Below are 143781 nucleotides of genomic sequence, written 5' to 3' on the forward strand. Positions count from 1 at the left end.
ATAATATCCTTTTTGATGGTCTATCTCAGGAGTGGTCACTCCTGAGACAGAATGCTTAACATAAGAGCCACCCAGAACAAAGTCAGATGTTTGAGAGTCGCAAGACAGGAAGGAAGGAAGGAAGGAAGGAAGGAAGGAAGGAAGGAAGGAAGGAAGGAAGGAAGGAAGGAAGGAAGGAAGGAAGGAAGGAAGGAAGGAAGGAAGGAAAGCAAATAGATAGGGGAGGGAGGAAGAGGTGGAAAGAAACCAACTTTAACTTTAAAAGCATTCTCCAAGCCACTGGCTGGCTTGGAGAAGTGATTTAAAGAGACAAATACCTTCTCCCCGCCGGCGGATGGGGCAGTGGGGACTTTGAGAGCCACACAATAGGTGTGAAAGAGCCATGTGTGGCCCCCGAGCCGCAGTTTGGCTACTCCTGGTCTATCTGATGAGGTCAGAAAGGCTCCCACTCTCCTGGCTTTCCACAAACTATGAAAAACTGACTTATTCAAGAGGGTTTTTCTGCGTGGGCCATAGAGTTGCACTACTACTAAATGCTTCTCAAAGTTACTTGGATAAACTATTAGGGACTGCTGTCTATATTACTGTGTATAGTTTGCTAAAACTAGAATCTGTTTTTGGACTAGTTCTGTTTTTGGACTGCTGGTTGGTTCTACAACCCAAATCCTATCAGCTGCCTACAATATTTGTCTGTTGATTGATCTTTGGATGGGAGATTACTTATGGGACCATTTTTTCCTGTCTCTTCCTTTGTTGCAACAGTCTTTGTTGCAACTTGATATCTATTTTCCACCCAGCTCTACCTAATCCAATTTAGTCTGCAATGCATCCTGCCCTCCATATTAAAAGGACAGGCTCCAGACCGTGCATTTCCATCCTGCTCTGAAACAGCTTCTTTGTTCCCCATACTCCCCCTTTTTTGTTTTTGTGTTAAATACCTGGTCTCATGAAGAGTTCTGGAGAATTCAAACGCTTGCAAACCACTTTGTGATATTTTGACTAGTCCTACCAAAAGGTATTATGTGGCGTTTGGTTTTGATATTCTTACACGTTTTAATATTTGGTTTTGATATTCCTAGACCTGTCTGATCCTATAGGTGTTTCTTTAAAAGAAAATCTAACCTATAGGAATGGGTTCGGTTTTCGTAAAACAGTGTTGTTACATGCTGTGTTTAAAACTTGCCCATGTTGACTCAGGAAAGGGTTAACCGGGTAATCTGAGGTTCTGGGGCAGGAGTGCAAAGTAGAGTTCTTCTGAAGGGATATTTTAAAGATATCCCAATTTATATGATTTCTTTATCACCGCTTCAACAAACTTTCGCTCTAAGTATAGGGAAACTGCCTCCCTTCTGTATACGCTGCGAAGGGACTCTTAATTTGAAATATTTACATGAAATAGGGGGCGGAGAGTTTTATCTCTACGGCACAAACAATTTTAACTCTCAGTTACTCTGCTGTTTGGGTTTGGTCCCCTTCTTTTTAATGGCAGATCTCATTTCTACTGCAGATCAACGGGGACCAGTTATGTATTGAACACAGGAGGTAAGTGTAGTATATTTGATTTGATCTCCAAATGATTCTTTGTAGAACTTTGTTCCGAAAATAGAACTTGAAAACTATCGGAGCCGTGTTTCTGATGGTTCCAAGTTTTCCGGGCATATATTTGATGAAGGCCTAGAAAAGAAAGCAAGCTTTGCATAAACTCCGGTGGTTTCTGGCTTTTAAAATGCAGATTATATAACGAGGACGGGCGAGAGAGAGTATCAGTGGAAACTCACAAATATTAGAATGCTGCAGAACTGGGAAAGTTCATTGAGTACAGTTACAAAGGCAGGATGTTTGGAAGCGCAGTCCTTGCTTTGGTGGATAAACATCCTGCACGGTTTCGTGTTGGAAGTCTCTCATGCATGTTTACTGTAGGCCTCGGAATAGCTTTGCTCAGAGCAGCGCAGGGCGTCCAGGAAACAAGCGCTGGGATAGAAGCTGCTAAATCCTTTGTTAAGCGATTATGGGAAGCGAGTGTGGGTCTGGGTCTCTGGTGCAAACCATAAAATGGCTCACAGAATTCTTCCCAATATGAAGTGGTCATTCCAGTATTTTGTATCTCAGATCAAGGCTTTTCTGCGGTTGTTCGTTTGTTTTAAAAGAAAGGTTGTCAGCGATATCGTGATTGATTTGTGGACTGTGTCTGTAGAGCTCGGTCGCGGTGTGCCTAACAATAAGGACAAAATTTGGGTGCTAGCTGTGCTTCTCAAAGCCTGGTTTTAATTTTCCATAATTAATCTTACTTGCTGGACTTATTCTCTTTATTAGGCAAGACATGCTCATGAACTAATAAAAGTAATTTTGAGTCTGAAGCGCTGATTTGCTTCCACAGGGGGGTTTATGTAGCTGTGTTGAAAGGTAACATTATTGTAGCTGAAAGACCACTTGCGCTTGGCCAGATTAGCTTTCACGGGCAAGGAGAACAAACCTGTGGTTATTCATCAAGGTATTTGTAATCAAAATCTTGAAAGTTCCACTTTAAAGTAAATACAATGCCTTCATTAGCCATGGTGTTTGCCATGTTTTTCTAAATGATATTCAGGTCAATGTTAAATGTATAAAATTAAAACGTGTAAAGGTACAGATATAGTTGTTCACTTTTGCATTACCACACATTAATATTTTTTTAAAAAATGCTTTGCGTTATAGGATTGCCATCAGGCCTGGAGAAAAAATGTCCTGTTCCTTCACTAGAAGCTTAATGTGTAGAAATGGCAGTAGAAGCTTGTCATGGCATGGAGAGAAATAACATCATATTAAGCCTCTGTTAATGGGTCAGGGCATTTTTCTCCAGGTCTGTTGGCAACCTTGTTCAGTTAGCATGTCCATAATAGAGTTGTAACTCATATAATGTTGCATGCAGATTATTTCTGTAGTTGGGAATTTCATCTATTAACAGCATGATTCTAGATAGTGTCTTCTTAAGTTTAAGGTAGCTGCTACTGCATCAAGCCTTACTCATGCCAAGAATGTGCCTGTAGCTTGCAGGGTATGGATCCTGCGTAGTGTTTCTGCAAGTGCCAGGGCATCAATACTGGATTTCTAGGGGCATTTTAGACTGCCATGGGAAGGGGGAGGGGCTGAGAAAGTCATGCTCTGTGGGCAGAGTTCCTTCTGCCTGCAAAAATGCTTAGCTGGACCTAAACTCAAGTAGAGGCTGCTGATATGTTGGTAACTTGGGGATGGGAGCTTCCTATGTTAACATTTGACAGATGAGCACTTTTGCCAGATTTACTAAAATAAAAAAATACTAGAAGAGAACGTTGAATACAATTTAGAGAAAGACAGATGAGTAGCTTTGACGACATACAAGGCTAGTCTGTTGTAGCTAAATTTGTGCATTACTCATTCCTTCATGACCTTTCCTTCATGGCGATACTGATTACTTGTTTCTCAGACTGGTTTAGTCCTCTACAAAGGAGTGCACTTGAAAAAAAATCTGTATATCCACATATACAACTATTGTGTGAAGTCACTGGGTATAGATTCTTGAGGAACCCATTGCCAGTGACAGTTTCTCAGTGAGGATGTATTCAGCAGAATAGACACTTGGATAATCTGAACATATGAAAGTGTACACCGATGAACACAGATGCTCTTTCGACATGCATGAGTTCCGTGATTAATCTCTTCTGATAGAAAGGATTTCCACTAGCAGAACTCACTGCAGCCCAAAATGATCCCAGAAAAGCTGCTTCTGGCTACCTCCAGGAACATTTGGGGGGTGGGATCAGAATTCTGCAGTAGGTGAATGGAATTGGTAAAATTGCTCCTCCTTCCATTAACAGAAATTTCCCACAGACTTCAACCCCATAAAATATATCTTCATGATAACATATCATATGGGAGGCAACCATCAGTGTACCTTCCTTGACCCTTGATAGACAGAGTAGTCTTAAGTGTGAAATAAATGAGGAAACTTTTAGGTTTCTACCTGGAATGCAAGCCATGGCTGGGGTAGTGTTTTATTTTATTTTTAGGAATAATATTTAGTGCTTACACAGCACTTTGAGATCAGAGCAGTGCCTCGTAGTGTCATGGAAGCTGATCTTGGGCTGGTCACATTCTCTCAGCCTAACCTATCTCACAGTGTTGTTGTGAGGGTAAAATGAAGGAGAAGAGAGTGATATAAGCTGTTTCAAGTCCTCATTGGGGAGACACGTGGGATATAAATGAAGTATTAAAAAAGTAAAGCAATCCCCTGTGCAAGCACCAGTCGTTTCCGACTCTGGGGTGATGTCGCATCATGATGTTTTCATGGCAGACATTGGCAGTGAAGTATATAAATAATAAATAAATATACATAATTTCAGTCATCCTTACGACACTAATCCTGTAAAACAGGCCAGTATTGCCTCCATACTGCAAACAAAGATTAAAAGACTTGCTTGCATAAAGCTATGCTGCAATTCAGGGCAGAGTCAAGAACTGAACAAGGAACTTCTAAGCTCACAGCATAGCTATAAAGGTATACTAGCTTGCATTGTGTTTTGCTGAGCGAAAATAGGCAAAGAATAATTCTTGTTCAGTTCCATAATCCCAGCCAGTAAACTATTACATGGATCCAGGGGGGGCGGGGAAGGGAAATCAGTGAATCGCTAATACACAGTTGGCAGACACCATCAGACACTTAGGTGCCTAGCAGAGACATACCCCTTCTGCTCAAAGTTGACTCAGTACAATAAACACACATAAATTTCATTGACCTGTGATGTGGCCCATCCTTAGGTTTGACTGGACTGAGGGATTTCTTCCAAATATAAACCCTCCATTGGTCTCTTTTTATAGATTCTTTCTACAAATGGGCAGTCACAGAGCAGGGGTGTCAAACATGCAGTTTGGGGGCCAAATCAGGCCCCCGGAGGGCTCCTATCAGACCCCTGAGCAACTGGCTGTCATCTGCTTCCTTCTCCCTATATCTTGCTTCCTTCTGCATAACAACTTGCTTTGCAAGGCTTGCTCAATTGCACAAGAGCTACAGAGCAAAACCTCTTATTTTCTCCATTGGCTGAGACTCCTCCTTTGGGGAGGAAGCGGGGAGGAATAGCTTGTTTTGCCAGACTTTCTCAATTGCACAGCAGAGCTATTGAGCCAAGCCTTCTATTGGCTGAAGCTCCTCCCCCTCCTGGTCCCCTGGGAAAGGAAGGAAAGAGCCAGAGCTTCCTTGGCCCTGTTCTCTGGATCCCATGGTAGAAATACAAAGAAATTACCTTTAAGACCAGCTTGTGTCTTTATAAAATTTATATCTCTGTTACCTAATCTTAAATAGGTACACACGTGGCCCGGCCCAACATGGCTTGGCCCAACCCGACATGGCTTGGCCCAACAATATCTCATTTATGTCTGATCCGGCCCTCATAACAAATAAGTTCAACACCCCTGACTTAGAATTACAAACACCCATCTGATGAAGGGAACTTTAACTCTTGAAAGCTTATACCTTGGAAATGTTGTTGATCTTTAAGGTAATACTGGATTCTAATGTTACTCTTCTACTGCAGATCAACACGCTACCCTCCTGGAACAAACACTCCAAATGAGCACTAACTGTGCAATTGGAATGGAGAGCATGAACAATCAGGAATCATGTCAACTCACAGAAGACATAACTACTACTCCCCATGGTCCAGGAGAAAGTAACCTGAAACAGGGCAGTGACGCCGGTAACCTTTTCCCTCTTTGCAGAAATAATGGTAAGAACAAGCAAGGTACTGGCTTTATAAGTCATTATGATGCAGCCTGTGGTTATTCCTGCTGCCCTAGTACATAATGGTTTGGCTGTTACTTGCTTGTCTGGTGACCTGACATCCTGCAGGAAATGGCTGGTACCCATTTGCACTAGCCTTATAACTCATGAAGGGCTGGTGGCTCATGGGCTCCCTTAGATGCAGAGAGCATGAAGGGACTCAGTTTCCATCTCAGCTGCGAGACTGTCCTTGTGCAAATGTAATTCATGGCTGTAGAGTTCAAGTATCTAACAATGTGATTGTGGTTGAGTTTCCATCACATATCTAGGGAATTACAGAATAAGCAGTTTCCTTCCAAGTTATTATAAATTCTACGAAGTTTCCAAGGAGAAAGATGCTTTTGATGCATAATTGTTATTGTATTTTCCCATTGCGAAAGGCTGAAGCACATGTGCATTATCTGATTGCTTACACTGTAGTTAGCCTGGTATAAACCTAAGAGCAGAAGAAGAACCCTGCTGAATCAAACCAGTTGTCCATTTAGAGAGCAATCCTAAGTAGGTTCACTAAGAATCCTATGCAGGTCTGTTTAGTGGGGCTTGTCTTCAAGAACATGTTCTTAGAATTGCACTGCTAGGCCAACATTCTATTTCAGACAGTGGGCAGCCAGTTGTCCTGGACAGACAACAAAAAAGAGATGTTGCCTCTTAGCATTGATATTCTGGGGTTTACTGACTCTGGCTGTGAAAGTTCTCTTAGATTTATTGATGGCCATAATGACTAATCTTCCATGTATATAATAATAATAAAACTTTTATTTATATCCCGCCCTCCCTGCCTAGGCAGGCTCAGGGCGGCTAACAAGACATGGTAAAACCATGATACAATAAAACAGTATATAATATAATTAATAATTTAACAATAAAACCAATAAAACAGTATGACATTATAGTACAATCAAATTATGTATAAGATGGCTCGGTGTTATTGATATTATCAGGAGTTCCGTCTTAAAAAGCTAGCTGGAAGAGGGCAGTTTTGCAGGCCCTACGGAACTGGTTAAGATCCCGTAGGGCCCGCACCTCTTCCGGCAGTTGATTCCAACATTGGGGGGCCTTTGTAGAGAACGCCTGTTCTCTGGTAGTTTTTAATTTGGTTTCTTTTGGCCCAGGGATTTTGAGAAGATTTTTTTGAGCTTGATCGCAGTGCTCTCTGGGGAACATATGGAGAGAGGCAGTCCCTAAGGTAGGCAGGTCCTCGACCATATAGGGCTTTAAAGGTAATGACCAGCACCTTGTAATGAACCCGGTAAACAATTGGCAGCCAGTGCAACTCCCACAGCCCAGACTGCACATGTTCCCACTGAGGCAGTCCCAATAGCAGCCTGGCTGCTGCATTTTGCACTAGCTGCAGTTTCCGGGTTCGGTACAGGGGCAGCCCCATGTAGAGGGCATTACAGTAGTCTAACCTCGAGGTGACCATTGCGTGGATCACTGTTGCCAGGTCGCCGCGCTCCAGGAAGGGGGCCAACTGCCTCACCTGTCTAAGGTAAAAAGCGGACTTGGCAGTAGCTGCTATCTGGGCCTCCATTGTCAAGGAACGCTCCAGTAGAACTCCCAAGCTCTTAACTCTGCGCACTGCTACCAGTTGTGCCCCGTCAAAACTGGGAGAGAGACCCCATTCCCTAAACCACTATGACCCAGGCAAAGGACCTCTGTCTTCGCTGGATTCAGTTTCAACCCACTCAGCTTAATCCAGTCTGCCACGGCTTGCAACGCCCGGTTCAGATTTTCCGGGGCATTGTCAGTCCGGTCACCCATCAATAGATAGAACTGGGTGTCATCAGCGTACTGATGACAACCCAGCCCATATCTCCGGGCAATATGGGCAAGGGGGTGCATAAAGATGTTAAATAGCATTGGAGAGAGAACTGCTCCCTGTGGCACCCCACAATTAAGTGAGTGTCTCTGGGATAGCTCTCCCCCAATTGCCACCCTTTGTCCCCAACCCTCAAGGAAAGAGGAAAGCCACTGTAAAGCTGACCCCTGAATCCCTGCGTCGGATCTGTTAAATCCCATTTTTAAGCCAGCTGCAGTAATGGTCATCACCACTGCCATTCATCACTGTGTACAATGTAAACCAGCAGGATGTCACCTTTGCCTTGTACTGTTAGATATGTGATTATTCACTGTAACTAAGATTTATTTAATTAACCATGCCCAGGGTTTTTTTTGTAGGAGGAACCCTTTGCATATTACACCACATACCCCTGATGTAGCCAATCCTCCAAGAGCTTATAGGGCTCTTAGTACAGGGCCTACTGCAAGCTCCAGGAGGATTGGCTACATCAGTGGAGTGTGACCTAATACTCAAAGGAGTCCCTGCTACAAAAAAAAAAAAGCCCTGCCAGTCACTCAAGTGTTGCTTGGTCTGTTGTGTTTAGATGCAGCATTCAGAAATGCAATTAATCCAAAAAATCATCAGGATTCTAATGCCCTTGAGGATGCCAAAAGCATTTTCTTCCCAGCAGGAAGTAAAAGAAGTCTAGATTACCATTCCACACAAGAGCATGGAAACAACTGTTCCAGTTTGAACAACAGTGGACACGTCCAGGCACAAGAGAAAGTGACTCTGGTTGTAGATGGCACTAGATTTGTGGTAAATCCTCAGATATTTACAGCTCATCCTGATACTATGTTGGGAAGGTAAGCCGTTTAATTGCCTTTTAAAACTGACAGAATCCTTCTCAAAGAGAAATAGATTGCAGCTGTTGATACTAAGATCTTAGATATCACTAAAGAACATACATATGAGAACAGATTTCTAAATTGGGGTGATATTCATATATCATTGAGAGCTGCAATACTAAACTCTTTGGGCTGCTCAATGAAAGTTCAGCTTTTCTAAGTTCCACTGGAATTGGTTTTAACTTAAATTGTTTTTACTGATTCTAACTTACATATTGTTTTATATGACCTGATGTACATTGTCCAGAGCCTGGCACTAGCTGGGATAGGGCGATTAATTAAAGTGAATAAGTAATGATAATAATTTCAGAGTACTTAATTGTAGTTGGATTGTGTTACTTGGAAGTATATCTCATTGAAAGTAGGTCCAAGTAAATTTAGGATCAGCGTGAATTTTAGGTTGAAGATATTTGAAAGGGGCATTCTGTAGCTTCATGAGAACATCCCACAGACGAGAATGTAAACCACTTTAGAGAGTAATCTTTACATTTTGAAAAAAAAGTAACTTGGGGGCTTATTCACACATTATGTGGGCTTTTTCTTTGTTAAACCTATACTGCTCAGAATATTCAGTTTAATATCTCATCTTCACTTTCTGTTTTGCATTAATATTGTTTTCAATTTATTTTATGTGGTGTGTTAAAGTTCTTTTCTGTAAGTGAAGCAGAGAAATAACGAGGTCTGCACATTGCTGTGTTGAAACGAATTTTACTTTGATATCAAGGCAGAACTTAGCCAGCCATAGGCCCAATACGACTGTTACAATTATTTTCATTCAGACCGTTTTTGTTCGCACCCAAAACAAGCAGGCAGGCCGCCCAAGCTTATCTAACTCAACATTCTCCACCCTCCTTGCTCTCCTTCTACCTTCTGTCTCCATGCGTTATCAGCTCTTGCATGAAGCTTCTCTGAGGCCTCTTTGTTATCTACTTTACAACCTTGAATCCACACCCACTTGAGGCCATGTACTTCTAACATTGCATCAGACTTCTCTTTTTGAAGGCATAAGCATGCTTTTATTCATTATTATAGGGATATTCATTAATTATTCAGGGATCCCCCTTCATAAGCTGCTTTCAATATTTAATCTAAATAGAAAGTACAAATCTACATATATTCTAAATAAATGCATTAACCAGAGTCTGCATAAAGAGCAAGAGAGAGGTTCAACCTGAATGTTAAACTTCAAGTGTGAAAAGATCCTTCAGGCTGCACACTAGAGTAATTGTTCTTGGGAGTTCCTTTGAGTGATAGTGGTGGTGATGGGTTCTGTGCGTGGAAATTTAAAGAGGGTTTACTGAATCTCTACCTACCCAAGTTTCCCCTTACCTATAACTGTTTCTCCTCAGCTGTCTTTCTTCAGAACAGAGATAATGCTGGTCCTGGAGTCTTACTGAGACTCAGCTGCTCTTCTTTTTAATTCCCACTAGCCCTTAATATGTTTTTTAAGAATTTGATGGGACTATGATTGTAACATGCCAGCCGGCTGCCATCATATCTAGAGGAGTTATGCTGCATGTTCCTTCACAATCCATCTTGCCTAGGCCAAACCCTTAGCATTAGCTCCCTTGCCCTTTGCATTGAATGGCCCAGCAGAACACACATCCTCAGGCCCCTAAGTTCTGCAGAGCTGGACCGTGCTGGGCTATGTGAGGTATGACTCAGCAGACCCTGTGTTAATTAACTGACCGGCATGGGCATGGCTGATCAGGTACAGCAGCAGCAGGAAGGGCAAGGGGGAATTTTGCTAAACTGTTGAGATTGAACTATACTCCAATGTAGTTGCTGATGAAACAGGATTGCACTCATTATGGTTTACATTTTGTTCCTTGCCTCAGTAAACAATTGCAGTGTTAATGTAAAGAAAGGCTTATCGCCAAAGAGTGTCTAATGATAGCTAGCTGCAACCTACCTCTTTAGTAAGTTCATCAACAGTGGTAACTTATAAGAAGGAAAAGCAAGTGTGTGTGAAGAACATAACATAACAGATACCAGGCAGCTGGATTAAATAACAGATGTCCTGGTGTCATGGTCAGAGTTTGAAGAACTGCATAAAATGCTGTCTAAAGGGATCTGCAACTCCTGCAGTCTTAATTAATGAATTGTCTGCATTTGGTTTATTCTTTCAGTGCGCTCAGCATGATTTACTTACTTTAGTATACTGCCTGGTGAGCTACCATGGCAACAAGTTTACAGCTACCTTGCTACCTTTCAGAATGTTTGGTCCGGGACGAGAATATAACTTCACTCGGCCAAATGAGAAGGGTGAATATGAAATTGCAGAAGGAATCGGCTCCACTGTGTTCCGGACAGTGCTGGTGAGGAAATGCCTGAAATTGAGGAAGCAGAATTGTTCATCCTCTCTATTAAGTCCTTTTTTTTGCCTTCAACTTCAGAAAAGCTTTCCGTTTCTGTTGGGTGTTTTCTTATTTCCTTCCTATTTTCTAATTCTAAATTATGTTGGAGCATAATGTCAGTTTACTCTCAGTTTTCCTTTTTTAAAATAGTTTCCTTTCCTGGCTGCGGTAAAACGTTAAGCCACTGTGGTGTAGTAGTCAAGATCAGCAGACTCTTATCTGGAGAACCAGGTTTGATTCCCCACTCCTTCACATGTAGCCAGCTTGGTGACCTTGGGTCAGTCACAGTTATCTCAGAGCTTTTATCTCAAGAGCAATTCTCTGAGAGCTGTCTTAGCCCCACTTACCTCACAGGGGCTGTGATCACACACACTAAATAATGCACTTTCAATCCACTTTCAGTACACTTTTCAACTGAATTTTACTATGTGAACTAACAAAATCCGGTTGGAAAGTGCTTTGAAAGTGGGTTATTTAGTGTGTGTGATCACAGCCAGGGTGTCTGTTGTAGGGAGAGGAGGGGAAGGAAATTGTAATCTGCTTTGAGACACCGAGTGAAGGGTCTGATATAAATCCAACTCTTCTAAAAAAAAAGAAGCCAGGCTTTTAAAATAAAATACAGTGGTCTGAGGGCATATAAAAGTAGTGAACATTGTTAAAGCTAAAGCAGCTACCCAGTATGGATAGCAGACTTCTTGTATGCCACCCTGAACTTCTGGAAGGAAGAACAGGTACAAGCTAAAGACATTAAATAAGAATCCACCTACACCTGCTTTAACATTTTTGTCCTTTCAGGATTATTACAAAACTGGAGTAATTCACTGTCCTGATGGGATTTCTATTCCTGATCTCAGAGATACCTGTGATTATCTTTGCATCAGTTTTGACTTCAACACAATCAAGTGTCAAGATTTGAGTAAGTGTATTTTGTATTTCCTGTGTTAAAATTTGGCTGTCGGCTTTTTTTTTTAGAAAAAGCCCAACAGGAACTCATTTGCATATTATGCCACACACCCTGACCTCACCGGAAGTGATGTCACTCGTTCAGTAGGTTACTTCCTGCATATTGACACAGTACAGTGTCATCAGCTGCATCTCATGAATGCATGTTCTCACACAGCCCAATGAGAGACCTTGTCTCCCCCTCCCCCAAAAAAAACATGGCTGGAGAGAGAGAGCCACGTGCAGTGGAGCAGGCAGAGATAGGCCCAACTTTGCATTGGGACCATTCTATGTCAGGCCCTGCTCTAGTTGTTAAATTTTCATCTTCTGTGTGATTGCAAAATGAACACAGATTGGGTTGGATCCTAACCATGTGTTCTGCTGGTATTGTTGAGCTGGTCTCTGGAGTGGTGGCATAAAAAGGTAAATTACTTCCATCCCTGGCAAAAATAGATGATTTTCCCTGATACTCTCACCCACTGCAGACGTTTACTTAATTACTCACAGTGTTCTGAGGGTCCATGATTGGGAGGGGAGAGACGCTGCAAAATGCAGCAGTAAGAAGGACATAAGAAAAATCACTTCCAGTTGTGCCACTGCGTTCATTAAAACCCATCTTGTTATGTCATTGCTGAGGAAATAGACAATTTGCATACAGTGTATTCAGGGTAAAGATTTGCAATCATTGTCAGTCTTGATTTATTGTGGTTTTGGAATCCTAAAGAATGTTATTCCAAAAGACAAGCAACAAGGGGCTTGATAGCACACTGCAGGCCCTGAAATGTTGTTTATTTAGTTAATTATTAATTTGTATTTGTGTATCCAAAATAGATTCTTGGGGTTGTTTTCCTGCAAGAAAAAAATACATCTGAAAATGTTAAAATATATCAAATAAACAAATTATCAAACTAAACCAGAGAGCTGCAATATAATAAAGGTAAAAAAAAACCCAGCAAAGGACAATTCTAAAAGCACCAAAAATTCAATCTAATATAATAGCAGATGATGATGATTTCTGTAGGTTAACAACACAAATTAAAGAGTGCCAAAAGAGCAGAATGTTTCAGTTAACATAGTAAAAACCTTCATAAGTTAAAATTATGTCTCAGAAAGTGGTCTCAACTTGGTATGCAGCAGATGTTAAGATATAAACACATGAGACTGCATTATACTGAGTCAGATCTTTCCTGTAGTGTTGGCCTACTCTGGCTGGAAGCAGATTTCCGGGGTCCCAGTGAGGTCTGTCAAACAGCATGCTACCTGATTGTTTTAACTGGTGATGTTAGGAATTGAATCTGGAACCCTCTGCATGCAAAGCAAATTGTCTACTGATGAGCAACATCCTATATACTCTAAGGGAGCTTTAAACTTGATATAGACAGAATGGACAGGAAGTTTATTTCCTTCTGTGATAAGAACATAAGAGAAGCCATATTGGATCAGGCCAATGGCCCATCATATCCAACACTGTGCGGCACACAGTGGCCAAAACTCAGGTGGCATCAGGCAGTCCACCAGTGAGGCCAAAGCTTCAGAAGCCCCTCCTGATGTCCCCCAAGCACCAAGAATACAGAGCATTACTGCCCCAGAAAGAGTGTTCCATCTGTACCTTGTGGCTAATAGCCTCTGATGGAACTCTGCTCATTATGTTTATCCAGTCCCCTCTTGAAGTTGTCTATGCTTGTAGCCACGGCTATTTCCTGCAGCAGTAAATACCACATATTAATTACTCTGAGTGAAGAAGTACTTCCTTTTATCTGTTCTAAACCTACTGCTCATTAATTTCATTGAGTGCCCTCAAGTTCTTCTTTTGTGAGAAAGCAAGAAAAGTATTCCTTTCTCTGCCTTCTCTATCCCGTAATTTTGCTAACCTCTATCATGTCACCCTTTAATTGTTGTTTCTTCAAGCTAAAGAACCCTAACTTCTTTAAGCTTTCTCCATAGGGAAGGTTTTCCATTCCCTTAATCATTTTAGTTGCCCTTTTCTGCACCTTTTCTAATGCTATAATATCTTTTTTGAGGTGTGGTGACCAGAACTGTACACAGTATTCCAAGTGAGGCTGCACCATAGATTTATATAGGGGGATTATGATACAGGCTGATTTGTTTTCAGTCCCCTTACAAATCATCCCCATCATAGCATTTGCCTTTTTTATTGCAATCCCACTGATTATTCTCATCCCACCAACTTTCAGAAATGGCCATAATGTCCATAATACTAAGCATTCCAGCTTGCCCATTTTACCTCGGATGTTTCTAGCATTTGCATATAAGCATTTATATTCCCCAGATATATTAGGCCTGCAATTTGCCTCCTGTGGACTGACATTGTCAGGAAGTTAGTATTGTTTGTCACTCTCTCAGTGGGCAGTCCAAATCCATTTTCCTCTAGAACTGTAACAGCTACCCCCCCCCCCCCTTCTTTCATCACATAGAGATGAGCCATCCTGAACCAGAGACATTTCATCTCCTGTCAGCTTCCCCCCAAAATTTAGTTTTAAAACTTCTGTGCCACCTTTTTGATTTTAAGTGCCAGACCCCTGATTCCTTCCTGGAACTAGTGGAGGCTGTGCTTTTTGTACAGTTCTTGCTTATTCCAAAAAGTATGCCAGTGCCTAACAAACTTAAACCCTTCCTCCCTACACTATCATCTCATCCATGCATTGAAACTCCTAATTTGTATCCACGTATCAGGCCCTGCATGTAGAACAAGTAGCACCTGGCCTTGAGTCTCCTGCCTAGCAGCCTGAATTTTTCCTCCAGGACCACACAACATTTTCCCACATTGTTGGTGCCAACATGTACCATGACATCTGGCTCCTCCCCAGCACTGTCTACCAGCCTATCTAGAGCACATGTAACGTCTGCAACCTTTACACCAGACAGACAAGTCACCATGCAGTTAGTGCATGGGTTGGCAACCCATCTGTCTACATTCCTAAAGATTAAATCACCAACTATCAAGAGCCTCCCTCCCTTGGGATGTTTCCTTGGTGCTAAAGGATACCTGTGCCCCAACTGTAGAGAAGTGGTCCCTTCTGAGGGAACATTCCACTTTACATCAGCACAGTGCCCTGTTTCCCCTTGACCTGTTTCATGCTTCCTAATGGTGGCAGGTTGGAAATTCTCAGAGTGGGACACAAGTCCCCAAGAGTCTTATCTGTGTGCCTGATTGCCTCGGCTTCTCCAGGTCAGCCACCTTGGTTTCCTGAGAACTAGGAGCTCCTTGCATTGAGCCCACACCCATTACTTGTGTCCAGCTGGCAGATAGTCATACATGTTGCTCTCAGTGCAGTACACTGGATAGCCCCCAAACCCCAGCAGGCATTCTACCTTCATAACTGATTTTTTAAATCCCCCCTTTTAAATATAAATTTCCTTTTTCATGTAAATCTGTTTGTGGAAAGTGTCATAATATTGGAACGCAGAATATGGTGATAGCTACCAGTTTAAAAAGTGGACAAATTCATGAAGGTCAGGGCTATCATTGGCTACTAGTCATGGTGGATATCATCTCCCTCCAGTACCAGAGGCAGTATTGCTCTGTATGTCAGTTGCTGGGGAGAACGAACAGGAGGATGCTGTTGCAGTCATCCATCCTGCTTCCTAGAGGCAGGTGGTTGGCCATTGTCTGAACAGAATGCTGGGCTAGCTTATGTTCTCCTTCCTACTTTGTACCTACCGTCTCTGGATGCTAGGGTTGTCTCTCTCTTGCTGGCCAACACATGGTCTGAATCCGTTTAAAGAAAAAATACAGGTTTGCAATGACAAAATACAGGAAATGAATCAACAAAAACAGAAAGAAGAATGAGAAGCCTGACCCTGTTCAAAAATTTGCATCACTAGTCACTATAAAAAAAAATACAACAGTACATCAAGTTTAAGAAAATACAGAAAAGAATTTCATATGATAAGCCGGTCTAACCTAAAAGGCTAGAAATCTGGCAGATGGTCTTGGGGTTCCAGAGCTCTCTTTGTGAATGTTTGGCAAGTGATCCATTTAAGAAGAAAGCATTTTTGCTTTAAAGGCCCTCAATCAAATGTAGATGATGTGTCAACTCCTCCCTAAGAACTAACATCCATGTCTGAACATACCATAAACTGAATGATAAGGAATCCCGGGAGCTCCATTTATGTACTATCTCTACCGCTACCACAAGAATAAGAGTTTTTTAAATGCCACAACCACCACATGGAGTGCTGATATGTGCAGCAAGTGCTTTTTGGCAGTCTCTGCAATGGTGCCATAATACACTGACATTGCTTCTTAGTGTCAATTGAAATTCAATTTGGTATTCAATTTTTTTTCTGTTCTTTCAGAAATTTGAGAATTTTTCTAAGAGTATAAAATGGTTAAATAGCTTTTAACAAGGGTATGAAAGAACACATGGGGCTTTTGGAAAAGTTTATAATATTGGAGTGGATGTTCTAAAGGCATCTGATGTAGCAACTTGCTTAATTTGGACAAGCCTGCATGTAGATGGAAAGACCCTCTGAACACTGGGTTTATTTCACCTTGAGTTCCATTCTAGAAGGCAGGTGAGAGATAAATAGAATGGATAAAATACAGTAAGGGAAACAGCAGCTGCCTTGACTCTTGGGCTCTGTAACGCACATGGAGTAATAAAAATAAAACAGTGGAGAGAGAGATTACGGGATTTTACCTGACATCCTGACAGAGCATTTTGGGGCTGAGCTCTCCAAACATTAGAGCCAGTTTGTTGTAGTGGTTATGTGTGTAGACTCATATCTGGGAGAATTGGGTTTGATTCCCCTCTCCTCCATGTGACCTTGAGTCAATCACAAGTCCTTGCATGGCTGTCCCTCTCAAGAGCAGTTTTCTCAGCTGCACCTACCTCACAGGGTGTCTGTTGTGGGATGAGGAAGGGAAAGAAGATTGTAAGCCGCTCTCCTTTGGGTAGTGAAGAGGGGTATATATATCCAAGCCCTTCCCTTCTTTCCTTCTAATGTAAGAGCGTGTCTGTGTTTTTGTTTTGGATGGACCAAATTTATTTATTTACTTCATTTATACCCTGCCTTTCTTTGCAATGGGGACCCTGAGTGGCTTACATCATTCTTCTCAACAATCCTGTGAGGAAGGTTAGGCTGAAAATGTGTGGCCCAAGCAAGTTTATCCTGCTTGTCTCCCAGTCAGCGGAACTCACTAACTGCTCTAGACTTGGCAAAAACTCTAGAGAAGGATGGTATCCGAGAATGTTAGAGTTAGCTCTGTCCCTTTCTCTTCTAAACCATTTATGTAGGTGCTTTATTGCATGAGCTGTCTAATGACGGTGCTCACAAGCAGTTTGATAGTTACCTGGAAGAGCTGATTTTGCCTATAATGGTGGGCAGTGCCAAGAAAGGAGAGCGCGAGTGTCACATTGTGGTTTTAACTGATGACGACATAGTGGACTGGGATGAAGACTATCCGCCTCCCATGGGAGAAGAATACTCACAAAGTAAGTTGGTACTCTGCAGCTTTGTAAATAATCCTTTTTTTAAAAGTACATAGTCCAAAAATAGAGCCAGTTTGGTGTAGTGGTTAAGTGTGCGGACTCTTATCTGGGAGAGCCTGGGTTTGATTCCCCACTCCTCCACTTGCACATGCTGGAATGGCCTTGGGTCAGCCATAGCTCTGGCAGAGGTTGTCCTTGAAAGGGCAGCTGCTGTGAGAGCCCTCTCCAGCCCCACCCACCTCACAGGGTGTCTGTTGTGGGGAAGGAAGGTAAAGGAGATTGTGAGCCGCTCTGAGACTCTTCGGAATGGAGGGTGGGATATAAATCCAATATCATCATCTTCTTCAAAAATTGGTTCCAAAGAAACCTGATATTCATGTGTCGTGTTCATAAAAGTCCTGTTGATTACTGTGCTTGTATTGGGATGCACCCATCTGCGCCTGAGCCCAGTTCAAGGTGTTGGTTTTGTCCTTTAAAGCATGCAGGGGTGTCAGACTCATTTGTTGTGAGGGCTGGATCTGACATAAATGAGACCTTGTCGGGCTGGGCCATTGTGTCATAAAATGTAATGCCAAGTAGCAGAGATATAATTTATAAAGGAAACAGACAAACACAATTAAAGATTTTTTTAAACTTTTTAAAATGCTTAAAACATTAACACTTGTTGGTATTAAAGGTGCTTCCTTTGTATCTCTCCCATGTAATCCAGGGAACGGAAGATTTGTATCACTTATTGTGAAGCTTCCTTCTCGGTGGACTGGCAGTGGGTCGGTCCAACTACTGGGTATAGGCTCCTCCTCCTCATCACAGGGTCGGGTCTTCCAATTGATCCGGAGGGGAGAGTGGCCTATACCTCCCAGAACTCTCCAGTTGTATCCAAGCCGCATCCCCCTAAGAAAAATAACTTCCAAAACCTCCCCATTAAACATACTCTAATGAGTAAACGAGGAGAACAATTTTATTATGCTTCAATGCACCATACAGAATGGATGATTGAACCAGAGTATTGCAAACCACAGTACCGTAACTTTTTCCAAGAGAAGGAACCAGCTCCAGAATCCATCTCCAAAACCCAGGAAGCTGTTCAACCTCCAAAGGGCGGGCTGGACCGACCCACTGCCAGTCCACCGAGAAGGAAGCTTCACGGTAAGTGATACAAATCTTCCGTTCTCCGGTGGTCTGGTCAGTGGGTCGGTCCGACTACTGGGATGTAACAAAGCTGTACATCCCTGGGCGGGACCGGCTTCCCTGTTTAGAGTGCATGCTGCAGCACACGCCTCCCAAAGGCCGCCTCCGACGAAGCCCACTTATCTACCCTATAGTGCTTGGTAAAGGTATGCACCGACCTCCAAGTTGCTGCCTTACACACAGCTTCCAAGGACGGAAATGACCTATACACAGCTGAGGTTGCAGCACCCCTCAAAGAGTGAGCCGTGATCCCATCCGGAGGGGTTTGACCTTGGGCCTTGTAAGCTAGAACAATACATTCCCGCAACCATCTGCTAAGAGAGGAAGTGGAAACCTGACGTCCCTGTGACCTTTTACTAAAAGAAACAAACAAGGAGTCAGACTTTCTCCAGTCTTTTGTGTGCTCAATATAAAAACTAAGCGCCCTCTTAATATCTAGACAGTGCAACTCCTTTTCCTTGGGAGACTTAGGATTGGGACAAAAAGTACCAACTCCTGAGACCTATGAAAAACAGAATTAACTTTAGGGATGAAAGATGGGTCTGGTCTCAGCACAACCTTATCATTATGAAAGACACAGAGTTCCTTGTCAACCAAAAGGGCCCGCAACTCGGACACCCTACGTGCCGTGGTGATACCCACTAGAAAGAGCGCTTTTAAAGTCAGCTCTTTAATCCCACATGATGCCATAGGCTCGAAGGGACGCCTACACAAGACATTCAGCACTACATTCAGCTTCCACAAAGGGAACCTGTGCACCTGTGGTGGTTTGAGAAGTGCAGTACCCCTCAGAAAGCGTCTAATATGCGGATGCATTGACAAAGCCTTACGGCCCCGCACCCCTTGGATAGCAGAGATGGCAGCCACCTGACACGGTAGTGTGCTAGTGGAAAGCCCTTTGTCCGCCCCCTCCTGTAGGAAACCAAGAACACCTTGAACGTTCACCTTCAGCGGGTCCCACCCCTGTTGGGCCGCCCACGAAGAGAAAACCTTCCAAGTGGTGTTATACACTCTGTTAGTGGAGAATTTACGTGACGCCAACATAGTGTCCACCACCCTCTTGGCATAACCTAGCCCTTCGAGCTGCAACCGCTCAACCTCCAAACTGTCAACTGTAACAGGTCCGGCTGAGGATGTGACATGTTGCCCTGAATCAAAAGGTCGTCTCTCCTCGGTAGCGGCCAAGGGGCCTGAACCAACAACCTCAGAAGTTCCTGGAACCACGCCCGTCTTGGCCAGAAAGGAGCCACCAGCACCATCTCTGCCCTTAGCTCCACCACCCTCTGAATCACCCTGGGCAATAGAGGAATGGGCGGGAAAGCATACAGTAGCCCCGTCGGCCACTCGCCACTGAGCGCATCGGTCCCTTCTGCTTTTGCATCTGTTTTGGGCGAAGAACCTGTCCACCTGACGATTCTCTGCTGTGGCAAATAAGTCCACCGACACTGGACCGTATCTGTCCACTATCAGACTGAAGGTATCTCTGTGCAACATCCACTCTGTCTGGTCCAGAAAACGTCTGCTGAGCCAATCCGCCAACAGGTTGTCCTTTCCCGGAACATGAACCGCCTTGATCGACAGGAGATTGGTTTCCGCCCACTCGAAAAGAACCTTCGCCTCGGCATGAAGAGATTTCACCAGGGTTCCTCCCTGTCGATTCACGTACGCTTTGGCTGTTGAGTTGTCCGTTTTTACTAGGACATGGCAACCTATCAGGACTGCCTGCAACCCTAGCAACCCTAGCCGAATCGCTCTGAGCTCCAAGAAGTTGATACTGCGCTTCATCTCGTGGGGCTCCCATTGTCCCTGAATCATTTGATCCTGCGAGTGAGCCCCCCAGCCCCATAGACTGGCATCTGTGGTCATACATACTCTCTGGGGTTCGCGGAGTGGATGACCTGGAAGAAAGCGAACCGGATCCAGCCACCACTGTAACTGGGTTGTCACCTCTGGCGGCAATGTCACCAGCTTGGGAATTTTGTTCCCTATAATGTCTTGGAAAGGACGAAGGAACAACTGCAGGGGTCGAGTGTGGAACCTGGCCCAAAACAGCAGGTCCTGACAAGAGACCATCATTCCTAACAACTGCGCTAGAGTCATAACCGACACCCTGCATTGTTGCAGAACCCCTTGTAACAGAAAACAGAACTTCTCCCATCTCTCTATAGTCAAGAAAACTCTGTCCATGGTCGTATCTATCTCCACCCCCAAGTGCACTAGCCTCTGTGAGGGAAGAAGATTGCTCTTTTCCAAGTTCACTACAAAGCCGTGACAACGTAACATGGTCACTGTCTGTTGAATGCCCTCCAGGCATTGTTGGTATGACCCCGCCTTCACCAGAATGTCGTCCAGGTAGGGGAACAGGGCCACGCCCTGCAGTCTCAGCTCCGCCACTAGTGTCACCAAAATCTTTGTAAACACCCGGGGCGAGGATTTCAGACCGAATGGTAGGGCCCGATACTGAAAATGTTTCCCCCCGTAGGAGAAACGCAGAAATTTTCTGTGTGATTCCCGAATGGGAACATGTAAATAAGCCTCAGATAGATCCAAGGAAGCCAAGAAATCCTGTGGCTGAATGGCTAGCAATACCAACCGTAAGGTTTCCATCTTGAAATGCTTCGTTTGAACGAACTTGTTGAGCCATTTCAGATCCAGGATGGTTCTGAACTCCCCGTTCTTCTTTGGCACTAAAAAAATTACTGAATAAACTCCCAACCCCTGTTGGGGTATTGAGACCAGCTCCACCGCCCCTATATCCACCAAATGCTGAATGGCTGGCAACATTGCTCTGTGAGCGGCCAAATCCTGCTTCTGCGGGACCCAACGAAAGCGGTTGGGAGGGAGGGAGTGAAACTCTATGGCGTAGCCCCGTGCCACCACCTCCAGTACCCACCTGTCTTGAATAGAATGATTCCAGGTGTCTGCGAACAGAGAGAGACGACCACCTATTTTCCCTGTCGCCTGGTGGGAGGCATAGTCATTGGGATCCCCCTTTTTTTGAAAGGGGTTTAGAATTCTGGTCTGACTTTCCAGAATAGTAGGGTTTGGAATCACGCCCCTTCTGTTGCCACTTTCCTCTAAAGGAACGAAGGGAACTGGTCTAGAAGGCTTTTTGGGGTCTTGAAAGGAAGGAAAGGATTTCCTCTGTTTTGCCTCTTTACCGTTAGAGGGTAGGACCTTCTTTTTATCCCTGTTCTCAATGAGATACCTATCTAGGCCCTCTCCGAACAATAAGGCTCCTTTAAAAGGTACTGCTGCCACCCTGGCCTGGGCTGCAGTATCTACCTCCCAATTTCGAAGCCAAATGTTGCGTCTAGCCGCCACGCCACATGCCATGGCTCTAGCCGCTAGCTGCATGGTATCCAATGAACCATCTGCCACGAAGGCAGCAGATAAGGCAATCTTTTTTTAGCTCGTCCTTGAACTCCTTAGGAGCTCCACTATCCGCTGCTGCTAAATTATTAGCCCACGTACACATTGCTCTGGCAAACAATGAGGATGTTGTGGCTGCTTTAATGGCCCAGGCTGTCGCCTCAAATTCCTTGCGCAAAGCCTGCTCTATTCTCCTATCACATGGGTCCTTGGGCATACCATCTGCATCCATGGGCAGGACCGAATTAGAGATCAGACTAGTTACAGGGTCATCTACCGTTGGTAACTTTAGCCTCTTAGTGGCCTGCGGAATTAGGGAATAGAGTTTAGAAAGAACTTCCTGGGTGGCCTTGGGTTTAGCCGGCCGTTCCCACTCTGCCTTAACCATAGCAAAAAAGGCAGCTGGCAAGGGAACCCCTGTTTGAGCGCTACTCAGTTTTGGCATCATTTCCCCTGAGCCTGTGGGAAGGTCAGGATCCAGTTCCTCCTTTTCTTTAGGAGTTGCCACAAAATTAAGGGTCCTTAAAACCTTAGGGAGCAACTTTGAGTAATATTCGAGGGGGAAAAGCCTAGATTGCACTGTAGCAGGCTGTTCCTCCTCTTCTGAAAGTTCACCTTCCTCCCTGTCTGACTGTTGATCAGAGCACTCCGACTCCTCAGCCGAACTTAGGAGAAGCGAATCTAGGCCTAAATGAGACCTGCCCTTAGGTCGCCCTTCCAGAGAGTCACTAGGGCTGGAATCTCTGCCTCTTTTCCTTCCCTCTTGTTTCTTTTGCTTCATCGAGGAAGCAGGTGAGTCCAGGTGTTGACGGAGATCCTGCACCAGCTCTTTTAACATTTCTTGTTTAAGCCATTGCAGCAAATTTGCCTTGGCATCCTCCCCTGAAAGATCGGGGTTCTGAGCCTCTTGCTGAGGGGTCAGTGTTCCTGACAGAAGAGGCAGGTCGAACTCACTGGGGGAATTGCTCTTTGAGCTAGCCGCCATTTCGTGCTTTCCCACGTCACTGGAAACAAAAGTGAAAGTAGAGGCAATAAGAAAAATAAAAAGGGTGCGAAGAGCCTAAAATGGAAGGCAGCATGCCTTCACTGCGCCCCCTGTCGGGTCTTAAGGCGTCTTCCACTCTTCCCTCAGACCCTTAAACTGCCCCCGTGAAGGGTTTCTCCCCGCTGCCATGCGTTTCACTGCAACGCAGTTTGGGCTCCAGGCAGTTCTGTCTGCACCATGCCTCTTCCCGGGGGTTTAGTCGGTCTTCCCGACCACGCCAGGCCCTTTCCCACTGCGGGGCGACTTACCGCGCTGCAGCTTTTGGGCTCACGCGGCTTTGTGCCGCTTTCCTCCTGCTGTTTCTGTCGCGTCAGCGAGGAAACGGAGCTCTAGAGGGCTCTGCCGTCTCTGACGATCGGGCCTACTCGCGAGTAGCCCTCCGGCAGCTTGCCCCTCTGCCGGTTTTGTTGGGGACCAACCCCTACGTTCCCAGCCTTCGTTCTTCCTGCTCGTCCGGATCTTCTGCGCTTTTCCCAAAGGTGCTCAGAAGAAACCGTCCTGCTTCATGCAGGGCCGGGAAAAAACTGGAGAGTTCTGGGAGGTATAGGCCGCTCCCCCCTCCGGATCAATTGGAAGACCCGACCCTGTGATAAGGAGGAGGAGCCTATACCCAGTAGTCGGACCGACCCACTGACCAGACCACCGGAGAATGGGCAAAGAAAGCTCTGACTCTTTCCTTCCTTCCCCAAGGGACCAGGAGGGGGAAGAGCCTTAGCCAGTAGAAGGAAGAGAGGCTTGTCTCAGTAGCTCTGCTGGTCAATTGAGAGACCCTGACAAAGCAAGCTGTCCCTCCCCCCCTTCCTCCCCAAGGGAGGAGCCTCGGTCAATAGAGAAAATAGAGGCTTTGTTCTGTATCTTATGTGTGATTGAGCAAGCCTGACAAAGCAGGCTGTGATACAGAAGGAAGCAAGAGAAAGGAAGAAGGAAGCAGATGACAGCCTGTTGCTTGGAGGCCTGATAGGAGCCTTCTGGGGGCCCGATTCAGCCCCTGGGCCTCATGTTTGACACCCCTGCTCTACATGGCTTGGGACCAGAGTATCTAAAAAACTGTTTTCACCCAGGAATTAACATAGAGAGGCCCTCCTGACTGTCCCACCAATCAAAGCAGCTCAGGGAGGGCTTTTTTGGTGGCAGCCCCATGATTATGGAACAATCTCCCCAAAGAAGTATATTTGGCTCCCTAACATTCAGTCTTCACAAGATAGTTGAAGACAGTTTTTATTTAGGATTGCATTTGACTGTTTTTTATTTATTGGCAGCCAGAATTGGAGATTTTAAATTGTGGTCTTTTACGTATTTTTTATAATTGTTCTTTTATTTATATTTTAACCTGTCCTAAGAACCACGAGGCAGAAAGGCAGCTAATAAAATGTTTAAATAAATAATTGGTTACAAGGTAGATATACTAACTGCTCCTGTATTATTAATATTAACAGCAAATGTATTTTATGACAATGCTAATCATTGCTTCCTTCCTTCCCTAGTCCTATATAGTGCTAAGCTCTACCGATTCTTCAAGTACATAGAAAATCGGGATGTTGCAAAAACAGTCTTGAAAGAACGAGGCCTAAAAAATATTCGAATTGGCATTGAAGGTAAATATAGTACCTTTTTTTTTTAAAGGAACCAGGCACAAGTTTTTTAGAAGCTGACATTTACTTGTTCTTCTTTGTTCTAGTTTTGTTACTGTATTACATGATAGACTTTAAGCCAGACGTCAATTTTATTTATTTATTCTTTCTGTTTGCTAGGCCACCCTTGAGCTTACATCTAAATCAAATAACAATCAGATGAAATAAATATCATATTAAAATATGTTTAAAAGATTTCTCCAAACAGACACAATTACAGCCTATATCCAAGGTGACAATTAATTCAATATCTGTGAATCCCTTGATTGAGAGCATATGGAGAGGGAAAAAAGGTGGGGAGGTGGAAGTGTGAGAGGGCTAGTCCATTGCTGTCAGCCAAATAAACAATACCGTGATTAAACAGAAATGCCACCCATTCACAAATATATGATGAATATTTGTATACTATTTTTAAAGTTTGCACCAAATCCCATTCAACAATTCACACAGCAATTCATAAATACAACATAAAGGTGCCACAATTTCCAGTGTCCATGAAATTTCCTTACAGTCCAGACTCCACACTTGAAAGGCAGAAAGTTCTTGTAAAAAAGTGCTTGTAACACGTGTTGGCGTATTCGCTGGTATGCTCTGGAATTGTGAGGCTTAATGATAGACAGCACACTGACTTGTGCTAACTATTTACATTTATTTACAAATATACAAGTTTATAGTTGTTCTGGTAAACACTTGCCAAAGTGCTTCGCCAGACATCACGTTTGAGACTAGAGAATACACTGTACAGACTCTTCCCAGTTATATACATATAGCTATATACAAGCACCAATCAGCACACAGTGCTGAGTCATTCTGCATAGGCACAAGTACTCTGGACAGAACAGGTATGCACCTATTAAGGGAAGCTGTCAGGAACTGTAACAGATCATGAACTGTCATTTGCATTAGACTCCAGCCTGAAGTCTTGCTAGCAAGCATATGCTGACAAAATGTCCATTCTTTCACTGGGTAAAGAAATTTCTTATGCCTCCTCCAGCAGAGATGCCAGCCTCAGTGATTCTTCATTTCCAAGATTATCTTTTATCAAGGAGGGGTCAAGAAGAAACGTTTCTTTACCCAGTGGAAGAATGGACATTTGATGCTGGAAATTTCAGAGCCTGGCTGGCTGGCAGGGATCGCAGGGCTTAGCCATGCTGTGGCCTCATTGGGGCCTGGCTGGCCGGCCAGGATCACTGCAGGGCCTGGAAAAGTCACTGTCACAGTTCAGGTAAGTTTCCCCCTCATTTCTTTATTTCCCTTTCTATTTCTTCCCCCCATGTCTTTGTTTGCTTTAATTCCCCTTCTCCACTTTATTTCCCTTTCTTCCCCCTTTCTTTATTTTCCTTTATTATCCTTTCTTCCCATGTCTTTATTTCCCTTTCTTCCCATTTATTTCCCCTTTATTACTCTTTCTTCCCTCCATTTCATTTTCCTTTCTTCCCCCCATTTCTTTTCCTTCCTTCCTTCTCCCTTCCTCCCCCTCAGGGGTGGGAACCAGCTACACCAGTTCAATTTGCACGTGATTATTTCAGATGGTGTGGCCTAATATGCTCATGAGTGTGTGACCTAATATGCAAATATTGGGGGATATAGTCCAATATGCCTAGACCTAGGCATTTGCCTAGGTAAGCGGGCCAGGGTGTGTGTGTGGGTGTGCTGAATTAGGCTCTCCCCACATGAATTCAAATAGAAAAATAATTATTTGCATTAATTTTGCTGGCCTGAATTGTTCTCCCTTGGCGGAGCATGTTTTTCTAAGTTGATAATTTTGTATGGCCCATGAATGATGTTATAAATATCCAAATGGCCCTTGGCAGAAAAAAGAGCTACCTACTTGAGCCAATGTAGGCCTGGAAGGATAATCTTGCCCATTATTGTTTCAGGTTACCCAACATGCAAAGAGAAGGTGAAGAGGAGGCCTGGAGGACGCTCAGAAGTGATATATAATTATGTGCAACGTCCATTCATTCAGATGTCTTGGGAAAAGGAAGAAGGAAAGAGTCGCCATGTTGACTTCCAGTGTGTGCGAAGCAAATCTCTAACAAACCTTATGGTGGATGATGATATAGCAGAAGACCAGCAGGTTATGCCTTACCCTCCCCAGGTGGATGAACTTGACAGATTAAAGGCACCACTTTCTCAAATAAATCCTAGTGATCTACCAGATTAAAATGGAAGAACAGTACAGAGTTTTCATAAATGGATTTAGTGATCTGCCCAATTTGAGCTATACTGTTGAGTGGAGCCTGCCATCAGGCTTCCTACAAATGGATCTCTTACATGCTGTTATTTTTTCAGTTGCTGTGCTTGTTAAATGTAGCCTTTCTTCAAACTGAAGGCGCTGGCGTTCTTAAATCCAAAGCTGAAGGTTCCCAAGTTTGCATTTAACTTTGTCAAGGAATGGAAGTAAATATTGTGATTCATTACACTGGAAGACATAAAATGTATATGAATATGCAGTTCTGTTAATACTCAGTGTATGGTGGTTACTTCAAGGACATAATTCATTTGCAAGATCAAGCACTGTAACAAAAGGGACTCTTAACAGTACAATTTTAAATTGTTTATAGAAAAACAACTATGGCACACAAACCATAGCATGAGCACTGCAGTATGTTTTTTAATTTCCTTTTTCCATGGCTCTTGTGCCAACTCCAAGCTGCTTTTTAATCTCAGAGAAAAATTAAACAAGGTGAACTCTGGTACATGAACAGACCTAATGTACACCCACCACTTCTGAGACACAGCCTATGCAGAAGAGGATTTGAATAACAGGCTGTGGTGGGAATTTCTTCTACACAAGATTCATGTTAACTCTACTGTGCTGTATCCTAAAGAGGTGGTACGTTTCAAGAAGCCAAATGCTCCATGTCTGTGTCTTTAACTCAGGGTAAAATTAAGCTTGTTACCCATTACTTGAAATAACTTAAAATCTGGGTATATAAGTTAAACATGAATTTCAAGAAGTGGGAAGTTCTTAATGAGTCATTATGCAAATTCTGAAGTGTTAGTTTGTTCTTTGCATAGTGAACCAGTAATTTTCCCTCTCTTATGAAGGCTATAGACATTTCTGGATTCTGCTGGCTTTGGGGTAACCTAATTTGGTGGTTTTAAGTCAAGAATTGACCACTTAATTCTAGGGATAAAATGTAGAGGTCTTTGCAGTTATTAGCATTCAGATATACAGGGAGATTTCTTACACAGTCCCCCCATAAGTAACCCAAAAATATCAGTGTAGCAAATGAGTTACATGATTTCCCCAAACATTGGAGATACTGTCTCAAGGTAAACAGCTGTGTTCAAGGTCTCATAGCTCATGTTGGCTTTACTGTTAAAATAGATTGCTGATTGCTAATGCATTCCATTCTGCTGTAAACAAACACTGGCCTCCTGTTTCATAAAGCATTCGATAAATGAGGAAGAAGGGCAAAGTATGATGATGCTCAGATCAATTTAACAGTGAAACATCTGCCAGTTTCACATTTCCAGTAATCCTTTCAGGAAGTGTCTACAGGAAGTTTTCAGAAGCATGTGAAAGGAATGAGCAAGGTGATATGGTACAGACTTCTTTTTGAAAAAAAATCCTGTTGAACATGTCACAGATTAAGGCAACATATTGAAAGCAGCATATATGAAAAATGATTGCATGTGGATTCTCCCATCCCCATAATCAGTGATGAAAATTGATCAGATTAACTAGAAGCATTTGTGTGTTGGTTGAATGGATTCACAGAATTCAACTGTATATAATTAAGAATGGATTCCTCCTTGTGCTGATGGAGGGCTGCAGTATTAGGGAAACGGATTCATGGGATTCAGGATATTGCACCTGTCCTCAAATCCTGACCCAGAAAAGTATGCAGGTCTTTGAGGGTGTCAAGGATTTGACAAGTCTTCAACTGATCACAGAACTACCATTTCAGAGTATGCCACGGAAATTACCAGTATTGCTTAAGGGCATATGTTTCACAAGGCTGTTATGTAAGCCAGAGTTACTCTGATGTTTCCAACGGTAACCAGGTAATGCACAGAAGGGCAGACCAGCATTCCCAGGGTATATGACAGCCAGTTGGTGGTAGCTCCTTCAAACATGCTCACTGGATTTTCAGGAGCACGCACCTGCCTTTAATGCTTTACATTTGCCAATGGTGAACACTAGCATAGGCCCAACTGCCAGTGTGAAAAAAGCTCTAATAGAGGACTCCAAGAACAAAGATTTATCTTCAGCAGCTTGACCTTTAACCATATGGCAACCCAATAATTTAGCAAGTATCCATTTTGAATAGAGCCATGCAGTTAGTCTTTGTAGACAACCAAATGGGAGATTAAGGGCAGTTTTGCAGAATTATCCCTTTTTCTATATGGGTGCCTGTCTTTGTCTGTAGCAGTAGAAGAGTCCTTAGTGCTTGGTTTTAGTCAAGAGGTGGAGGTCTTTGCAGTCATTAGCATTCAGATATTCAGGGAGATTTCTTATATAGCACCCCCCCCCCCAATAAAGATCAGTGTAGCAAATGAGTTCATGATTTCCCCCAAACACTGTACATCTTAAAGTGCTACTGGACTCTTATTCTCTTCTATCCCTTTTCTGTTTTTGTTAATAGCTGACCATTCAGATCAAGAGGCGATACCTGCAGTTAGGAAGCTGTTCATATATAATACGTTAAAAACAAGAGAGCCATGCTAGGTCAGGACCCGTTTCCTTCAGTGCCCTACCCACCAGATGTCACAAGGATGGCAAGCAGCCATAATCCTTCCCTATAGAGCCTCACAGCCATAGCTACTGAACAGGCATAGTGCCTGCGAACATGAATTCTCCTGTTAGCTATCATGACTAATGGTAGCTGATTACACAAATTCATGAAAGAAAGATCATGCGGCTTTCTTGAAACAGTAAGATTTAGTTAACCAAAATTACTTGCTGGTGAATTGCACTAGAGAGTTCCGTATAAACTGAACAGGTATGACAGCACTATAGCTTTGTTTCTTCTTCCAAAACGTTTGTTTTATAGTTAGTTCAATATTTAGTGTTTACAAGATCATACCTTATAGTTTCTGCATTGAGTTATTTATGTGCTGCTGCACACTCTATTAAAATAGTATTTGTTCAGTTAAGAAACTGCACTTTTGATTCAGTGTTTTTATGCTTCCTATTTATTTCCAGTACCTTTCCTTTTGGTAGCCTCATGTTTGAGAAAATTATCGGAGAGCTGCACTAGTTTCATATTTCTTTGAATTGTGAAGCAGAAGTATGCCTTCCTTGTATACACTGCTGGGAGCAACTGTCACCAGCATCCTGCTGCTTTGTACACTAATTCTATAATATGTAGTCTTGGGATATTTTATATTTCTGAGTAAAACATGTTTACAAATGGCATGCCTATAGAGAGAAACAAAATATTGTTTCCTTATTCTCATGCTTAATAAAGAGGGTTTCTATTGCCCTTTTAACAGAGGAACAGCGCACGCAACTATGCTCAGTCTCTTTCAGTTATCGCCTACTGTATTCCTTTCCCTACATTGCCTGTTAAGCAAGGAAGAGTCTGTGTATAAAACCCTGAATTCCACAACTGGAATAGGTAAACTTGTGCATTATTTATTCTTCCACCTAAGTTAGCACATTGATTTTGACACACTGTTAAAACTATGCAGTTGTTTTTCTGTTAACAAAAATAATCTTCAAACATTAGCAAAACTATGTTTATTGAAAAGGATTTTTAAAAAAGCTCAGAATGCAAAGATAGTTCAATAAAAAGTTGGCCTTCACACAAAACCCCAGAACCACATAAAATCATACCAATTTTCTATTGTAATTAGTAACAGCTGTCTGTAGATACAAAACCAATTTTAATCTGCAAAAATACAGCATAACCCAGGCACATTGGTTATATAGTACCTAAGTGCAACACTGTGCTAGGAACTACACAAAGCTTGCAGCACTGCTTTAATTTCACCTCACCCAAGAAGTTGGATTTTCTTCTGTACCCACACATGCCAATGTGTAATTTTACAGCTTTCTGGGTATAAGAGACCTCAGCATTACCAAATACCTCAGTACAGCATAAAACAGGAAAATGTGCAAGGTGGTACAACTAGAAGAATGTCTAAAATCAGTTTTCCAAAAATTAAATGTGCTACACTATAAAGACTGATTTTTAAGAATGCATTATTGTTGGTACAAACATAACCTGTGATAGGGCCAACAGTACAAGACTGGGAGCCAACCCTGGGACTAAACCAGTACTCCCATTACATGAGCTTGAGATCTGGTGAGTGTCCCATTCTCAAAAACTACCATTTTAGAAGGCTACAAGACAATGAGATTTGCCCTCCTTTTATCTCTAAGGAACTAGGTTTCGTGAATTTCACATTAGTGCTGCCATAATACTTAACTGTGTTTAAGGCAAGAAAAGGGATGGGATGGGATACTGAGAGGAAGTTCATGATGCTATGTCCTGCTCTTTTACTTGCAGGCAAGACATCTGCACTGGGATGGTCTGCTCAGTGAATACCCCAGGTTTTAGTGTTGGTTCTGATTACATATAGGAATCCAGAATATAATGCTTTTATGTGAGCAAAATGGCTATTTTTTCTCCCCTCCAATGTGCAAGTCTCAATTCCATAAGCCCTTGTGGATGCATCCTGTCATCTTTTGTGGGTAGCCTCCACTGGTATCAGTGAAAAGTACAAGAGGTAACCAACTCTGATCTTGGCAACTACTGAGTCTGGAAGACTCAGGATTATGTCCTGCTTGCAAGAAAAAACACTCATTCTCACAAAGTAAACCTTCCAGGAAAAAATGGTGAAAGACCAAGAAAAATTATAGCTAGTACAGCAATTTGCTAATGTACATACAATCTCACACTCAACTATCACACTGTGGCACAGAAATGCTTCACTAAATGTCCATAACATAAACAGATAGCACACAATAATCTTGTTTTCTTCCCTTTTGTGTCATTGGTTGGATAGGTCTCTAGGCAATCTGGTTACCCTGAGGCTTTTACAGGTTTTAAAGAAAATGCTTTATAAGCACCTGTTACGTATGCTACATATTTTCAATATTCAGCAAGGACCAGAAATGCAGTTTTAAACCACCTTTATATAGCAAGCAAGCAAAATTCTAGCCTCACCTGTGGGGCACGTCACTGGAACACACTAATTACAAACTAGGGACAGGGAAAAAATAGTTACTCAGCTGCACCCTCTCTGCTACTTAAAATGAAAAATATTTCATTAGCATCCCCTCTCTTAAGGTAGAACATTTTTCATTAATATTTCAAATATTTCATTAGCATCCCCTCTCTTAAGGTAGAACATTTTTCATTAATATTTCAAATATTTCATTAGCATCCCCTCTCTTAAGGTAGAACATTTTTCATTGGAGCTGTGTAGTTCCACATCTGCCACATCAGAACTGAAACTGCCCTATAGGGGTGTTATTCCCAGTCCCAACATCCAGAACCCTCAACAACCTCCCAAACCCTTGTAAAGCCACCAAACCACTTTACCATGAGTTCCAAGGTGATTTCTGCACACGGAGTAACCAAGCCAGATACAAAGCTATTTTATTTATTTGGCTTGGAGTGTTTTTAATCAGCTTCAGCTGGTGGGCCAGTTGCACCCCTATCTGAACACGGATAGCCTGGTTTCCATAATCTGTTCTGGCAATCTTCAGATTTGATTACTACAATGCATTCTATGCAGGACTGCCCTTGAAGATGGTTCAGAAGCTGCAGCTGATGCAGAATGCTGCAGCCAGATTAGTAAATGGGACCTGGAGATCCAAACTCATAAAACCAATTCTGGCCTGCCTGAATTGGCTGCCTGTATGTTTCTGGTTCCAGTTCAATGTGCTGGTTTTAACCTACGAAGCCTTATAAGGCTTGGGATCACAATACCTGTCGGAACGCCTTTCCTGGCTCCAATCTGAACGCTGTGCCCAACTTCTGGGTGGCAACTAAGGGGAAGGTCTTCTCAGTGGTGGCCCCTGTCTCTGGAACAACCTCCACTGCAGCCCACCCGGTGCCTAATCTGCCATCTTTTCAGCACCAAGTTAAGATAGCCCTTTTTAACAGAGGCCTTTAAACATTTCCTTGGCCATTCAGGGGCCTATTATGATTAGCTTAGTGCCTCTGTCAACTGCTCTTTACTGTTCTGATACACTTATATTAACTGTTAATATCTATTTATTGAATTTTTACTGTTTTATACTTGTTGAAAACCACCCAGAGAGCTTTAACTATGGGTGGTATAGAAACAAAATAAAGCTCCTTTATTTCTAAAAAATTATTAAAATTCTACTGCATTCTTATTACATTCAAGAGTGTCAAAAATAACAAAACTCACTTAACACATAGGATACCTATTTTGTAGATTTTCAATCTGAAATCACCCACAAGTAGCAGCCAAAATATTGTGGCTGACAGCCTGTCATGGATTCAAGACGAAAAGGAGACTGACTTATGTTAATACATCTCTAGCTGTTGAAGTTTCTATGCTTCATTTATTATGCTATTACTGCCATGCTTAATTATTTATCTTGGTTATATAGCTAAATGCCTTGCTGCTTATTACTGGAGATCACATGTAGATTTCTGCAGAACTTCCACCATGGAATAGTCTTGGACTTCAGCTTCCAGGAAGGAGGGGCACGTGATGCATTCTACCTAGGAGTTAGCTTGAGTATTAGAAGGCCTAGTCAAGCTAAGCAGATGTACCAGGCTTGGGAATAATATGTCCTTATCTCTCTGCCAAGGTCTAGCAGAGGAACATGTTAATTAGGCATCATTTTTGAGAACCAGGCCAACTTTGGTAAAAGGATAAGAGGGGGAAAGAGACAGGTGTTTTCAGGAAAATTCCTAATAGGAAGGATTTCACTGGTTGAAGTGTGTCATCTCATTCTATATGCCAAAACCTAAAATTGTGTATAGGGGTTTAGGGTAATCTTTCCCTTATTTTCCCTTTGCCTATCTACCAGACACCTGTACCTGATGTTTAAGCTAGTACTGTATGGTGCCATGGCTTGAATTATTATTTTGCTCCCTAATATCAAACTGCTCACAGAAGATTGATCATCTTTACTGCATATATTATGTAGTGAGTACTGTTATTTTTGTCGCTCTTGGACCCAATAGAGAATGTACTAGAACTATTTCACTCTCTAACTTTTGGAAATAAAACAGCTTTATATTATATCTCATTTGGTTATTGTGCCAGGTCTTGGGGAGGCTGCTTGGAGTTCCAGGTGCTGGGACCAAGAACATCCCTGTAGGGCAGTTTCAGTCCTGGCGTGGTAGAACCACTCAGGGTCCGGGGAGAGTACCAAAAAAGATCTTGCAAACTTCTACATAGAGATAAGGGACACATTCTGGAAAAGTACATGGAATTGCTTTATTGTGGAAAAACAATGGGATATTTCATTTCCCTGTCCCATCTGATGATACAGCATACCAGAACAGCCTTCTTATATTTAAGGAGAATAGATTCAGCTGTTATTGTAACACTATGGAAGGATCCATCAACTCTTCTAAAACACCAAGTATTTGGCAAGCAACACTTCAGTTGTTTTTAACCTATTTGCACATCAACTGATGAAACTGCAGGAGATAACAAAAAGTTCTAAATTAACATCATTCAATCTTCATTCCATATTTTTCTGCCTTCATTTTTGGGTCCCCAGTGTAACAAGTCTCCTTCTGCACAACCACTCCCTCTAAGGAGCATGCCACTAATAACTACTGAATTTCTGTGAATCTCCTATGAATTTCCAAGAGCTACAGGGCAGCAGATGGCAATGGTGACCAGAGACACATCTAGTACATTATGTAGACATGAGAGAAGAGTTCAGCTGGATAACCTGAACATTTTAAAGAGTGTTAATGCCACCCAATAGCACAAGCAGAGTTCATGGTATGGAACTACACAGAAACCTTGAGCAATCAAGTCAGATTACTAAAATTCCATGAGCCTAAGTATTTTAAATAGTTGTGCACAGGAAGCATCCTGAAGGCACTGTAGGGCTCTTGGTTTCCAAGCTGCAGAGGATTAAGTTCTCCAGAAAAAATGCAATGCTGAAATGTTACACATTAATATTTTCCTCTGGCAATAACTGACATGGGGAAAGGAATCTTTACACACACTCTGCAGATGTATAGGGACAGGGCTTCTTGCCATATTAGCTATCGTGTGTTATTATTTACATTGATTTGCTTTTTACTAAGTTAGTTACATAGAATAAATCTGATCAGTAATCGTGCTCTCTTTCTTGTACTGCTCACAAAAAGCAACATGATCTGCTAGATGGAAGTTTAGAAAGAATTTAACACTGGAGGATCACTAATTCAGTACCAAGAGTAAAGTGCAGCAGGTTTGAGGCTATTGTTGAGTTGGAATAAAATTTGCTATCCAGAAAGCTTTTGACCAAGTATACAATACTCTAGTGACCTTTAAGGCAATACTGGTTTTGCCCTCCTATAGGATAACTTACCAAGAATTTTCTCTCTCAATACTAGTTATTGCTCTGTTTCTTTAAATTACTTTAGCCCTTAGAACAGTGCTTAGTGCAGCACTTGTAAAAACAGAACACACAGAAATAACTCAAATTATGCTATGCTTTGTAATGCGCTTTTCCTCCTTGTTGACAAAGAAGTCTGCAGAATTTTAACTAAAGTCAAAAGAACCTACATCCACAATAAATCTTGCAAAGGCAGGCCACAAGTGCCATTTGTGGAAATATTCCCATGATAAATCCATTTTTATGTAAACGGTGCATAAAGATGTTATCTTGCACTCTTTTGAGTTCACAGTTCGTGGGTAAAGCTCAGAAGGGTAGATAAAGAATTTGTGCTGACGAGCAAGAACCAAGGCTCAGAAATAGTTTTGTTACGAGTCACTACTTTCCTGCTTTCATGTAGGATGGTATTGCCCCTCGAGCTGTCAAGCCCTCAAAACGCTTGTATGTGTAATTGATGAAGACCCAGTCTTTATTCTTGTAGTCTGTCTCTGGATGGTTACTTGTGGTCACTAAAGAAAGCAAACATACAGAAGTTATTTTAGTATGAAGCTGTACAGTAGAACACAAGTGTTTCCTTGGGAATATTCTACAACAAACTAATGATTGGTTAAGTAATGCAAAAGGGAGAGAGAAAAAAACCACCAGGAAATCTCCCTTCTCCCTACAGGATAAGATATTAAGAGTTTGAGCAATCAAAATTCTTCTCCCTTTGTTATTTTTCTATAAACTGCTTTCAACATTTTGAGACAGACACACCCACATATTTACAAAGCCATTTTTCTGCATTGGAAGAGAACATCCAATAACAATGCAGAAACCCCTAGTTTCAGTGGGAGCCTACTGATGAGGACCTGACTATGAATTCTGATATTAGACGGAACAAGAAGAAGAAGAAGAAGTCTCAGAGCGGCTCACAATCTCCTTTACCTTCCTCCCCCACAACAAACACCCTGTGAGGTGGGTGGGGCTGGAGAGGGCTCTCACAGCAGCTGCCCTTTCAAGGACAACCTCTGCCAGAGCAATGGCTGACCCAAGGCCATTCCAGCAGGTGCAAGTGGAGGAGTGGGGAATCAAACCCGGTTCTCCCAGATAAGAGTCTGCCCACTTAACCACTACACCAAACTGGCTCTTCCAAGATGGAAACCTGTGAGGGATCATGGAAGGGGAGGGGTAAATTGTTGGGCAAATTCCTCCTCCAGTTTTCTTGAGTTTTCAGATGTTTGTGCAGAGCAGTCAGCTCCTTCCTCCAAAGAAGAGTAGGCTTTTATACCTCACTTTTCTCTTACCTTAAGGAGTCTCAAAGCAGCTTACAATCACATATCCTTCCTCTTCCCACAACAAGCACCTTATGAAGCAGATGAAGTTGAGAGTGATCTGAGATAACTGTGGACGACCCAAGGTCACCCAGCAGGCTTCACATGAAGGAGTGGGGAATCAAATCCAGTTCTTCATATTAGTGTCTGCCACTCTTAACCATTACACCACACTCACTCTCAGGGTGCCATACATTACTCCTTCATCCATTTTATCTCACAACTAGGGATGGACATGAACTGAACCACAAAGCAAACTTTGCAACAAATTTTGCCCTGCTCATGGTTCACAAACCAATGTATGTGACGCATCTACCATCATATGCTTGCACAAACTTTTGAAAAAATTTGTGGCAGTTCGTGGATAGAGCAGAAAAACAAGGGTTTTAAGGGACTCTAAGTCTTTAACACCCTTTTTCTTTACTGGGAAAGCCACAAAAACAGCTGAGTGATGAGAGGATGCTCCCTGCTGCTTAGCTGCCTTTCAGGGTTTACAGTTTGCAAACAAACCTCCCAGTTCAGTCTGTGGTTTGACCACAAATCACAAGCCAATACAAACCACATTTCTCCTGTTTGTGCCCATCCCTAATCACAACCATCCTCTAAGATAGGTTAGGCTGAGAGAGTGACTAGCTCAAGGACATCCATGAAGTTGCACAGGAGAGTGGGATTCCCTAACTGCATCACTGCAATCTAGTCTAATCACCAGGCCTCGGGTTCAGTGGGAGCTCACAGGAGCACAGCTCCTGAACCTTCTGAGAGTTCCACCTCCTTGTCCACTGAATATGTGCAGCTGCATAACAATCCCTGGATGAGCTCCACAACCTATTTTTCTACCCCTGCTAATGACTATAGCATACTGGCTGGTTTAAGTGTGTATGTGGTTTTTTCCCCCCTTTTGCTTACCCTACAGAATCATTTTTCTGCATCCATGAGAACTCTCAAAATATGCAAATAGTCCTCTTTATCTGTAGGTTTTACTGCTCTTGTAAGTGGAGTGAGTCACCTACTGTAGGAATAGTAATGTTTGCTACATAGGAAAATGCTATATTCCGACTAAATCTACCAAGTAAATTTAGACTTAGATACACATCAAAAACAGAAAGAGGTATTTGATAAAGGCTAATACAAAGCCATTCTGCAGCTTGTTGTCAGTTATGCAATCAAGCCCACACCACTAAAGGCCATGAAATTAACTCTACCAGTTCTCACATTTTCCCCATTGCAGTTAACCAAATTATTTTCAAATGAAAATTGTTGGAGGAATGATGTCAAATTGGAGAGCCAGTTTGGTGTAGTGGCTACGTGCGTGAACACTTATCTGGGAGAACAGGGTTTGATTCCCCACTCCTCCACTTGCACCTGCTGGAATGGCCTTGGGTCAGCCATAGCTCTGGCAGAGGTTGTCCTTGAAAGGGCAGCTGCTGTGAGAGCCCTCTCCAGCCCCACCCACCTCGCTCTGAGTCTCTGATTCAGAGAGAAGGGCGGGGTATAAATCTGCAATTCTTCTTTATTACCTTTAATTTTATAGACACTCCTTGAGGTTTACCCAATCACAAGACTTACCAATTCTCACAACAAGTTTTTGTTCCCAGCGGCTAAATTCATGAGACTCAGACCCAGCTCACAGTGTTCCTTAAACATACGATAGCTTTTATTCAGTTGGCTGTTATTCAGCTGGCTATACCTTTAATAGTACCACAGGTTGTTTCACAGTCAGCACAGCAGGCTGTTATGCAACCCTCTCCAGTCGCACTTGCAGTCCCACAGCCTTTGGTGATTGTTACAGGCTCTCAGCAGGCTGTGCCTTTGGTATCTACTCAGACACCTTTGAGAATGCAAGCTCAGCCAGTTAGAGCTCATGGTTCTCAAAGGGGACAGCAGTTTCAGAGACAGCAGAGGCTACAGGTAACTAAAAGGGAGGGGGGGGGAGGAACAGGAGGTCAGAATAGGACTCAATTAGAATGCTTCCACTGTGGGACCAAAGGTCTTTAGGCCAGGGAATGTAGGAAGAAACAGCAGGTCTTACAGCAGATGGGGACTAGAGGTCCTCAATAGCATGGAAACCCTCAGGGTATGTCTTACCCTGGAGGTAGAAGGTTTGGGCAACAACTGCCTCAACAGCAGGGAAATTCTTTCCAATCAGTTAGCAATTTCAGCAGTTTCCTCCCTCTCTTCCACAGGAATGGGTCCCGATGAAGGGAGGAGGCAGTCCTTTGACTAAAATGTATCTTGTTCACTCTTTAAAAAATTAATTTTGCTTTATTTTGCAAAAAAAATTCTGGTAATACAACGAGCAATACATTATTTTACTAAATTACAAGGAGAAAATCATTCAGACTAAGTTCATGGCTCTAAACATATACTGACCACAATCAGTTAACTGTACACAGCCCCCTGAACATTTGAGAATGTTTATCTGTGGCCTCTGTGTCTAGACAGGGTAGCCCTCTCATGCAAACCATATCACCACACCAAGCATGAATTCAGTGGAAGAGTGAGAATATGGGGATTTGCAGAATCAGACTGGCAGTAAATCAAGAACATTTTTTTAAAAATTGAATGAGCTAACTCTGAAAAACTAGCAAAAAGATCAAAAACCTACACCACAGTGAACACATTACAAACAGAAGCAGCAATATTTACCTGCTGGTTTAAGGATATCAGATTCTGGAAATTCATCAAAGTTTGAAGTATCATCAATACTTTTAATTTCTATTGATATTGCCGCAGGTCTCTCCCTGATAAGAATGAGTCAGGATTAGATTTTGCAATGTGAAACTCAATCAAGTTAATACAAACAGTGAAGGTTTTGCCTTACAACCACTCATTGTACAGATCCCCTCTATTATTACTGAACTAAAAAATGTAAATATCATATAGTTTCCTAGAAAGGAGAGGGGAGATTAGAAAAAATTTGACTACATTGTACCTGATATGCTCCCAGTCGACCCCTTCAAAAAAAGGGTTTGTTTTGATTTCCTCAACGCCTGGAGCACCAATTCGATGTTCCCATTCACAGCAAAATCTGTGGGGGAAGAAAATGCAGCATGTAGTGTTTGAAAGTAAGAAAAATGAAATACAAACTACTGAATGTACAAATAAATGCTTGATTACACAAGCTTATATACTCTGCCTCCATTCCCCTCCTCACTGCAGCCATGAGACATATATCCACACAGCTCTCACTATTTATGGCACAGTCTTGTAAGTGGTCCCTCCTCCATCAGTGGAAGAGCTGGCAGGACATAATCCGATGTGGTTCAGTACAATTTCCTTCAGTGGAATGTGTTTCAATGCAGGCTTTCATTTATTTTTTTAAAAAACCCTGGAAGTCAGTGTTTGTGTATTATAGCTGGGCTTTATTTTTTAAGATACTGAAACTTTTCGTAGGAGGCTAGTCAAAGCAATGGATGGGACAATATCTTTTGCATAATTGGGATCCCCTGGAAATTAGGAGCAACATGAGAACTACTGTGCTTCTGATTTGCCTTCAGGCATTGATCACAGAATGAGGAATCATTGTCCCAAGCCCACTGCACATGTGTGTATATCAAAACATTTTTTAATGCATAGGTCTTCCTTGAAAATCAAGCAGCACACACTTGCCAGTACTTCCTAGATAGCCTCCTCCCCAAGTCTTCTACAATTCATAGAAAATGGAAGGGGTAAATTTTCACAGCAGAACTAGGCTTCCGGAACAACTGAAAGCAGCACAAATATCTCTTGCTTTTCACAGTAGATCAGTTGAGGGATTGGACAATTATCCTTACAACCTCTGTAAAGTACCAAGGGCATAAGGAACAAGATCTCTCATTCACCGCTGGTATCAAAACAAGTTTGAAACTCAATGCAGCATTATCAGAACTAAAAAATTCTTTATCAGGGTAATGTTTGCTGAGAAAAAGCTATGTACAAGTTTCCAACCACTAACATTTGAGAATAATCACAAAATGTTATCCAAGAGGTATATGATGGATAAATTATATATGGCTATAATATGTAGACTTCTGTTAGAAAGGTAAGTCAGAAACTTGTATACAGTTTGTAGCTTTGTACAACGTAGAAATTCTGGGACACAATTATATCACCAATTGAAAAAAGTCACTGGATACTTGATCCCCATGGATCCATTGATAATGCTATTGGATTATGAGCACTATCACTCCTGAGTGATAATCTACTTGAACAAAATATTCAAAATATGGATAAAGTATTTAAATCCACAAAAATGGCAGCCTACCACCAAAATAATACTAACTGAACACTGCAAAATTTGTAGTTTGCATGATGAAAGACAGGAAGTGTAGCTCTTGCCAAAGATTTAACCATGACCAAAGATTTAACAGCTGCAGTTACTGATCTGGTACCTTAGAATAAGATCTTTAGCTCTTTCAGAGATTGGAACTTCTGGAGGGAATATTAGAGTCTCTTTCCAATTCATTACTTTCTTATACGTTTCTTGAGGAGTCTCTGAGCAAAAAGGAGGGTAACCTAGAAAGGAATTGTAAAAATAGTGATTAATGACGATTACTTGCACCTAGCCACCCACTCCTTAAACTGTGCATTAGGTCAAAAAACATAACTGTAAATTAAGCCAGATGGAAGAAACTGAATAGCTGAATTGAATCCATGATACAGTATACAAATGAAAGGAGGAACATGTGTGTGATGGAGATCATGGAAGTTCCATAAAACAAGTTACTATACGAATTCAGGCATATTAAGTCTCATACCAATTAGCATTTCATACATAATGACGCCAAGCGACCACCAGTCACACAGTTTATTGTATCCAGTCTGCATGAAGACCTCTGGAGCAATATAGTCTGGAGTTCCCACAGTAGAGAAGGCCTGGAGGGAAAAAACCAACAAGTGTTACGCTTGTTCAGATGTACAACCAAAACACATAGCAGCTCTTAAATATCCAAGGATAGTGATTCTTTAATAATTATCCATTAACTTAGCGATTAAGAAGATGATGATATTGGATTTATATCCCGCCCTATACTCTGAATCTCAGAGTGGTCACAATCTCCTTTACCTCCCCCACTACACACAACAGACTCCCTGTGAGGTATGTGGGGCTGAGAGAGTTCTTACAGCAGCTGCCCTTTCAAGGACAACTCCGACAAGAGTTGACCCAAGGCCATTCCAGCAGCTGCAAGTGGAGGAGTGGAGAATCAAACCCGGTTCTCCCAGATAAGAGTCTGCGCACTTCACCACTACACCAAACTAGCTCTCCAAGTTAACAAGCTTGTAAACAAATTTCATGTGCATACATCTGGAAATGGCATTAACCATAATATATATTATAATATATAATAAAAATACAATGCCTCTTTTTCTTACGTGCAACTATTCACTGAATTATCTTGGGGTTCTTCGTATAAAACCCACTTTCGTGAATTCAGCGACAATTTAAGTATGCAGACACTTTTTATAAAATCAGGTGAGATGCAAAACCCTGACAGGGAGTGAGGCTTAAGCAACATTCAGCACTAATTTTAACCCCATCTTCTCTCGCTCTCTCTACATACACAGAGCCTAAAATGGTAATAAGAAACACACTCTTAGAATGCACTCTTTCCAAATGATAAAATACTTTGTAGTTCTGGGATATTGTATGTCATAAGAGTAATATACAAATACCTAATTTTGATATAAGAAAAAAGACCCCCCCCCTCCCAAACCCCCCACTTTCATGGTATTATATATTATTATCACATTACAAACCATTGTTTTGGTTTGTAAGCTTGTGCATTTTCTCTTTGGTTCCATTTTTTCAAAATACTTTTTAAAGCAGTGCTTTAAAATACTGCAATCTCACTGCACTGTGCTGTAACTCTTATATTCAAAGGTAGCATACTAATGTGGGCAGCACTACTAGAGCTAGCAACATACTTGAGAGCTTGATCTTGAAAAAGAACTTTCCATTGTTGCTGAATATAGGACTTCAAGTATTTAGTACAAGAATAGAACTGGAAAATATACCAAATTGCTCCTGCAATACAAGATATTACCACTCTAAAACAGGCTCTGGCATCTATTGTTTCTCTTTCTCCCAAGATCTGTTAATCTTTTGTATCACATGAAAAACTAGTTTGAAAATGCACAATAAAGGGACATGCTAAAATACAAGTCAAGATATTTCAATCTTTAGTCTTCTGAAGTTCACAAAGCTCAATATGAACATTCAGAGTCCAAAGTAGTTGTACATATTTCATATGCAGATCAGATAAATTTTAATTATGCTAGTATTCTCAAAGTTGTATTTACTAGGATGGAGCAGGCTATAAATAAAACAAACATAGTTTTAAGATAGCTATTTGTCATTTATAGTTTCAGCGGCTGTGTCCTGCTTGATACCCTAGGGCTCTTAGGATAAATGTGACAGAATCAGAAAGGAAACCCACACAAGCACCAGCTTCTCAATTTGCTCAGTTTAAATGGACCAGAACCACCACAACACCACAACATGCTACCTATTTGAGCCAGCTGGTCCAAAAAGACAATATAGCACCAAGAGGTCCAAGAGAATCAACAGGCTCTCTCCCTGGTAAAGATTATTCATCAGGGTGGCAAAGGCAGTCCTGCATCAAAACTGAGCTAAAACCAAACTGAAATAGGAGCACATATTGATTACAATAGTTCATAACGTACAAAGCAGCCCCTACCCATTAGTATAGTTTTAGAGCTTAACTGTTTACTCCAAGCATGGGTTGAAAAACATTTCTTTGACAATGCTGTGTTGTGATGCATTGGCAGCAATTTCCAGACCGAGTGGTACCTACCAACTGCCGTCGGTTTCTTTTCCAAGTCTCTGCTTTCCTTTTGGAATTCATATTCTGAAAAGCTGAAGAGAAAGTCACACGTAGATATTATGTTAACTATTTTTAATGATTTAAGATTTTGCTGGTATTCTGAAGTAATAGTAAATAGTAAACTCCTTTCAACACATTTCCCCACTCTTTGAATTTAGTGTATGTGTGTGGGTGGGTGGGTGGGGGGGAGAATAGAAGTGAAAAAAGAGCTGTACAGGATGGTAGCAAGACACAAAAACAGCATAAATTAGCATACAATTCTAACATTGGAAATATGGGTTCACAGTTATAGGGTTAGGGGTTACATTTCAAAATGGGAAACTGAAAATCATGTTGTTATGTTTTCAATCCCACTTTTCCTTTATGGAGTTCATGGCTTCATACATTGTTCTCCACTATTCCATTCTATCTTCACAACAACTCTGTGAAGTAAGTTAAGAATGAGAGAGTGATTGGCCTGAGGTCCAACCATTACATCCCACTGGTTCTCTTCTGATACTTCATATCTTCTAAAGACTGTGAAGGGGATTTCAGACATGTCAAAAGGCAAAAAAAGAGGAAGACAAAATCCTGATCTGAAGAGACAAGACCTCAGAAAGAAGAATTTCCATTTCTGAACTTCCACGAGAACAAAGTAAGAGTCATGTTGCACCTTAAAGACGAACAAAGTTTTATTCAGAATGTAAGTGTCCAACAGGAAGGCCAAAGTCACTGTCAGCTGCCCTGAGCCTGCTTTAGCGGGGAGGGCAGGATATAAAATAAACCAAATCAAATCAAGCAAATGTTAACAACTTTATTATGACAACACATGCTCATTTTCACATAGAGAAATAGATGGACCCAGGTACATGTTACCCATGCCCAGGAGCCACCACAGAAAGATTTTCATATGGCTTGCTTAGCTTTGTGTACAGGTGTTGTTCTGCTTTTCTCTAAGTCACCTCCCCTGTGTTAATTTGAAGAAATGGTATCATTAACACTCATAAGTAAAAAAAGAACTTTTCCCTGGCTCTATCTGTACTGTATGCACAGCAAAAAGAGAGTGTGAGCAAAGAAACCTCTGCATGAGAGAAGACTTGATAGAAAGGCAATGCAAGATGAAAGGGACAGCAAATTCTAGATTGTCTTTGCTAAGACTTTCTCACTGAAGTTGGAGATGCACAGCTAGAGCATTCTTTTGCTATCAAATGACATCAAATTATAATGACTAATAGTTTTGAGTCCAATTAAACTGGAACTCTTCAAATGTCAGTGGATGGCAGGAAAAGCAAATTGGAGAGAGCACGAATCTTCTCTTGAGAAACGAATCAGTATTTCAGGCAATCAATATTTCGGGCAATTATGAGAAGTGGTAGTTTGCCTAGTTTATGCCAACACAGAAAGCTCTCAGGGGTCTGAACCGGTGTAACATAACTTACTAAAGTCACTGGGAAGACTGTGGCTCAAATTTCTATAGAACTCAGTTCTATGAGCTTTCTTTAGTCCAGTGCAAAGACCAAAGTCTGATAGCTTCACATGTCCCTACAGATGAAGGAGAAAACAAAACAGGAGGAGATCACACCACATATGCATATACTCTTCAGACATTGAAAGTGTTTAACCATACAGATTACATGTCATGACTATGGAGTATTTTCCCAAACCCATTGTAAGAGAGAGAAAAAGTGTTTAACTTCCAAGTATTGCTTCCTAATACAGCATGAGTTAAGAGTTGTGCATTTCCATGGTGATTGAAGGAGATACTGAATGGCCTCAGCGATTATCAGCTGAAATCACCTGACCTCATACAATAAAGAAGCATAAGTACTCCATTGCAGTCAGATTTCCCTGATTCATTCTCAAGATTATGGCTAGTTCACACATGCAAGCTTGATTTCTTTTTCCACATGATCATATGCACAGGCTCACTGACTACATGGAGAACGTGCTGATAGAGATAGCTAGCTTTGTCGCAAGCATGACTGCATTTTTAACAGCAGCTACAATCACAGGAGTCAGTGAGCCTCTCTACAATGACATTTTTTGGGGAAATGTCATACTGGGATTGCATAAGGACTTCAGGAAGGATCCACAAAATGATTTTATGTTTCCACTGGTTACTGTTTGTGGCTGTTTCCTGGAAAATCTGCATGTTAAAGCAAATGAACAACAGGTTGATAAAATCTCTTGCTGAAATTCAGAGCCTTTACAGTATTTTTATAATTCTATCAAAAATGTTTAAAACTTTAAACAAACCTAAAATAGTATTTTAATGAAAATGGTAAACTATTAGAACAAAGTCAGTTTAAAATGATTCAGGATGTTTGACCTTATATAACAGCTTTGATCTCATGGTTTGCAGGTGCAAACAGCGTAGAATCTTCCCTGTCTTCCCCTTGCTCAGAGCTACCTCTGACTCCTGAAGAATTTATTATTAGTAGTGGGATCTTCCCCACCCTCCCTTTACCTATGGAGTTGTTTTCAGTGCTAGAAAACTTGATCCCATTGCTGAGGGACTTGCATGTACTAATAGCCGCACCACTTGGGTAAAGGGGAGTGAAATTGCTGTTTTTGCCTCTTGCATGAGCTGCTTGACTGATGCAGTGGATTACTACATACAAGTCATAGAATCATAGAGTTGGAAGGGACCTCCAGGGTCGTCTAGTTCAACCCCCTGCACAATGCAGGAAACTCACAAATACCTCCCCCCTAAATTCACAGGATTTTCATTGCTGTCAGATGGCCATCTAGCCTCTGTTTAAAAACTTCCAAGGAAGGAGAGCCCATCGCCTTTTGAGGAAGCCTGTTCCACTGAGGAACTTCTTCCTGACCATTAGAGCAGTTCCTCAGTGGAACAGGCTTCCTCAGGAGACAGTGGGCTCCCCTTCCTTGGAGGTTTTTAAACAGAGGTTAGCTGGCCATCTGACGGCAATGAAGATCCTGTGAATTTAGGGGGACGTATTTGTGAGTTTCCTGAATTGTGCAGGGGGTTGGACTGGATGATCCTGGAGGTCCCTTCCAACTCTATGATTTGTATGTAGTAATCCACTGCATCAGTCAAGCAGCTCGTGCAAGAGGCAAAAACAGCAATAAGAATCAAGTTTTCTAGCACTGAAAACAACTCCATAGGTAAAGAAAGGGTGGGGAAGATTCCAGATCATCAGTGCTTTCCCCTGGCAGTTCATGAGATTTCTTAAGCCATGGTATACCAATGTGACTAGTACTTCGATATTTCAAGAACATGTTCAAGAGCAACATCCGAACATTTAACTGGCAAACAAAACAGAATTCAACTGTGTCACAAATCTTTTGACACTGAAAAATGAACCCCTACTGACATACTTAAAATTTCCTTATGCAGTGAGGCCCTATATAGAAGCCCTGCTCCTCAGTTTCTCCCCTTAAAATGAGGCAGGAATCAGATGCTGTTCCCACCATAGACTATTTTATCACAAACAGCAGGATGCATGTATGAATTACTTTAAAACATATGAACTGGGCTTAATCCATGTAGGTTCACTTCATCAAATTACTTTGCAGTGCTATTCCAAGTCATGCTCTTGGAGTTTATGGACCAAATAATGCCACAGAATAGTTTGCTACCACATTTTAACTAGAAAATACTAGAAAGTACTACCATGCAAACACCACACACTTACTTTACTGTCCAAAAGGAGGTTATCTGGCTTAATATCACGATGAATAAAACCCAGCTGATGAATTGAATCTATAGCAAGCACAGTCTCTGCAATGTAAAACTGAGTCTCCTCTTCTGTTAGGGTATCTTTTTTCATCAATAATGTCATCATATCTCCTGTACATACAGATAATAGAAAGAAAAACAAAAATGAATTTTGCTTCTTCACAGGGTGTCAACCTTAGTTCAATGTCAATTCTACTAAAGATTTATTTTATGATCTCATCTGAACCAAACACTTGCCCAGAATACCACAATTCACTTCTTAAGTAGATTCTTAGTTTCAAAAGGTATATTTCTTCTCTAGCACAGGTGAAGGCATAGACAAAACCTGTTCACGTAGTTTACTATATTTCAGAACGCCCAAGTCTGTACAGTGGAAAAGGGAGAGAAACCTGTAACTGCCAGTTCGGATATCTAACTCATCCCGAAGTACATTAATAATAGTCGGTGACTTTTTGAATATGCCCTTAATCACCATTGTCATTACAAAGTTAAAAGTATCTGCACAGCACTTTTTAACTTCACTCTAAGCAAACAAATATAAGTGTTTGCAAGTCACAGCCAAAACAGCTGTTTTGAATGTTAGTGTCACACTATTGCTATCCCTACTGTGTGTTAACTTTCCTCTCAATAGTTCCTGCACATTAATAAAAGGCAATCAGTATAGGGTGTTTAGATCTGGTTGTTTATTGACTGTTGGTAGCTGTAGCATGGGTCACCTGATGAAATGGCTAGAGCAGGGGTGGCCAAACTTGCTGAACATAAGAGCCACACAGAATAAATGTCAGATGTTTGAGGGAAGGGAGATGGATGTGGAAAGAAAGCAACTTTAAATGCATTCTCCAAGCTGCTCACATGTTTGGCTTGGAGAAGTGATTTAAAGAGACAAATGCCTTCTCCAAACCGGCTGATGGGCCGGTGGGGCTTTGAGAACCACACAATGTGTGTGAAAGAGCTACATGTGACTCCTGAGCCGCAGTTTGGCCACCCCTGGGCTAGAGAATGCAAGAGTTCCTTTTAGTCCCAGCTATAGGAGCAAAGCAAGGCAACCATGACTCTGCTACTGGCACAAGACTCATTCTCAGTAACCTCCCACTATTCTTTCCACTAGCCAGCTGGCCAATGGTCTTTGCAGTGGCAGATATAAAGAAATGGTCCAGAGGAGCTTTAAGAATTTCATTCTATCCCACCAGCAGTGCAAGTTAGGGAAAGCTCCCTCACCAGTAGTAAAGGAGTTAATCAAAGGCATTGGGGAGGTGGAAAAGGAATTCAAGATTGTCAGAGGACTGATTTCCAGACAGCACTGATAAAGAAGCCCAGTCCAGTGAAAAGAAGGAGAGGACAAGAGGCAGCCTCCCCAAGCTAAGTCTTCCTGCTTTGAAGCCGGCTGTGAGAAGCACGAGGACCCACCACCTCTCTGCCTGTCCTGCTCAACTAACCAGGAGGGGAAAGAGAGGCGGGGCCAGCAGGCCAGGTCTTCCTGCTTTCACAGCTTCAAAGCCAGCTGTGAGAGCACGAAGACCTGCTGCCTCTCACCTGCCCTGCTGAGCAGGTGGAGAAGACAAGAGGTGGCCTCCCTGGGCCAGGTCTTCCTGCCATGGCTGCCTCTCCCTTCCCTTCCTGCTCTGCTAGATCGGGGACCTTGCCAGGAAGTTGGTGGCAAGGCCCCAAGAGGCCCCCCAGTAGCTAAGGGCCTGCAGTGAAGTAGACAAATATTGGGGGGGAAGCAGTAAGTATAATCTCTTGATTATGAGCAGCTGGCCAACCTGTACAATGCTCCTCCCCATGACCTCTCTTCTCATCAGCCGCTGCAATAGTTGTGACTGAAGTTTTACCCATTTACTCCTTAACACAGCCAAATTAGTACATATACACATCACACAAGGAAAAAAGTAGATAATGAGGAACTGACACTTTATTCCACTTCTTGTACTTCAAAAGAGTGGTGAATTGTCAAGGCGTGGATTTACCTAGTACATTTCAGGTATAAAATATGCCAGTTCACTCTGAAGATATTATGCTGCAATTGGGTTGGAAGCTAAACCAATCACAATTCAGTTATTGGTTAAAAACAGACAACATAGAAAAGATCAGCTTTTTGGGACCATGTTGTTAAGATTTTGAAGAACAAATGGAATCACAATACCAAAGAAAAGGGTAAGTATGGAAATACCATTCAAGCGAGTTCCATTGCTAAAAGAAGGGCCCCAAATATTTCCACAGCTAGCCAAGTAAAACATTAGGAACCTGAGATCTGTTTATGACTTCAAAACATAGCTTTACTAAAGTTAGTAAAATGTATAAAACAATCAAGTCAAGCTTCAGTTCCTTCCACTCATTCAAAGACACACATACCAATGCTGCAGGCACAGCAATAAAATCATTGCCCATGAATCTAGTTACAGAAGACATTTCACGTAGCCCCAAACTGCTTTTCATGAGCACTGCTGGACACAACTGATATCTTCCTTTTACAAGACATTAAATAGGCTTTGTTACTGAGCTATGTTCCCAGAAACTGAAGCTTTTACATGTATGATTGTAGCAAAAGATGAATTACAAGACAGTTATAGAACAGAACCTTTTATCTTAAATAATTACCTCCAGGCAGGAACTCCATTATTAGGTAGAGGTTTAGCTTATCCTGAAAGCTATAGAACATTTTTACAACCCACAAACTGTCTGCCTCCACTAGAATGTCACGCTCCGCCCGAATATGGCCAACCTGGGAGGTAGATATATGCATATAATTACAGACTTGCCTTAAAAAATGAAACATTTTCAGTTGCACAGCATTTGCAAGTGGTATTTTGGACCAGATGACTCCTAGTTTAGTTTAGTTTATTCTATTTGTATACTGCCCTCCCTGCTGAAGCAGGCTCAGGGCAGCTAGCCAGAAACTAATTTTTAATTAATTTTCTGAGTAAAGCAAGAGCTGCAAAGCCAGCATCACTGACTCCATCCACCAATTTGCACTGAAGAAAGTCAAGCCCTGGCCTCCAAAACATGAGCAGCAAAGAACAATGCTTCATTATACGTGTTCAATCAGTAAATGAGCCAACTTAAATCAAGATGGCAGCTATACAAAAGATGTCAAAGAACATTTACCTGGACAAGAGTTCCATGTAGCTAGTGTAGATTTTTACAGTGTACTAAATGGTATGCCTGAACACTAATATCCTGCCACTGAAAGCATACTGTTGGCATGATAATAGACTCTACAGAGACGAAGGTGCTTTAAGCCACGTGGAATCCCTACATGAGCAAGCACTTGGGATAGTTTTATGTCCCTTCTATTTTAAAGTAACCAACAGCTAGGGTGACCAATAGTAGAATTCCAAACTAGATTTCCCTATATAGATTCATATTAAGTATGGACAATTTATGAACACACATTCAGCTTTTGATGTTTACAGCTTTTTAATATTAGCTGCTTCTCTTTAAAAGATATTCAAAGCATACTAACACAGGCACAAAAAAAATCACAACTGGAAAAAGAAATAAGCATAAAATTAGCAAATAGGTTATTCAGCAGCATAAAATCACGTTAAAAATAACTTAAATAACTACAGTTCAGCATCACTAACATGTATCCATTAAAACAAATTCAACAGTCAATAAAATTACCTCAAACTTTCATATGGAAGAATTAGTATATTAATATAGTTATTAATATTTCAATGCTGTTGGTAAAAGTAGAGAGTATTTTAAGAAATGTCACCCCCAAAACATACAGATCTCAATTTTGATTGTAAGCAATTATTTTATCTGGAAATCACTTTCATGTATTTGGAAAACAGGTCTATAAATATCGTGTGGTAGTCAAAACTGGTGTCAAGTCACAGCTAACTCTGGCGACCCTGTAGGGTTTTCAAAGCAAGAGATGTTCAGAAGTGGTTTTGCCAGCCTCCGCATCACAACCTCATTATTCCCTGGCGATCTCCCATCCAAATACTAGCCACAACCAACCCTGCTTAGCTTCCAAGATCTGACTAGATCAATCAAGCTAGGCTGGCTACCCAGTTCAGGGCTATAAACGTTGAAAATTAATTAATTTGATCACCTCTGGATTACCAAGAGGGTTTCCCCCCAAAAGTCTCTCCCATGTTTGCAGGAATTCCTATTTACTCAGTACGCAATAAAGCAGTAATTTAAAACATCCTATTAATCTAAGCAGTGTAACAACCAAGAATCATATATTAGTCAAACATTAACCCTGTGTGCTAGCACTGCTACATTCTATCAGCATTTACCTGTTCTTTTTCAAGCATGTCTGCTTTGCGTAAGATTTTCATTGCATATACATGCCCTGTGTCTTTTTTCTGAACAAGCCGTACCTAGAAGTTGTACAAACACAAATGAACACATAACTCCTTTCAGGCATTATTATTTCCAAGTTAAAGCTTAAAGTAACAAATCAGTGGCAAAGCATTCTTCAATGCTGCAGAATGATAGAACCTTTCAGTTCTATCAGTTCAGCACAGATATTGCCAACTGCCATTGAACCTTTAGATTCACGTTGAACTAAATACTACCTTTTTGCACTTTTGCCAACATACATAATAATGTTCATGATCAATTATATCAAGAGACTCTGGAAATATATTACAGCAGTTCATTCATCTGAATGGCCTGGGCTGCATCCAAAATTTCTAGCCAATGAGAAAAGATAAAAAAAATGCTATTCATGTACCATGACAACATCATTAGGCTACTTGCGAACACAAAGCAAACTAAAATGAAACCAGATGTGTCAAACATGTGGGCCATGCAGGGCTCAAATCTCCAAGTAACTTCCCTTTCCTGCTTCCATTTCCAAGGCTACAGCCACACCACAGCTTTCTTTTTCCCAGCTGCCTCAGGGGCTCTTTATTTCCTGCCTCTTGGCTCCCTCCCCTTTCCCCCTCTCTCAGAGAGAGAAAGTAGGGGGAGAGTGCTAGCTCTCCGTGGCTGTTTCCCACTGGGTGCAGGAGATACACAAAAACACACAGAGAAACCTTCTGCTTCTTTCTCCAGGGCTGCTCCTCCTCTTTTGGGGAGGAAAGACAGAGAGACACAGAGAAAACAAATTTGGGAGTCCCATGATGGCAGCTTAAGACCAACAATATTGTTTTATTCCAGGTATAAACTTTGGTGTACAAGCACATTTCTTCTTCTTGGGTGGGAGGGTAGGTGGGTGGATGGATGGATTCTTCTGACAAGTACAATGCACACTAAGGAAATAATTTTAGCTTATTCTGAAAAGTTTTTAATGGATTTGTTTTTATTTAGATTTATTTTCTTTCAAAAAAGACCCCGATTAGGAATTAACACTTAGATTGGTCCATATATCTTGGAGAGCAGAGAGATTCCAGATGCCAAATGATAACAGCACACACTGATAATAGCACACACAATGATACAGGAAAACTAGCTCTCAGCTCAGTCCAGGATGATGCACTGTCTTCAGCAGTCTCTTTTCTAATCTTTTGAAATTCTTTTGTAAGAGCACTGCTACTCTTATATCAGCAACTGAATTTTGTGGTTTCTAACGTCAGACTTATGTCCATTTATTCTTTGCATCCTTCTGCACTGAATCCTCCTGGATGGAATTCAGACCTAGGTTTCCTGTCTCATTACGAATGCTGGTATCTCCACGCCTGCTATCCCTCTGCATATCACAACTCATCCAATCAAGCTGTCATTCATCTGCTATTGCCATTCAACACCTGAAATAATCTTTATAAAGTTTATATCTTTGGCACTTGGTTTTATATTTATGGCACACATGGCCTGGCCCAACAAAGTGACATTTATGTCAGATCTGCCCCTCGTAACAAATGAGTTTGACACCTCTGAACTAAATCACATATATGTGAAGTAATCACATATAGGTTAAGAAATGAATAGAAATGCAATGAAGCTCAGCAGGAGGATTTGTTTTATCTGATAAGACTGTGCACTATGTTTATTAATAAAAGCAGGATGCCCCATTTTTTAAAGAAAATAACTAGTTATATCATTTCTTTCAAAACTACAAATATGAAGAAGTCAGACACTATGTACTGCAGGTCCTAAAAAAATGCTTTGAACAGGAAGAGAAACACAGTCTTTTGCTGTAGCTGGACTAGTAGTATGGGAAAGACAGTAGCCCATTATTTATGCTGTTCTGTTTTCAAGGAAATTGTGTTAGTCCCTTGGTCTCTTACCTCTCCAAACGCCCCTCTGCCTATTACTTTTAAAGATTCAAAATCTTCCAATCCAAGCCTTGTCCTTTTTAGGCGCAGAAACTCCGTTTCTTTTCGGGCATGTGCTGACCTCCTAATTCTCTTCTATTTTTTTTTTTAAAAAAAGAAAGTTTAAATTGAATTTTGCAACACAACCAACTTGAAGAGCCTAGAATTCAATATCTGAAGTCCATGAGCAATGGATTTCTAAAAAGCATATTTAGTGAGAAGCTTTAGTATATGCAATACCTCTTCATCTTTTAAGCCTTCTTCTTCCATCACTTTTTCTAATTTCTTTTGTCTGAAAAAGAAAGAAATTAAGAGTGAGGTATTTGGAAAATCCATTCCACATGTTCCTTGCAACTTTGTGCTGGAATGTGTTTCAATGGAGTGGAGATTAGTTTCACTTTCAACCATTCCTATATAGATAGCTGAAGCTCATGCTTCCTGGAGTTTTTTCCTTCAAATAAAATGTTATTTTTCATTTCCCTGACCAACATTTGTCAATTTCCCAAACCACCATTCAAATATAACCACAAGTTAAAAAATGAATAGGTCCTGTTGCATTAATGCAAGGCTTAATGAAATGTTCCATTCTACAACTACACAAGTCTCAACTGCAAAAATATGTCAAGTAAGAGATTTAATATCTTCTTTCAACATTAATTGCAGCAACATCGTTTTGCAATTGCACCAATGATTACACCAAGATACAACTTCAATTCAAGTAAACTCTGAATGCTAACAAGTAGGAACTTTCCAAAGCTGAGAAAGTTTTTAAATTTATTTTATTTTATTTATTTATGATTTGTATCCCGCCCTTCCCACAAGTGGCTCAGGGCACTTTCTGATTCCAAAAAGTGTAATGAGCAGATCAGCAGCAAGAAAGGAGGTGGAGTTTCTGCAATCTAGGAAAGCAGACAAACCGCATTTGCAGCCTTTATGCATGGGAGAAGTCAGGATACAGGGTGAGAGAGCTGGTACTCTGTAAACTCCAGCAGGAACAAGCAATCACATTTGCAAAATTTACTTTGGATGATGCAGAGTAGAAAGTGCTCGTTGTCTGTGAAATCCAACAGCGGCAAAACTCATTTGAAACTCTGTGCTGGGTTTGGCAAGAGACAAAACGTCCATTCCATACACAAGAATGACCCAAAAACATGCTTATCTTTATATGTAAGTTAAATGCAGTACTAGCAGGTAGGGATGAAAACAGATGTTTAGTATTTGTATATCACTAAATGTTTAAACTAGCCCTGCTTTGCAAATGCAGTTTGCAAATGCAAATGCAGGCAGACCTGGGAAATCATCCAGGGACAGAGCTCAACAAATACAATCAGCTGATTGCTGGGGGTGGAGCTGAGAAAAAGGTAGAGCTGGGAAAGGTAGTGTTACTTGTATTCTGCTACTTCTCTATTCCAGTTGCCACAGGAACAGATCATGCTCTTGCAGCAGCGGGTCAAAACTCCACTGCTTGAATATATTTTAATCACAATTTCCCTGACTTTCCCTGACGAATTTCCATTTTCCTGACTTTCCAGAAAGTGGCAACCCTGAAATAAAGGTTTGATGCTTTGAATCAGCTTGCCTCTGCTCAATGGACCTAACCTAATGAATACTCTAACCTGGAAACCCACAGCCTAAGGGGGATATTACACTGGAGAGCCATTGCCAATCTGAATAGACCTGGGCAGGAGGGGGAAGAGAAGCTTGCAATGCAATTTCATTGTTTTCCCAGGCTCTGAGCATTTTATATTTTAAGTTTCTGCTGTGCTGTAATCTTTGTGCTTTTTCTTGATGTTTTGTTTTAAAAATTGCATTGCCAAATCCCACTATTCCCCCATCTTTCCATTTTAAACAAAATATTGTTTTAAGCACGTTTGTATTGTAAGTTAAAAAATACCTTAAATTGTGCTTCTCTGTGTCCTTTATAAAGTTTATATCTCCACTACCTCACATTACATTTTATGACACACATGGCCCAGCACCACAAGTCCCATTTGTTTCAGATCTGGCCTTCCTAACAAATGAGTTCAACACCCCTGATACAGCACTCTGTCAAATTCCTGTTCAATAGGGAGAAATATAATTGAAAACATCCATCTTCCCATAACTCTCAGCTTCAGTATACTTTTCCCATCTAGAAAGTGCATCTCGCACTTACTAAATTGTTTTCTACTTCTGCAATTCCATGCTCTGCTTTGTTTTGACTCATCATGTCCTATACTAATTTTTGTAATCCTAATCCTATTGTATTGGTAAGTGTTGTCCTAAACTATTCAGATGTATTGTTTTAGCCTGCATTTCACCTGGAGTCTCAGTAAGAATAGTGGACTATCAATAATTAAGCTGCTCCTATCTTCGCCTTTTAAAACCAGCAGTATAGTTCCACACAGTTCAGAAGAAAGAGTGCTGCAGCAGAATATGTATGCTGTTTCACCCAGCCAGGGCAGGGCACACTTGGGAATCAAGCTCCCGGCCTTTGATGGGGTGCCATTGGTGATGATGCCGAGGCTCAGGAGTGTAGGGGCGATAGTAGATGATTCACTTTTTATGGAAGCTCAGGTCACCACTACTGCCAAGTCTGCCTATTATCATGCAACCACAAAGAGAGGGGAGAAGAAACTAAACCAACCAAGCAAAAACCTAAACTGGAAAGGAGCTGTACTCAGTTTTTCATTCACCATAAGCAAGTAGCTATTTACATAAGATTGTTACAATTATTAGAATATCAGTTTGTGCAGAATTCTGGATAATCTACTTCAAACTCCCATTGAAATAAATTGATTTTTAAACAGGTAATGAGTTATATGCAGCAAGCTGTTACTATAACACCAATTATGGAACAGAACTCCTCCCCACAGCATATCCTGATGTTGTCCCTAGAATGAAAGGTACCCTCCCCTCCACAAGCAGACTTAATGACAATATGAGAACCATAAATTAGCAAAAGTCACCCTCCTTCTCCAATGGCAAAAATGCTCTACTGCTAGCAGAAAAAAAGCATTGGATAAGATTATGTTGTAGCTGCTTTTCCTAGGACAACAGGAACCAAAGGGCAAAACAATGCTTGGCCACAAGTTGGGTTGGGCATCCACTTTCCCTGCACACAGTAACACAGCAGCTGCAGGGAACTTATCCAAGCTCTCCACAGTGCCCAATTTGGATAAGAACTGCAGAGTCAAAGGGGTTCCAGTTTTCTCTCCACCCGATTTCCTTGAAGTGAATGAGATTGGGGGGGATTCTTGTTGCCGTGTTGCTAGGTTGTGTGTGTAGCAAATACAATGACCACACATTATCACTAACAAAATTTTGCATCCAAACATAAGTGAAAACAAAACTTTCAATTGAAGATTATTTTCTCAGAAGGTAGAACCATTTTATGTTCCTTTTGTATCAGGGAGAAATGTTTTGAGGAACAGGGAAACAGCAAAGACGGGAAGTCTGATTACTTTACAAAGTCAGAACTAAATTAAAGGTGACTGCTGCTACAATTTTACCCCTGAATGTAGACCAGCAGCAGAGCATTTGCTGTTATGGAATACGCTCTTGACAGCTTGTTTGTCTTCTTCCTTGAACTTTCTTCAGAAACAAAGTATAATTATTCCATGAAGCATTTAGAATTGTGATTGTTTTAAGAGTTTGTTACTTTTACGCCTGACATAGTTTTAAGCAGCTGTATTTTGTATTACATCTACTAGTGTATGTACCTATGCTAAAAGGCAGCTTTACCAACATCGTTAGCAAATAAATTTAAAAATATATATTTCAAGAGTATATTCTTTATTTTTTGGGATGAAAAATGTTACCAATTATCAGTTCTAAAAAATAACCATTATGCACTTTTGAACTTCTCCAAGCCATTTCTAGGATATGTAGAAAGAAGACAAGCTTATGCAAGTCATTCTTCGCAAGATCATCTTCCGGCTGTTCTTGCTAATGCCAAGGTCACATATGTTCCCCAGAGAGCACTATGATCCAGCTCACAAAATCTCCTGGAAGTACCTGGGCCAAAGGAGGTCAAACTAAAAATAACTAGAGAACAGGCCTTCTCTATAAAACCACCCCAATGGTGGAACCAGCTGCCGGAAGAGGTGCGGGCCCTACGGGACCTTAGCCAATTCCGTAGGGCGTGCAAAACCGCCCTTTTCCGGCTAGCCTTTCAAGATGGAGCTTGAAATAAACATCACGCCATCACTAATACTAATAACTGAGATAACAGCGAGTAGAGATTATAAGGTGCTGGTTATCACCTTTAAAGCCCTATATGGCCGAGGACCTGCCTACCTAAAGGACCGCCTCTCCCCATATGTGCCCCAGAGAGCACTGAGGTCTAGTTCTCAGAACTTACTAACAATCCCTGGGCCAAGAGAAGTTAGGTTGAAGGCCACTAGGGAGCAGGCCTTCTCGGTGATAGCCCCTCGTTGGTGGAACGACCTTCCAGAAATGGTGCGAGCCCTGCGGGACCTGAACCAATTCCGCAGGGCTTGCAAAACATTTCTTTTTCAGTTGGCTTTCGCGATAGAACCTGATTAACGAACGAGCAGATACCCAGCCATCTTGTGTACATCATGTTTACAGCACTTTAGCACCTATTTTATATGTTTTATCTATTTTAAATAACTTATTTGTAACTGATATCTAAATTGTTATGTTGTTTTATGCGAATCATGGGACTCCCATGTCTGTTATGTTGTTTTATGTGAATCATGGGACTCCCATGTCTGTTAGCCGCCCTGAGCCCGCCTGGCGGGGAGGGTGGGATATAAAAATAAAATATTATTATTATTATTATTATTTTAGACTGTTTTTAGATTGTTTTAGATTATGTAAAAATTTAATAGTAAATTGTAATTTTATTGAATTGTGTAACTGTTTTATTGTTCAATGGCTTAGCCATACCTGTAAGCCTCCCTGAGCCTGCCTTGGCGGGGAGGGCGGGATATAAATAAAATATTATTATTATTATTATGTTCTCTATTGTATACTGTTACTGTTTTCCCCCATCACTGACTTAAACAGCAAGACCTGTCTATAAACTGTTGAGGTAAGTCTCAAGTAATAGGGAGCAGCCCTTTCGAAAAGAGCAGCAAATGACAAGTACGCTGCCAACCCCAACTATGCCCATTGACACATAAGGCAGATATAATCTGCTGTCATGCCCATCCTTGAAGGAAGTCTGGTACTTGTGTGTACATTGATATCCACTGTCCAATAGTTTTTTATTCTAATTTGAAGCTGAGTAGTTTGAACTCATAAAACTGCCTTACACTGAATCAGACTCTAGGTCCATCAAATTGACTCGTGTTAACTCAGATCAGCAGCAGCTTTCCAGAGTCTCAGGGAGGGGTCTTTCACATCACCTACTACCATATTCTTTAACTGGAGATGGCAAGGATTGAACCTAGGACCTTCTGAATACCAAGTAGGTGCTCTACCAATGAGCCACAGCCCTTCCCCCTTCTTAAACTATCTGTTTAAACCAGCCACAGAGCTAGACATAACGTAAAAAGCATTCAATAATCTAAAGCATGGGTGTCAAACTCGTTTGTTAGGAGGGCCAGATCTGACATAAATGGGACTTTGTGGGGCTGAGCCATGCGTGTCCTAAAATGCAATGCCAGATAGAGATATAGACTTTACAGAAGACACAGGCCAATACAATTAAAGATATCATTTTTTTACTTAAAATACAAACACGCTTAAAACTCTTGCAATATTTTGTTTAAAACAGAAAGGGGGAGAATAACAGGATTTTGCAATGCAATTTTTAAAACATTAAGAAAAAGCACAAGGGTCACAATAGAAACTTAAAAAAAATAAAATGCTCTCAGCCTGGGAAACATGAAATGGCAAGGCATTGCAAGCTTTTCCCCTCCTCACTCCTTGCGCCACAGGGCTATTCAGATTAGCAATGGCTCTTCAGTATAATATCCCCCTTTGGCTGTGGGTTCCCTAGAGTACTCTCTAGGCCAGGAGTGTCGAACTCATGAGGGCCAGATCTGACATAAATTAGACTTTGAGGGGCCGAGCCATGCTGGGCTGGGCCATGTGCATACCTATTTAAAATTAAGTAACAGAGATATAATTTTATAAAGAACATAGACAAACACAAATGTATATTTTAAAAACGTAAAACATGCTTAAAACGTTAGCACTCTTAAGGATGCTTTCTTTGTATTTCTCCCACAGGATCCAGGGAACTGGGCAAAGTAAGCTCAGGCTCTTTCCTTCCTTCCCCAGAGGATGGGGTGGGGGGGAGGCCTCAGTCAATGGAGAAAATAGAGGTTTTGCTCTGTAGCTCCTGAGCAGTTGACCAAGCCTTGCAAAGCAAGCTGTTATGCAGAAGGAAGCAAGAGAGGGAGCAAATGACACCCAGTTGCTCGAGGGCCTGATAGGAGCCCTCCGGGGGCCTGATTTGGTCCCCGAACTATATGTTCGACACCCCTGCTCTAGGCACTAGTTCTCACTCCATTGAGCAGAAACAAAGCTGGCTCAAAGCATCAACACTTGGTTTGCAATGACACAACATCAGGAAGCTTCAGCTGGCCATAGGAACGCTGTAAATTAAACCAAGTTCCTCTCCACTCAAACATATAGACAACGTTGCAAGGAAAACCTGGAGTGGATTTTCCATTCACATCTGCTCTGCCCAGAAGTCTGATTAAAAATCCATTCCACATTTGCTTTGCAGTTTTGCTTTTTGCTTTAGCCTCTGCAAAGAGAAGGCAGAAGGAGTAAGGAATATGGTAGGCAGCCTCCGAGCTTCAAAGGGTGAGGACAGGAGGGGGCAGAAGAGAGCCCCGGTTTGACCCATGGGCTGTATGTTTGACACCCCTGTTCTAAAGCATAAAGCATATTAGTAAAAGCTCAAGATTCCACATTACATATTCACAAATATACTGTGAAGGACAGACCATGTCATCTAACACAGATGGGAAAAAGTAATCACAACTTTCCATACAAGTATGTTCTGCTACAAATCTTTAAAAGAGAAAAGTATTTTCCTAGATGATCTCCCCAAGATTAGTGCAATTATCTGTGGTTCCAAATCCCACCACCACCATATTTTTTCCATGAAACATTTTGTCAGTCAGTTGCCTTTCTTGGCATATGTAAATACTACAAAATATATTTTATCTAAAACTGAAACTGAGTATCTGTGCAAAGTAACAGGTAACTTAATAAAGTACAACTTGGCTCATTTTGCATACAGTATTCCTAGTGAACAATTTGGGAACCTCTTACAAACACAACGTTCTATAACTCAATACATAACCTACAGGTTCATGATCCATAAGATTTTTATGGGTTTTTTATGGATCACAAACTGGTATCCACCCTTTAGAAAGGGATTCCACAATACGTCATACTATTTCTGATACAATTATTGCATTCCCAAGTTCCTAACAAATTTGATGTGTGTGCACAAACTATGATTATAAAAACACATAGTGGGCAGTAACCAAGATTAAGGTTAAGCAGGTACAATGCTTCATCAGGCTAAAACGAGGGGAGAAGAGATATCTATGAAAAAGACTGAAAAATTTATATCTGAACCAATATGCTTTGTTGCAAGGACTTGATAGTGAAAAGGCAACTAATACATTTTGTATAAATACTAAAAAAGCGAAGGAAAAAGAAAACCTATAAAATATGCTCAAAAAGGTTGGCTTTCATTATAATACTCCATAAAGACAATACAAGTCTATTTCACAATACAGATTGTGCTTACACTAGACATATAGAAATAAAAAGAAAATATTGTGCTAGAGAAAGATTCCAGTAAAATACTTCTTAGGTTTTCTCAAACAGATGAAGGAAAGGAAAACTAGCTTATAAGCATTACAGAACCATAAACAATATCTTTAAAAAATGCTCTGTAGGCTTTTTTAGGTGGCACTTAGGGCTTCTATTATTTTTATTCCCAAATTTAAGAAAACAGCACAGCTTTTACCCTGATGCAGAGGTATATCCCCCACAACACCCCAACTCAAACTTTTACCTCATTTCCCGTTCTTCATGCTGTGCAATCAGATTGCTGTAGAAATTTTCTAGAGTCACTTTTGTCATTGTAACTCGTTCCTTGGTATGATTGCTCATGGATGAGCAAGGTGCTGGACCAGTCATTGCCATGTTCACTGGGATGGGGAGATGAAGGAGAAGAAATATTTTAAATCAGGTCATGGTATAATCTTGACATGTGAATTCCAAACTACATTATTATTTAAGGTAAATGTTGGCTGATAATATCAACAAAGACGGGTAAAACAGTAACATGATCACCACATTTTAGTTATCCAGACCATAAGCTACAAAACACAGGGGGGAAAGCATGGCACAATGTTACAAGAGTAATAAAAGTCAGAGTTCCTGTTTTTGTATGCTACTTACGAACAATGAGGCCAAATTACATCTCTAAATGACATTTTCAATTTCACTATGTCTATTAAAGCTCTCAAATCCCTCTTCCTGACCATTTAAGTATTGTAGAAACAAAAATTTTCTTTACAAAACTATTTAGATACACCAAAGTCCCACATTTTTAATGAAATTTATTTCCAATTAACAATCACTAATGGAAAACGAATGGGGAACAGATTCATGATGCATACCTACTTCCCAATTTAATGACACAGTATTTCGCTAAATTTAACATAACCAAAACCTAGTTAAAAGTGTTACTAAAATATTTATGCTATTTAAAAAATCTTACTTCCACAATGCTTTGAACACGCTGTTAAAAAAATGAAACAAGAGTTACACCATGGCATTATTTTCCTTTGCAATACTGGGTAATTGAAAGTCCTTTTCAGCAGCTAAAGTTTTCCAACAATAGCAGTACCATTGTGTGAATTTTTCCCAAACAATTGCACAGCAACTGGTCACAGTCAAAACAGACTATTACTGTTACTGCAATTAATTTAAACATTAGTACCATAAAACAATTTCTTACAGCTTTACGCACAAAAATAGTGAGCTCTAATTTTAATGGGCTACTGGACTCGTTTAATTTTGTACAAATAGACATATTTTCGAAGTACAAATGCATAAGTACGGGTTGCATGTCCCGTCTTCCTCCAAGAAAAATGATGAGAAGCAACAAAAGACAAGCGAGTGATGGTATTAGAAAACAAAGGTAAGAAGAGCGGGCCGAGGCCAGGCGACTCACACAAGCAAGAGTGAGGGAATGACGAGGCGCAAGAGACCAGACGACTTTGAAAGGGGAGCCAGGTACGCGGACGCAGCAGGGCTGTTTGTCCAAGCACCACCGCCTAAACGCAGGGAAAGCCATGAAGAAGCCTGGGTGCTATGGAAACAGAGAGAGGCGGAGGGTCTCCCCTTAAGGTCAGAACACGCGGGGGAGGGGGGGAGACATGAGATCTAACTGATGGAGAGCTGCCTGAAGCGAGGTCAGTTCCAGCGCAGAATCACTTACCAGACCCCCGCACACCGCAGAAGGGCACCAATTAGACGTTTTTCCGTCTAATCCCCTCTAAGGCTCACGAAGACAGCAGATAAAATAGTTCCCAGAAGCCTAACCCCGCCCCTTCTCCTCATCCCCTCACCCAAGGTAAAGCTTGGACGCTTCGACCGGACAAGCGCCAACTGGAAACAGCGGCTAAACGCGCATGCGCCTTAAGCCCTTTTCTGCCTAGGCTCCACCCTTCTAAGGGGAGAGTCTGCGGCGGGAAATGGCCCGCACCTCATTTGATGCTCTGTCTCTTCTGTCTGTGTACTGAAGGGATGCGGTTGTTTTAGCACTTGGACTGCGCATGCGCTAATCGCCCTGCGCTTCCTCCAGTAAGAGAGTGTTCTGTTCGATTCTTCCGCTTATGAGGAAGTTGCGAAAAGTGCTTCCGTAGAGTCGAATCCTCGGCATGTTTACACGGAAGTAAATTCGTTGCTGTTCCGCAGGCCTTTGTGCGTAAAACAGTAGCCCGGGCAAGTTTATTTAAAGTTGATTTCACTTCGACTCGTTCTGCGCCTTAGTAAAGCTTCAATTCTAAATACACTTAATTTGTTTAGGATGGTGGTGTACGTGCATTTGAGATAGCAGCCCTGTAGTGCGAAATTATACTGAGAAAGTGTTCACGGATTCCAACCGTGCAAAGCAAAGCAGTGAAAAAAGCCGCTGTCATGATCCCCACCTAGACAGCATTTACTGTTAAGGTTGTAGCTCTGCGTTGGGAAATTCCTGGTGATTTATAGTGCAATCCGGGGGGGGGGAGGGGATTGGGGGTGAAAGTGCTCAGCGAGCCAACTGACCTTTGCATCAGTGTATGCCTAAAATACGATGGCATAAAGGCTAGTTATAATGGGGCAGTAGGGTTCCCGGGTGGGATCATCATGCCAATCACGGATTGGAGGGCTTTCCAGGAGTGGGAGGTAATGTTGTGTGATGCACTGATGTCCCCTGGACGTGATGTCATGTTGAGGGAAATGCTCTAGGTTTGGGGCAAAACATGTAAAATGAGCATAAAGCCATAGATTTTTGCCCAAAAACCAGTGTTGCCATGCAATGTCCCCAACGCGATGACATTACTTCCACATGATGCCAGCACTTTGGGGACATCACACATTGACTTTGCCGTTGGGGGCGGAGCAAAAGCCCGCCAAACCAGGAGCTCCCCCACCTGGACCTGGAGAATGGCAGCCCTATGGGACAGGCCCCCAGCAGTGCTGCATTCCTCTCAGGTGCCAGCAGTAGACTGTGGTGGCCACCTGTTGATACAACCAAGGTATGACACAACCTGTGCTGGTGTGGTTGTGGGCGGTTTTGGGGGGATGGGCAGGGTTGGCTCCCTGAGTCCTTTCAGCCTGGGAATGCCCCCTGCCAGAGAGGGAAATTTATGCCAACAAAAAGCATCGCATGCTGGGCTGGCCCTAGGGTGCATGGCGCCCCAGGCAGACTCGCCCCCCGCTGCCCCCCTCCACGGCACCTCCTCCTCCCTCCCTTCTCTCTATTTCAGTGCCCAGGAAGGGGCAGCGGAGCACTGTGCCCCGCCCGCCGATCAGCTGATCAATGAGTAAAACAGTGCTAGGGACTCCCGGCTTCTATGCTGGCTCTCCAGCACAACCACGATCAGTGCAGGGTTGAGGGGGCAGCAGCAGTGGGAAGGACAAGCGAGCCACTGAAAGAGCTACTGCCTCCACCATCTCTCCCCCCCCCTTCCTTGTAATCTAGGAAATGGCAGCCCTCAAGGGAAACGAGGGATTTGCCTAGGCGGAGGGCCAAATTCAGCACCCCCTCTTCCTGGCACCCTAGGCAAATGCCTAATTTGCCTAGTGGGCAGGACGGCCCTGATGGCATGGCTCATAGGTGCTAATAGAAACTTCAGGAACCCCCATGAGAAGATTTGATTGGGAAAATATTGGAAACTGGAGATGGACTATTTATCTTTATTACTCACTGGGAAATCCAAGGAGAAAGCAAGAAAATACTACAAGAAGTTATACGTCTGGTTAGATAACTAATATTTACAGGTTTGAACTTTTATTACCATCATCTATTATATATATTAGAAGTATAATTCAAAATAGATAGTTTAAGCGAGGACTTACAATACTTGTAATATCTTAGATAGAGTATTGTGATATGATGCTAAATGGGCTACAATACTGTAAAATATTTTATACCAACGATATATTGACATGCAGAAGGTATTATATTCATAATTGTACATGTAATTTTGCTTTTCTATTTCCACGTTCCCTTTTTTTTCTCTGGAATCTAATTAAAAATCTTTAAAATGAAAAATGAACTGAAAACTCAAGTCATCCCCCCTGATGCTGCAGCCTCACCAGCTAGGCTCTGAGGAGCTCAGGTGTCTACTAGGTGCTCAGCCAATCACTTCCCTCCACAGGGTGGCCAAGCCTACTCCCCAGTACCCAATCGTAGCCCCCTCACCCTACAAAAACTTCAGCCAGGACATCTTGCAACTCAGTAGGTAGGGCATGTGGCATGGGACTTTGTCTAAGAGCTCCCTGCTGTGTAGACTTAGAAAAAATAGGAGGCACTTTGGTGGTGGGAAGAGCACAAATAGGGCACTTAGAACTACAGGGAAAGCACTTTGCGCTGATACCTAAGGAGGAGCGCTAAGTCTATACACTGTGGCTGACCTCTCCCTTTTCAGAACCCTAACAAGTACCCCACCTTTGGAGGTTCAACCCAAAGGGATAACTACACATTGACAGGTAAGCAAGAGCAAGGATCCCAAACCTGCTCCCCTGTTCCCCTCTCTTGAGATTGGGTGCAATGACAGCACCTCCGGCACTAAAGCCTAGCAGTAAGTTCTTGCAGGGATGACATACCATTGGAAAAGATGCCAAGAAAGTTTCCCAGGAGATCTCAGGGAGGAGGGAATGCGGTGCCATTTTCCTGTTGCTCCCTCTTGGAAGAAGACAGGGTGTGTCTGTAGTGGGGAGGGGGTGTCATGGGTGCTGGGGGCCCTGCAGAAGAAGCCGAGCCTGTAGAAGAAACTGTGCCCCTGCCACCTGCACCAGTGCCCCTGCCTCCTGCTGGAGAAGATCCAAGCCCCCCTGCCTCGCCCTCTCGGGTGGCTCGTGTGTGTGACCGCCTTCGTCAGGACCTCAGGGATCGGAGGAGGGCGGCACGCTCATGAGCAAGACGCGCCCTGAGTTTTGAAAGGATTCTGGCCCTTCTGGAGTGAGGATGCTTGAGTCTCAGCAGGATCCTGGCTGCCCTCTGAGTCAGCAATTAGCCCAAATGGGCAACAGACAGCAGAGGGCTATATAGCTGTGGGCTTTGAGAGAAGGCTTTGTGGAAGCAACTAGTCACTTACCTGACGTTCTAGCATCCACTTCGGCTTCTGACTTCGGTTTCTGGACCCCCTGACTTCGGCTTCTGAACCTCTGACCTACGATACCTGGACTGTGATTCGGTTTTGGTGCTTTGGACCCTCCTTGCTACCCAGCTACAGACCTTGGCTGCCCCTGGACTTCACCTGACCTGGCCCCAGCCTGTGACAGGGGGTCTGGCAGCTGCTCCACTGTACATGATGAACCAATCTGCCATAATTCATTTCCTTGCAAAATTAGAGCCTTGAGCAGCATCTGCAAGTGCTGCTGTGGAGGGATTGCCAGCAATCCATGAGCACTTCAACACAGGACAGGTAAGTGTAATTTGGATGGTACCATTATGTGCCTCAATGGGGATTTGAGGCAAAGCCTCCCAGTGGGGCTGCATTTGCAGATCCTGCCAGGACAACACATCCATGACTGAGCCCACCATGGCGCTTGTGCCCCTTTGCCATGGCATGACATGACATATTTTGGCTTTACTCTCCTGCAGGTGAAGATTCAACAGGGAGACTTGTGGCTGTGGCAAGTCCCGCCTTCCCATACACACTCTGCTCAGTAAGCTGAGCACCCAGCAAGCCTTTCCAGGTTCCACATGCAATGTCATCCCACTTAGATGCATTTTATGCCGGGGATCCTCAGTCCTGTTCCCCATGGCTGCAGAGGGCAAGCGAATGGAGTCTTCACACCTTGCCATGATTTGCAGTTTAATAAAGTCTGTGTTAAGCCACAATTGTGTATCTGTTTGGTTTTGACTACATGACGGGAGCACCATATCCACCTCTGCTGTGCTCCCTCTCCAGCCCTTCTGTGACTTCCCCTGAGGGCTTCCCAAGAACATGTCTAAGAGGGAGGGCTTTCGGTTGCCTTGGGTGACTGTGGATGGTTGTGCAGGTCCCACTGGTCATATCTATCAAACATAGCAGGGGCCCAGCGGCACCTCCAAAGCTGGCCTAACAAAGTTCCCTCGCTCACCTCACAGGCTGTTGTGAGATGGGGGGAGGGGCCAGAGGGTAGGCTGAGTGAATGAGCCAGCTTAGTTGGTGATTAGATCATGAGACTAGATTTGGGAAACCCAGATTCCATTCCCTAATTGTACTGTCAAACCTTAGTGGATGATCTTTGGGCTGGATGCACATTCTCAGCCTAACCAACTTCATAGGGTTGTGAGCATAAAACTGAGGAGAGGAGAATGATGTAAGCCTAGGGTGACCATAATGTCTGAAGGCCAGCCAGGGACACTGGGAGGGGGGGGGGGGGGTGCGCGCGCGAAGCGCGCGCGCCGCCGGAAACAGGAAGTGACGTCACTTCCGGTGATGTCATGCCACCACCGGAAACAGGAAGTGGCATCACTTCCTGTGACATCATTTCCCCCGCGTCACCTGCCGGAAACAGGAAGTGACTTCACAGCACTTCCTGTGACGTCCCCAAAAATCCCCCAAATATCACCGCCGGAAACAATTTTGTTCTCAAATCCTGTATATACTTCATCAGTATATGGGATAAGGCACTTTCTCAACTGTGCTGCATAATGCAGCCTATTTATTTTGTCCTGTTGGCTCTGTTGGCTCTATCTGCGCCACCTTCATCACTTTCGGGGTGTGGATCCCCCAGTGGGGTGGTCTCCCGACTCCCTCCGCTGACTGTTTCTGATAGCCCTGCGCCCCTCTTTCATTTGATATGTGTCCCGTGCGGGTGCCACCCTCCCGCCGGGAGATGCCGCAAAATGAGCCCCCTTGAGGCTTATGGCGGCAGGGCTCGGGGGAAGCGAGCTAGACTGCTGTTCTTTTGAGGGGTTATAGAGTGTTTCGAGCCCGTCCCTGTGGCATCGGTCCCATCGTTGTGGGACCAAGGGGGCCGGCGCAGCGGCACGCCGAAGCAGCCTGTCACTAATAACACCGGTCAAGATGCAGGACAGGAACCTGGAAGTGACCGACAGGCTGCTTCAGCGTGCTGCTGCGCCGGCCCCCTGGGCCCCACAATGATGGGACCGATGCCACAGGGACGGGCTCGAAACACTCTATAACCCCTCAAAAGAACAGCAGTCTAGCTCGCTTCCCCCGAGCCCTGCCGCCATAAGACTCTGGAGGGCCTCCAGCGACCAGCGGAGGCCGCGGAGAGGCCGCGGGGCACCCGGCGCTGGTCCCGGAAGGCCTTCCAGAGCCTCTGGAAGGCCTTCGGGGACCAGCGCCGGCCAGCGAAGGCTTCCCCGCGGCCTCCGCTGGTCCCTGGAGGCCCTCCAGAGTCTCTGGAGGGCCTCCAGGGACCAGCGGAAGCCGCGGGGAAGCCGCGGGGCACCCGGCGCTGGTCCCGGAAGGCCTTCCAGAGGCTTCCCCGCCCGCGCCCGCGGCCCACCGGCTCCTGGGCTGCCTAAACCGGGACCTTTAATGGTCCCGGTATAGGCAGCCCGGGATCCGGGATTGGGTGGCCAGATCCGGAAATGTCCCGGGAGACCGGGACGGTCTGGCCACCCTATGTAAGCCACTTGGAGGAGAAGGGAGGGAAATAGAGTGAATGAATGGAGTTCATATCTGTGTGTGCTCTAGGAAGGAGCGGGGCTTTTGTCACCCAGGGGAAGACATCAGTGAAGGAAACACAGGGCAGAGTATCATGGGGGGTATCTGGAGTCAATGGCTTGGGGGAGGAGGCATTGCCATGGAGGGGAATAGGATTTTTGAGGGGTGGGTATAACCTATTGCAATGGCTCCCAAACTTTTTTGCACCAGGGACTGGTTTTGTGGAAGACAATTTTTCCATGGACTGGTGGGGGGTGGGGGTGGCACTGGGGTTTTTGTTGTCCCAGGATGCCCCCCGCCTACACCCTGTCCCTGACCCCCATGGGGGTCTTTAACTGGGGCTGTTTCTGCCTCCTCCCCGCTAGGTGACCAGGCGGCAGAAGGCCAATCCGCCTCACCCTCCCAATTAAATACCCCAACTGATCAGCTGATTGGTGGAGGTCTATAAATGAGGGGTAGGCTAAGGTCACAGCAGTGCTGCCCCTTCTGTCAGCCTGGGACGGGGGCAGATGAAAGAGGCAGCAGGGCTGCTCTGTCTCGATCTGGGGCTGCCTCCCTGCCTCGTAGTAAAGCCATACTGCCTTTCGTCCGCCTGGGTCCTGGGCAGGCAGGGGTGGTGTGGCGCCTCTGCCTCGCTCTGTGGCCCGGTTGCTACCAGACCACAGAGTTGTACTGGTCCGCGGCCTGGTGGTTGGAGACCCCTGACTTATTGGACATACTAGCAGCCAGGAATGCCAAATGACTCATGTGGTTTCCACTACAATACATTAGTACAACATTCCTACACATGGAAGTAATGATAAATGCAGAATGGATTTGGAATCAGTCTCTGGGCACTGATTGCTCTGGGACTGGAATGACAAAATCACAGAGTCTACAGCTTCTTGCGCAAGATTTTTTGCTGCTGCCTGTAAAGTTCATAAGGATATTTTATGTAATACTTTAGTTTCTTAAAATTACTCATCTAACTTTGTTACTGCCTATTTTGTTTTTATATCCCATTTAACTGATGGACCACTTTAAAAATTCTGAGCTCTGTGTATAATGATCTGTGCTGGTCATAGATGGTAAGAAATAAATTGATTGATGGTCATTCCAGACCACCTCTGTTCCATTGAGGGAATTGGGAGATCTGCATGCCCCCACATCTGAGCCCACCCCGATGGCCTCCTGTCCACCACCACTGACGGGTAGTGTGGGAGTGCCCTCGGCAATGTGGCTGTGCTGCTAGGAAATACGCCCTTCAGTGAGCACATGCATAGGGTGGAAATGACAGGTCTGCCCTGTGCTCTGTGTGGGCAGTGAGGCACCTGAGGATGTCTCTGGGGTGGACAGGTTGAACTGCTTCCTGAATCTGCTGACAGAAGTTGGTCCCTCTAAGGAGTGGGTTGTATGCTCCTGACAACAAATTGAACTCCTGCAGCCCATCCTGCCTGAGATGGATGCTGGATTCCACTCCCTAGCCACATGGCCCCTGCTGGGTTCTGGTGGCCCTGTCCAAGATAGTGCCAATGCCTCCACTGACTGCAGTGGTGTAGTTGCTGTAGATGCTACCCCAGTTATAATCAGAAAATACTGTGAACCCACTGATTTTGGCTGCTGGTTGCTGCATAACTCATACCCATAGGGAACAGATTTAGCACCACCATAGTTAGTGTGGCTGGTGTGGCACAGTCACAGCATAGGATTGCTGTGACTGAGATGGAGCCTGTGGAGGGTGGGATTTTGGAGGGGAGGGATCTCATCTTGGTATTAATGCCATAGAGTCCACTTTCTTAAGCAGTCATTTTCTCCAGTGAAACTGATCTTTGCAATCTGTACATCAGCTGTAATTCTGTGAGATCTCCAGCCCACTTGGAGGCTGACCACCCTATTTTACTCAAGTTGTCCAATGTAAAAATTGTAATGAAAATGCTGTCAGTGGTTCTTGTATCATGAGAATTTATCGTAATCTGCAACTTACATATAGATGGTGGTCAACAATCATCTTCAAATTGTTGGGGAATCAAGAATTTACATCCTAAAGTATTATATTGGCTTCCCTGGGGGAAAATGGTCCAATTCCTGTTCTTACAGCAGAGGCATAGTTGGCTTCTGTGCAGTATTCCAGGTGTTTTGCACAAAAACAAGAGTTGTGACACTGATCAGCTTGGTGTAGTAATTAAAGTATTGAACTAAGATCTTGGAGACCAGGTTTGAATCCCCACTCTATGGAAGCTTGCTGGGTGACCTTGCACCAGACACATTCTCAGCCTAACAGGATAAAAGCCGCCCTGAGCCACTTCGTGGGAAGGGCGGGATATAAATCCTAAATAAATAAATAAAAATGGAGATAATGATGTAAGCCCCTTTAGGTCCTCATTGGGAGAAAGGTGGGATATAAATAAAGAAAATTAAATGTCAGACTTTGGAATGTTTAGTTCACATTCCTGTGGTAACTACTTTACTGTGGCATAAGCTATTGAGGACTAGAGTCTAGGTAGTCAGATGGGGCAGCCTGCAATCCACAAAAGCATGTGCCATAATAAAAATGGCATAAACTACCTCCTGCTTTTTAATTATGTTTTGGCTGCCTACATGTATATATCTGCCAGCTAAGAACATATTTCATACATTGATGAAGTGGGCTCCTTGAGCAAGGCTGTTAGAATTTTTTGAGGTGATTAATAAAGGGTCACCATAAATTGGAAGCTATTATCTTGAAAACTAATCTGTCAGAATGAAATATCATCCTTGACAGATACTTGAGATTTGGTACACTCTAAACCTGAAACACAAATTCTGACAGGAATCTCTGGCCCCAGTAATTAACGTATATGAATTAGAGGAAACATTAATCTCCAGGTCAAATTTTTATTCTCAGGACGGTTGCTTCCCGTTACGAAATTAGTGGGGCCACTTATATATACTGTGTGCACAGCAAGGCAAATGTGTATCATAGCAGTGTTTAAAACAGCTAATTGGTTTGATAAAAAGAACAGTTTCATTTGCTGTTTATTTCTGTGAGACCACACAGTTGCTAATATTTAAAACTGAACATGACGTTCAGATGAAAGACCCAGTTCTGTAGGTTGATATTTCAGCTGAAGTAACAGTGATAGCAAACACTTACATGACTGTGGAACTTAATATGCCATCTCTTACAGTCAAGGACAAGATATCGTGTTGTTTTATTTCCAGTGTACTTGAGCTTCGGCTCCACTTTCTTTTAAAAAGTTTAGTTATTAGCAAAATATAATCTTGCTTTATTTTTATTTAGATTTCTACAATTAACCAAGTACATTTTTATATACTCCATGCAAAAATATATATGTTGATTTATTCCATGACTTCAGAAGGCGGTTTGTTTAAAGTAGATCACTGTAGATTCAGTAATCTGTATTCAGTTAACTATCAAAAGATGAATTTTTACAACTGGGCCTACATATATAACTGAAACATCAATATGCAATACTGGCTTTTTACTTTGAAAGTTTATCTAGGTGTTGATTTACTTAGACACAGTAGGCAGATTATTATTAAATATGAGAATCAAATTTAAGTATGTTTGTGCCTTTTATTACTTTTTTTGAATGTATGAAGATAAATTTATCAAAATGTTAATATGATTCAAAGTTTCTTTTATGACTTTTTGAAGTACTTTAGATTGAAAGTGGATGTCAAATGCGGAGCTAGAAAGTGAGACATTGCTGATCACATCTCTGACCAAAAGGAACTGGAATGTTGGAACCAACCTCCATCTTCAAAGATCCTCCAAGTAGATATTTTATAATACTGGTGGTGGAGGGAGAAAAATTGTCCCCTATCAACTAATAAAGTTTAGAATGTATAATAAAAACTCTACAGGTTTTTAAAGAATAGTTATGTAAAAAGACTGTGTAATCTGCTCAGTGCCCAACATGCTTTATACTGGATTTATGCAACATGCAGCCCAGTTTTATGATGCATATCATGGGAGGGACAAGATGATAGCTGTGATCACCATCTGCAGACTCAAGATTAGAATTACATTGTGCTTCCATCACACTATTTTAGGTTTACTTTATGCCAAATTATCCCCATGTTTCCCAATAGTACAGCAAGTAAAACAAATGTGTACTTCATGGGACAAGTCTCATCAGTCAGACTCCTTTAATCTTTGCAATTGCATCCCTGTGCAAAGTGGCAACACAACCTATACCTTCCACCAGAATGAATTTTCTGACATTGTTTAAATATGTGCTAAACTCATTGCATTTACTTTCCTTATTCTGCATCTTTGGGGTTTCATCACTAAGCTATAGCATCAATCTAGGATACTTGACTTCTCTGGAGAACCCTGTTGTAGAATTTGTACAGTCTTGATCTAATCTCTATTCAGAAGTTAAATTATGTGGTATTAAAAGGGGCTTATTCTGAAGTGTGTAAAGAATCGCAATTCTACTCTGAAACATATTGTCTGTACTAAGGTACAACATGAACAAACACAAGGAAGCATTTGGAGAACAGGACTTACCTTCTACTGTGACTGTTCTCATTAAGATAGCCATATACTTTAATTTTGGCATAATAGTCAACTAAAGATTGCTAAAGGTATATATACAAAAGAAAAAAGGTACAGCGGTTCCTCCTGTGTAATTTGGCTGTATACAATAGGGAAAAGGGATCCTTTCTTTCCATCCTCCCTAATAGAATCTTTAGGTATAGTCTGTGAGTTAGAATACATTAACCTAGCAATGATCTTATTCAACATATGTGAGGTGGAGTGAACTAATTATAGTTTCTGAGATGGCTGTTCAGAACACCAAGTAGTAGTAAAGAGTACAAACAAGTACAAACACTTTGTTCTTTGCATTTCACCTTTACTTGTGTACTCCCTTGAGTCAACACTGTATGTGTCAAGAAATAGACAGACAACAGTAGAATCAGTCTAGAGATCTATTGCCACCTTGATCTGCAATTTGAAATAAGTCAGAAAGGTCTTGCAGGTCCTGATTACCCTTTACATTCTTTAGATACTGCAGCATATTTGTCTTCTTTAATACAGCAAAAGGTGAGTCCTTCTCCAGCAATCCTAGCAACAGTTGCTTCATCATGTCTGGCGCTTCTTCCCTGCCTGTACTATCATAGAGGTCAGAGAGGTCTTGGCTCTTCGGTGAGGTCCACATAACATGTGCCTGGGAAATATCTCTGCCACTGGCAGTGTGCACTCCACTTACAGCATTATGGAGCCACATTAGCCGCTTTAAACCCTGAAGAGTCCTCCCTCTATCATGCAGAAGCTGATGTTCTGTCAGTGCTCTTTTACTGAAATGTAAAAAGTCAGTAGTGTTGAGAAGCAAAAAGTACATATTGTAAGCATAAGATAAATCCACTGAATCCCACCTACACCAGTTATTGTTCCATTGCTTGATTCTTCATATTAAGGTTTTTTTAAAGGGTGTAAATCTGAGCATGCTTATTTGCAGGGGTTTGTTTGTAGAACAAGCCCAGCAGGAACTCATTAGGCCATACCCCCTGATATCACCATTGTTTTACTTAGGGCTTTTTGTAGAAAAAGCCCAGAAGGGACTAACTTGCATATTAAGCCACACCCCCTGACATCAAGCCAGCCGGAACTGCATTTCTGTGCGTTCCTGCTCAAAAAAAGCCCTGCTTATTTGAGAATACGTTCTACTGAATACAGTGGGAATTGCATTCAAGTCAATATGTACATATTACACCGCCAGTTAATGGTTTTCTCTCTTGAATTATTTCTTGCTGGCACACCCTTCGAAAACATAACCCAGTGAAAATTAGATGTGCCAAAATAAGAAATTTAAGGGTGAAACCTGAAACATATAATTGAGCTACAAAAACAACTTGTGGCGGTAAGTGTGAAAAGGATTGGGGCCACAGCACTGGAGGTGGAGGGTTAACTTGCCCCCATGCTATGGCTTGGAAAGGATTCCATAAGCAGAGTGAGACTCCTTCACCTGTCTACTCTCTCCCATCCATGGAATTCCTCCATGGAATCCAGCCCTATGTTTCCTATTTTGCTGTGGTGTATGAAAAAAAAGGAAAGGAAAGGTCCCCTGTGCAAGCACCAGTCATTTCCAGCTCTGGGGTGACATTGCATTCACAACGTTTTCACAGCAGACTTTTTACGGGGTGGTTTGCCATTGCCTTCCCCAGTCATCTACACTTTCCCCCCAGCAAGCTGGGTACTAATTTTACTGGAAGGATGGAAGGCTGAGTCAACCTCAGTAGGCAGTAAAAGTGTACAATTTTGACAGTATTGTAAAAAATGTGTGTTCCACAAATGTTGCATTTTAGTTCTACAGAGTGACTTTTCTCACAAAGTAAAATTAAGGTGGCACAATTAGCTGCTCACTTTAGATGAACTTTGCATTTCAAACTGTTATAATCCCTTCTGAGAGCCAATCTAGATATGAAAGCATAGCCTTGTTTGTCTAGTCATATGTTTGATGGTAAACATAAAGTCTCGAAGCTGGACTGACATGTAAGTGCCTTGAGCTACAGAGTATGGGAAGATGAGAGAGAAGGGGGTTCTGCTTCTCTTACCCACACATCTATTTCATGTTATAATACAATCCACAACTTTACATGTAAATGGAAAAGACACAGTCTCATCCATCAATGTCTATTTTGACTTCAAATGTGTGACTTGGAATATTAAAGGTTAGTTTTTTCTGCCTCATTGTCTGTAAACTGGCAGCAAGTCTCCTCTTGGCTTTCCCAAGCTTTACCCAATTGCAGGATGAGAAGCACCATGTGGAGAAAAAAAATTAAAGAACAACATCTTAATACAAATCTTCACATAGTTTAGTCACACCCATCTAAGCCCACTTAAGTCAGAGGGCTTAGAATTCTGTAACTCTTCAAATGACTGCACCAAAAATAGCTTACTACAGGCTAATATTGTATTTAAAAGCATCTTATGGGGTTTTTTTTCCACTAACGAATAATAAATTGCATTAAATTAAATCCCTGTTTGTATTGTTAAAAGACATTACTAATTCTGCATCCAAAAGGCAAAACAGTAGAAAATGCATCCCACTAAACTAAGACATTCCCTCCCCCCCAAAAAAGTCTTACTTTTCAGCTTCTTGGCATGTTGCAAAGCAAACCAGAAAAAAGATGGGTAAAAATGTCACCATTTGGAACAAAAGCATCTTCTGGTCTTGTAATCTATTCAACAAAATTATATAAAACAGTGTAAAGATTAATTTCATCAGTACATTTGTGCCATGTTAAATTAATATAATAAACATGAGTAAGTTTGCATAACATATCTATACATTCATATTCTTTTCTTTCAACACATAGCAAAGGAATCTTAGTTATCGGAATTGTGACAGATTTTTAAGAAATAAGTGCAACAAAGAAAATTCACTGAAGGATAAAAGACATTGGTTTTGTTAACAGTGTCGTTACTTTTGAAGTACTGCATTTAATCATAATTTATTGGCAGATTTTGTGCGTGAATGCCTGTGCATATTTACCTACAAATAAACAATAACAAATATTAGTAGAAATAAAATCTTGGAAAGACTAACAAGGCCATTCTTATGCAAAGTACTCACTATTTGTCCTACTGATAGTCCAATATATTGTAAAGTTGAGGGTGTCTTTTTTGTCTCTCTTGTTGCTTGTGGACTTCTACCGAAACTCCAACGGTGACAGCCTGCATCTTCCCAGCATCTTATATAGTTGCTCTGCAGTCACACTAACAATAGACACGAACTGCGCATCTCCACTGTGACTAAGAACTTTTTATCTTTTACATAAATGAAATATGTACTCCTGGCAACAATAAACCATGGATGATAAAGTCTGCTGTCCAGCTGGTGATAAAAGCACTGAGACCATCTCTCTTTGAAATATGTCTTAACAATCCTATATTTACAGGTTCATTAAATCATGCACTGGCTTTTTGTATCAGTCCACAATAAGGGAGAAGCATTTGATGCTTTTGATCACAGTAGGGGCACAATCCCCCGCAATGGAAGCACTTCTTAGTTCCATTTATTTCTATTAACTTGCCTTCTCCGTGCACATTCTAACATGAAATTCTGAAGCAACTGAAAACTAACCAGAGCATTCTGTGCAGATGAGAAAACTGGTATAGTGCTATACTTCAAAGGCCTTGTGGGCATGTATGCAGGTAGGCTATCCTTTTTCATCTTAATAATATATCTTAATTTTCACACCCAAATGCAAAAAGTTATCTGCCACGATCAGGGACTGCTTCCTGTGCAAATAACTTATCCTGCTTGACAATAATTCACATGCATCTCTAGATCAATGTGTTGTTATACATAAAAGTTGGAGCTCAGTTTTTCTGATAGCCAGCTGGCAAGACAGAGAGAGTGAACAAGAGACTTCAGCACTGCTGAGATAATTCCCATTCATTCCTTGGCATGTTCTGGTCAGTATTTTGAGCCAGAGCTTACTGGGACTGGTCAAAACAACCTATTTTTAATTCCAGGGCCCAGCCTAAAAATATGGGGAATATTCAGTGCCAGATTAAACCCTGTGAGGCCCCTAGGCAGTTGAAATCTTGGGGGGGCCCCTCGCAAATTATCTCAAGGCACCTTCTCAAAAGCTTCTTTGACAAAGCTGCGTGGGAGAGGCAGAGAGAGGCAAACCAGCTGGCCCTCAACTTTCTGGCACCCTAGGCAAGGCTAACTTCTGCCCCTCCCCGCCCCACGGCCCGGCACTGATAACCAGTTTTCAAAAACAGATGAACTGTGGGGGAAATGAAAAGCACAAAACTTGAAATTGCTCCCTGACCTGGATAGCCCAGGCAAGCCTGACCTTGTCAGATCTCGGAAGCTGAGTAGGAGCAACTCTGGCAAGTACTTGGATGGCTCTTCAGCCCCTTCTCTGAATATCCTCCAGGCCCCGCAGTCACCAGAACCTGACATGACTTCCAGGTGCTCACACACACACACACACACACACACAAACCCCCCTCCCCAAAGAAACCAACTTAAAATTGTTATTTTTAAAAATAATTGTGAGAACAAGTAATACAACAATCCTTCATTTTTTTTCTCAAACAAAACAATTTTAGCATACAAATCACTTTGAATAATCTGGCAGCTGAGAAGATGAATCTAAATTCATCAAGAAACATCAGTTATGTCTTGTCTTGATTCTCTCCCTGGGATTGAATAATTTCACAAAATCTTGCCATTGTTATATTCTTGTCTCTCCCAGTTAAAGATTATAATTTGAGACTTAATATGCCTTCATTTGTGACCATCCCATTCTCCCTCTTCCCAGACTGCAGAGCAACTAAAAGTTCATCAGTGCTAACAAGATGCAGTAATATAAACAACAAATTTTATAATAATAAAAAGCCAGTGTGATGTGGAATTAACATTAGAGAATCACACTAGGATCACAGAGACCAAGAGTCCAATTTTCCACTCTGCCACGGAAGCTTGCTGGGTGATTTTGGACTAGTCACATGCTCTCAGACTAACCTATCTCACAAGGTTGTTGTGAGCATAAGATACAGGAGAGTAGAATTAATAAAATTGTTTTGAGTTCCCATTGGGAAGAAAGACAGCATATGAATGAGTAAACTAGCACCCCAAAATATTAATAAAAAAATTAGCTCCAAGGGCACTGTTTAAAATGGGGGTTTCTTACATAAATAGGACTTAGGCAAGCTGGGCCATGTGTGCCATAAATCTCCTTGTTGTCCCCGGGCCAAAGGAAGCCCGTTTGAAATCTACAAGGGATAGGGCCTTCTCCTGGTGGAACCAGCTGCCGGAAGAGGTAAGGGCCCTGCAGGACCTTGCTCAATTCCGCAGGGCCTGTAAGACAGTCCTCTTCCGGCTGGCATACAACTAACCAGCACTGAAACTTGAAACTGAGTGTAGTTTGTAAGATAGCTGTATTTTTCCAATGTTTTAAGTATATAACTGTGTGAAATGTTTAGATTTTAACTATGTAAATTGTGAAATGTTTAAACTTTTATGCTTAATTTTATATTCTTATGTTAGATTTTATATGTTGTAAGCCGCCCTGAGCCACCTGGTGGGAAGGGCGGGATATAAATTACAAATAAATAAAAAAAATGTAATGTCAGGTACCAGAGATAAAAACTTTATAAAGGACACAGAGCCAACAGTGTGTCAATGGCTGATGCCCCCATGCTGCTTGAAGTGGGGAGCAAACCCTTTCCCCAGCCCGCTCTCATGGTCAATACTCTGAACTGGGACATTGCAACCCCCCCCCCCCCCCCCCTCAGGTTTACTCAGACTGTCAGTGGCTCTCCAAGGTCTCCGGCTGAAATCTTTCTCATAAGCCATACACCACAGACCGGTCCTTTTAACTAGAGGTGCCATGGAAAAAAAAACTGAGATTCTCTGCATGCACAGCAGAGGCTCTTCAACTGCGTCACAGCCACTCTCCTGCAATTTAATTAGCCCAACAAAATAAACTGCTCACATCCCCCCCAAAGAAGTGAGAGTGTCTTTAAAGTCTGTAATGTAATGTAAAGCTCCACCAACCAAAGCAAGCAGAATATTCAGATCTCATTCAGAAAGAACATTCTCAGATCCCCCTTCACTATCAATTACGTGCATTTATTTTGGGGGAGATGGGGGAATGCTCTGCACAAGAGGTGAGTGCACAAGCCCAGGGAAGAGGAGGGACAGAAGGTTGAAACCTGAGAGCCACCTCTAGTAGCATCTCTTTCTGGAGAGGAATAAAATGTATTTCTAACACTTTTGCAATGTAAAGTTACTTGGGGCAGAGAGAAGAAACCAGATACAGCTTTGCAGTCCACATGACAGGAAAGTTGGCTTCCAGTCTCGTTTGTGCAAACCTTCCCACAGCCCTCTGGAACTCTGCTTCCGAGTGATCAGATGCAAGAACAAGAAATGCAGGAAGAGGGGAGGCAGCCTCTGATCACCTTCCGCATGGGCAGGAGCCCAGACTGTTGTGGTTGAGTGTCGCTTATTGACCCTGCCTCTCTCTCACAATGGACTGCCATTGCAAAACAGGCAGCTTATAACTGAAACAGAAAAAAGAGTGGTCTTACCAAATTGCTGCCACCACTCTGGGTTAAGGGTTTCCCTTAAGAAGGTCCAGAGTACCCTCCCAAGCCCTTCAGGCCTCCCTTAGCTAGGCCAAATAATGGGCGTGAGGATCAGGCAGAGTAAACAACTACCCAATCAGAGGGACATAGGGGATCCTGGGAGATGTAGGTTTTTCCCAGTAACTCCTAAGCAGGCTTCCCTGGGACTTGCAGGCCTCACTAGGCCCAGGATCATGACCTGACCCCCACCCCCCCCAGACCAAATCATGGGGTCTGGCAATCTAGATCCCCATCGATGAGGTCTACCCAAAATGGGGTTGCCTTGGGAAACCAACCATCAAACATTAATATATACAAATAAGCAATAGAAACCAGTTATACACTATAATTCATAAACACAGTCTCTATCTCAGGAGCTTAGGGTTGGTGAGTTTGGTTATCTATACCCACCTCTCTCCAGTTTCCAGAACCCATGAAACGGCCTGAACTGCATCCACGATTTCTTTGCAGTAGCAGTTTATATCTTCTCCTTCCTGTCAAGTGGGCACCAGGCCTCACAGAACCTTTCCTTGGAACTGCTTGCATGAGTCCCACCACCCAACCATCCACCTTATGTGGTGCAGCTGCCAGTGCAGCATTTGCCTCCTCCCAGCAAGAATAGGTCACAAACCCAAACCCACAGGAATGTTTTGTCTGTGGATCTCTCACTACCACATAGTCAGTGAGTGGGTCCCAGGTCCCAAAGTGTTCCCTCAAACTGTTATTAGTAGTCTGAAAGCTCAGGCCACCAACAAACAGTTTTCTCATCTGTTCTGGTTCCTTAGAACCCCGTCTCTGTAAAGATTTGCAATCTGCATCTTTTCTCTCCTCTTCCCAGTCCACTTTGGGGGAGAGTTTGGATTCAGTTGCTTTCTTTGGGCTTTTTAGTACATGTTCCGCCAAATCTTCCCCTATAAACATAGACACAGGTGTGTTTTCATACACAGCAACCTTCCACGTTCCAGTCCAACTCCCATATTGGATAGGTATCCTGGCCATTGGAAGGGTAACTCCTGCTTCATTGATGTGCAGCACCTTCCTTCCTTCACCTGGGATGATATACTTTGGGTTCACATGAGAATGATGGACAGAAGTCAAAAGGGAAGCAGTGTCTTGCCAGGCTATCACACCATGCCCATCCACAGTCACTTCCTTACGGTGATGCTGAAGAATACACTTAGGGTCCAGTTCAGAAGAAGTGGGTCCAGGGCCCACTGACATCATGTGGAATACCACAGTAGACTTCGGGCACTGACTCTGATATGCCCCAACTCATTGCAGGAATAATAGCGGGGTACCTTCTGATCTCCTGTTGGCAGCTTCACACCAGCACCTGTAGAACTAGAAGGCCGTTGCTAAGACAGTTCTTCCTTCACTTCAGACAGCTTCTCAGCCCCATGGTCAGGAGAGAGCTTTGGGCCTTCCTTCGGACACCAATCACGACTGGTGCTGGGTCTCCACCCTCCATATGCTTCAGCCAGGTGGTCTGCCCACTGTCCAGCTTCTTTGAGGGTGGAAGGACTCTTGTCAGTCAGCAGGCACCTAATGTGCTCAGGAATGAGTCAAGAACCGGTCAATGCACATTAAAGCCTTTACATCATCTAGAGTCTTAGCATCGGCTACTTCAAGCCATAGGTCATAGGCCTTCTCCAGCCTATACATCAACTACAGGTAGGACTCCTTGGGTTCAGGTTTCACTTCCTTGAACCTCTTGCGGGCTCCTTCTTTGGAGAACCCCACCCTCTCATGCACTCTCTGTTTAAACAGCTTGTAGTCCAACCTCTCTTCATCTTCCATCTGTTCAGACTGGACTGTATATTTTATATATATATCATGAAGGTAGAATGCCAGCAGGGGGGTGGGGGCTTTCCAGTGTTTTGCACTGAGTGTCACATGTATGACTATCTGCCCACAGGACAGAAATCTTGGGTGTGTGCTCGATGCAAGGAGCTCCTGGTCCTCAGGGAACGAGTTCGTACCCTTGAGGCCGAGGTGACTGCCCTGGAGAAGCAGAGACGGTCAGTTAGGCAATTGGGGAAGACTCTCCGGGGCGTATTAGATGAGCCCCACTCTGAATGTGGCAGCCCCATTGCTGCCAGAGAGCGTGAGGGTCGAGAGGGAACAGGGCACCTTGCTGAGGATAAGGGGAATGCGCCCTCAGAAGGGACCTCTTCTTCGGTTGGTGAGCAGGTATCCTTTCGCGCCAAGGAACCATCCCTGGGCAGGGGGAGAGGGGGGGTCTTGGTAGTTGGTGATTCGATCCTTAGGCAAGTAGACAGCTGGGTGGCAAAACCGCGTATTGACCGTATGGTGACTTGCCTGCCTGGTGCGAAGGTAGCGGACATTACGCGTGTAGTAGATAGGCTGATAGACAGTGCTGGGGAGGAGCCTGTGGTCATGGTGCATGTTGGCACCAACGATGTGGGGAAATGTAGTCGTGAGGTCCTGGAGGAGAAATTTAGGCTGCTAGGTGGGAGACTTAAGGCCAGGACCTCCAAGGTGGCCTTCTCGGAAGTGCTACCTGTTCCACGTGCAGGGCAGGAGAGACAGGCGCAAATTAGAAGTCTCAATGTGTGGATGAGACGATGGTGTAAGGAGGAAGGGTTTAAGTTTGTTAGGCACTGGGATGCTTTCTGGAACAAGCCGGAGCTATACAAAAGAGACGGTCTCCACTTGTCTCCGGATGGAACCAGGCTGCTGGCGCTTAAAATCAAAAAGGTGGCAGAGCAGTTTTTAAACTAAATCTTGGGGGAAAGCCGACAGGAGATGGAATGTCTCTGGTTCGGGAGGACTCGTCTCAAAGAGATGAAGGGTTGGCTTCTATTTTTCTACCGAGTAACGGATCAGAGTTGTCCACTGTGATGGTGACAAACAGTATGGACTGTCTGCTAGAGTCTCGAGGCGGCAGGAGAGAGGTGGCGGGCCTAGCTTGCTTGGAAAATTATAAATGTTTGTATGCAAATGCTAGAAGTGTCCGAAGTAAAATTGGTGAATTGGAATGTTTAGTGTTGGGAGAAAACATAGACATTGTGGGACCTGCCTACCTTAGGGACCGTCTCTCCCCACATGTCCCCCAGAGAGTGCTGAGGTCGGGGTCTCAGAACCTCCTTATAATCCCTGGGCCAAAGGAGGCCCGTCTGAAAGCGACCAGGGACAGGGCCTTCTCGATTGCAGCTCCCTGTTGGTGGAATCAGCTCCCGGAGGAGGTGAGGGCCCTGCGGAACCTTGAACAGTTCCGCAGGGCCTGTAAAACAACCCTCTTCCGGTTGGCATATAATTAACTGTGAGCAGAATGCCTGATTATTAAATCTTAAACATCAGATTACCGAATATTGGAAATTTGAAGGACTGATTTAAGTAATAGTAGCATAGTGTATATCGATGTGAGTTTTATGTATTTTTAGGCTTTTATGTATTTTATTGTATAATTTTAATTGTATTTAAATCGACCTTTGTTAGCTTTTATTGTTGTAAGCCGCCCTGAGCCCACCTCGGTGGGGTAGGGCGGGATATAAATCGAATAAAGTAAAGTAAAGTAAAGTAAAGTAAATTTCAGAAACTTGGTGGAATGAGGAGAATCAGTGGGATACGGTGATTCCTGGATATAAGTTATATCGGAAGGATAGGGAGGGAAGGGTTGGAGGTGGGGTGGCTCTGTATGTCAGAGAGGATATACGGTCCAGTAAGACTGAGGTCAGAGAATTAGATTCCCTTTTAGAAATGCTTTGGGTTGAAATAGAGGGCCCAAAAGGAAATTTAACTATGGGAGTTTGTTATCGCCCACCAAATCAAAAGAGAGAGGACGATTATAATATGATGGAGGGATTAAAGATAGCGGCTAAACGTAAAAACTGTGTCGTAATAGGTGATTTTAACTACCCGCAGATTGATTGGGTCAATATGTGTTCTGGTCGAGAGAAAGAGATTGAGTTTCTTGATGCTCTCAATGACTGTGCTATGGAGCAGATGGTCTCAGAACCTACCAGGGGTGGGGCGATCCTGGATCTGGTCCTAAGTAATGCCCAAGACTTGGTGAGAGACGTAAAAGTGATTGCGCCGCTTGGGAACAGTGACCATAATGTTATTGATTTCACCATTTGTATAAATAGGGAGTTGCCCAAAAAGACCGCCACAACCACATTTAACTTTAAAAGGGGTAAATTCTCTGAGATGAGGAGGCATGTGAGGAGGAAACTGAAAGGAAAGGTAAATACGGTCAAAACCCTTGGGGAAGCTTGGAGACTATTTAAAACTATAATCCTAGAAGCTCAGATAAAATACATACCACAAGTTAGGAAAGGCACAAACAGGTATAAGAAGAGGCCAGCATGGTTAACAAACAAAGTAATGGAAGCTGTAAAAGGTAAGAAGGACTCCTTTAAGCGGTGGAAAACCAGTCCAAATGAGATTAATAAAAGGGAACACAGGCAGTGGCAAATCAAATGCAAGACTGTGATCAGGCAGGCAAAAAGGGACTATGAGGAGCATATTGCAAAAAACATAAAGACCAACAATAAAAATTTCTTCAAATATATTAGAAGTAGGAAACCAGCCAGGGAAGCAGTGGGGCCCTTGGATGACCATGGGGTAAAAGGATTACTGAAGGAGGATGGGGAAATGGCTGAGAAGCTGAATGCATTTTTTGCCTCCGTCTTCACCGTGGAAGATGAGAAGTGTTTGCCCGCCCCAGAACCACTAATATTGGAAGGGGTGTTGAAAGACCTGAGTCAGATTGAGGTGACAAAAGAGGAGGTCCTACAACTAATAGACAAATTAAAAACTAATAAGTCACCGGGTCCGGATGGCATACATCCGAGAGTTCTGAAAGAACTCAAAGTTGAACTTGTGGATCTTCTAACAAAAATCTGTAATCTTTCATTGAAATCTGCCTCCGTTCCTGAGGACTGGAAGGTAGCAAATGTCACCCCCATCTTTAAAAAGGGTTCCAGAGGAGATCCGGGAAATTACAGGCCAGTCAGTCTGACTTCAATACCGGGAAAGTTGGTAGAAACCATTATCAAGGACAGAATGAGTAGGCACATTGATGAAGACGGGTTATTGAGGAAGACTCAGCATGGGTTCTGCAAGGGAAGATCTTGCCTCACTAACCTGTTACATTTCTTTGAGGGGGTGAACAAACATGTGGACAAAGGAGACCCGATAGATGTTGTTTACCTTGACTTCCAGAAAGCTTTTGATAAAGTTCCTCATCAAAGGCTCCTTAGAAAGCTTGAGAGTCATGGAGTAAAAGGATAGGTCCTCTTGTGGATCAAAAACTGGCTGAGTAATAGGAAGCAGAGAGTGAGTATAAATGGGCAGTCTTCGCAGTGGAGGACGGTAAGCAGTGGGGTGCCGCAGGGCTCGGTACTGGGTCCCATCCTCTTTAACTTGTTCATAAATGATTTAGAGTTGGGAGTGAGCAGTGAAGTGGCCAAATTTGCGGATGACACTAAATTGTTCAGGGTGGTGAGAACCAGAGAGGATTGTGAGGAACTCCAAAGGGATCTGTTGAGGCTGGGTGAGTGGGCGTCAACGTGGCAGATGCGGTTCAATGTGGCCAAGTGCAAAGTAATGCACATTGGGGCCAAGAATCCCAGCTACAAATACAAGTTGATGGGGTGTGAACTGGCAGAGACTGACCAAGAGAGAGATCTTGGGGTTGTGGTAGATAACTCACTGAAAATGTCAAGACAGTGTGCGTTTGCAATAAAAAAGGCCAACGCCATGCTGGGAATTATTAGGAAGGGAATTGAAAACAAATCAGCCAGTATCATAATGCCCCTGTATAAATCGATGATGCGGTCTCATTTGGAGTACTGTGTGCAGTTCTGGTCGCCGCACCTCAAAAAGAATATTATAGCATTGGAGAAAGTCCAGAAAAGGGCAACTAGAATGATTAAGGGGCTGCAACACTTTCCCTATGAAGAACGGTTGAAACGCTTGGGACTCTGTAGCTTGGAGAAACGTCGACTGCGGGGTGACATGATAGAGGTTTACAAGATAATGCATGGGATGGAGAAAGTAGAGAAAGAAGTACTTTTCTCCCTTTCTCACAATACAAGAACTCGTGGGCATTCGATGAAATTGCTGAGCAGACAGGTTAAAACAGATAAAAGGAAGTACTTCTTCACCCAAAGGGTGATTAACATGTGGAATTCACTGCCACAGGAGGTGGTGGCGTCCACAAGCATAGCCACCTTCAAGAAGGGGTTAGATAAAAATATGGAGCAGAGGTCCATCAGTGGCTATTAGCCACAGTGTGTGTGTGTGTGTATGTGTATATACACATATATATATTTGGCCGCTGTGTGACACAGAATGTTGGACTGGATGGGCCATTGGCCTGATCTAACATGGCTTCTCTTATGTTATGTTCTTATGACATTGAAGTCAGAACTCCACTTAGCTGGGGTCTCAACTTCTCCATATACACTTCTATGGGAAGCTTGTAGTCCATGCAAACTTGCTTAAAGTTCTGCAGGAATGCTTCAGTGTCCTCCCCTTCCTTGCATAAAGGGTACTTCTGTTTATCCCCTTGCATCGCAGCATAAGAACATAAGAGAAGCCATGTTGGATCAGGCCAATGGCCCATCCAGTCCAACACTGTGTCACACAGTATATATATACACACACACACACACACATATATACATATATACAGACATACATACTGTGGCTAATAACCACTGATGGACCACTGCCCCATATTTTTATCCAATCCCCTCTTGAAGCTGGCTATGCCTGTAGCCACCACCACCTTCTGTGGCAGTGAATTCCACATGTTAATCACCCTTTGAGTGAAGAAGTATTTCCTTTTATCTGTTTTAACCCAACTGCTCAGCAATTTCATTGAATGCCCACGAGTTCTTGTATTGTGAGAAAGGGAGAAAAGTACTTCTTTTTCTACTTTCTCCATTACATGCATAATCCATGCATCTTGAGGAAGCAGCCCTTTTTCAATTTTTGCAAGTTCAATCTCATGTGCCAGCCTCATTTTCTCTCTTTCCAGCTCCATCCTTTCTTTCTCTATCTTGGCTGCATTTTCTTTCTCCTCTTTCAGCATCCTGGCTGCATTTTCCTCTTTTAGCATCCTTTCTTTTTCTAATTCTATCTTGGCTGCTGAACAAAGCAGGAGTCGAGTTGCACCTTTAAGACCAACCAATTTTTATTTAGAACGTAAGTTTTATGTGCTCTTAAACACACTTCATCAGACGAGTAATCTCTCACAAGAAGGCTTACGTTCTAAATAAAAATTGGTTGGTCTTAAAGGTACACTTAGCTCCTACTTTGTTCAACTGCTTCAGACCAAGACGGGTGCCCGCTTGGATCTATCTTGGCTGCGGTCTCTTTCTCCTCTTTCAGCATCCTGGCCTTCTCAAGGTCTGCCTGCTTATTTGCAGTTGAAGACGCAAGGTCTCCTCACTTGGACATGCCATCTCTCTGGCGTTTTCTCTTCAGACATCAGACCAACAGCCCGTTTGGGTCTTTGTTCTAGGGACAGGAGTGTCCTCTGGCTTCTCTTTCCCAGACCGGAGGAGCATACAGTAACTATCTAGCCTCACTATCCAGTTGACCTGAGAGCTAGAAAATAAGCAAAACACCCTTTCACCACCTTTGCCAGACCTTATTTGGTCTTGCCAGCACCTTCAGAAAATGTGGCTTCCTTAAGCCAGCAGAAAAAATATTTTTTTTCCAACGCCAGATGGCACTTTGCCTCACCAGGGTCGAAAACTAGTCCACCCCACCACTGCAGCCACCATGTCATAACTCAGAGGGGTCTTACCGAATTGCTGCCACCACTCTGGGTTAAGGGTTTCCCTTGAGAAGGCCCAGAGTACCCTCCCAAGCCCTTCAGGTCTCCCTTAGCTAGGCCAAATAATGGGCGTGAGGACCAGGCAGAGTAAACAACAGCAACAAAAAGGTTTATTCCAGTGCAATATAAATTAATAAGGTGCATTAACCAGTAAAAGGGTGAAGGGAAAATAAACAAATGCCCTAACGCGTCTGTCTTACAGTCCCCACTCTAACCAGCACTTACTCCCTTGGGTAAGAGCCTTCCCCTGCTCAAGCTCTCCAGGCTACAGTCTGCTTCCAGCAGAGCCTTCCAGGGAAAAGAACACCCACTTCCTGGGCTTGGCCTTTATATTCTCTTCCCAGGCCCCACCCCTCTCTGAGCCTGTTTCCCTCCAAACCCCTTGCTACCCAGTCAGAGGGGATCCTAGGAGATGTAGGCTTTTCCCAGTAACTCCTAAGCAGGCTTCCCTGGGACCTGCAGGCCTCACTAGGCCTAGGATCATGACAGGGGTGGGGGAGTTTGAACTGAAGCCCCATTGCTCAAGTCAGGCACCAAAGACAGAGGTGGGGGCTGGGGCTAAGGGGGGAGGCTTCAGGAAAGCCTTTACCAATTTTTCTTTGCAAGCACCGCAGCAGAATCAGGGAAGGGCGTCCATTCAACTGCTGCAAAACACAAAACACATGCAGAAAGCTAGTTTTCCCTCTGCAAACGGCTGGTGCTTGCTCAAGTTGAGCTGTAAACAGCCACCCCACAAAAAGACACAAACCTCACTTGCCAGGAAGTGAAAGAGCAGAGTTCAATCTGCGCGGGGTGGCTTAGTAGAAGGTGCTTCCACTCCCACAGGACTCTTCCTGAGCTCAGCCCAGCCCAGCCACACCTCCCCTCTCCTACTTCCCAGCACCCTCTCTGGCAGCACAGCAGAGGGAAAAGCTGCCAGATCTGTGCTCGGACTCTTTGTGTGGATGGTGACCAATTTGGTGCCCCTGGGAGCCTGCATGGGGCCCCTGGCTCCTAGGCTGGTGCCTAATCGGCCTATTGGTTAATTCGGTCCTGGAAATATTTATATTTTATTTAAGTATTTCTACCTTGTTTTCCTCTCCACTGGAGATGCAAAAAACCTAAAAAAGCATAATTTGGACAAGTAGATACACCTCCAACATCTTGGGCCGTCCTCAGTCTATTGGCCTGGCTCACTCAGGGCCATAGTCCTTTGCCCTTCAGCTCAAAGACTTGCACCTCAGTCCACTCCTAAGTTAAAATGTTTGTGACTAAGGACAGAACAGAACTTCAGCCCAGATCTCACTCAGCTGGCAGAATTGTTCCCAAGATCTTCTCACTTGCTAAATCACACTGGTTTTGATATTTGCAGGAATGCTATGGTATAAATTTTTTAAAGTCTGAATTAAAATGGTGGGAGGATACAAAACATATGTGAGAGTCACTGAAAGCCTAGCATTGTTTGGAGAGCACACAATGCGAAGCCCTCTAACAACTAAGGGCAAAGACCTTAATGGAAAATCCATTCTAAGACGACGACTGCAGATTTATACCCCACCCTTCTCTCTGAATCAGAGCAGCTTACAATCTCCTATATCTTCTCCCCACACAACAGACACCCTGTGAGGTGGGTGGGGCTGAGAGGGCTCTCACAGCAGTTGCACTTTCAAGGACAACTCCTGAGATAGCTATGGCTAACCCAAGGCCATTCCAGCAGTTGTAAGTGGAGGAGCAGGGAATCAAACCTGGTTCTCCCAATTAAGAGTCCGCACACTTAACCACTACACCATACTGGCTTTCCACACCATTCTACATTTTCCTTGCAACTTTTGTCTGTACTGCAATATGTTTCAATGGAGTGGAGACCAGTTTCACTTTCAGCATTCCTATATAGACAGCTGAAGCCCATGCTTCCTGGAGTTGTGTCCTTGCAAATAAAGGGTTGATGCTTTGAGCCAGCTTGTCTCTGTTCAATGGACCTCACCTAGTGAGTACTCTAACCTAGGAACCCACAGCCAAAGGTGCATATTACACTGTATGATACACATTACATTTTATGATACACATGGCCTGGCCACATGAAGTCCTATTTGGAGAGCTATTGCCATTCTAAGTAGACCCGAGGGAGAGTTTCTGCTGTGATCCTTGTGCTTTTTCTTTATGTTTATTTTAAAAATTGCATTGCCAGATCCCACTATTCCCCCACCTTTCCTTTTTAAACAAAATATTGCAAGAGTTTTAAGCATGTTTGTATTTTAAGTTAAAAATTAATATATTTAATTGTGTTTGTGTCCTTTATAAAGTTTATATCTCCACTGTTTATAAAGTTTATATCTCCACTGTTTTTATACAATGGAATGTTACTGTTACTGTTAGCCGCCCTGAGCCTGCCCCAGCGGGGAGGGCGGGATATAAATAAAATTATCTAATCTAATCTAATCTAATCACTACCTCACATTAAATTTTATGATACACATGGCCTGGCCACATGAAGTCCTATTTGTGTCAGAGACTCAGAGCTCACAATCTCCTTTACCTTCCTCCCCCACAACAGACACTCTGTGAGGTAGGTGGGGCTGCAAGGACTCTCACAGCAGCTGCCCTTTCAAGGACAACCTCTGCCAGAGTTATGACTGACTCAAGGCCATTCCAGTAGGTGCAAGTGAAGGAGTGGGGAATCAAACCTGGTTTCCCAGTCCCAGATACAAGTCAGCGCACTTAACAGGAGGCTACAGTGAACCACACAGTAAGTTACAAATAGTAAGGTTTTAATCACAGAATGACTGTTGGACTCAGTTTACACAAGGCCCTCCAAAGATATCCTTAGGACCACTAAAGAAAAATGTTCCTGCTCAGTGGGGCACATTTCATGTGGACCGTCCCAAAGGAAGGATAAGTTTTTTTTAAAAAACTCAGGATGTCATGACTAATGCCACCTATACTCTGTCTATAGCACAATTAATGCCAACAACCTCTTGCAAGCTGGCCCAGGATATCCCTCTGGTTCAACAGTATGGTATCTTATGACTACACAAGCAACATTTCCCCTATACACCAGTGTTGCATACGCTGATGTTCTATGTAATAAAAATAGTAGAAAAGAGGGTACAGAGAGAATATATAGGCACTGGATAGAGGGTGCCTCATTTCCATTTCATCCCAGTGGCACTTCAGTCACCACAGACAGGGCAAACAGCAGGTGGAGACAACAGGAAAAAGACTGCCCCACACACAAACTGTAGTCTTAATCAGAATCAGCAATGCATCCCATGCCACCCCAGCAGCTGCTACTGAGCCTGAAACAAACAACCATGAGAAATCAATTCACGTATCTCCTGATGTCCTATCTAGTTTGGTTCTTGGAGTGCTAATTTTGAGTCATCATGATTCTCAGCTGAAGACTTGCAGTTTTGTTACCTGGTGTGAATGCCACTTACCAGAAAGGTCAAAACCGGTAACCAATTAAATGCTAAAATAAAGGTTGTTAAACTGGCATCCTTGTGACCTCTTTCGTTTCCAGGATACCCATAAAGTTAACGTAAATTATCTCTCAGTGAAAGCAGAACTTCCTGGTTACACATTCCCAGACTAATAAGCACTAGCTGAAGTCAAGTCTAAAATATCTAGTCTAATTCACTGCTCACCTTTATCACGTCTTTCTTTTAAATAGCCATTAACTGAAGGGCAGCTGCCATTATTATAAAAACTACTGTTGCATTCAACTGAGCAAGTGAATGTTGGTCATAGAAGTCAAAGCATTCTCCATTAATGGCCACTTAATGCATTCCGTCATGCACACAGTGCACTGCCATGGCTACTCAGTTCCACAGTCCTTGAGAAGCAGTACTTGAGGGAATAATGCAGGGAGTTCAGGTGCTGCATTCCAATCACTGCAGTACAGAAACAAATGTGTCCTGGTTCCATATTGGGCCACACGACTGCCAGGCGATGGCAACAGACCAAGTTGGTTTTCTGCCCCAAGCCAAAGGTGCTCCTAAACAAAAAAAGATATGTTTCCTGTTCTGAAAAACCTCTTGTACTTCTGATGGTATAATGTTTTAACTGCCCAGCTAGAAGTGTAAGGAGTTATCATATGAATGTGTTTTAATATAAAAGAACTAATACTCAGGAGCTTTTGTTGGTTTTTAAAACTTTTGCTGCCTTTGTTGTCATGATTAATGCCACCTACTGTATGCTCTGTATGTCTGAGAGAGGGAAGCGATACTGGGTGTAATGTACTGAGAACCGAGACGGTTTGAAGGTAACATAGTTTATTCAGTAGCACATTACAAGAGAGGGAACACGAGGGCCGGGCCCCTCTTATATACAGTACCCGGAACAACCCCCCTCCTGGTCGGTCAAACTTCCCGCCACAGATCTTGATGGGTGGGGCGAATGGCGAGCTCCATCCGGGGACCCAGGGGGTCGCCTTTAGTAGCGATCGCCATGCGGCCGGGTAACTTTTATTCAATACATAACACTCCCCCCCCCAGCTCAGGACACATAGTCCCACAAGTATGCGGGGGGCGTGCGTTCCCGGGTAGACCACCTTGGGATGACTGGTGGAGTCGGGGCGGTCGCCGGAGCTGCCGGGGCCGTGGCCTCTGCTGCAGCCGGGGCGACGGTTTCCCCTCATGGGAGCATCGCCGGTCTGGGGTTGTCTGTACCTTGCAACGTGTCTGGTGGCCCAGTTCCCTGGGAGTCGCCCTCGCTGCGGTTGGGCTCTACCTCCCGATTGGGTGGAGCGGTCAATGGTGTTGAGGTAGATTTCTGTGGGGGCACGGTTGTGAGCCCCTCTTCGCTCCGTATTGCGGCCGATTCTTCCGGCAATGTGCGGCGACGTATTTGGTCAATATGCCTCGGACTTCCTGTTTGGCTGGAAGACAGTCTGCAGCTCCCTAACAGAGGGGGATTTTATTGTCACTGTTCAGGGTATTAAAGACCCCTGATAAGGTCTATGCTCATTAACCCTAGGCAAGGGTTAACCCAAGACGACTTATCTTCCTTTAATGCTGTTGATATCGAACTGGAGCAGTCAGGGAGCTGACTCCTTCATTTCTTGATGTCCGGCACTGGAATTTGTCAACCATCGTCTACAGTGACTCTAAAGTGACTTCGGTCACTTAAGGCTGTCGGAATCCAAGCACTCTAGAAGGACTGATTTTAATTGCAAGAAAATAACAGCCGGGGGAGTTGAGAACATCTAAAAGGTAGACTCATCATTCTTATCTTCACTCTGAGAGACTTTGAATATAGTTTAAACACTGAGTGGATTAATAACAGACGAAGGCAAAGCATAATTGAATGGAAAAAAAAAAACTTTTACCTTGTTAAGCTGAGCTCTGTGGCTTTGGATGTGAACAACAGCAAAAAAAAAAAAAAACCCTTCAAGATAAGAGTGAAAGTTGGCAATGGGAGGCTGGTGACGCAGAAGAAAGAAAAGAGAGTTGCCGTGTATATATGCCCATAAACTGTAGAACCTAGAATGAACTGAGCTGAGGGGGGGCATAGCAGGAAAAGAATTCAGCTTGTGAAAATTGAACGTCGTAAAAACAATTGCCTTCAAAGATATTTTGGAGAAAAGACATATTGTTGTGGATTTTTGTGGTTGCGGTTTCTTCATGCAGCTAAAAAAACTGCAAGACTAGACACGAGATCAGTCTAAGCTGTGACAGGAAGTGAAACTAAAAGGGGCTGGACAATAAATCAGAGCCTATAAGGACAACAAGAGCTGTGACATCCGACCTTTGAACTAGGAAGGAATTGAGTCCAAGACTCAGATCAAGAAAGACGAAGAGAGACCTCTCTAGGCTGGAACTGTACCATAGAGAAATAACGATTGCCATTTTAAAAGGGAGAAAAACTGTCAAAATTGTTAAAATTCAATATCTTTGCTCAGGAAGAAGGGAGAAAAACGAAACTAGTCTCATCTGAAAGAACTGGCTCTAAGCTATTGGATTGGATGCTAAATTTTATGTGGGGATTTTTTTAAGGTTTGGTGATTTTTTATATGTCAGTAGAAAGAACAACACGTGCAAGAGCCCAATCATTTGACAAGATGCAGTCTCAATTTGACGCTCTGGAGGCAAAAATGTTAAAAGCTATGGACAAATTGCATTTGGCAATAAAAAAAGATATTAAAAAAGAAGTTGGAGACCTTAAGAAGGAGATAGAGAATTTTAAGGAAGAGACTCAAAATAAAGTGAAAGAGGTAGAGATGAAAGTGGATACACAGGCCTCTGCCTTGCTAAAAATTCAAGAAAAGGTCATAATACACGACTGTAAGTTGCTGGAGTCACAAGTGCGTCTAAGAGGGGTACCTGAAAAAGAAGATACAGACTTAAAAGGCTATATGGTGGATATCATCACTGAGTACATAGAAGAAGACCCTGACAGATTTAAGAGTATGTTGGAGGGTGCCTACAGAGTCAACTCAGTTTATGCGAAAAATAAAGGTCTGCCAAGAGACATCATCATAAGATTAAGATCAAAAGAGGTGGCAGAGAAAATTTTGAGGAAAGGGTACCAAAAAGCCTGGGCAATAGAAGGGAGCAGAGTTAAAATAATGAAAGAGCTACCAAGAGAAGTGATCAGCGATAGGAAAAAGTACAAGAAGCTAACCGATCAGTTGCGTGCAGAGGGCACAAGATATAGATGGATAATACCAGAGGGTCTTGGATTTGAACAAAATGGCAAAAGGATTACAATAAGAAGCGAACAAGAGATGCATAGCTTTTTTGAAGAAAATAAAGAACCAACATCATAATGGAGTACAAATTACTATCTTGGAATATAAATGGACTAAATTCACCACAGAAAAGAAGGAGAACATTTCATTGGATTAAAAAGCAAAAATGTAATATAATTTGTTTACAGGAAGTTCATATACAACGCAAGGACAGTAAATTTTTGTGGAATAGAAATTTGGGGTTGGAATTTTTTTCACTAGCAGAGCAAAAGAAAAGAGGGGTGGTTTTTTACATTAAAGAACAACTTGACCCAAAATTAATCTTTAAAGACAAAGAAGGAAGATATATTGCTGTTGAGGTGACGATAGAGGCGAAAAAAACGTTACTATTAGGACTCTATGCACCCAATGGAGCGAAAGACAAATTCTTTAAAGACATAAATAGACAAATGGACGAAGAGACTTATGACCAGGTATTGATGATGGGCGATTTTAATGGGACAATACAAAACAACCTTGACAGATCAAGTCCAAAGAAGAATGATAAAGAAGGGAAGCTGCCCAATTCTTTCTTTGAGTTGATTAAACAGGAAAATCTAGAAGACATTTGGAGAAAGTTCAACCCTGAGGTAAGAGACTATACATTTTTCTCAGCAAGGCATAATTCTTTTTCCAGAATTGACATGTTGTGGGGTTCCCAAAGCTTGGGCCTCATAACAAAAAAAATTGAGATTCTTCCAAAGGTTTGGGCGGACCATAATCCAATATGCTGGTCAACAAAATTGCAAAGAAAATCAAGAAGATGGAGAATTAATGAGGATTTACTACAAAATAAAGACACTGTATCATTCTTAGAAAAGGAGACTGCAGCATTCTTCCAAATAAATGAAACGGATGATATGGAATATCCAACAGTATGGGACACTTATAAAGCAGTAATGAGGGGTATATTAATCACATTGAATAATAAAGACAAAAGAGCAAGAGAAGAAAGGCTGTCAGCACTGCAAAATGAAATAGATAAAAAAGAAAAGGACTTAAAAAAAAGACCAGGGAAGAAAAAATTAATAAAAGAAATTACGATATTACAATCCCAAGTTAAACATTTGCTGAATAAAGAACTAGAATGGAATTTAAAAAATTTGAAACAGAAATCGTTTGAAAGTGCAAACAAACCTGGTAAATACCTGGCCTGGCAATTAAAAAAAAGGAAAGAAAATAAGACTATAAATAAAATCATGGCAAATGGGAAAACAGTAGTGGATCAAGAAGGAATTAAAAGAGAATTCTTTAAATACTATGCAAATTTATTCAAGGGTGTGAATGTAAGTAAAGAAAAAGTGGAAGAGTATCTACGAAACATTCAGGTGGCACCTTTGACGGAACATATGAAAAAGATATTAAATGACCCAATAGAGAAAATTGAAATAGAAGCAGCAATAAAAGCAATGCAAGAGGGTAAAGCTCCAGGGCCAGATGGATTCACGTCAAAATTTTACAAATCTCTTAAGGATGAATTAACACCCAAACTGTTGAAGTTGTTAAACACGATAAGAGAAGAAGGAAAAATCCCAAAGACCTGGAGGGAAGCTGTAGTCTCTCTGATTCCTAAGGAAGATAAAGATAGCACAAACGTAAAAAATTATAGACCAATCTCATTGTTGAATAATGACTATAAGATCTATACAAGAATTTTAGCAGAGCGACTGAAACAATACCTGACCAACTTTATAAACAAAGACCAAGCGGGATTTCTTCCTAAAAGACAAATAAGGGACAATGTAAGAGCTGTTATTAATGTTGTGGAATACTATGAAAAGCACCCGGAAAAAGAAGTGGCCTTATTTTTTGTTGACGCAGAGAAAGCCTTCGACAACTTAAATTGGGACTTTATGTTTGCGGTAATGGAAAAAATTAATTTAGGGGAACAATTTATAAAAATGACAAGAGCAATATATACAGATCAGCATGCAAAATTGTGTATAAATGCAGACCTTACCAAAGAATTGAAAGTGAGTAAAGGAACAAGGCAAGGATGCCCGCTATCACCATTGTTGTTTATAATGACTCTTGAAATTTTGTTACAACAAATCCAAAAAGATGAAAAAATAGAAGGTCTAAAAATTAGAAGATTCTCTTATAAATATAAAGCTTTTGCAGATGATATAGTGTTCATAATGGAGAATCCGGTTCAAGTGTCACCACTGCTGTTAGCTAAGATAAAAGAGTACGGAGAACTAGCAGGATTATACATAAATAAGGAGAAATCGAAATTCCTCTGTAAAAACATGCAACCAAATAAAACAAAAGAACTACAAAAGGTGACAGGTTGTGAAGTCACAACCAAAGTTAGGTACCTTGGAATAGAGATAACAATGAAGAACATTGATTTATACAAAAACAATTATGAAAAACTGTGGTGTAAGATGGACAAAGATTTGATGAAATGGAATAAACTCAACTTGTCCTTACTGGGCAGGATAGCTGCAATCAAAATGAATATTTTGCCAAGGATAATGTATTTGTTTCAAACCATCCCGATTGTAAAAGAAGCAAAACAATTCAACAAATGGCAAAGGAAAATCTCTGATTTCATTTGGGCCGGAAAGAAACCAAGGATTAAGATGAAGATCTTAACGGATGCCAAAGAGAGAGGAGGTTTTCAACTTCCCGATCTAAGACTATACCACGATGCAGTTTGTTTGACATGGATAAAAGATTGGATAATGCTGTTAGACAAAAAACCTCTGTGGTTAGAAGCTCACGGAAATAGATTCGGCTGGCATGCATACATGTACTATGGGAAGAATAAAATGGATGGTTTTTTCTCTCACCACTATGTCAGAAATACATTACTAAATACTTGGATAAAATACAAGAAATACGGGGACGAGAGAAAACCATTATGGATAGTGCCAGCAGAAGTAATAAAAATAACAGCCGATTCTGAAGAAAAAAGAGAAATGTCATATAACCAACTGCTTAAGATTCAAGGAGACAAAATTGAATTAAAAACCTCAGAAGAGCTAAATAACAATTATGACTGGTTTCAAATGCAACAAATTAAAAGTTTGATGGAAAATGACATAAAATCAGAGGGGATTAGACGAGAACAAACAGAACTGGAAAGAGTCCTGTTAGGTGACAATGAAAAATTGATATCAAAAGTATATAAGTTATTATTGAAATGGTCTACAGAAGAAGAAGTAGTAAAGTCTCAAATGGTCAAATGGGCAATTAATGTGAATAGAGAAATACAAATGGAAACATGGGAGCACCTCTGGAAGAACTCAATGAAGATATCAACTTGTCAAAGCATTAAGGAGAACTGTTTTAAAATGATGTATAGGTGGTATATGACTCCGAAAAAATTGGCTAAGATAAGTAAGAAAATGTCGGATAGATGTTGGAAATGTAAAAAACATAAAGGTTCTTTCTTCCATATGTGGTGGACATGTGAAAGAGCGAAAGAATTCTGGAAGATGATACAACAAGAAATCACCAAAATTTTGGGCTATGATTTTAAGAAAATTGCAGAGACGTTTTTACTTGGATTACAATTAGAAAAATACCCAAAAGAAGACAGGACTTTAATTTGGTACCTGTTATCAGCTGCTAGGACTTTGTACGCGCAGCTTTGGAAGCAAGAAAAAATACCAGAGAAATGGGAATGGACCATGAAAGTTTTATCGTGGTGTGAAATGGACAAATTAACCAGAACACTAAGAGACTATGATTTAGAGATATTCAAAAGGGAGTGGAGAAAATTTAAAGGATATATGGAGAAAACTTGGAAAGTAAAGAAATATTGGACATTTTTTTAGTTGTAAGAATATATATATGGAACTTTGAGCAGTCAGAAGTGCCTTTAGTATGGATTTGAACTTATAACCTCGGGGAAGTCAACATTGGAGGGAGGGGGGATGGAAATGTCATATGGGTTAATGTGAAAAAAGAAAAAATTAAGGAATAGATAAGCTTTGTAACCATATGCTACCAATAAATTGTTTAAAACCAATATGCCTCCGCAATACATTGCCTCCTACGGTGGACACCTCGTAATGGCGGGACCCTATTACTCTCAGCACCCGGCTTTCTATCCATTCGGAACTGCACCCATAGTTCCTAGCGTATACGGGATCCCCTGGGAAAAATCCTCGGGCTGCTTCTCTGATCTCCGGGGAATTTCGGATGTCGGTGGCTCGGTCGGGGTGCAGCCTATCTAATCTCGTGATTAGCTTTCGTCCCATTAAAAGCTCGGCTGGGCTAACCCCCGTGACTGGGTTGGGAGTTATCCTATTATCAAATAGGAAGGCGGCTAGGCGGTGGTCCCAATCCCTCTGCACAATGCGGCCCAGTGCTTCCTTTGTGGTGCGCACCATCCGCTTGGCTTGGCCATTGGTGGACAGATGGAAGGGGGCGGACCTGGTGTGTTGTATCAGGTATCCCTGCATGAACTCCCGGAATTCCCAGGAGGTGAAGGCGGTCCCATTGTCCGAGACTATGGTGTCCGGAATGCAGTGTGTGCTCAGAGCCCTTCGAAGCGCCCGGATGGCCGCCGCCATCGAGGTTGAAGCGACCGGGATGACATCTAGCCACTTGGTGTGGGCATCCACCAAGATGAAGAATATTTGGCCCTGGAAGGGTCCTGCAAAGTCTATGTGCAGTCTCGACCACGGCTTCCTGTGTGTTTCCCAGCGTTGCGCGGAGGCGCTGGGCGGTTCGGGTCGGGACTCCTGGCACGTTTTGCACTTCCGGACCCACCCCTCTATTTCCTCGTCCATCCCCGGCCACCATACATAACTGCGGGCTAAGGCCTTCGTTCGTACAGTTCCTGGATGTGTTTCATGAAGGGCCCCCAGCACTTGTTTCCGCAGCGGGGGGGGGCACCACCACCCTGCTCCCCCATAACAGACATCCCTTGTGTGCTGATAGTTCTTCCTTGCGTGTAGTGTATGCCCTGAACTCTTCGCCCTGTTTTCCCTCTGGCCAGCCCCTCACCACCCAGTCGAGGACCCACGCGAGCACTTTGTCCCGCCCCATGGCTTTCGCTACCTCTGCTGCGTGTAGGGGTCTCTCCGGTAGCGTTTCGATGAGCATCACATGGTGGGCTGGAGCCGGGTCGGAGTCTGTGGAGGGCAGCGGTAGGCGACTGAGAGCGTCTGCGTGTCCCATCGCCTTGCCCAGTTGGTGGACCAGGGCATAAGTATAGGAATTGAGGAACTGGTTCCACTGCAAAACGCGTTGGGAAAGGATCTGGGGCGTTTGGCGGTCCGGGGCGAGGAGGCCTAGGAGCGGTTTGTGGTCTGTGGCTATAGTGAAACGTCTCCCGTACAGGTAATCGTTAAACTTATGCACCCCTGCCACGACTGCTAGGGCCTCCGTGTCTATTTGGGTTTAATTCCGCTCCGCCGGGGTCAGGGTCCTCGAGTAGTAGGCTACCGGAACCTCCCTCCCGTCTGGGAGTTGGTGACCCAGGACCGCACCCACCCCGTACGGTGACGCATCACATGCCAAGATTACCGGTAGGCTCTCATCAAAGTGGTGGAGCACATTATTGGATACGAGCAGCCCTTTGACTGCTTGGAACGCTGCATCCTGTTTCTTTCCCCATGCTGGTTTGGTTTGGTGGAAGGGTACTAATGCCACCTACTGTATGCTCTGTATGTCTGAGAGAGGGAAGCGATACTGGGTATTAAAACCATCACAATACCTCCTCTGTATCATGTATATAAATAAACCAAATATAAATATATAAATAAATGTATATAAATAAACCAAAGGTACCCTTCCACCCTTGCCTCCAAGGCAAGGGAAATACGCTAGTACAGCAGCACAGTCCACACCTGCACTATGACCGGCAGGGCTTTTTTTGAGAAGGAATGCGCAGGAACACAGTTCCGGCTGGCTTAGTGTCAGGGGCTGTGGCCTAATATGCAAGTGATCTCCTGCTGAGCTTTTTCTACAAAAAAAGCCCTGTGTGAAATAATGGTGATGTCAGGGGGTGTGGCCTAAAATTCAAATGAGTTCCTGCTGGACTTTTTCTACAAAAAAACCCCTGACAACCGATATGCACATGCTTTGAGGCACAAGCACCAGGCTGCCGCAGTCATATGGGGTGCAGGAAAGAGGGCGGCGGCGGCACCTTGCCTGGGGTACCAGCCTTGCTCTGGCACCTTGGCACTGCCTCTGTTTCCATCCTAGCTAGTTAGGCTAGATTAGAATCCTATCTCTTTCCTATCTAGAATGAAGTTCCTTACAATAAAGGGCGCGAATTAGTTTTGCAAAGATAAAGAAGCTCCATGTATAACTTTTATTTCTAGTCATCACACACAAACCAGATAGACTCCGCTGCATTATGTGCCTTGAGCACTTTGCTAACCCAAAGAAAGTTAGCGTGAGCTAGCTCACGGATTTTGAGCCTCCAGCTCACGCATTTTTGTCTTAGCTAAGGAAAAATGGTCCCAGAGCAAACTAGTTGATGCAGTAGCTCATAACTTTAATGCCAGTAGCTCACAACTTTAATACCGGTAGCTCACAAAGTAGAATTTTTGCTCACAAGACTCTGCAGCTTAGAGGGAACATTGCTTCCAACCCAAAGTAGTGAGAATTGTTGAAGTAGCTTGGAGAAGACTGCAGCAAACACAAACCTCACTGCTCTAGGAAGACTGCACTTTTGGTTGTATAGCCATGTGACTTAGCATGATGACTGTTGCCAGACAAATAAAAGCAATCCATTCCGATCATGAGTTTTGCATGGCTCGATAGCCAAATGTAGGCTAGGAGTCCTCTTACATTTTGTGAAGTATCCCTGTATGGTACTGAAATACAAGAGGACTGATATATCAATGATGAAAAATAACAAAGTATATTTTTTTACTATCCAGGCCAAAATTATGTCAGCAGTAGCCCAAAATGGCTGCTTAACACTTCTGTACACAATCTTCTTTCTACTAGAAATCTCCTATTCTGCCTAATAGTAGGGCTGCCAGCTTCAAGGTAGGGCTCCTTTACCTTTATAGAACATAAAATTATTAATTCATTGGTGTCACCATAGGCCCATCAACTGATGAGTTATCTCCAGGTTACAGAAATCAGCTCCCCCAGAGGAAATGGCAGGTTTGGAGGACAGATTCTCTGGCTTCACATCTCTAAAGGACTCCTTACCTCCCCAAACTCAGCCTTAATCTTCAGGAATTCTCTAAACTGGAGTGAGCAACCCTGCCCATGAGATACGATAAGACAGCCACTGAAAACACAACCCAGCAAATATCCAATAATTGCCCTAGATCTGTAGCCAGATTAGGGTTGCCAACTATGGCTTGGGAAATTCTTGGAGACTTGGGGGCAGTGCTGGTTACACATCCCCATCTACTGCACTGTCACAGGGTCTGTTTCCTCTCCAGGCAGGGCCACTCTGGTGATCTATGTGCTGTCCTCCAGCTGGTGTATGGAACTGGCCATGGCTGTGGTAATGCTAGCACAGGTTCTCATAGACATGGGCAGCTCTTGAGCTTTCAGCCACACCACAAGCACACACACACCAGCATAGCTGAGGGTAGACAGCGCTGGGAGTAGGGCAGCGATGGTGCACAAGCATGTAGCAACAATAAACTTTGCAAGAAGAACATAAAACTATTAATTCATTGGTGTCATTGTGGATCCATCAATTGAAGAAGAAGACTGCAGATTTATACCCCACCTTTCTCTCTGAATCAGAGACTCAGAGTGGCTTACAATCTCCTATATCTTCTCCCCCCACAACGGACACTCTGTGAGGTGGGTGGGGCTGAGAGGGATCTTACAGCAGATGCCCTTTCAAGGACAACTCCTGCGACAACTGCTCCAGCAACCCCTCTGTCAGACCTCCTATGGCCTGCACCCCTGCTGTCCATACCACAATTATGAGCCAGGACAGTGATGGGACGCCCACCCTCATCACAGTGACTATGAGGGTGGATGAAGATGGAGACAAGGCCATGTGTGGCATGAGAGTGGATCCACCTATGGTGTGGTGGGACCCATCTTGTAATGTGTTGCTCTCTGTTCCCCCTCCCCGCAGGCTCCTTTGCCTTGAAGCTGTCAGTTTACACCCTCACTCCTATGAGACAGGCTGGGTCACTCATCCTCCAGACCTTGGCCATTGGGGACTCCCCTGGCCAGGCTTTTGTGTATGAGACATTGCAGAGGGCTAGCTCTGCATCCTTAGACAGATGTGAAGTGGCAACTTCAGAGGGAGTCTGCTGGGTTGGCAATGCATCCTGGCCCAGCTCTGCAACTGGTGTAGTCCCCAGGGGGGACTGCAGATTCAGAGCCACTGCCAGCCCCCTAGGTACAATGGCCATGCCCAGCTCAGTGCTTTCCCCCACCCTTTTGTCCAACTGAGCAGCTACTGAGAGAGTGGCTGGAGATCTGGTGCAAGTGAAAGGTTAATGTGTTCTGGGGTCAACAGTGCTTGCAGGGGCTTGCAGTGGCTTAGGGGTATCTACCGGGCACCTGGAGCTGTTAGTGAATGTCATGGGCCATGAATCAAGAAGCTGCTTGTGGACCTGTTGGTGCTTGCATGCAGCCTCCCAGTGGCCCCTTCCCCTGTGGCCCCCTCCTGCTCTGCTGGCAGCAGTGGATGGGGTTGCCCAGTGCGCCCTATATCAGCACTGTGGCTGTGCTGATGGGAGGCAGATGGGAGACAGCCTGTGGCTGTCATCATGTTCCCTTTGCTCTCCCCATGTCAATTTGGTGTAGTAGTCAAGTGCACAGACTCTAATCTGGAAAAACTGGGTTTGGTTTCCCCATTCCTCCACATGCACCTGCTGAGTGACCTTGAATCAGAAACAGTTCTTGAAACAACTGCTCTCTCAAGCCCAGTTCTCAAAAGAACTCTCTCGGCCCCACCTACCTCACAGGGTGTCTGTTGTGGGGAGAGGAAAGGAAGGAGATTGTAAGCCACTCTGAGACTCCTAGTAAAGGACAGGGTATAAATCCAATCTCCTCCTCCTCCCCTCCTCCGGGGTTCAGTTCCATTGCTTGGAATGATGCAAACTTCTAAGTGGACCTGGTTTTGGTTATAAAGAGTGACAGGGCCCCTTCCCCTCTTATAGCCAATAACTTTGTTGTTTTGTGGAGGTCCTGTGCCTTTAAGTAGAAAGGTTGTATGGGCAGGACTGTATTTATGTGTATTTATTCTGCAACTGCAGCCAAAAACTGCAGTTTTTCTTAATTGGGGAGGGAACATCATTTGTGATGTGTGCAGGGGTGGCATCCAAAGTTTTTAAAAATTTACACAAGTGTCCTATCGCAGCTGTGCAGTAGAATCCAACAATTTAAATCCTCATGATTCAGGTTTTGTGCATGCTTTTTAGCTTAGTTTGCTGAATGAGAGGGAATCCAGCAAAAGAAGAAACTCCACTCTTGAAGCTGCTGACCAGGCTTTTCCTGAAACTTTTAAGCAGTCGTGAAGTCCCATTTTCCATATTTCTGGGCACTAGGAGATCCTTTGCTGTGTTATCAGCCACTGCATAAATTAAAAAATGCTTCAGATCCTCTGCTCTGTCCTGAGCTGACTGCATGCTCCAGCTTCCTCTCTTGTCTTACAGTAAAGGCAGCTCTTCTCCCTCAGCCCCATTCTGTTCCAGAGGGACCTTGCAATTAGGGGTGTAAGGGTGTCTTCTCCCCCTTTTTTCTAATGCCTGATTCAGATCTTTCTGTGGAGCTGGGAAGGGGGGCTTGGCAAGTTGCAGGCAAGTCAAACAAAATGAAGCCCCCAGCGCCGCCCCTCCCTCCCTCCTCGCCATTGGAGCTCATTATCATGCTGCGCTCATTCACTGCCCATCTAGAGGTAGAGATAGGAGTGGGTCAGCAAGCAGGCAGTTGGGGGGGGGGAGACCATGGGCTTGTCTTGCTTGCTCACCATGGTGCTCTCAGAGCTGGCCCAACAATGCCCAGCAGAACCGTCCGTCTGCTCCTGCACATTCCCTTAGAGAAATGCTGGAGGGGAATGTGTGTTTTGGAGAGGGAAGGCCAGTGGCCATGGCCCTGCAGGTGAGGTGCATGCTGAGAGAGATGGGATCCATGGGCCAGCAGTGCCTCTCCCTTTCCTCACCTGGCTCTGCCTTGGGAAGGAAGAACTGGAGGCCTTACAGACTCTCTCTCATGGAGGGGGTGGCAGCCTGTAGCAAAGGCTTAGATGGTCTTCTTCACAATTTAGGGGAGCTGACATTTGGTACACTGATGATGTAAGTCTCCCCAGCACACAAGCATGCATCAGGGGGTTTATTAACCTCTCTCTCCCTCTGATCTTTTATTTCTTTCTCTCTCTCCCCCCCACTCTCTCCCTCTTTTTCTCTCTCCTCCCCCTCTCTGAGTGATGAAAAGTACCGTATTATTCCCCAAGCTCTGGTTGCCAAACCCAGAGAAAGCTGATAAAGGCTCTCTGGGCTTGGAAAAGAGGCTGGCAATCTCCAAAGACACAGACTACTCCACCACCTGCCCACCAGCACCAAATGGAAGCCCAGCCTGAGGATGGGTGGCCACCAAGTTGCCAGAGTCCCACCATGGGGCTGGACAGGCTTAGGTGGTAATTCGCATGCTAGGCAGGGGGCCACTGCCAGTGTAACACACACCCAGTTGCTTACTTCCTTTTTTCTATAGCAGTCCAAGATAGCAAAAAAACCCTCATAACACTAGACTAAACCAGCTTGTTTAGAAAAATTAAAGTTGGAAAACTGAGGCAACAGTGGAACTTGTACACCGATGAAGAGGGAGAGCCGATAAGGTTCTGCTAAGATGGCTACCTGAGAGTACATACAGATTGAAGACTCTCCTATTTCAATAAACATGTCCACATGAAACTGACAAATAAAAAGTCAGAGGATGGATCTTAAAAGGGGTGGAGGAGTGGCCTCTGAGGGCCAGAGAAGGGCAGGGGAGAAATCTGAGAGAATATGTAGGCTTTTTAATTACCTTTGGTTTGGAAGCAAAGCAAAGGGAAAGACCAGCACAAAAGCACTCTCAGAAAACTTGGGCAAACAGCAAACAGAAAGTGAACTGATGCTGAAGGGAGGAAAAACAATGCAGAATGAAAAAACAAACAAACGCTGAACATGCATGGTGAAAATGATGGGAATGCAGAACAAAGAAAATCCAAAGGACATGTATGGTGAAAGCAAGGGAAAACACCAGTGCATAATTGGCCAATATCACCCATTACTTAAAATAGGCACATGGAAACCCAAAGTCTCTTTGTTTTAAAGCAAAGTTTTCTTTAATGTTATAACATGTCGATATCTTCATAGAGTTCTTCCATAAGTACTCCCATGACGCCATCTGTATTTCCTTATTTATATTTATCGCCCATTTTATCATTTGAGATTTGACTAATTCATCTTCCATAGACCATTTCAACAATAGTTTATAAATGCTTGAAATCAATTTTTCGTTATCACCAAACAGCATTCTCTCCAGTTCTGTTTGTTCTTGTCTTATTCCATAATTTTTAATGTCCTGTTCAAGCAAACTCTTAATCTGTTGCAATTGAAACCAGTTATATTTATATTGTAATTCTTCAGCCGATTTTAATTCCACCTGTATTTTTAACAGTTGTTTGTATGATAGCCATTTCTCTTCATTAATATCATAATATAATTTTATTACTTCAGTTGGCACAATCCAAAGCGGTTTCCTTTCATCTCCATATCTTTTATATTTTAGTCATGTATTTAACAAATTGCTTCTTATATAATGATGTGTAAAAAAACCATCCATCTTACTTTTCGCATAACACATATATGCATGCCAACCAAAAACATTTCCATGACCTTCTAGTACTAGTAGTTTTGTATTTAATAACGTCATCCATTCCTTAATCCACACCAGGCATACTGCATCATGATACAGCCTTAAATCAGGTAGTTGGAAACCTCCCCTTTCTTTTGCATTAATCAAAATTTTCATTTTAATTCTTGTTTTTTTCCCGGCCCATACAAATTCTGAGATTTTCCTTTGCCATCTACTAAACTGTTTATTATCTTTCACTATTGGAATTGTTTGAAACAGGAACATAATTCTTGGTAAGACATTCATTTTAATTGCGGAAATTCTGCCCAGTAAAGACAAATTCAACTTGTTCCATTTTATCAAATCTCCATCAATCTTACAACAAAGCTTCTCATAATTTTTTTGTACAAATCAATATTTTTGTTGTGATTTCCACACCTAAATATTTTACTTTAGAAGTAACTTCACATTCTGTTAAATTTTGTAGTTCTTTCTGTTTACTCTTTGACATATTTTTACACAATATTTTCGATTTTTCTTTGTTTATGTAAAAACCTGCCAGTTCTCCATACTCTTGTATCTTACGAAGCAGCAATGGTGTTACATGAGTGGGATTTTCATTTATAAACATTACATCATCTGCAAATGCTCTGTATTTATAAGAAAAACTTCTCAGTTTCAAACCATCTATCTCCTTATCTTCTTGAATTTGCATAAGCAAAACCTCTAAAGTCATTATAAATATCAATGGAGATAGATGGCAACCTTGTCTTGTTCTTTTACTAATTGTCATCTTTTCTGTCAAGTCTGCATTTATACAGAGTGGCTAAGTTGCTGGCTGTGTGTGCAGGCTGGGAGGGCTGCAAGCAGGGGAGAAACTGGGGGGGGGGGGGGAGAAGCCAGCCCAGGACCCCTAAAGGCATGGGGGCCCATAGGCCAGTGCCTACTTGGCCTAATTGTTAATCCGGCCCTGGAAATCAATAATATGATTTAATATATATACTGAAACTAATAATTAAACAAATTAATATAGGTCATTTTCTGTTCTACCTGACTTTTATAAATAAGTTTAAGTTTTTTACCCAGAGCTTTGCCTGTTAAGAATTCCAAATATGAGAGATTCAGAGATTGTAGGGTGTACCCAATTTATACAGGAGCTATTACATAGGCTAAAGCAAGACTTTAGTAAACCTTCTGATTCATGCTTTCTACAGGTATGATGTAAGACAATAGTTGTTGCAAACTCTGTTCCATTTGTTCTGTAATTTACTCTGGGCATAAAGCCATTTGTTCATAAATTATCCTCAAGGCTGAAAACAGCAAGTTAACAATAACAGTCAAAATGCATATTTGCAGATTTGCATGAGAACTGCAAAAAACTGAATGCAAACTCTTAGTCCTACTGTGACAAAACATCCTGAACAAAGATTTAAAATTAAAATTCACAGCACCTCACTGTAGCAGCAAGCCACCGGCATATCTGCTACAAGCCAGGTTACACGCAGGGTGTCAATGATATGGAGTTATAACACCTATGCTAGTGCACAAACAGGTGGAGATACATCACATTGGTGATACATCAGCATAACTGTAAATTATAGCAGCATAACACTTAGATTCCTAAACACTTCTGGCTCTGGGCTCAAGATGCAACTGTAAACATTCCTGTCAATGGAAACTGTTTCAACTGCAACTGTACAAAAGCAAATTTTGAAGCACTTCACTCTGTGAGTATGAATTTTAATGTGTATAACATTATTGTAAATGATGTCATTTCCACAGGGGTTATCTGACTAGGGTTGCCAAGTCCAATTCAAGAAATATCTGGGGACTTTGGGGGTGGAGCCAGGAGACATTGGGGTGGAGCCAGGAACAAGGGTGTGGCAAGCATAACTGAACTCCAAGGGAGTTCTGGCCAACACATTTAAAGGGACCGCACACCTTTTTAAATGTCTTCTTTCCATAGGAAATAATGAAGGATAGGGGCACCTTCTTTTGGGGCTCATAGAATTGGACCCCATGGTCCAATCGTTTTGAAACTTGGGGGATACTTTGGGGAGAGTCACTAGATGCTATACTGAAAATTTGGTGACTCTACCTCAAAAAACAGTGCCCCCAGAGCCGCCGAAACCTCCAGATCAATTTCCCATTATACCCTATGAGAATCGATCTCCACATAGAGAATAATGAAGTGCTCAGCAGACTCCCCCCCCCCCATTTCTGGCAACACTGAAGGGGGATTGGCCTCTCTACTCACGAGTTCAAAGTAACACAGACACCCCATCCCAAGAGGAAGCCTTTCAATCAGCGACTGAAGCCTCCGGAGGTAGAAACGCACATGGTCCTCTGGGGGCGGAGCTCCCCCCCCCCTTGCTGGCCAGACTCCCCGAGGAGACGCCTGTGGCAGCCGGAAAGGACGCAAGGACTACAAGTCCCAGCATGCACCTCGTGAAGGGAGACCGGACTGGAGCGAATAGCGGGCCGGTGGTGGGCGAGTCTTTGTGACCCGGAGGAAGGGAGAAGCCTGAAGCCTGCGAGGGAGGGAGGCAGCCAGGGAAAGAGACACGGCACCGTTTCCCCACCCCCGCTTCCAGATTTTTGGAGAGCGGGGGAGGAGGTTGCTAATCCAGGGGTCCCCCGGCAGGGCAGGGGGTTTGGGAAGCCTATATCTGACCCTGGTTCAGTGCTGTTGGGAAGCAGACTGTGGTGCATTTGACCACCTCCCAGGGTTTCTACAGCTCTTCTCAGACCCTTCTCAAACCTGTTCTGCTTCTCTTCCTACATGTCCACATGGCAGCCATTTCCCCTGTCTCTGCTGCAGCCATTTCATCTCCTCATCATCACGGGGCTTTTTTTTTAAATTGTCACAGAATATTGGTATATCAATATATCATACCAACAGGTATAAAACGTTACTTGAATTCCCAGCTTTTTTTGAAGCCTCTAGCTGCTTCCTTTGCAGAGACTTCTGTGAAAAGGCATATCTCTGCAACAGAAGGGGTTAGAGCCATACTTTTTTAAAAAATGAAAGATGAGAATTCAAAGAACATGTAATGATTGCTATTATAATGTTAAATCATCAATACAACAATATCCTACTAGCAATTTTTTAAAAATTGCAAAAACTCTGGTGGCCCAGGATGAATGGGGGGCTGCTGCTGGGGAATTGTGACAGGAAAACTGCAGAGAAACTTGCCTTGTGGAAGTTTCATTGCCAATTTTTAAAAAATTAGCAGCCACATCAGCAGTGAGGAAACCAAACAAGCCCATCCCTATGTGGAAACTACTTAATAGTGGAAGTCTGTACATATTTGGATAACTTTTAAAATATCCTGTAGAGCTCATAGGTATGTTGTTTCATATTTATTTTTACCCAAGTAGGATACCAGTGTCAAACTTGAGTGCTGTCAAAAGTTTCCAGCTGTTTGATTCTTTTTAATGTAGCCAGATCTGTGCTTACTTAAATCCAGATATTGGAGCCATGAACAAAAAAGGTTTTTTCTATAAACCTGAGAAAAGCTACAGGCTTGGGAGAGGGGGGACATTGAAAGCAAAAATAATTACATTAAGATGTCTACTAGGAGGAGTGAAAGAGGAAATAGTATAAGGAGGGGGATATGGGGAAACTGAAGTCTTTCTCCTGCAAGTTCTTGCATGTTTCCCACCATGTAACTGAGCATGGCCCTGGAGTTGGCACTGCACAACTTGGCCAGAATTTTCCCATGAAGGGGTTGCAAGAGGGGGGGAAAGAGGGAAAACCAAATTGGAGTGGGGGGGGGGGAGATAAATGTAGATTGACTGGTGAATGGGAAGGTGGAAAAAAGGCAGAAAAGGGGGAAAGGGAAAGGCTATGGTTTTTTTAGGGAAGTGAAAGAGGAAATGGGGGGGGTAGATGCCCCCTGCAAGACCTTGCAAATCCCCAACTTGTTTCTTCTTTTAAAAAATGAAATTAGGAATTTTATTTATGAGTAATAGCAATAGTATCATGAAATTAACACACTAAGCTAGCCAGCTATAAAGCAAAATTCTTCTCTTTATTGGGTACAATGTTAAAGACATGTGGAGACAATTTCAGAGTGTACTGTTGATATCCACAACTTTTCACATTACACAAAAAGCAAAAATCTGATATGAAACCCACCATGTGATCCCAGCTAAAGTCTGACAAACCTTGTGATCTTCTGGGATTTTCTCTAGGGCATTTCTGGAATAGATGGCACTGTTCTATTGGGGACTGGCATAGAAGCACAAATAGGCCCCAAGTAGCTGAGATGAATTAATGAAGCTATACATATAAAACATATAAAAAGGAAATTGACTTGCCTCTAGAAAGGCAATCAGTTCTCTTTGCTGGCCGCTAGATGGCAAAGTCCAGCACTGATACATGTTTGTGAGATGTGTCCATACCCAAACATGAAAGCAGCTGCTTGCTGTATTCCATAACAGATTGTCAGTAATAACAATATGCTATAACCCCAAAAGTTAGGGTTCATGATGTTAAAATACAGATGGAGTACATTCAGCAGCATTCAGGTATCTGAATTTGAGGGAAATAAAGCTAGCAATCAACCATTTTTTTCCTCTTTTTTTGGTAAAACCTAATGAAACTCCACTTCCATTCAATGTGCCACTGAGCTAAATCTCATTCTCAGCTCCAGTGACAACAATGATGAACTTCATTGTGACTTAATTGGGAGCCTGCCAAGGTCTTGGCCAGCACAAACCTTGAGAGCTGCTACAGTGGAGGCAACCAGCCACAGGTACAGCAGTGGTGTCATTAGAAAATTCCTTAAGAGGGAACCGCACTGGCCACAGTCTAAGCAAATGGCCCTGCCATAGGGCTGCACAGGCTATGACTGTGCCAGAATCCCAAGCAACTGAACCAGCTGTGCTAAGTCATTGCAAGGGTGAGGCTGCAGCAGGCTGAGGGAAATAATCACAAGGCAGCATCCACAGGAGGCCAACCACGGGGACATAAGTAGAAGGGCAGGCCCAAGCAATGTTCAACCACACCTGTGGCCCCCACCTCTTTAAAGACACAGACTTCTGCTGAATGGAACAGAGGCAGCAGCTGTAAGCCAAAATGCCCTCAAAACAAGGTTGGGGAATTGTCAGGTGGGCACCTGGCTCACTCAGGATCATTTTACCTGTGTATACAGGATTAACACGTCCAGAAAAGTAATGCTTTCTAATTACCCTTCCCCCGTCACTTGGCTCTTGCTGATGATAATAATTCAAAATAATAATATTTAAAGGTACTCTAATCTAATCAAGAACCAATATTTATACTCTATCTTCTTCTAAAACTTAATTTTAATCATTATCAAAAACTACTAACATTTAAAGATACACTTAACTATTAAAACCAAAAATTAATATTCTTCTTTCTTCTAAGACTTAATCATTATCAAAAATTGTCCAATGTCCTTTTACTTTCCACTCTTTTTCTGCATATCTTCTAAATTTTTTCCACTCCATCTTAAAAACCTCCAAATCATAGTCTCTTAAAGTTCTTGTTAGTTTGTCCATTTTACTTAGGCTTCCCAACCCCCCCGCCCTGCCAGGGGACCCCCACTTAAGCAACCTCCTCCCCCGCCCTCCAAAAATCCAGAAGCGGGGGGGGGGACGGCGCTGTGTCTCTTTCCCTGCCTGCCTCCCTCGCAGGCTTCAGGCTCCTCCCTTCCTCCAGGTCACAAAGACCTGCTCACCACCGGCCTGCTATTCGCTCCAGTCCGGCCTCCCTTCGCAAAGTGCATGCTGGGACTCGTAGTCCTTGCGTCCTCTCTGGCTGCCGGGTGGTGTCTCCTCGGGGAGTCTGGCTGGCGGGGGGGGGGAAGCTCCACCCCCAGAGGACCATGTGTGTTTCTACCTCCGGAGGCTTCAGTCGCTGATTGAAAGGCTTCCTCTTGGGATGGTGTGTCTGTGTTACTTTGAAAAAGTTGGCAGCAACTCATGAGTAGAGAGGCCAATCCCCCTTCAGAGTTGCCAGAAATGGGGGGGGGGAGTCTGCTGAGCACTTCATTATTCTCTATGTGGAAATCGATTCTCATAGGGTAAGTGGCTGGCTTGTTTGCCTGGGGGTAGTTGCTGGCCCCACCCTCTGCTGTTGCTCTGGCTGTTGAGTCAGAGGTGGGTGGGGGCCTTAGCCTTTAATTTGCAAGGCTCATTCTTGCCAGGGGGCTCCTAGCCTGGGGATTCTGTAGAAAGGTGGGTAGTTACCCACAAGTAAGTAGTGGAGTGCCGCAGGGCTCAGTAATGGGTCCCATGCTCTTTAAAAACAGGTTGCTTACCTGTAACTGATGATCTTCGAGTGGTCATCTGTGCAGTCACACTGATGGGATTAAGGCGCCTGCGCCGATCACGATCGGTAACTTCAAAAGCTGTGGATTTCCACGCCCCAGGCCCGGTGCGCATGCGCAGAGCCCCCACTGCGCATGCCCACCCGGTCCGGAGCGGACATCCCGCCAGTTCCTTCTGACCGCTGCATGATCCACTGATGGACCGGCAGCAGAGGGAAGGAGGGCGGGTAGTGTGACTGCACAGATGACCACTCGAAGATCATCAGTTACAGGTAAGCAACCTGTTTATCTTCTTCGTGGTCTCTGTGCATCACACTGATGGGAGACTAGCAAGCCAATGTCCTACCTGGAGGAGGGTGCCACGGTCCATCAGCAAGACAGCAACTGCAGCACCGCCCGGCCAACCAAAGAGCCTCGATGCCATCTCAGGTCCAACGCATAGTGTCTGATGAAGGTATGCGGGGAGGACCACGTGGCTGCTTCGCAAATGTCTCTCAGAGGCACTCCTTTCATGAAGGCTGCCGAAGTGGCCATCGCTCTGGTGGAGTGAGCTCTAATGGGTCCCGGCAAGGGCCTCTTGTTTATTAAGTAACAGAGTTTTATGGTCTCTGTGATCCATTTTGAGATCCTCTGAGCTGAGACCTTGCTCCCCTGTGATGCTGGGGCATAGGACAGAAAAAGTCTGGAGTCTTTACGAAGCGGCCCCACTCTGTGTAGGTAAAAGGACAGCGCTCTTTTGACATCAAGTGCATGGAGTCTGTGTTCCACATCAGTCGTAGGGTTCGGGAAATATACTGGTAGGTATATCTCCGTATTTATGTGAAAAGATTATATTATTTTTGGAAGAAATCTGACGTCCGGTCTCAACCAGACTCCCTCCGCACAGAAACGTAAGTATGGGTTGTCACAGCGGAGAGCGGCAAGCTCACCGACTCTCCTAGCCGAAGTGATGGCTAGCAGGAAGGCCGTCTTCCACGTAAGTAACTGGAGTGGGCATGTTGCCATGGGTTCAAATGGTTTGCCCGATAGAGCGTGTAGAAACCCTGGGAGGTCCCACGCAGGGGCCGGAAATTTTATTGCTGGGTAGAGTCTAGCAAGGCCGCGAAGGAACTTCTTTGTGTCTGGGTGAGTAAAAACTGAGTGGCCTTCAATGTGTATGTGGTTCGCCGAGATGGCAGCCAGATACACTCTAACTGAGGACACAGCTAGACCTTTATCGATTAAGGCAAGGAGGAAGTCCAAAATAGTGGGAAGACCTGCCCTGGAAGGGTCTACCCCCGTAGAGGAAGCGAATTCCACAAACTTGGACCACTTATAGTCGTAGGACTTTCGTGTAGACAATTTCCTACAATTGAGGAAGACTTCTTGTGCCCTGGCCGACAGTGGAACTGCTACAGCCTCCACGCCGTTAACTTCAGGCGTGGGGCGTCGTGATGAGTCACCCGCCCTTGGTGCGACAATAGTAGGTCTAAGGCTGGTGGGAACTGGTGAAAGATCCCTTTGGATATGCTCAGGATCGGGGCAAACCAGTGTTGTCTCGGCCACCAGGGGGTGATGAGGATCCCCCGCGGTTGTTTGCTGTGGATCTTGTGGACCACCCTGGTAATGAGCGGGATGGGGGGAAACAGGTAGACGTGTTGCCCCCTCCATGGGAATAGCAGGCCGTCCCCCAACGACTCCGGGTCTGCTCCTCCCCTGCAGCAGAATCTCCTGCACTTCGAGTTGCTGCGAGTTGCAAATACGTCCACTTCCGGGGTCCCCCATTTCCGAAAGACTGGTTGGAGAAACTGCCAATTTATTTCCCATTCGTGAAGCATGCCCCCCCCCCCGACTCAGGGAGTCTGCACAGGCGTTGAGAGTGCCTGGGAGGTGTGCTGCTGTTAGTGTCGTCTGTGTTTCTCTGCATATCTCCCATATGCGCAGCGCTAGTAGGCATAACTTCCGGGACACTGTGCCTCCCTGCCTGTTTATGTAGGCTAGGGCCGTTGTGTTGTCCGTTAGAATCGCCACCGATTTGTTGGCAAGCAGTTTCCGGAAAGAAAGGATGGCGTGATGGACCGCCAACAACTCTAGAAAGTTTATGTGATATTGTAGATGGCATGGAGGCCACCTGCCCCCTACGCACATGCCGTTCAGATGTGCTCCCCATCCCCACAGGGATGCGTCCGAGGTTATGGTCAGGGACGGAGCTGTCCTGTGAAATGGGGCGCCTTCTATCAGATGCTGTTTCTGGTGCCACCACTCCAGAGAGAGTAGGACTGGTCTCGGGATGACCATCCTGCGTGATGGGGGGTCTGTCAGATTGTTGAAAGCTCTGATGAACCACAATTGGAGGATTCTCATGTGGAACCTGGCGAAGACGATGACCGATGTGGTCGCGGCCATCAGTCCTAGAAGGCGCTGGACTTGCCTCGCTCTCACAGTTGGGTTGTGGAGGAACTCCGTCACTAGGGAGATGATGTCGCTCGCTCTGCTTGGCGGAAGAAATGCCTTGCACCTTCGTGTGTCTAGGATCGCTCCAATGAACTGTGTCCTTTGGCAAGGTTGAAGATGCGACTTCTTGCTGTTGACCTGTAGCCCTAACTCTTGTAGGAGGGTCAAGGTTACCCGGATGTGATGTAATAGACGATCCTTCGAGTTTGCCACCAGAAGCCAATCATCTATATATGGGAACACTGTTATCCCCTGTAGTCTCAGATGCGCTGCCACTACTGCCATGGTTTTTGTAAAGACCCTCGGGGCCGTCGAAAGGCCGAATGGCAGTGCCCGGTATTGAAAGTGAGATTTTCCAATAGTAAACCTGAGGAACTTCCGATGTTCTGGGTGGATACTTATGTGGAAGTATGCGTCCTGCAGGTCCAACGTGGCCATCCAATCGTCCTGGTTGAGAAGAGGTAGAATGTTTTGCAGGGAGACCATTCGGAACTTGTGCTGAGCGATGAAAATGTTGAGAGCTCTCAAGTCCATAATGGGTCGGAGGCCACCATCCCGCTTGGGGATTATAAAATATCGGGAATAAAAACCTTGTCCCTCCTGATTTGGTGGAACTGCTTCTATCGCATTTTTGCTTAGAAGCGCTTGTACTTCTTCCCGTAGTGCCTGAGAGGGAGTAGTGTAGATGACTGTAGGGACGGTGGGTTGTTGATGAAACTCTATTTGGTAGCCCATGTGAATTATAGACAGAACCCATCTGTCTGTAGTGATGTTGAACCATGCTGGGAAAAAAGGGTAAAGTCTTGTCCGGTTGCAGAGGGACGGGGAAGGGGAAATATGCAGTGGGGAACAGTCAAAGACCCTGTTTGGGTTGTCGATTCCCCTTCTGGCGTGGAGTTTGAGTTGAAGTCGGTGAGACTTGGTGGTATATTGTGTTTTTGAGAAAGAACCTGAGCCTTTGGGTCTCCACTGTTGGTCCCCTTGCTGTTTTGAAAAGGGCTTCTTATTCCAGGTTTTTGACCAGGGTCGTCTGGACTGTGATTTGGATGAGGTAGACACCCCCAGATTTCTAGATGTTCGAATGCTTTTATCCATTTCCTGTAATACGGAGTCGGTATTGGCACTAAACAGTCCGCTGCCGTCGAATGGAAGATCTTCTATATAGGACTGGGTGTCTGGTTGAAGGGCCGTTGACCTCAGCCAGGAGTGTCTTCTGAGGGTCACAGCTGAGGAGATGGTCTTGGCCCCAACGTCGCCTACATGTTTAGCAGAGCTTATTTGTTGCTTTGCCAGTGCAATTCCTTCTTTCTGTAGTTTTCTAACAGCTACTTTAGCTTGTTCCGGAAGAGTGGGTAAGATGGTAGATAGCTGGTCCCATAACGCATATTGGTAGCGGCCCATACATGCTGTATAGTTGGCCATCTTTACGCCTAGTGAGCCAGCTGTATAAATTCGCCTACCCAGGTTGTCCAGTTTCTTACCCTCCCTATCTGGGGGGGTAGAATGGGTCTTCCTAGCTTTGGAAGATGAGGCGACTACCACCGAGTTGGGCTTAGGGTGGTTGAATAGAAATTCAGCTGTAGACTCCTGAATTCTATACATGTGGTCGAGTCTGCGCGAGGATATCGGTGTCGACGCAGGCTTGTCCCATGCAGATTTGGCTGTGTGCAGCATGACTAGTCAGGGGCAGCGCCACTGCTGTGGAGGTATCCAGTTGTACAACGTCGAAGACATTGTCTGTTACTACCGGTTGGGGTTGGACAGTGGTCAGGGCAAGTGTTTGGGCCATCCGTTTAATGAGGTCCCCGTATGATTTGAGGTCCTCGGAAGGGGATATGGGTTGTTCCTCCCCGACCTTCTGGGAAGGTGATGGTTGCTCAGGAGAGGAAGGGGTGCCTTGTTCCTCTGAGGCGGATTCTTCCTCCGATTTAGAATCTTCTGGTGATTCTGAGCGCTCCGACCTGGGATGGGGCGTGTCCGGAGTCTTGGCTGGCTCTGGGGTCTCTTTCTCCGATCCTCGGGAGCGAGGGGGGCTTCCCTTCTTAGCGGGCTTTTCGGTACCGGGGGGTTTCGACAGCGATGCCGACGGTACATGTCTCGGTGTATGGTAGGACGTTCTTGATCTCACCGATGCCTCAGATTATTGGTCCCAGTCCATCTGCCTGGGGGGGCATCCAGGGGAAAACTGAAGGCATCGGATAGGATCCATAGAGGTATTGCCACTGTCTCTGGTCCCATGGCACCGGAGGCGGTGGCTTTCTCAACGGGGAGCTTTCCCTAGGCTTCGGTCTCGGAGAACGATCGACCGGCGATCTAGCTTCGGTCGATTCTCGCGATCGGTGTCGACGTGTAGGGCTTCTGGAGCGGCTGCCGGATCGGTCCCGACGGGCGCTTCGGGAGCGATGGCGAGTGAGAGACCTTCTGCGCGGGCTGCACGACCGACCTCGTAGAGGAGTAGTGCAGTTGCCCCCACTAGTTTGAGGGGATGGAGTCCGCACACGATGACCTTCGAGAGGACTCTGTTCCGTTCCCGAGCGTTGAGCGAGCTCTATGTCACGGTCTGAGTCCGACGAGATTGCTATCTGCGTCGACATGGAGGACAGCGCAGGTGGGCTGAGTTGACGACTCGGAGAGGCAAATAACCTCAAGGTGGAACCGTACCGGCTGTATCGATGGCGACGTCGGAGCGGAAGACGCAGAGTGCCCGCTGTGTTTGGGCTTTTCTGCTTTTTTCTTTCTCGGCTCGGTGTGGGCAGCCTTCTCCTCTCTAGGCTGTTTCGCGGGCGTAGAGGAGTCCGACTTCGATGCCAAGCCCGCTGTTTTGCTGGGGCGATCAGCGTCGGTAAGGGCCCTGTCGGTACCGACCGACTCGGATGTCGACGGTCTAGGGGTGGTCGACATCTTTTTCGGTGAAAGCGCCTTCTCCATTAATGCAGCGGCCAGCCGGGCTGCTCGATTTTTCTTAGTCTGTTTCAAAAACTTCGAACAGTGCACACAGGAGTCAGGAATATGGGACTCTCCAAGGCAGAGTAGGCAGAGAGAATGTCCGTCCGGAGGGGCTATCTTGCTGCCATACCTCGTACACCTCCGGAAAAATCCCCAGCGCCTTTCCATGCGTGGCGGGAAAGGATGAGGGGAAGGAGGGGAAAAGGGGAGGTGGAAAGGGAAGGAAAAAAGTCCAAATTTCGCCCTTTCTCTGAGCAAAGCGAAAACAATAAACTAAAACAAGAAAGAAAAAATATGAAATATTTGGAAATCCACAATCCTGGATAGATTATGAAAAAAAGTACCGACCGTAGCGACTGATCGACTGATCCAAGCGGCGGTCAGAAGAGAACTGGCGGGATGTCTGCTCCGGGCCGGGTGGGCATGCGCAGTGGGGGCTCTGCGAATGCGCACTGGGCCTGGGGCGCAGAAATCCGCAGCTTTTGAAGTTACCGATCGTGATCGGCGCAGGCGCCTTAATCCCATCAGTGTGATGCACAGAGACCACGAAGAAGATCTTGTTCATAAATGATTTGGAGTTGAGAGCAAGCAGTAAAGTGGCCAAGTTTGCAGATGACACTAAATTGTTCAGGATGGTGAGAACCAGAGAGGATTGATACTGGCTGATTTGTTTTCAATTCTCTTCCTAATAATTCCCAGCATGGTGTTGGCCTTTTTAATTGCAATCGCACACTGTCTTGACATTTTCAGTGAGTTATCTACCACGACCCCAAGATCTCTCTCTTGGTCGGTCTCTGCCAGTTCACACCCCATCAACTTGTATTTGCAGCTGGGATTCTTGGCCCCAATGTGCATTACTTTGCACTTGGCCACATTGAACCTCATCTGCCACGTTGACGCCCACTCACCCAGCCTTAACAGATCCCTTTGGAGTTCCTCACAATTCTCTCTCGTTCTTACCACCCTGAACAATTTAGTGTCATCCGCAAACTTGGCCACTTCACTGCTTACTCTCAACTGCAAATCATTTATGAACAAGTTAAAGAGCATGGGACCCAAGAGTAAGCCCATTGCAAGGGCAAGAAAGTGAAATTGTAACAGGTAATGAAGAGAGGGCGGAACTGCTCAATTCCTACTTTTCCTCGGTCTTCTGTTCTGAGGGAAATGGTGCTCAACATGGCAAAAACAGAACACATAAGGAGGGTATGAAGTTCCAACCTAGGATCAGCATGGGGTAGTACATAAACACCTAATTTCTTTAAATGAAACTAAGTCCTCAGGGCCAGATGAATTGCATCCAAGGGTGCAAAAGAGCTTGCAGATGTAATTTCTGAGCCTCTGACTATTATTTTTGAGAATTCTTGGAGAACAGGAGAGGTGCTGGAAGACTGGAGGTGGGCAAATGTTGTCCCCATCTTCAAGAAGGGGAAAAAAGAGGATTCGGGTAACTACTGACCCGTCAGCTTGACGTCTATACCTAGAAAAGTTTTAGAACAAATCATCAAACAGTCGGTCCTGGAACATTTAGAAAAAATGGATGTGATTACGAAGAGCCAGAATGGTTTCCTTAAGAACAAGTCATGTCAGACTAACCTGATCTCTTTTTCTGAGAAAGTGACTACCTTGCTGGATCAGGGAAGTGATGTAGACATCGTTTATCTTGATTTCAGTAAGGCTTTTGATAAGGTTCCACATACTATCCTTGTTGACAAGTTGGTAAAATGTGGTTTGGATCCTGTTACAGTTAGGTGGATCTGTAACTGGTTGACAGATCGCACCCAAAGAGTGCTTGTGAATGGTTCCTCATCCTCTTGGAGAGGAGTAACAAGTGGAGTGCCTCAAGGATCTGTCCTGGGACCTGTTCTGTTCAACATCTTTATCAATGATTCGAATGAAGGAATAGAGGGAATGCTTATTACATTTGCAGATGATACTAAACTGGGAGGGGCTGCAAACACAGAAGAATACAGAAACAGGATACAGGATGACCTTGACAGGCTGGAAAACTGGGCTAAAATCAATAAAATGAATTTTAACAGGGATAAATGTAAAGTTCTGCATTTAGGTAGTAAGAATCCAATGCACGGTTATAGGATGGGGGAGACTTGTCTTAGCAGTAGTATGTGCGAAAAGGATCTAGGGGTCTTAGTGGATCATACGCTGAACATGAGTCAACAGTGTGATGAGGTGGCTAAAAAGGCAAATGCAATTTTGGTCTGTATCAACAGAAGTATAGTGTCCAGATCACGTGATGTGATGGTATCGCTTTACTCTGCTCTGGAGTATTGTGTTCAGTTTTGGGCACCACAATTTAAGAAGCATATAGACAAGCTGGAACGGGTCCAGAGGAGGGTGACGAAGATGCTGAGGGGTCTGGAGACCAAATCCCATGAGGAAAGGTTGAAGGACCTGGGTATGTTTAGCCTGGAGAGGAGGTGGCTGAGAGGTGATATGATCACCATCTTCAAGTACTTGAAGGGCTGTCATATAGAGGATGGTGTGGAATTGTTTTCTGTGGTCCCGGAAGGTAGGACCAGAACCAAGGGTTTGAAATTAAATCAGAAGAGTTTCCAGCTCAACATAAGGAAGAACTTCCTGACCGTTAGAGCGATTCCTCAGTGGAACAGGCTTCCTCGGGAGGTGGTGGGCTCTCCTTCCTCGGAGGTTTTTAAACAGAGGCTAGATGGCCATCTTACAGCAATGAAGATCCTGTGAATTTAGGGGGAGGTGTTTGTGAGTTTCCTGCATTGTGAAGGGGGTTGGACTAGATGACCTTAGAGGTCCCTTCCAACTCTATGATTTTATGATTCATCTCCTCCTGGTTTACAGCCATGGAATGGGTGTATTGCAGACCAGGTCTGTGTCAGCTGGCAGGCCCCGCTCTGCCTACCCCTCCTGTGATTCTGACCCGATACCTGAAGGGGCTGTTCCACTTCACTGCCTCAGGGTATTGCTGCCACCACTGTCCCTGTCAGGCTCCAGTTTAGCAGGACAGCCTCCTAACCTCCCTCTGGTGTCACTACAAACCTACCTCAGGGTCCTTTGGGGCTCTCCTGGAAATTTGGCAACTAGCCATTTATTAGTTTCCCTCCTTAGAGATTCCCTGACTTACTCTGAGCATTTCTAAGCAGTTGGGAGAACTATGTGGTACAGAGGGACTTCACTCCTTCAACAATCAAAGGTTTATTTAAAACTCACAACTATACACAGTAGAGTTTCCAAGCTCCTGCTGGGGGCAGGAGATCCCCCAGTTGGTGGTGGGGGGGCAATCTGCCAGTATGGAGCAGGCTGCCAGGGGAATCCCTGCCCCCAAGGAGCCCTGTCATCACCCCAGGCACATTGTGCTAGGGGCACTCTAGGATTTGAAGTAAAACTCTATGGTACCATAGAATTTTACTGTGAATCCTAGAGCGTCCCTGGCGTGGCTTGCCCAGTGCAATGATGTCACTTCTGCGAGAAGGACTTGGCAGTCCTAATATACAGGTACATCAGAAGTGAAAAGAAGAAATAAAATAACGTGAATAAAAATGCTTCATCTCTCTGCTTGCTCTAAACTCATGCCCTATCTAGGTGGTATGCAGGGCAGGTACATTACTTCGTTACTCTGGGGTAAGCAGATCAAACATATCTCCCCCCAAATCCAATGAAGACGGAGATCCTGTACCTAAGTTGTGGCAGTTTGGGGGAGAGATCCTCCTACCGACCTTTGATGGGGCACCTTTGGTGTTAGCGCCTAAGGTTAAGAGCTTGGAGGTACTCCTGGAGCCTTCTTTGACAATGGAGGCCCAGGTGGGAGCCACTGCCAGATCAGTCTTTTATCATCTTAGGCAGATAAGGCAGTTGGTTCCCTTCCTTGAACGCAGCAACTTGGTGACTGTGATCCATGCCATGATCATCTCGAGAATAAACTACTGTTAACATGCTCTACATGGGGTTGCCCTCAAACTCGGAAGCTACAGCTGGTGCAGAATGCAGCAGCCAGGTTGTTATTAGAGCTACCAGCATGGGAGCATATTCAACCTGTGGTGAAAGCATTGTATTGGCTGCCTGTGGCAATCCAGATTCGTTTCAAGGTGTTGGTGCTGACCTTTAAAGCCCTTTAAGGCCTGCGACCTGCCTACCTTCAGGACCACCTTTCCTCACACGTGCCCCAGAGAGTATTGCATTCAAGGACCAAAAATCTACTGGTGATCTCCAGGCCAAAGGAGGCCCAGCTGAGCACTGCCAGGACCTGGGCCTTCTCTGTGGCAACTCCTACATGGTTGAATGTGCTCCCAGACAACATCAGAGCCCTGTGGGACCTCCCACAATACCACAGGGCTTGCAAGACTGAATTATTCCACCTTGCATTCAGCAAATAATATGAGAGACGGCTGTCAAATCACCACAGAACGGACAATCCTGGTCAACATTACTGCTCCAACACTATTAGTGCCATATCTGACGAGATCTCTGGATAGTATTGGCAACGTTATTGCTCATTGATCATATAATTTTAACTGATTATTTATTGTATAGTAATTCTGTTGATTGTTCTATGTTTCATGTTTTGATGTTTTTGCGGTTTTAATGGTTGTTAGCCGCTCTGAGTCATTTGCTGGGAGGGCGAGATATAAATCCAATAAATATATAAATAACATGGCCACCATCTCCGGCCTGGGAGCAGGGCTTAGGGTTGTGAACCCCCAGATGGGGGCAAGGGATCCCCCGATATGGAGGTCCTCCACCCCAAAGTGGGGGGTGGGGGAGGGAAATGTCTGCTGGACACTCGGGGGGGGGGTGCTGTTTTTTTAAGTAGAGGCACCAAATTTTCAGCCTCTCTTCAAAACACCCTCAAAGTTTCAAAAAAATAGGACCAGGGGGTTCAATTCTATGAGCCCCAAAAGAAGGTGCCCCTATCCTTCATTATCTCCAGTGTTGGGAAAGCATTTGAAAGCTGTGTGGTCCCTTTAAATATAATGGCCAGAATTCCCTTTGGAGTTCAATTATGTTTGCCCCAGAGGCTCCACCCCCAAAGTACCCAGATATTTGACTTGGACTTGGCAACCCTAGCAGGGCTATATCTACCACTGTCTCTTACAACCTCCAACCATCTGATCGACTGGCTTCCCGCCCCAAAACTGGATAATATATACAGCAGTTCCTATGCAGGAACTTGCTCTTCCTCCTGCAGTATTCTAGGGCAGATCTCCCCATAACCTTGATGGATTTCCTGTCCTCCCTAGGAAGTTGCCCTCAGATTACTGGTTGGAAATGGGAGGGAAGGGGAGGAATGAGATTAGGCCAAGGCCTACCTAAAGTTTGATAGTCTCCTCCCATCCAGCCCACAGAAAGTGAAACACACACAAGATGGCATTTCTCCACAAGCTGGTAAGCATGCAGCCTGCCTGGGGCCTCATGGAGGGGTCACCCAGTGGGTTTGCTGGGGCCACAACAGCACTGATATCCTCATCTCACATGTCTGTGATTAGAAGAAGACTGCAGATTTATACCTCGCCCTTCTCTCTGAATCAGAGCCTCAACACCAGCCAGGCCGTCCACCACCACCTGAGCAATGAGGCCATGCACATACCTCCAAGCCAGTCCCAAGGTATCACTTCAGGATGGACAGATTCTATCTTTGCAGCCCAGCCCAGGACAGAGACCTGCTCTGCCATCATGCACAGTGGCAAACAGCTGCTCCTGATGGTAGCAAAGGCCACATTGGCAGGCCCCAGCACCAGCCTTTGCAGGAACACTTTCTCAGCCTCAATCCAGTTATGGGTATCATCACCCACTGGGCCCAGCACAATTATGCCAACATGCCACAGGGGAATGAAAGTGTGGGGGCCTGAAGCACTGAAGCAGTATGAGAACCTTGAAGCATTGGAATGCACCCACACACACATACTGGCCACAGGATGGAGTAGGGATCCAGACAGTCCACTTGCTGCCACATTGTACAACAGCAACACCATTGGAGAGGCTGTTGTGAATGCATCAGAACCCCACAACTTCCTGGCAACATTTGCCTGGTGTGGTTCCGCTTGGACAGGATGGCCATCTAAGCCCTATGTGAGACTGTGGTGAGCTACCTGCCAATGACCTGCCTGATGGGGTAGGATACACCTCTGGGCGTGGTAGCAGGACACACCTGGGTGGAACAAGGTGAGACCAGGGGCAGGAGGCTGCAGCCATGGTAGCCTCCACAGCAGAGTAGCTTTAGCAATTTGTCCAATGGAAGCTCAAAAAATATGGAGGGAGTGAGCAAGCCTGGATGGGAGAACAATGGCTTTCTGGGCCCAGGTTCCTTAAGGTGAGCTTTGGCTGTGGAGTGCATGAAATGGAGAAGAGGTGAGTGCTGCTTAATTCAAGAGCCAGGTGTGAAGCTGGGGCCATAAAAAGAGAAGAAAGGGAAATGAAAGGGGGCTGGCTGGAGAAGACACAAGAGCAGAAAAGAAAGCCAAGCCAGCTAAAAGGAGAAAAGAGAAGCAGCAGCTGCTGCTGCTTCCAGAAAGGGAGAAGAATTGTCTCAAGGAGGTTCCTAGGCAAAGAGGCAGGTTGCAGTATCGTGGCTGTTCTCCTTTATAATGTATTATAACCGAGATCCATGAAGATAACCAAAGCCTCAGGCACCTGGAATTGTCAACTGAAAATAAAAAGGAGAAAGGAGGAGAAAGAAAATAAAAATGTATGCAAGAAAGCAGTGACTGGGCTGGTGCTTTCAAGACCCCATGGACCCCAGGTATGATGTTCCCTTGCCTCCAGAGGGCATCACAGAGGCATTGGGCCATGCACTCCAGGGCCAGGTGCCCACCCCCAGGGCCATCCCCATCACACAGGAGTTGCTGCTGTCCCTCCGTTGTCTTGTCACTTGTTCATTCCAAGCAGTTCTGGCCGAAGTGCTGGAGATGTCCCTGTCCTTGGTGAGCCATTGCCTCCACAGCTTCCCAGGTGCCATGCTGCTGCAACTACAGGGGCACGTGTATTTCCTCATAGAGGAGGTCGAGCTGTTCCTCCATCTCACTGTGCTCACCGTCTTCCAGGATCTCTGCAGGTCTACGCAACGAACACCACTTGAATGTGCAGGCCACCTTTAACCACCAGGGTATCTTCACAGACCTTATGGCCAAGTTCTCATACTGTATGCACAATACACAGATCCTTGCTGCATTTGGCCTCAATCACCTGCTGGCCACCTGGCCAAAGGACAAGGACTGGCTAGTAAGTTGTGCGCCCACTGGGAAGAGTGCTCAATTGGTGGAGTATTTAGTTGGCTGGTGACCAGGATACCCTTTGCTTCCATATCTGCTCACACCACATGCCAGAGATGAGAAGCAGACTGCACCACTGCCAACCAGGTGCACCATCAGAACCACATAGTCAATGAACAGGTATTCCACCATCTGAAGCTATGCTTGCATTGCCTGCACCCAGGTCTCAGATTCAGTGGGATTCACAGGAGCGCAGCTCCTGAACCTTTCTGAGAGTTCCACCTCCTTGTCCATTGAATAGTATGTGCAGCTGCATAACAATCCCTGGATGAGCTCCACCACCTATTTTTCAACAAAATGTCCCCTGCCTGCACCACAAGGGGCCATAGGCCCTGTAGCCCCTTGGTATTGCCAAGTTCTTCACATGTAACATGCTCCACAACACAATTGTCTGGAAGCAGCTACTACTGCACTATCTGGAGGTCAGGTGAGCAGGTGTACCTCCCATCAAGGAAAGGGGCACTACTATGCCCCTCCACACTGCCTGGGCGGGGGGTGGCAGCCCCAACCCTGCACTCACATACTCCAGAAGATACACAAGTGGGGGACACTGAGGCAGGAAGCCCAACCAGAGGCTATGGCAGGGGTGGCCAAATTGTGGCTCAAGAGATACATGTGGCTCTTTCACACATATTGTGTGGCTCTTGAAGCCCCCACGACCCCATTGACCAGCCTGGAGAAGGCATTTGTCTCCTTAAATCCTTTCTCCAAACCAAGCCAGCTGACGTGGGGGGCTTGGAGAACACATTTAAAGCTCCTTTCTTTCCACCTTGACTTCCTCCCTTCCTTCCTCTTTTGCTTTCTCCCCCTCGCATTCATGTCTTGCAGCTCTCAAACATTTGCCATTTTTTCTACAAACCTGAGAGAAAGTCACAGATGGTGGTAGGGGGATCAACTCACAAACAAACAGACAGGGACAGAGTTCCAGAACACCCCAGACTTTATTGATCAAAATATCACAAGGACTAATGACAAAGGTTGCTAACTTCCTATGACTAGTATGGCACTGTGCCTTCTCTGCTATACAGAGATGGAGTACATGTTAGGGTTTTGAAATGTGCCATGTTAGTTACATGCATGTACTTTGCTCTTGTGTGTTAGTCCCTTAGTGGTGCTAAGTGTCTCTGAGTTTGGGGGTAGGGCTGTGCCTTTGTGGGGCACTTGGTCTTTTTCATTGCATGGGCACCTATGGCCTATGCTGTGGAGGTTTTCCCACCAGTTGGGGGGGGGGGGTATTCTCAGGCTGAAGCACGTTAGGGAGTAAACTAATTCCTGCCACTTCTCTGGGTCCACCCTTTTTCCTAACAGTGCAGCCAGCTGTGCTGCTGTTGCTAGGCTGATGGCCAACTGGGGCACAAAACTGCGACTCTGCCACCATACCTCAGATATGCCAGTGGAGTGATGCATTGGCTCCCTGTGCACTTTTGCACCCTGCCCTGATTGTGGAGTAAGTAAAGCTGGGAGGCTGTTTCTCTAGCATGGGGATAAGTAGTGGGAAAACCTTTATCTGCTCAGTAAAAGGCTCAGGAAAACAGAGCTAGTTAAAAAGGTGTCTGTCCTAAAAAGTTCTGTATGGGATATACTGGATTCACACAATCTCAAGTATTTATAATAATTCTGAGCATATTTTGCTATAAATTCTATTACACTGTCTTCTAGGTGGGTAGATGAGTCTTTGGCAACCAAAATAAAGACAACTGTAGAACCTAACAGACATTTACTTGAAATTTCTATATATATTACTTTCCACTGCATCTTGTTTCCAGATGTGCTCTGCCTAGTAATGTCGCAAACAAAATAAGTTTTTTAAAAGCTGATAGTCTTCCTCATCTATTTGACTTCTCTCTCTCTCTCTCCTGTGTGTGTGTGAACAAAAAGTAATCATGTTTCTAATTGTGAGCTCTCTCAACTGCAGAAACTTATAATATTGATACTCCCTGCCTTTTTTGCAAGTTCACAGTAGCTGATGCCACAACACATTACTAGTTAGTCTTTAAATCTGCAATGTTCATCTATATCTTTCTTGTCCGTTTCTCCCTCTATACTGTGTTTAATGTGAACATGTACAACTAGTGTTACCAGCTCTGGGTTGGGAAATACCTGGATATTTTGGGGGTAGAGGGAGGAGTTTGGTGAGGGTAGGGACTTCAGCAGGTGAGCAGGGTATAATGCCATAGGGAGCAACCTCCAAAGCAGTCATTTTCTCCATAGGAACTGATCTTGGTAGTCTGGAGATCCCCTGTAATAGCAGATCTCCAGGTGCCACCTGGAGGCTGGCAACCCTATGGCAACCAGTTTTTAATGCCAGGGCTGAGTCAGAAGATGCAGGGTTTAATTCAAATAAGGATTGGCCAGAATTCTGCCCCATTTTACAAACATGCCAAGTAATCCCCCCCCCCCCCCCACAAAAAAGTGGATGTGTTCAGGCATCTCTTCCCCATGACCTGCAGCAACCTGTATTTTTTGCTGCAGAAGGCATGGTTTTCAAACAGTCTGTAGTCTTAGCACTTCTGATGAAAATCAACTTTTTATAAATGTTTTTAAAACACTGAAAAAATGAATGCCTTCACACATCTATAAAATGGCTTTCCTTCACCTTCTTAATAATCAGTTCCCAATAAATAACACTGTCAAGCAAATTCCACTGGTGCCAGATGCGTTTGTGTTAAATGCTGACAAGCTGCTTCCAAATTATGATGACTATGAATTAGCTTTCTTCATTAGCAGCCATTCTCAGGACTTTGTAAACTGAGGGGCAGTGGCTTCTTTTATTGAGTCAATCTCATGTTGGGTCTTCCTCTTTTCCAATTGCCAGATAGGAACCTCCAAATAAGAATACCAAATAGGATAACAAAATATAATACCAAATGGGACTGTCAAACTCCAGATGTGCCTGGACAACTCCCATAATTACAAGTGATCTCTAGACTGCAGAGATCAGTTTCCCTGGAGAAAATGGGAGCTTTGGAGGAGGATTCCAATGCATTATAGCCAGTCTGCTGAGGTCCCTCACCCACTCCCAACTCCGTCCTCTCTAGGCTCCACCCCCCAAATCTCCAGGCATTTCCCAACCTGGAGTTGGCAATCATTAACACTGCATTCTTAAACTTCTTTCAATCACTGGGAGATTTTTTTTCTTTTAAACCTACAATCCAATGCGAATTCTGGCTAAAAACAGCAGGGATTCAACCAGGCTTGGCGGGTCTGTGTTGGAAAATACCTGAAAACTTTGGGGGCGGATCTGGGAGACCGCGGGGTTTAGGGAGGGGAGGGGCCTCAGCATGGGACAATGCCACAGAGCCCACCCTTCAAAGCAGCCATTTTCTTCGCGGGTGCTGATCTCCAGGCCCCACCTAGCTGCAAGCGGGAGATCCCCAGGCGCCACCTAGAGGCTGGCAACCCTATGAGGTAACAATTCCGTATTAGCCAGTACTTTTGAAGTAGGCTGTCCCACAGCTTTTGCAAGCATTGGGATCCCGCTGCTTAGAACTTATAATTTCAAGAAGCCAAGGCTTTATTTGTTAGAAATGAAAAGCGAAACTGCCAATTCCGACATAAATTCGAGCTCTTTCATACCTCCACGAGAAACTTTTCAGCCTACAAAGCCTTGTGCCTTCCAGCCGGGCTGCTATTGTGAGCATGACCCAACCCACAGAGCAACAACGTAAAAGAAAAGCAGCTCCTTCGAGTCAGGGCAGCTTCGGGGGATGGGCGGAGAGCTCTGAAATGTCTATCACAGCAGAGACGAATTGTAATTGGTAGACATGCTGGTTACGTTACAAAGAGGGCAGGACATATATAAACCCAGGGCGTGTACCTATTGTCCGCCATTTTGTCCAGTGCGAAGAAGCGAGCGTGGTAGCGGAGGTTTGTCTTGGCGGGAAAGCGAGCGAGAGCATTCGAGCCAGGCGGCTGAGAGGAGTAGAAAAAGCAGCAGCGGCGGCAACATAGCTGCAAAAGCAACAATTTAGGATAGTTTTCCTAGCCCGAAAGCCGGTGAGACAGGGTTGGGTTGTAAGGCCGCGCCGTTGCGACAGCGGACAAAGAACCGCCGCCATTTTGTGTAGTCGGAGTGGCGTCGGGTATTCAGCCAGGCAGTTAGTACCGGGGAATGGTTGAAGAGAGATGGGTTGTAAGTTGATAGGGCGTGGGGGACGTTGTTGCTGTGTACCCAGAGTCACGATAATTGGAGGGAGGGAGAGAACTGCGGGAATCCATGATTGCTTGCCTCAGTGAGAAGCGGTTTAGTGAGTGGGTTTCCTGCTCACAGTAATTACAAGTTGATTTTTTTTGAGGAAAAATGAGTCCTAATTTACCTCAGCACCGACTCACGGTACTAATAAAGAACTGGCCAGCGCCTAAATGGGGCTTGGCAATAAGCCAGTTTTGGAACCGGGAGGTATGTGCAGTTGCGAGATCAAGAGATCCTTGTGCTTTGAAAAAGTAGACTGGTCTGAATTTGGGGAAGGTTCGACTCATCCTCTAAAAGCCTCCTCCTTTCAAGCCAGGAATTAAAGTGGCCTGTGTGTTAAAAGTGCTGAGTTTTTATAAGTTAAGTAGTATTGGGTCCTGTTCCTAAAGGGAATTGATCCACATGCCCCCCCCCTTATGTCTTGCAGAGATGCATCGTGATTCATGTCCACTGGACTGCAAGGTATATGTAGGGAACCTTGGGAACAATGGCAACAAGACTGAGCTGGAACGTGCTTTTGGCTACTATGGACCACTGCGCAGCGTGTGGGTTGCTCGAAATCCCCCTGGTTTTGCCTTTGTTGAATTTGAAGACCCACGTGATGCTGCTGATGCAGTTCGAGAACTAGATGGGAGGTAAAGTCATACATTTATTTCTGGGGTGGAGAGGTCGTACATATGTACTCTAGGCTATCAGTAACACTGCAGCATATTTTAGAAGAATAAGAAGATGTGAGATATTAGATTTATATCCCAACCTCAACTCCAAATTTCAGAGTCTCAGCTCAGAATCTCCTTTACCTTCTTCCCCCACAACAGACACCCTGTGAGGTGGGTGGGACTGAGAGGGCTCTCACAGCAGCTGCTCTTTCAAGGACAACCTCTGCCAGAGTTATGGCTGACCTAAGGCCATTCCAGCAGATGCAAGTGGAGGAGTGGGGAATCAAACCTGTTTCTCCCAGATAAGAGTTTGCACATTTTACCACTACACCAAACTGGCTCTCGCCAGTTGTGGTATTAGTACTTGAGGAGTGTGTGTTGAGGGTAGACTAGCTAAGGAAAACTTAACAATCACAGGTTTCTTTACATGTTCCTGTTAGATAAGTAATGTGGTTTACTTGTGTGAATACCATATTTTTCTTAAGGAGAAAGAAACCCAAACAATACAAAAACACTTAAGTATTGCTAATTTTTTCTTTGTGTTGGAGTTTAAGTATAGAGCATTATCATTGTGTAACGTTTTCAAACTCTGCAGTGTTCAGTGTTGGTATACAAGTTCTTAATATATTTGAAAGCAGTATAGATATTTACCTTAAGAAATAGCTTCAGGTGTGTTGTACTATAGACAGTAAACAAAATGCTACATATCTAGCATGTTGATGTATTTATTTGCTTGTTTATATGATTTGAGCAGGAAATTAAAATACAGTCTGCATGAAAATGCTGTCTACCAAAGCAAATAATGGAACCCTTGCAAATCATCTAAAATCATTTTAGAAAAATGCAGAGTTCAGTTTGGTTATTGTTGGTAATGACTTTCTCTTTTTCCCCACCCCCAGAACTCTTTGTGGATGCCGTGTCAGGGTGGAACTGTCCAATGGTGAAAAGCGTAGTCGGAACCGTGGTCCACCTCCTTCATGGGGTAGACGTCCTCGAGATGATTACCGTAGAAGAAGTCCTCCACCTCGCCGCAGGTACCTATGATCATCACAAAACTTACATAGATCTTGACAGTATTAAAATTTGGCATAATAGACTTTTTGAAAAGCATACTGATTATGAATATCAAACAAATTTTAAAGTGTGAAAAGGTTTTAGGGGAAGACATATTAAGCATATATTGTCAAACACTGACTTTTGTCCTTAGGTATCTATGCCAGTTGATAGTGCCCTCTAACATCAATTATCTTCTTTCCTTCTAAAGTCTGTTCATCCTCTAGTTATTTCCACTTTCTTCCCAGTACTCAAACGTAGGGTTTTTTGCTTTTTCCGTTGTGGTAAACATTACAACAGCTTGGCTTTTTCACTGAGATTTTTCCCCATTTTAGCACAAGTATGTGCCCTGCAGGCAACTGCTTAAGAATAATGCTTAAGTAAGTAATAGTTATTTAGCTACATTTTTCACTAGTAAAATTGTTGAGGTATTACTCTGCTGTCAGAGTTCTACAACACTAAATTTTTACTTGGTAAGCATTCTCTGACCCAGGCAAGTTGGGTGTTAATTATTCACTTTCAGTACTTGGCTTCTACAAGAACTGATAATCACCTGCAACAGGCTAAGGAGGTCTGTACAGGATAAGAGTGAAACACAATAGTATTTGTTAGCTAATAGATGGTTGTACTGATGGCTTGTTTTTCATTTTTTTATGCTTTTTGGTCCATCTATTAATAAAAATGAACCCGTTACAGAGTCACCATCATGTCTCTTCTCACCACCCTCTGAGTCTGCATTAGCCAGTCAACTAGCCCTTTCAGCGTCATGTGACCAGCGCGCCCCATTCAGCTTGGCTGGTGTCGTTTCACATGACCCAGGCATGGCCAGTCGTCAGGTTGCACCGCCCTTTGGTTCCCGAGCATGCTGTTTTCTCTCAGCCTTCTCTCCAACCTTAACCAAATCGGCAGCAGCCACCTCGACCGCCCACACATTCCCGGCCAATCAGCTCAGCTGTTTATTTACCAAATGTCTTCACAACAACTGCAGCAGCAGCCTTCGGCTAACAAAAAAGCAGGAAAAATCCACAACACCCCCTTCGCCAACCAACTAAATACAACGCAACATCTGGCAAAACCTTTTCAGCAAATTCTTCTTGGCAGTCAGTCCGGCAGCCTCACCTCACCATTTCTAGCTTGTTGAAACCAAAAAACTAGTAAGTTTTTCCTGCTTATACAGTTTACTGCTGGTTAAAATAAGGAGTAAGCGGCTTATAAGTAATTATTTTTCTCAATCAAAGGCTGGCTGTGCATAATTTAGTGGTAACACATGTTGCTTGAATAAAACTTTTAAGGGTGTTAAGGAAATTTAATATAAGTAACTAAACTGCAGTATTATTTGCATGCAAGATGGCAAACTACACTTAATTGCTAACATTTATTTCTTCCTTGCAAAAATCTGCCAACTCCTTTCACCTTTAAATGGTTTTACTAACAGTGTCAGAACTTAAAACAATTACTTTTTGGGATGAACTGGGCAGACTAAGGTTCTGTAGTCTAAACACACTATGGCATTTTAAAATTTACATTCACAAATATGCAGCTCTTAACTGAGCATTTAATGGCATTATCACTGCATTGGTCTTTCACTTGGTACCATGTGTCCTGTGTGGTCTCTTGCCTTGCATGGGTTCCAAAATAGCGGTTTATACCAATTTTGGAACTACTTGTGGGTCTTTGGATAGTGTTCTAGGCAGAGGATTTAGTTGAGATGGAAGTGCTGCATTGGACAGGTTTGCTATGAGGATTTTTTAGTTAAAGCAAACTCATGGTTGGAAACATGCTGATCACGCTGAGTTTTGTTTTACTGCCCTAATCTTTCCACTTTGCTGAACGATGGGTGCCATTTATCTTGACACATTCACTGGGCCCAACAGTGACTTGACAAGTTGGGAATTGCCTCACCCTAATAGTGCTGAAATGATGAAAAGACTCATTTTTCTTTTTCTGGTTGTAGATCTCCACGAAGGAGAAGTTTCTCTCGTAGCCGCAGCAGGTAAATTATTGGCATCGCTTATAGAAAGCAAGAGGCTTGTCAGTGTTGTGGTACAGAAAATTTCCAGTGGGAAATAATAATAGTTTTTAAATGTTCTATTTTAATGTCCAAAGGACAAGGTCTAAAATTACATTGGGTAGTTGCCATTATTCTACCAATGTTATTACAAAGGATGTGTTAGCATTATATAACACTCTGCAGTACTTAGGTTATTGTAATGTGTATCTGAATTCACTTTTGAAATGACAAATATCTATTTAAAGTGGATGCTTACAAGTGTAACAAGATTTAATAAAATAGTGTGAACTAAGTATGAGCAGTTTTTAAAATGTGATAGTGAAGGGCTAAGAGAGTTAACGCAGTTAAACACATTGCCTGCCACTATGTTGGTCTAATTTCTACCAAAGTCACTAGAGTGCGTAAAAACTGTCACATAATTCTGAATGTTCTTGTTACAGATCTGTTTCTAGAGATAGAAGGAGAGAGAGATCACTGTCAAGGGAAAGAAATCATAAGCCTTCTCGTTCGTTTTCCAGATCTCGTAGGTAAGAATGCTGCCTTTGTTGAATTATAGTAAAGCTCTAGAACAATAAAAGTTGTTTGACTTGGTGTATAGAGTTCTAACTTCATATTTATATGGGGGGGCCTAGAAATTAGTCATGGCACAGTTGTGTAGTGAAATATATTGAATTTCATTTATCAAGCAATGCAATTTAATTTTTAATCTATTCTATTTAGCCGCTCCAGGTCAAATGACAGGAAATAGAACTTGAGGAAGAGCAGTGTACAGGAAGTCACATTAGATCTGAAGAAAGGAGTATGTACAGAACATTGTTTTCTTTAAGACTTCATAAGCTTGGTGCATTTTTAAAATGTTTTAGCTGTCAAATTTTGTTCTTGTCTCTTGTAACAGGTGACAAATGTAACAGTTGTTGACTCTGTATATGATTCTGAGCAGATCATATGAAGTGTAATAAACTTTATGGTGTACCCTTAAGCATAATTTGAACTTACATTAATGTTAACAAATACCTTGTGTACCTTTACCAAATAAACCTGAAAAGCCATGCAGTGGCAAATGCTTCTAGTCTAAATTTTATAATACAAATGGACTATTAAATCATGAACATTTGCTACAGTCACAGAAGGGTAATCCATTCAGGGATGGCTTGTGAAACTTGGTCAAAATAATTATCAGAATAAAAACAATGGCCAGGAAAGGGAATATGAAAACTTTGTAGCTAGATTTTTTTTTAAAGAAAAAAACTGTTTGCAAGTTCTAATTTGTATTATCTCAAAGTTACAACTACTTTCTGTTATGTAAGTTACAGATTTAATTTTGTATTTCTGAGAATAGAGTATTCCTTAGATAATGAGCTGCCAGATACTGAAGCAAATTATTCGTATGCATAAGGGTACATTGTAGGTGGTAACATTGTGCAGAAGTTGTCATGTCACTGTAAACTTTTTGGAGATCTTGGGATTAAAGTTTTGGTTACAAATTGTTGTAAGTATTTAACTTTTATATTTTGATGTACTTTCAAGCAAAATATAATGTCCAGGTGGACGTGTACATTTTCATTTGAACTGTTACTATTGTGGAGCCATATTCAAATTTCACTGTGCTTAATGCTTGGATAATCCACTGTTCAAAGAGAATGTTCATACATAAGTAACTACTTCCACAAAGTCCTTTGTTAAAATACCTCCTGCTCTGATGGTGGTTGTCTTCATCATGAACCCATATTATTAATCAGATGGCTACTACATGACATTCAAACCAGTTACAGTAACATATGGGTTAGCATGCTGCACTCAGATGCATTGGAGTAATGAAGCACTCAAACTAATCACTTGAGCTTGCTGTTGAGGAATTCAGAATTATGCATTAAGCTTAGCTTTGTCATATTCACAAAGCTAAAACTGCCTTGCTTTAAAGTGAAGTGTTGCATGCAATGTTTATCTGCAATAGAAACTGCTTATGACAGATGTGATTAGAACATCAATATGTACATTGATCTTGTATGCTAGAAAGTGATTGCTCCTGCATTTAGATTAAATCCAAACTATTTGAAAATACCTTGTTGAATTTCTTATCAAGCATTGAAAAGGGAACACTATTGCAGCTTATAATGGGGCAAAATTATCATCCATAGGGTATTACTACCCTGAGCAAAGAGCAAGCTGTGCATAATAAACATAACTGAAAAGCAAGCACAGGATGCTTATGTCTTTTAATTTTAGAAAATTAGAATTTTCCGGCAACTGGGCTCCAGAAATCAGTGATAGCCCAGGTATTCTTGATCAAGTCAGTAAGGACTTAGCTGATTTTGACTTGCACCAAGGGAGGGGAAATGAAAACAGCTTAAAATAAACCCACATACCACCTTTTAGTGCAGTTTCAAGTAAGCTGCCCAGTATATCTAGTGGCACAGTAAAAGCTTTTGGCAGTGGTGGAATGTCCTTTGGGTTGGAAAATGAATGGCTAGATGTAGTTTTACAGTAGCATTTTATTGTAAATTCAGTAACAATTTATATTACTAGACTCTTCAGATTTGGGTAAAGGGAATATGCACACTGAGTCTTTTGAACACATGCAAATAAGAATTTAAGAGCCTGGTGGATCAGATCAGTGGTTCATCTAGTCCACATATTGTCTTACACAGTTCCTTTGGAGAGACACCAAACAGGGCATAGAGGCCTTTGATGTTGCCTCCTAGCTCTGTGATTTAGAGGTTTAGTGCTTCTGAATGTGGAGGATCCCCTCAGTCACCATGGCTAGTAGCCACTGATAGACCTATCCTGAGTTCTGCAGTCATATCTTTTCCTTTAAAAAGTGACTGGCATGGGTTGTCTGGACTGCTCTTGTCTAGCAATCAGCAATTTACCTACATGCTGCTACCCAGAGGAGATAGTGGATTGAAGATGTCCTGGGTACTGTTACATTGTGATACACGCAATGCCTTTTCTTTTTGAGGCGAACATGCAGCTATTAACTGGAAATCATTAGGGAGGCTTAATCAATTGACCTGAATCAATTGCATCTGAATTGCTGAAAAATCCCTTACTATATGCAGCTGCAAGTAGAAAGGCAGTAGGTTCTGCATATTTGATACATATTTAATTAAAATCCTTCACAGTTGGTGCATGGTCCTGCTACATGTGTACTTGGAAGAATATCACCATAAGCAAGAGGTCCTGATTACCTTACTCTTTTTTTCCCCTCTGGCATTTTGCCCCAGGGTAATACTGGTTCATTCATCTTCATGGCACTTGTGGCTCCCTTCCCCAGCTGTTAATTTTCAGTTGATTCACAAAAAGGCTAAGCTGAAAAGGGGGAGAGATTTTAGAGTTAATTATGACAGCTCCAACTAAATGTTAGTATGGAACCAACCTTACAGAGGAAGATAGACGTATAACTGCCATTGTCTTTAAAAAGCCGCAGTCTCCAGTCTCATATTTCTGTTTGGTACTTCAGTAGTAATTCAAAGAATGGTCATTGACCATCAAGTGATAAATACAGCTCTTGCTACACATCTGCTGCCAGTCAGTTTCTAATGTTAGTGAATACATGATTAAAGTAGATGTTAGTGTGTTATGCTTGTTGATTTATAGTGAATTTCGTAGTCAAGTGGTACTGACATTTTGACAGAAAGCAGACATAACCTAACATTACTTTTTGTTGTAAGTGTTCCCTCATGTTGATAACATATTGTCATGTTAAAACTACCAGGCTGTATGATGAGTGGTGGGACTCGTTTTACTGAATAATTGGCATGTGCAGTTTGTCTTGTAGTGAAAAGCTTATTTGGCTGCTTACATTTAGCTAGTTCTTCTGTGCAATTCATAATTTTTAAAACTTTGAAAGAATTAAATTATTTTGAAAACTTTCTTTTGATCTTCAGTGAGCTGAACAGGTGGATTAGTCACCAGAAAAGCTAAGAAAGTAAATCTGTTTTTTCCCAGTCTATGGCCTTCAGCATGATTTTAGAGCCTTTGGCCATGGCCAAAATATTTCAGCGGTTACATGAGATAAAGTGCATGTGTAGGTGAAAGGATACTGTGGAGTAATAGCCCATGAAGAGTTTCTACTATTATACAGAACCCATTGACTAATGGCTAGGAAGGTTGTTAGTGGAGAGGCTGTAATTTTGCTCACGTTGATCTCTCATATATTTGTATCTTTATTCATTTGATTTGAACGTGGAGACTCCCTACATACAAACACATTTGAACATGCTCCCAGAATGTTCTTAAAGGTGCTTTTAAATACAGTATTTGCTCCAATGCAAGGCTAGAGCTTTAGGTACACCATCTGATATTTACATATGAGTTAGTTATAGCCAATAAAACTTTTTGGATGTAACATTTTTGGGGGGCGGATCATCTTATATTCATGGTCTTTTTCCGTGTGAGTTTAATTAGTGATGATAAAGAGGAGATTGAATTTATACCCTGCCCTTCACTTAGCCAAAGGAGTCTCTGGCTTACTATCTCCTTTCCCTTCCCTTCCTCACAACAGACACTCTGTGAGGTAGGTGGAGTTGAGAGAGCTCTAACAAACTGCTCGAGAAACTGCTTTGCAAGAACATGTGAATGACTCAAGGTCACATCAGAAGGTGCATGTGGAAGAGCGGGGAATCGGACCTGGTTCTCTCAGATAAGAGTCTGTGTGCTTGACCACTACACTAAACTGACTCTGAAGCATGCAGCCTGTCACTGGAACCATCTTCCTTGGTCTTAAGCACTCAAAGTGGTTTTTACCTTTTTGTTTAAAAGTAAGTTGACATGTAGGTTGTGACTGCTGATATTAAAAAAGGTAAGCTCTGATTTCACTTGTCTGGGCCAAAGTCCTAAGATTCAGTAGAGATTTTTAAAGTGTTCATCACGAATTCATTGTAAATGCAACCTTGGTATAAAGATAGAGTTCTGAATGCTATTCCCTTTAGTCTCTTGGTGAGCAAGTAGCCTCCATAAGCTGACTCTGTAATCAAGAATATAAGAACAGGTATTAGTGATTCTTTGGAAGAATTCAGTGATTGAAAATAAGATGTGTTTTTCCTGTGATAGGGAAGCCACTAACATGAGACGATTAATCTGGTGTCCATAAGCATTTTAAATAGTCACTCATTATTTCCAGTCTGGTTTCTATAAGGAGGAGCAGTTATGCTGGGATTGAACATATTAAACTGCCTTGTACCAAGTCAGACCACTGGTCTTTTCAGGATCAGTATGTCTACTTTGATTGGCAGGTTTCCAGCATCTGGGGTAGAGGTATTTCACATCACAATATTGTTTAACTAGAAATTATGGAGGTTGCATTCAAAGCAGATTTCTCTAGCTGTTGAGCCATAGCCCTTCCTCATTAAAGGATTAAAAGCTGTAGGAATTGCACACAAGGCATATGCTAGCTGTTTTACAGCATTGTGACTAGGCAGTCTGTAAAGAGGCAATAGGCTAAAGTGCTTCATTTATTTTGCATATTAATTTGAACCCTTTACCCAGTTCTTTGAGATGTTAAGTATAAATGTATATCTTCATACCTGCAATGGATACCAAAACAAGGAACACACCTTTCACTAGATGAGCTTCTCTGTGCACGTGCAAGCTTTTCAGATTTACTGTTTTATCAGGCCGAAAGTTCTCGGGTATCATTTAGACCAGGGTTTCCCAAACTTCCCCTCTGTGGCCCAGTTCCTTCCCCGTGGCCTGGGCAGAGGATGCTCAGGGAGTGATGCAGAGACTGTGCGCCGGCCAGCAGCTTTTCCCGCCCTCTCTGATGTTTCCAAAGAGGAACAGGAGGGCTTCTGGCCAGCACACAGTCTCAGTATCGCTCCCTGATCGTCTTCAGGCGGAGGAGGATGAGGGAGTGGTACACTGCGTGCCGACAAGGGAGGGCTTCTGGCTTGCGCACAGTCTCTGTTGTGCTCTCTGAGTGCTACAGGTGGTGTGGGGGGCAGGGGCTGGAGTGCAGCGGCATGCAGCACCAAAGATAAATAGGGGAGGGGGCTATTGGGCCACCCTTGGTCACCCGGTATTGAGGCTTCTGTGGCCTGGTACTGGGTCGTGACCCTGCAAATGGGAAATGTTGACTTAGACTAAACCCAGACATGTCAACCTACAAGTTTGGAGAAGAACATAGCACAAGGGTTTGTGAATCATCCACGAAATTCACACAAGGAAAGTAAAAGCATGGCACCAAACACTGTACTGAGTCTTAAGATCACCACTTAATAGTCAGGACTTGGTTTGTATTTATAAACTTATATTTCCCCCTGCCTGTTGGGAGGCAACTAACAGTTGCAATTAAGATGTATCTGAGAAGTTAAAAATTTATCAAAACTGGATCTCATCTTTTTTCCCATCAGCTATAACTTTTATGTACTTTTTATAGCCTGCCTTTAGCGCTTCCAAGGTTACTAATAAAAATCACCTCTTAAACCATTAAAACCAACAGACATTAAAACAAATACCAGAACTCTAAAAATCCTTACAAAAACATAACATTGCTCAGGAAGCAGGATCCCAGAGGGAATGCCAAATGAAACAAAGGCTTTACCCACTAGTGGAAGGTTGCTACAGAAGTGGATGGCTGAGCTGACTTGGAGGAATCAGAGTTGGAAGGGGCTATACAGGCCATCTAGTCCAACCCCCTACTCAATGTGGGATCAGCCTAGAGCGGAGGTGGCCAAACTTGCTTAACGGAAGAGCCGTAAGAAATGAACATCAGATGTTTCAGAGCCATGAGACAGGAAGGAAGGAAAAATGGAAAGAAAGATGGAGGAGGGAGTGAGAGGTAGAACGAAAGCAATCTTAACTTTAAATGCTTTCTCCAAGCTGCTGGCTGGCTTGGCTAAGTGATTTTAAAGAGTCAAATCCTTTCTCCAAGCCAGCTAATGGGGTTGTGGGGGCTTCAAGAGCCACACATTAAGTGTGAAAGAACCACATGTGGCTCCCGAGCTGCAGTTTGGCGGCTACTGGCCTAGAGCATCCCTGGCAAGTATTCATACAGCTGCTGCTTAAAGACTGCCAGTGAGGGGAAGCTCACCACCTCCCTAGGTAGCTCCACTGTTGAACAACTCTTACTGTAAAAAAGTTTTTCCTAATATTGTGCAGGTACCTTTCCATCCATAACTTAAACCCATTATTGTGAATCTTCTCCATTGCCAACAGAAACAGCTCCCTGTCCTCCTCTAAGTGACCAGGAAATAACAAGAAAATACTCTGTGTAAATTTTCTTGTTATTTCCTGATTGTAAAACGTCTGTGGCTCCGATGTTTGTTTACCTCCTCTAAGTGGCAGCCTTTCAAATACAAGAGAGCAACCATGTCCCTTCTGAACCTCTAGACTGAACATTCCCAGTTCCTTCTGTCTCTTTCATCTCAAGGCCCCTGATCATCCTCATTAGTCTTCTATGCACCTGCTCCATTCTGTCCACATTCTCAAAACTGCACACAATAAATACTCCAGGTGTGGCTTGAACAATACAATGTACAGAGGAGCTATGACATGAGAGTGTGTATTCCAGAGTTTCAGTACTGCAATGGAGAAAGTCCTCTCAGGTTGCCAGCCACATTATGTTAAAGTTTGTTGTTCAGTCGCACAGTTGAGTCTGACTCTTTGCGACCCCATGGACACAGTCACGCCAGGCCCTCCTGTCTTTCACCATCCTCCGAAATCTGCTCAAATTTGTGTTAGTTACTTCAGTAACGCTGTCCAGCCTTCTCATCTTTTGCTGTCCCCTACTTTTCCTTCTGTCTTTCCCAGCATCAGGATCTTCTCCAGTGAGTGCTGCCTTCTCATTTGGTGGCCGAAGTATTTGAGCTTCAGCATCTTCAAGTAGGACCTCTCAAAAATGACTAGTGGCCGACCAGTTAGGTTCATGAGGGAGTAGTGTTTTTTGGGGGTATGGGGCTTTAAAAGTCAACCCCTTGAATCCAGTGTAGATGGACTGAAAATTATATGATCCTTACGATTTATTCCAGTCAACCCTCTGGCTGTGGCATTCTGCAGCAACTGGAGTTTCTAGAGACTGCAAAGGCAGCTGCGCTTAAGAGTTTTGCTGTAATCTTGAGGCAACTACAGCATGTACTATAATGCCCAGGAAAGGCTGCAGCTTGCTAACCAGTTGAAAGTAAAAGGCAGTCATGTCCATGAAATTGCATGATATATATCAAATTATTGCATTTTTGATGGGTTTAGACTTGATAGTAAAGCTGGAGTAACTAGGCCTTACTAGGCCTTTCTATTTTATTAAATGAGCCATAGGAAACCTAGTAACCTGTATTTTCGGATTGATTTAGCTGTGATAGTAAAGCTGGAATAACTAGGGCCCTCCATTTATTAAATGACAACCAGTTGAAGAAAGAAAAAGGCAGTCCTGCCCACCATTGCAAGGCTAAATCCATCCAAAAATGCAAGAATAGTTTGAAATATTTCATGTGATTGACTTGTTATCCAACCTTTCCCCTTACTTGAAGCAGAATACAACTAGCTGTAAAAAAATGTAAACTATTTAAAATTAAAAACAAAAGGAAAGTGGGAGGCCTTGGGACCTGGAGAACAAGGATGGTGTCAAGAGAATTTAAAGAATTTCACAACAGGACATCTACCATGAGTGTGGGGAGTGTTTTGCCAGTTTAATCATCTGTCTAGACCTGGAGAGCACCTGGAGGAAGATGTCAGTTGATTAGTAGTTTTATATTGGATTTAGAAGACTGTCTAGAATTAGATAATCTGGAAGCCCCAGTCTTATTCTGAACCAGTTGAAGTGTCCAAACACCTCCAAGTAATGAAGCCTGGATATTATCAAAGTACTGATAGCTGTGGTGAATAATTTCTGTTACGAAGGGGATGCTGCTGGCATACAAATGTAAGATGGCGCTGCAAATAGAAGTGGTATGTGAAACTGCAAAGCTAAATCAAGCAGCACTCATAAATTGTAGACATAATTGTTAAGGGAGAGCACAACCCAACAGAATATAGGAACCTTATTTTTGTGATCTGCTCTCTACTATTAGAGCTTTTGTGTTGTCTGGATCGAGTTTATTCAGGTTTTTACTAGCTATAAATGTTTTGTTAAAGATAATAAGAATGTAAGTGGAGCTACTTGCACCATTCATATGCTGTCGAGGTAGATAGTAGATAAGAAACATTCCCTGGACTATGCCTGTCCTGCTTCCTTAGATTCATCCAAGTTTATTATCCAGTAATGAATTTCCCCAAGCCTCTAACTTTACAGGGGTTAATCGAGAAAGTCAACCCTGCAAGGTAGGCCACTTGCAGAATGAGTTTCTGTAATCACCTGTTGGGTGGACTCTTAAATTTAAGCTACTGGATTAGAGTTGAAGCACCTGAAGTACAAAACATACCAAATATAATCAAAGGATATTTATTAAAATGTGCAAAAATATTTTCAAAATATATTAGCAGTAAAGATTAAAACAAGAATTATACACTAACACAAAAATTACCAGATGTTACCCTTCTGAGTTGAAGTTAGACAGCAGTCCAAGCCTCTCTGTCCAGAGAGCAATTTGCCAGGCCAAGGCCTGGTCCATTCTGAGTTTAGCTCATTGTTCTCATGATAGCTGTGTAGGAGGCAATTATTTGAAATTAAACCAAATGATGATAACTAGGTGCTACTCCAGGAGGATTCTACATTTTCACTGTATGCAGCATGGCATCTAAATATTGCAGAGCAAGTGATTCTATCTGCAAAGCAATTATTTTATTATTATTATTATTAACAAATGATGTTACTTGCTCTGAGACCAGACATAATCACCATAAAATACATAATAAATAGATACATCCAACTATACAGCTAAAAGATGGTGTAAAATCTCAGGAGGGATAAAGTATAGTTGGCTGATGGGAAGGAAAGCAGGAGGGGAGAAAAGGAAGAGGCCAATTCAAGATGGAAACCATCAAGATACCTACCGTTGCTGTCCTCCAACATACCCCTGGAAAAACAATTACTATGTTTTGCAGGCCCTGCAGAACTGCAACAGGGCCCTGATCTCTCTCAGGAAGGTGTTTCACCAGTTTGGAACCAGGGTTGAAAAGTCACAGCAGGCTCCAAGACGTCTGTTTGATCGTTTTGGGGCTTAACTTGAAGCAGAAAAGTTTCGCTGGACAGCACTGTATGGGATGCAATTATGGCAGAGCTCTTCCTGGTTAGATTATCACACTTCTTTAGTAAATTTAACCAAAAGCATAAAGGCATGAATGGAGACCTGAAAGATGTCTTGCAGAATTCCCACAAGTACAGAATGCAGTTAGATTACTAGTATATATCCAGGTGGACAGCTGTGTTGGTCTGAAGCAGTAGAACAAATTTTGAGTCTAGCAGCATCTTTAAGACCAAAAGTTTATTCAAGGTATGAGCTTTCATGCATAGGGGATGAATTAAGCGTAACAGAGCCTCAATTACTCTTATTAGAAATACTTTTGCACATTAGTCTCCTACTTTGACATATTCATTGCTCTACTGTTCCCCCCCTAATTAAGTCCAAATATATTGTGACATATATTTAGCTTATTATTACTATTAAGTCTATACATATGTCAAAACATCTTCATTAAGGTGTATGCTAGTTTGCTTTTCACCTATGTAGAGATATCTGCCTATTTTGGTGTAGTGGTTAAGTGTGCGGACTCTTATCTGGGAGAACCGGGTTTGATTCCCCACTCCTCCACTTGCACCTGCTGAAATGGCCTTGGGTCAGCAATAGCTCTGGCAGAGGTTGTCCTTGAAAGGGCAGCTGCTGTGAGAGCCCTCTCCAGCCCCACCCACCTCACAGGGTGTCTGTTGTGGGGAAGGAAGGTAAAGGAGATTGTGAGCCGCTCTGAGACTCTTTGGAGTGGAGGGCGGGATATAAATCCAATATCTTCTTCCATTTCTATATATCTGAAGCAGTACGCTTGCACGTGAAAGCTCATACCTTGAATAAACTTTTGTTGGTCTTAAAGTTGCTACTGGACTCAGATTACTAGTATGTTAGAGTTGTTAGATACCATCCTCAGTAAATAATAAAATGTTTATAAGACAATACCTTAGAATGACAATATGATTATAGTTCACTTTGCTACAGATCCATTGCAAGGAATTGCAGCAGGGCTTTTTTTCTAGAAAAAGCCCAGCACGAACTCAATTGCATATCAGGCCACCCCCACCCCCCTCGACATCATAATTGTTTCACACAGGGTGTTTTTTTGTAGAAAAAGCCCAGCAGAAACAAATTTGCATGTTAGACCACACCCCTGACGCCAAGCCAGCTGG

The 143781-nt window shown here is 43.4% G+C and overlaps 4 protein-coding genes across 7 annotated transcripts; 2 read left to right on the forward strand and 2 right to left on the reverse strand.

The window, feature by feature from the left end:
• The first annotated feature begins 874 nt into the window (after positions 1 to 874).
• KCTD20 (potassium channel tetramerization domain containing 20) lies at positions 875 to 26936 on the forward strand. 2 transcript variants are annotated; one of them, XM_060231511.1, is made up of 8 exons: positions 875 to 1015; positions 5547 to 5738; positions 8263 to 8437; positions 10695 to 10797; positions 11632 to 11752; positions 17040 to 17237; positions 24324 to 24434; positions 26351 to 26936. In XM_060231511.1, exons 2-8 carry the CDS (start codon positions 5582 to 5584, stop codon positions 26635 to 26637), a joined length of 1152 nt encoding a protein of 383 aa, XP_060087494.1. In that variant the 5' UTR covers positions 875 to 1015; positions 5547 to 5581; the 3' UTR covers positions 26638 to 26936. The 2 variants fall into 2 exon arrangements, with proteins under 2 accessions (XP_060087494.1, XP_060087493.1); XM_060231510.1 differs by lacking the exon at positions 875 to 1015 and adding an exon at positions 1202 to 1542.
• Positions 26937 to 33837: 6901 nt separating this feature from the next.
• On the reverse strand, positions 33838 to 62813 carry STK38 (serine/threonine kinase 38). 3 transcript variants are annotated; one of them, XM_060231513.1, is made up of 15 exons: positions 62442 to 62730; positions 62175 to 62312; positions 61008 to 61143; positions 53252 to 53303; positions 52985 to 53107; positions 51050 to 51133; positions 49398 to 49521; positions 46756 to 46910; positions 44536 to 44638; positions 43088 to 43149; positions 41030 to 41147; positions 40664 to 40787; positions 39226 to 39321; positions 38940 to 39034; positions 33838 to 35489 (listed from the first exon to the last, which is right to left on the reverse strand). In XM_060231513.1, exons 3-15 carry the CDS (start codon positions 61136 to 61138, stop codon positions 35359 to 35361), a joined length of 1398 nt encoding a protein of 465 aa, XP_060087496.1. In that variant the 5' UTR covers positions 61139 to 61143; positions 62175 to 62312; positions 62442 to 62730; the 3' UTR covers positions 33838 to 35358. The 3 variants fall into 3 exon arrangements, with proteins under 3 accessions (XP_060087496.1, XP_060087495.1, XP_060087497.1); XM_060231512.1 differs by lacking the exon at positions 62175 to 62312 and having other exon boundaries at positions 62442 to 62813; XM_060231514.1 differs by lacking the exon at positions 62175 to 62312 and having other exon boundaries at positions 62572 to 62740.
• Positions 62814 to 73160: 10347 nt separating this feature from the next.
• On the reverse strand, positions 73161 to 128346 carry LOC132566457 (parathyroid hormone 4-like). The gene is made up of 3 exons (XM_060231515.1): positions 128177 to 128346; positions 75418 to 75510; positions 73161 to 73626 (listed from the first exon to the last, which is right to left on the reverse strand). The coding sequence occupies exons 1-3, from the start codon at positions 128239 to 128241 to the stop codon at positions 73245 to 73247; spliced, it is 540 nt and encodes a 179-aa protein (XP_060087498.1). The 5' UTR covers positions 128242 to 128346; the 3' UTR covers positions 73161 to 73244.
• SRSF3 (serine and arginine rich splicing factor 3) lies at positions 128292 to 133999 on the forward strand. The gene is made up of 6 exons (XM_060231516.1): positions 128292 to 128596; positions 129220 to 129427; positions 130351 to 130485; positions 132459 to 132497; positions 132956 to 133042; positions 133236 to 133999. The coding sequence occupies exons 2-6, from the start codon at positions 129222 to 129224 to the stop codon at positions 133261 to 133263; spliced, it is 495 nt and encodes a 164-aa protein (XP_060087499.1). The 5' UTR covers positions 128292 to 128596; positions 129220 to 129221; the 3' UTR covers positions 133264 to 133999.
• Positions 134000 to 143781: the final 9782 nt, after the last annotated feature.

This window comes from Heteronotia binoei, chromosome 2 (assembly GCF_032191835.1).
Source record: "Heteronotia binoei isolate CCM8104 ecotype False Entrance Well chromosome 2, APGP_CSIRO_Hbin_v1, whole genome shotgun sequence".
Classification (NCBI taxonomy): Eukaryota; Metazoa; Chordata; class Lepidosauria; order Squamata; family Gekkonidae; genus Heteronotia; species Heteronotia binoei.

What these genes read in the sequence shown, in the direction of transcription:
- KCTD20 (XM_060231511.1), top strand. Translation starts at nt 5,582, where the DNA reads ATGAGCACTAACTGTGCAATTGGAATGGAGAGCATGAACAATCAGGAA. An exon ending in CCTGATACTATGTTGGGAAG is followed by an intron (nt 8,438 to 10,694) that starts GTAAGCCGTTTA and finishes GCTACCTTTCAG; the next exon opens with AATGTTTGGTCCGGGACGAG. An exon ending in GGGAGAAGAATACTCACAAA is followed by an intron (nt 17,238 to 24,323) that starts GTAAGTTGGTAC and finishes TTCCTTCCCTAG; the next exon opens with TCCTATATAGTGCTAAGCTC.
- STK38 (XM_060231512.1), bottom strand. Translation starts at nt 61,138, where the DNA reads ATGGCAATGACTGGTCCAGCACCTTGCTCATCCATGAGCAATCATACC. An exon ending in TATGTATGAAATGCTAATTG is followed by an intron (nt 40,788 to 41,029) that starts GTATGAGACTTA and finishes ATTCCTTTCTAG; the next exon opens with GTTACCCTCCTTTTTGCTCA. An exon ending in TGATATCCTTAAACCAGCAG is followed by an intron (nt 35,490 to 38,939) that starts GTAAATATTGCT and finishes TGCTTTCTTTAG; the next exon opens with TGACCACAAGTAACCATCCA.
- LOC132566457 (XM_060231515.1), bottom strand. Translation starts at nt 128,241, where the DNA reads ATGCTCACAATAGCAGCCCGGCTGGAAGGCACAAGGCTTTGTAGGCTG. An exon ending in CTGAAAAGTTTCTCGTGGAG is followed by an intron (nt 75,511 to 128,176) that starts GTATGAAAGAGC and finishes TTTGTTGAATAG; the next exon opens with ATTACAAGACCAGAAGATGC. An exon ending in ACATGCCAAGAAGCTGAAAA is followed by an intron (nt 73,627 to 75,417) that starts GTAAGACTTTTT and finishes TTTACATTTCAG; the next exon opens with TAAAAGAGCACTGACAGAAC.
- SRSF3 (XM_060231516.1), top strand. Translation starts at nt 129,222, where the DNA reads ATGCATCGTGATTCATGTCCACTGGACTGCAAGGTATATGTAGGGAAC. An exon ending in GTTCGAGAACTAGATGGGAG is followed by an intron (nt 129,428 to 130,350) that starts GTAAAGTCATAC and finishes CCCCACCCCCAG; the next exon opens with AACTCTTTGTGGATGCCGTG. An exon ending in TTCTCTCGTAGCCGCAGCAG is followed by an intron (nt 132,498 to 132,955) that starts GTAAATTATTGG and finishes TTCTTGTTACAG; the next exon opens with ATCTGTTTCTAGAGATAGAA.